Source organism: Trichosurus vulpecula, chromosome 8, assembly GCF_011100635.1.
Source record: "Trichosurus vulpecula isolate mTriVul1 chromosome 8, mTriVul1.pri, whole genome shotgun sequence".
NCBI classification, from domain to species: Eukaryota; Metazoa; Chordata; class Mammalia; order Diprotodontia; family Phalangeridae; genus Trichosurus; species Trichosurus vulpecula.
The window spans coordinates 237,149,212-237,293,390 of record NC_050580.1 but is presented as its reverse complement, the minus strand read 5'-3'; the positions used below and the strand labels follow the sequence as shown (position 1 = coordinate 237,293,390).

At 38.1% G+C, this 144,179-nt stretch overlaps 1 protein-coding gene across 1 annotated transcript; it reads right to left on the bottom strand.

Annotated features, from left to right (window-relative positions):
- Nucleotides 1-51,196: 51,196 nt before the first annotated feature.
- On the bottom strand, nucleotides 51,197-115,162 carry LOC118829886 (neurexin-3-beta-like). Its single transcript, XM_036736724.1, has 5 exons — nucleotides 115,010-115,162; nucleotides 86,437-86,608; nucleotides 58,346-58,435; nucleotides 52,169-52,476; nucleotides 51,197-51,259 (listed from the first exon to the last, which is right to left on the bottom strand). Exons 1-5 carry the CDS (start codon nucleotides 115,160-115,162, stop codon nucleotides 51,197-51,199), a joined length of 786 nt encoding a protein of 261 aa, XP_036592619.1.
- Nucleotides 115,163-144,179: the final 29,017 nt, after the last annotated feature.

Here is a 144,179-nt window from a genome sequence, read left to right as displayed (position 1 = left end):
AAAACCCAAGCAGAACTTTCCAAGAGAAATCTAGAAATATCCTTGCTGCAACAGCATGAGCTCCCCCCAAATGGTACTCATAGATCACTAAAAGTAATGCAATTTGAATACCATGGAAACTGTTCAGTACCCACACGTGAGAAAATATGTTTAGATCACTTTATAACCTTGTTTATTTAAAGCCATTTTTCTTCTGACTTACACAGCTACAATTCCTCAGGGGGCAATAGCCACACGTGAAGTTTGAAGTTTTAAAGTTTAGTTGCTTTTGAATTATATGGGTAGAAAACACCTCTGGGCAATATGGAAAACATATTTTTTTCCTGGTTCTATAACTTAAGTGATAGCTGAACAGATTCCACTAAAAGTTTCTTTTCTATGTAGAGCTATCTTTCAGCAGAGAAGCCATATGGCACGCTACAAATACAACTGCATTGGAAGTAAGGGTACCTGGGTTCAAATCTCTGCTCTGCTATTCATTCTTGAAGTGACCTTGGGCAAGGTCACTTGACTTAGACTCAGTTTCCTCATGTACAAAATGAGAAGATTGGGCTAGATGGTCTTTGAGGTCCCTTTCACTTCTAAATCTGTAAGAGTATAGGCCTATAAACTAGTTGAGCCCTAAAACCCATGTCTAGTTCTAAAAACTATGATTTAAACCTAAGCATAGGAAATTTGGTTTTTAAAGCATGCTCCCATTCTGTTTCTTTTCTCCCCCGATGAGAGGGCTTTCCTTCACGTACTTATGACAGCTGGTTCTCCCTACTGCTAATGGAGAGAATCGGTCTCAATATGAGATTTTACAACTGACTTTTTATCACCATAACATAATACAAATAGGAGACAATTTTCCTTCTATAACCCTGTTCAGCACAAAATCCTTTATTCAGCCAAAATCTTTCATATCTGCCTTTCTTTGAGACATGGATCATTTTAAGTGGCTAGCTATGAAGCCTGAAGCTTCAATGACCTTGTCAGGTGTGACAAGCCCCAGTGCCTACTCGTGGCAAGGTGTTAAATGAGTGGATCATACAAGAAAGGCTCAAGTAAGAGAGCGTTTACACCATTCCTAATCAATTAAGGCAACTGAGTGAAAGGAATCAGTCAAATTAGCTACATTTTTTCCTACTTTCAATCTGTTTCATACTTTGGAGACAAAACCATTTAGTCTCTACACCAGTATTCTTAACAGCTTGCTGCTGGCCATCAAAATTTCCACTGGGGATCCAGGACGAGTGCCCAACTCCTGATCCTTAGGAAGCTAAATGGTGCAGCGGAGGGAGCTCTGGACTGAGAGCCACATAAACTGTATTCAGAGTCAGGTACGGCACTGCAAGGGGTAGAATGTTGAATTTGGAATGAGGATGACCTGAGTTCAAATATGACCTTAGATGCTTACAAGCTATGGGACCCTGAGTAAGTCATTTAACCTCTGTCAGCCTTAGTTTCCTCATATGTAAAATAGTTATAATATTAATATTAACAATATATTAATATAATATAACATAATATAACAATATATTAACATATTAACAATATATTAAATAATATCAATATATAAACTTTAAAACACTATATAAATGCAAGTTGTCATCATTGCTGCTATTATAGCTGTTGGTATTATGGCTGTCATTATAACCAGAACTCACCTTGGCATTGCCCAAGTTGGGGTAGGAGGAGGAGTTTTTACCTTACTAGAGGTAAGGGGAGGAGCCTTTAATTTTAAAGTCTCTCAGAAAGCTACGCCATCTGAGTGATAAAATTGGCATTTCAATAGCTCTACAACCAGTAAATTTTGCTTCTTGGAAAAGTACCACAAACTTTGCCAAGGAAAGAATCCAGAAGTGGGTCCTTGAGCAGGGTGGGACAGGACCCAGCTCCACACTGGAGAGATGAAGGCCCAGCAGCAGATGATACAGGCAACTACTGGGAAGGGAGGAGCACACTTTAGCCTAATGCCTGTACCTTCTCACTTCAACTGCTTTTTTCATTCTCATTTGTTACTAAGTCCTGATGTTTCTTTACTACTAAAAGACTGCAAGTGCTTTCAGAGCCACGTAAATTCAGCACCCTCAAAAACTGACATCCTGGCACAAAACCCCAGCTGTTCCACCCTACTTACAGCCATTCAGAATATCTATATTGCCATGCCAACCTGCCACCATTACTTTCAAAGCAAAACTCATCACTTAAAAGCAGGCTCCTGCCCAAGCAGAATATGAGGTCCCTTTCCCTTGCATCAGAAAAGATTTTCTACAGAGTGATACAGTTGCTTGAGGCAAAGTGGGGGTGACAGAGGGGGTTAGAAGAAGAGAAGAAGGGAGGAGAAAGAATTCAGCACAGAATTGCACATGGGGATTATGTTGAGGCTGAAACAGATTTAAAGCATCCCTAGTGGAAGATGTTTGATAGTAGAAGGCTCACTACTGTCAGGGACTGCAAGTCAATGAATATTAAATAAATGGCCCAGAAAATGTCTGCAGTAGAAAGACTGTAATGAAGCTAGCAAGAGCCTTGTTTATAGTTTTAATTAATTGTATCAGTACAAGGACCTGCTGTTGGAGGAGGCTCTGAGCAGGCAGGCAAAAGAAAAATTTTCCTCATCTCTGCTTCATTTCAATCAGGGATGCCTCTGTGTAGGAAAATACACATAGACACATATTCCAAGGGTTTATATGAGTGAGGACAAGTTTAAATTCAGTCTTTTGCTCCTTCCATTTACAGTTATAGCCAGAAGCTTACTATGTTGGGCAATTACATTTCCTCTTGTGTATTTTTCTTTTCCTCTTCACAATTATTCAGTTAAAAAACAATAAAAAAAAAAGGCAAAGGGGGAGGGAGAACAATTAGAATCTTCCTATGGTATATAGTGATTTCCCTGAGTCAAGATCAAAATCTGTGAGTTCAGCAACTTCACATGGATGGAGGAATTGCTCTCACCCCCACTGCTCATGTTGAGTGATAAAGGATGGCTGAGATCCCACACGGAAATGGACTGACTTCATTATCACATGCAATAAAGGTTTTAGCTTCACATTTTCCTTTCTCTGCCTGAAGGAAAAACGATACCCCTGATAACCAAAGAACATTATTAAAACCAGTTTCCCAAGGAGTTTAATGATAACTAAATTATTTCTCCTTAAGAAAACCAAATTGTGAAGCCAGTTATGTACATTACGCTTGACATAGCCAGGTTTCGTATTGCTGGTTATTAAATGCCAGGTGAATTTTATTTCTATGGAGGAATAGTTAGGATTAACTGAAGGCCAGCATTTGAAACACTTTTGGATCTTAAAATTAATCTAGCTTGTACTTAAAAGAAAACAAGAAAAATTGGGACCACAATATTTCCTTACCCCTCCCCATCTCACCCACCTCAAACCTCCAGTTTTTGCTAAGGTTGCTGGAGGAGACATCTGAATTTAATTATTCATCCACTGTGTATATTTCACAATTTGATTAAATTAGTAGATTCATGATGGAAGAAGACAATTTCACCTAAGAAAGGGGCCCTTATCCAAGCACAGATTTACTCCCTGATCTACTTGCTCCAGAGTCCAGTGGATCCTTGATTCTTCCCAACACTGCTTCCAGCCCTCCATTCCTCCTCATCCTGCTTGATCTGTATCCATATGCACAATAAATATTCTGAAGAGGACTGATCCAATGTGATGGAGACCTTCCTTTGGTTCTCTTTGAGTGCCTAGAGGTGTGTTAGTGATTTGGAAAATGTGCCAGATTTGGAAAACTGGCTTTGGAATTCTATAGGGTGGTGCAATAATCAAAGCTCCATGAGATGGCCCTTTATGGGCCTCAGTTTACTCATTTATAAAATGAGGTTACACAAGGCAGAGTTTGTGCTGGTAAATGTTTAATAACTAGCTCTGTGGAAAAATACATATACACGACACACTTTTAAGTTTATTCTGCATTAATAACATTTTCTCTATCACTGTTTTAAGTTTAAACAAGTAACCAAAAAATACCTCAAGTCCTGATCTGTAGCCTGCCTGATTTCTAAGGTTTAAATGTTCATACTGAAAATTTAACACTCAGCTCTCTTGAGCATCTTTGAATTGACTCCAGTGAACTGCTTTCACTAGGTTACACCGATGGACCCTTTCAGCTCTAAATTTCTGATCTCGTGATCTGATGGGGAAAATTGTGAGATAAACAGTGTTTTTGACTGTCTATAATGTTAAATTAATCTTTGGAGCCAGTAGTGTGCTGGACCCAGCTTGTTAAAATTTTAGCATGACCATTTACATCTAAGAAATAGGAAAATATGGCAAATAAGGGCTTGGTTTATTGTTTTGTTGATTGTTCAGATTTAAGAAAGCAGTGGGAAAGTGGCTAATAGAATAAATTAAACTTAAAAAGTTATTCCTGAGTTTATTTTCTATCCCCCACCTTGTTAAACCCCTGCTTCTTGAGACTATAAAATACTAATCATGATTTCATTTCTTGGTGTTGGTAATCTTATTACAAGACCTAATCTTACACCTTGTAATTACTACCACTCTTTAAGATAAGGCTGAACTGGGATTTATAAAGATACTGTCCAATTGCAGAGAGATAACTGGAAACCTCAAAAGGATGCCAGAAATGTCACTCCCAGAATGTACCTTTCATTACTTAACAAGCCCTGGAATCATTCCACAGGGAGCAGTAGCACCTTATGTGAACTCAATCTTGCTGCCTACTTACACAGGCTGGGAGCACCACAGTTCATAGCACTAATCTTTAGGATCTGTATACTTCCTAAAGTCATGTTCACCATAGGGGCAACTCTAATTCTCAGGGATTCCACACTGCCTCATCCATAAATTACCTGGGATCTACACCTAAATGAACCCTCAAATCACTCACCAGAATTGGAATACAAGGACAAGAGGGAAAACAATCCTTATTTTCAAGGTGCTTACATCCTACTCTTTTATTACAGCCTCCTGCTATAATTCAGTTTCTCTATCTAGTATCTGTGGTGCTAATGTGAGCAAATATCTTCCACACCCATTTAACAGGCCTCGGGTGGAGCTAGTTAAGGGAAGCCTGATTAGCAGAGGCCTGTTTGTAGGAAGGCCCATTTGCTAAGTAGGTGCTAGACCCCAGGGCCTCAAACAAGGTATATATAACCTGTGGGTGGCCATTAAGTCTAGACTAGGGAGCTGCAGAGACCAGAGAGCTGTGAAGAAGAGGAGAAGAAGACTAAGAAGAGAGAACTTTGAGAGAGGATGGAGAACTGAGAGAGATGGAGAGACAGAGGGAGAACTAGAAGGGCTCTGAGAACTGCAAGGGCTTTCAGAATAGTGGGAGGAGAAGACGTAGGCAAGCAGACAGTTAGGATTCATGAGTGAGTGTCTATGGGAAGGCCCTAGCAGAAGGGAAGGTTATAGGATGGCTTGGCTCCTTGCCATGATACTGTGTTTTAATCTCCTTGCTGTTACATTGAGGTAGACTTACTGGTTTTGGGATACAATTACTGCTACATCGAATTGGGGTTATTGGTTTTGGGATTTGATCCTCTAGTGTCTGAATAAATGTTTTATTTCTGCCTTATATACAGAGAGTCTCTTATACTTTGCAATTCCAAACTATACAGGCATATTCACAGTCTCCATTGATATCATGAATCTTGCCTTACTGATACAGTATCCTACTCCTGTACATATGTATTCAACAACCACTCCACTATCATTCAAACTTGACAAACTCATACGTGGGTTCTTTTCTTGTCTACACTACAAATTAATAGCTTCTGGATAAAGTCCAGACTATTTTTAATTTATTTTTTGTGACTATGTGTGTATGTGGAGTGATAAGTAATTTTACAGACAACATCAAGAGCTGTTCCTCCTTCAGATTCTATCACTCAAGAGTATTTTGGGCTTACCAGTGCACTTAGGCTGTCTATCTGTCATCTCTCACTACCATGAAAGGCCTACTGCATTTTTTAGTTATACATGTCTCCAATAGTACCTTCCATATCACTTTGTGTGTTCAGGCAAATGATTAGTTAGCAATTCGCCTAGAGTAAGGATCATGAAAGGCATTCTCAAATCAACCTTTTAAGACAAATTTGATTTGGGGAAAGAAACTTTGGATGTCAAAAATATGTGAGAAGAGAAATCCTGGGGCAATATCCCATGGATGATAGAGACCTCAGGACCCCTTGATACCATTGCTGGGAAGGCTAACACTATAGGAGAGAGCAGAATAGAGGTCAGAGAGCTCAAATGGGATGTGGCTGCTGTAAGAGGAGGGGAGGGAGTGGAGCAAAATACATCTTGATGTAGCTTCCTAATAAATTATTCAGGCTACAGTTGTTTCTATCTTTTGAAGGTGTGGGAGGGCAGGAGGGAATAAATGCTATTAATATCTTCTAATTTCAGTGCCCTGAGGGAAAGCCCTGATTGCCATATTCTAGTCATAGCACTGAGTGCATGTCATAGTTGGTAACATGCACATTTCAACTTCAAGAGTGTATTCTCCTCAACCCAACTATGTACATATGAATATGTGTATATACATCCATATTCATGGGGTCACAGACAGGTGAAAACTCATAAATGACATAACAAATCTTTACTTCCTAGCAAATCTGGGGTTCCTATACATCTCAGGTAAATGATTTGCTCATTCTTTATGCCAGTTTAATCCCTGATAAAATGGGATGCTGATTCCTGGGTCCAACTTTTCTCATGGACCATGTTTGATTTAAGTTCATTAAACATTCATTCAACAGTCATTCAGTAGCATGATACAATGGAATGACCACAGAGGGCCTAAATGGAGATCCTGCCTCTGATTCTAACTACTCGTGTGACCTTGGGTAAGTCACTTAACCTCCCTTTACCTGTTTCCTTATCTCTGAAATTAAGGGACTAGATGGTTCCTGAATTCCATTCTGGCTCTATATCTGTAATTCTATGAAAGTTCTTGGCATGAACAATACAGTGGTGTTAGGTAGCCTCAATAGCTATGTTTATCTTTTGAAGACTATGACTTGAATAGGATTCAGAATGGATCTCCAAACACAAATTTCTCCATTCTGTCATATGGTACCTGAACTTTCTACCTTATTCCTTCCTAAAACACATAGTATCTCTGATTAATATGAGGTGACATACCAACATGAATAATTAAGCTTACATTAAATGAATGATTAGTAACTGTTACTGTAAGTTCAAGTGATTTCCCCAGTCTCCAAATCAAGACCTTGGAGAAATGGCACATAGTACAAGTAAGTTTTGATGTAAATGAAGAATCATGAAAGGACTAAATCACAGGCTAAGTAGCCCTATGACTCGTGTCAGAGAGGAAATGAGAGGGCATTGGATACTAGGGTAGGGTGGGAATGAAGGATAACGATTCAAGTAAATTTTGGCCCATTTCTGTTCATTAGGATGTAGTGTCTGTAGTCTGGAGGAAGGAGGAATAAAGAGATTCTGTTCAAACATTTCCATGAAATTTGAAGTGCTAGGAGAAACCCAGAAGAGTAAACATTGAAGAAATGCTGATATAATAAATGCAATAATAAAGAGGCCAATTCTAGTTTAATCATCTCATTGGGGTGATAAAAGAAATGAGGAAATAAGAGATAAAAGAAAGAAAATTCAAAAGGAGAAGTGGGAGGAAAAATAGGTCACAAAGAGAAAAGAATGGAATCAGGTAGAAATACATGGGAATTCAGTTTCTCTTCCCTTGGTTAAGAGGATTTCATTTTTGTTTAAATTGGAGCTTTCAAAATGTGATGGATTTAAAGAATGAGTAAGAGTGTATAATTTGAAAGGTATGAATGTTAAGTTCAAAAATGGAGCAATGATACCTGTACTGTATGTGTCGTTTAAAGAACGTTTTATTATTTACCATTTTGCATGATGCCTCTGTGAAATCTTTTAAATAAAAAATCTGAAAGAATAACAAATGCATGTGAAATCATTCCTCAGAACAAAAGGCAATTCTTTAAGCTTAAGAACTGTCTATTTAACAATTTATAGAGAGCCTCCTGTGGTAGCTAATAGGCACTTCAACATTATTGTAATTTGGATAATTTCTGGAGGAACAAACCAGGCTGAAGCAAAAAACAAGTTGAAGTGGCTTGCTCAGTTCATATGATCTACCCTGGGCAGCTGAAACTAGAACTCTAAAGACATGATTGTTTCTCCTCATTCTAACCACAGAAACCACATGCCTTAGCAACCTCTCCCACTCAGCTTTACTGCAGCAGGGAGCTCTCCATTCAGCACCACATTTCTGCATGTGAGATTAGGAAATTTCTCAAAGGAACAGAGAATTCAAACATTTAAGCTGAAGGAGACTATAAAGCTCATATAGGCCAAGCCCTCATTTTGAACATGAGGAAAATGAGATGCAGAGATAGCTAGTTAGGAAAGGGATTAGAATCACAATCCTGGTCCTGAATCCCAGCTCAGTGCTCTTTTTCCTATGGGATTTTAGGGGGGAAAAAAAAAAACTTGAAGAAAGCAGAACTTGCCTTGGTGGAGGGAGTTGCTTCATCTGGGAGTTCTCCATAGCAATGAAATCACAGAACTGGTCCCTATCCCTCTTCTGTTTTCATGTTATTTTTTCTTTTATTTTCTTTATTTTATTGGAGATCAATTTGCTTATCTATTGCTAACATATAGACACATACGAATGCTATAGAGGGAGGGAGTGAGCGTATTTAGCGCATAGCGTGGGGGCTAGGGGAGAGACACAGAGACAGAGAGAGAGAGACAGAGAGACAGAGAGAGAGAGAGAGAGAGAGAGACAGAGACAGAGAGAGAGTGGGAGAGGTTGGGGGAGAGAGAGGGAGGGAGAAAGGAGTAGTTTGGTGCCAAGTTTTGAAGAGATTTAAAAATCACATAGAGAAGAAATATGCTCACATCCGACTTTAAGGAAAATCACATTGTCAGTTGTATGGAGAATGAACTGGCAAGGAAAGAAACTTGAACGTGACCAATTTGGAGGTCATTGCCATGGTCCAAATAAGAGATGATGAAGATATGAATTAGCATAGTGGCTGTAAGAGTGGTGAGAAGGGAACATTTAGCAAAACTGAATGCATGAGTGAGGGACAGTGAGGATTTGAAAATAATGTCAGGGTTTCAACCTGAAAGACTAGAGGTAGGTTGGTGCCATCAAAAAAAGATATGGAAGTTTGGTAGAGGGGTTGTTTGGAGGGAAAGATGGTGAAGTCTATTTTGGACATGTTTGAGATGTCTATGAGACATCCAGTTTGAAATGTCCAAAAATTAGTGATGATATAGGATTTGAATTTAGAGAAGAGATTGAAGCTGGATATACAGATCTAGGAATAATTTGCATAGAGATGATAACTAACCTCATCAGAACTTATGGATTTATCAAGTGAAAAAAATAAAGAAATAAAAGAGGAAGCCCAAAGGAAAAACTTTCTGGCATGTCCGTAGTTGGGGGAATGCATGCTGAACCATCAAAGGAGATTGCGAAGGAACAGTGAAAAAGGTAGGAAGAGAACCAAGAGACAGGAGGGTCACAAAACTACAGAGAAGTTAAAAGCATACAGGGGGAGATTGTGTTCGATAGGGTCAAATTCTGCAGATAGATGAAAGATAAGGACTGCTTAAAAATACCATCAGAATTGACAATTAAGAGATCATTGGTAACACTGGATAAAACAGCCAAGTGATATCAGAAGCCATACTGCAAAGGTTTGAGGAGAGAGTGAGAGGAAAGGAAGTGGATGTGAAGAGTATCATTTTTATTTAGAGGTTTGGCAGAGAAAGGGAGAGGATAGGCAGATTTGTCATTTGAGGAGATTGCAAAGTCTAATGAAGGTTTTTTGGTTTTTTTCCACTTAATAGTATTTTATTTTTCCAATTACATATAAAGATAGTTTTCAACATTTATTTTTGTAAGATTTTTAGTTCCAAATTTTTCTCCCTCCTTTCCTCCCTTCCCACCTCCTTCCTCAAGAGAATAAGCAATCTTATATAGGTTATACATGTATAATCATGTTAAACATATTTCCATATTAGTCATGTTGTGAAAGAAGAATCAGAACAAAAGGGGAAAACCATGGGAAAGGAAAAGAAGTGAAAACAGTGTGTTTCAATCTGCATTCAGACTCCATAATTCTTTCTCAGGATGTGGATAGCATTTTCTATCATGAGTCTTTTGGAACTGTCTTGGATCATTGTATTGCTGAGAAGAGTTAAGTCTAGCATAGTTGATCAACATACAATATGGCTGTTCCTGTGTGCAATGTTCTGATTCTACTCATTTCATTCAGCATCAGTTCATGCAAGTCTTTCCAGGTTTTTCTGAAATCTGCCTACTCATCATTTCTTATAGCACAATAGTATTCCATTACATTCATATACAACAACATCTTCAGCCATTTCCCAATTGATGGGCATCCCCACAATCTCTAATTCTTTGCCAGCCCAAAAAGAATTGCTATAAATATTTTTTGTACATGTGGCTCCCTTTCTCTTTTTCATGGTCTCTTTGGGATACAGAGCTAATAGTGGTATTGCTAGATTAAAGGGTATGCACCATTTTATGGCCCTTTGGGCATAGTCCCAAATTCCCCTCCAGTATGGTTGGATCAATTCACAACTCCACAACTCCAACAATGAATTAGTGTTCCAATTTTCCCACATCTTCTACATTTATCATTTTCCTTTTCTGTCATATTGGCCAATCTGATAGTTGTGAGGTGGTGCCTCAGAGTTGTTCTAATTTTTATTTCTCTAATCAATATTGATTTAGAGCATTTTTTCATATGACTACAGATAGCTTTAATTTCATCTGAAACTGCCTGTTCGTATCCTTTGACCATTTATCAATTGGAGATTTTTTTAAGGATGGGGAAGCAGAGAAGGGAACAGTATATAAGAAGAGAATGAACCTTAGAGAGATGGAAATATTGAGTGAGGGGGCAATCTGTTGGAGAAGTTGGGAGAATATAGGTACATGTAGAAGGGTTAGTCCTGAGTAAGGAGAAAAGTAGCCTTTTCCTCAGAGATTAGAATGAATAGGGGAAGGGAACAGCATGGAAGTGATAAGGAGATGAAGAAAATAAGGGGGAAAAAGATCAATAAAGTTTGTGGTGAGGTTCTAAGCTAAGAGGAGAGAAGTTCTGTAACAGAGAGTGGGTAAAGAATTAAGGAACAATTAAACTGCCTTTCTGCAAAGAGGGCCCAGTTGAGGATAGATAATATAAATGGGGAGGGGACCCAATAAACATGGCATGTGGCTTCTTTTCTCTATTCGACAGTATATTAATAGGAACAAAAGCAAAAAGTAGGAGCAAGCCAAGGTTTAGGTACGTTGTTATTATCAGCAATAAAGAGGCAAGGTATAGAGAAAAGGACAGTGTGGAGTTGTTGGACTGGTCAACAATAAGGCACAAATGGTCAATGAAAATATTGAGAGGTGGAGTAACTGGAAGTCACAATGAGGACAAATAATATGTTTAGGAGAGAGCAGGCATAGGAGACATGGAAAAATAAACTATTATGAATAGATAGAAGAATGTCAGAGATTATTTTTAGCATGAAAAAGGAACATTTGTTAGTGATGGTCTGATCTAGAAAGTGTCTTTCCTTATGCATATCTGAGGAGGAATGGAAGAGTAGGTCATCAAATTTGAGGAGATTGGAGAACTAGGATTTTAGGATGCTTGAGAAGATAACAACATTGATAATGTCCTCCCCTAGTATAAGAACAGGAAAGGAGGTACACTGGTTGTGTACATAATGAGTGCTTTATAAATAGTGAGTGAGTTTCCACCTTAGCTAGTTCTTTCTCTTGTAATACTTGTCCATAGTTGACAACTGAAAGTTTAAAGCATAGATATTGTAGCTTCTTCAGTAAATCTGGGAGCATATGCTTTTAGGATACAGAGTCCTTTAGTTTGTGTAGTTTGTTTAGAATTAGCTATGAAGTATAGGAAAGGGACTTAGGTTAAGATGATTTGCTTAAATTACCATAATGGCTAATTAAGCTAACTTCCTTGAGTCTAATAGAAAAATTCTAATTGATAACTGGGCTTTCTGGAGACTGATCATGAATCATTTTCTTTCATGGTACAGTAGACAGAGCACTGACTCTGGAATCAGAAAAGCTGAGTTCAAATCCTGCCTCTAATTATCTGACCTATGTGACCTTGGGTAAATTACTTTACTTTTGTGGACCTTTTTCCTCAGTCGAAAACGAGAAATTTGGATTAGATGGTTTCTGAGGAATCTGAGGGCTTCCTGTAGGTGATTACCTCACAAGTTCAACAGGTAACATGATAGTTAATGCTGTACATATAGTCAGAGTCTATCATAGAAAGCTTCCTTCTTTAGTAAATCCAACTTAATATTGGATATCCTGAGTTATCAAGGGACAATCCCTTTGAAATATATGGAACATCCCAGTTTCTTGAGGAAGTACATAATATTGCTGATCTGCAAAGAATGCAAAACCCTCATTACTATGAATCTTTCTCTGCATCCTGTTTTGCACTAAGTGGATTCGACCCATTGCTCTTCTAGCCCAGCAGGTCCATTTTCAGCCATGATCAAGATGAACTTCACACTTGACTCTTTTAATGTGTCATATTCTAGTTTTAATCCTGTGCTTCCAAATAAAAGAAAAGACTCTGAAACACAATTCTTAGCACAGAGAAAGTTGCCTAGCCCACTGCATGATGAAATACACGAAAGAGGAAAGTTTTATGTTGTTAGTTTTTGAATAGTAAATACATTCTATTAATGAATTATGCTACAAAGAAGATGACAAGGTAACATTCTGAATCTGAGTATTTGTTCTATTAGGAATAAAATGTGTTTTGGATAGGGTGGAGAGGTCTTCACTATTTGAATACTGAGTTTACCAATTTTAAGGCCTTTTGCCTTTACTCATATTTGTGTCTTCAATTTTTCTTGTCAATCCACTCCTAATTTCTCTGGGAACAAATGGGAATCTGCCTTTCTCCTATGACAGATTAATTATTCCATGCCACTACTAACTTCATACCATATCAGTCACTGATACTGGGGAAAGATAAATGAGGAGACAGGCAATTGAAAGGAAATCATTATGATACTTCTTTGCACATGCTATCACATTCATATCTAAATAGGAGATAACTTAGAAACTACTTGTAATTCACTAAGAATTAGTGTCCAGATTAGAGTCCAAAATCCTGAAAAATGTTCTCCTGTTTTCCAAACATTTATGTTCCAATTTGCTTTGCAATGATATCTCCTACTTATATGAGGGGTTGTCTTTATACAGCAGATTCACAGAGGAAAGAATGTCTAACAGTTTTCCCTCCTGCATTAAGAAAGTTACTACAACAGGGTAAGTAAACTCTCAGTCATCTGTGTCATAGGATTATATATTTAGAGCCTGGTGGCAGCTAGGTGGCATAGTGAGTAGAGCACCGGCCCTGGAGTCAGGAGGACCTGAGATACTTGACACACTTACTAGTTGTGTGACCTTGGGAAAGTCACTTAACCCCAATTGCCCTGCCTTCCCCCCTGCAAAAAAAGAATCAAATATATATGTATACATATATATCCATCCATCCATATATATATATATATATATATACATATATATATATATACATATATATACATACACACACACACACACACACACACACACACACACACATATATATATTTAGAGCCAGAAGAGAACTTAGGGGTCTTGAACAACCCTCTTTTTTGATGAAGAAATTGAACCACAGAGTGGTTTCACAACTTCCTTAGTCATAAAACTAGTATGTGTCTGAGGCGGAATTTGAACTCAGTTCTTCCTGACTTTAAATCCAATATTCTATCTCCTAATTTACAATGCCTCTCGGAGTTTGTAAACCTGTTGCCCAATTGGGTCCACTTGCTCAATTAGAATGCAGCCTAAACATGCTTGCGATCAGTACCAGCTCTCACACTCTCACATGAAACCTCCCTTCCCTTAGAGCAAACAGAAGTCAGGACATTATTACCGGCTCCCTACCAAGTAGTTTGATGTCACCAAAACAGATACTTTACTTTTCGCTCAATAACAAGCCTGTCCTATAATCATGCTTTTAATTCTACAGAAAAATACCTATTAAGTTAAAACCCACCTCTGAGGTTTTTCAGCCTCAGAAGTACTATACCCTAAAGCCATAAGAAAGTTCATTTGTTTGATTCAAGGACAACATTCCCATCAGGCTATCATTGATGGAGGAGGTTCACACAGATAAAACTCCCATTCAAGAGGCAAACATCATTTCTCTTATATCAGGAAGTTTGGAAACTGCATTCTAGCTAGTAATTGTGAAAATTAATTGAATAAGGCTTTTTCTAAACATGTGGAACCTAAGCATGTGGGTGTGAGGGTGGGGATGGGAATGTGCGGCTGGGTTTTAGGGGATAATATGGCTTAGGGCTTCTGTACAAAAGCCCCATACTTCAGAGTAAGGATTGGAGTGGTGGTGCTAACTGATGCTCTAAAAGTCCTCTCCACTTCCAAGAGCCATCACAAGATTTCTCTCATGGCAGCTTCCCTCCAGGTCAAAGAAGAATGTGACATACTCACACAGTGGGAATTCTTTCTTTTATTGACATAAAATAGAACAAAAATAAGGGCCATCCACAGCTGCTGAAATAAAGAGAAAGGAGATGACAGCAAACACAATTTGTTAGTCTCAAAGGTCAGGGCAGCCAATGGTTTTTTGTTGCTGTTGTTGGTTTTTTCTTTTTTTATTATTGAATCCGATCACCTTCAGGCATCTGCAGTGCCGTGACCTGAAACAAATAAGTTGCTTTGGTAGTGCTTCTATATATTTGTGTCATTTCCTGGCTAACATGACAGAGCCTCCAACTTTCATGCTGCCTGGCTACTGTCACCGTCCCTTTCTCTCAGCTGAAAAGCCACAGGGACCCAGAGTGACACCATCCAATGACTTGTGAAGAATCTATGCTCTGAAAATCAGTGTCAACCATGTCCTTGTCTTGAGCAGTCAGCAAGGACTTTCTCAGGACTTCAAAGCTTGCTACCAAAGTCGAGCTGCTACAATAGATGCTCAGTTAATTAGAGCTCACGGACTAAATCAGAGATCCTTGAAGTATCGAAGTAATTGATCATTAACCCATCCATCCGTGCTGTTTGGTTTGACTGTACTGGCAGAATAAAATTTATGGGAGAGCTTTCAGCTTCATTTTCATTTTTTATTTGCTAGTGATCCAATGATGTATCTGGGATTTTTTTATTCTAATGGGGTACCTTAGTACCAATTTAAAATATATATGTTATGAAATTGCTGTTTTAAAAATTCATAAAATCTCATTTCAAAATAGATTTTGATGAATAAGTATAGAATTTTAAACCTAAAACTATATTTACCATGCTTTTTAAAAAGATAAGCTCTCTTTCAAACTTGTATAGCTTGGCATTCTAGGAAACACTTTTCTCCCCATAATTTTAGGTTCATGGACATGGAAAATTCACAGATTTGAGAATCCAGAGAATTTGTTGTAGTTCCGACCTTTGCCCTAGTGGCATTCAATTCAACTGATATTTATCAAATGCCAATTGTCAATATTCTTCAAATGTTTATACACTTGCCTGGTCATCACTCACCTATATGTGTTGTTACCCCCATAAAGATGTTAATTCCTTGAGGGCAGGGATTGTCTCACTTTTGTATTTGTTTTCATAGTGCTTAACATGATATCTGGCACAGACTACACATTTAACAAAGGTATCTATTTATTCATTTATTTATCTATCGAGCTCATTTATTCACTCTAAGCAAACCCAATATATGAAGCCAGGATGTAGAAAACGAATTTATATACAATATGGAATAGACTACTAGAATAAATTAGGGAGTAATTCTTTGCTTTACAAAAGGATGCACAATGGGATTCTTTTAAAGAGCAGGTTCCCCTGGTGCATTTAAAACATAATTCAATTTAACTCACACATTTTTCAAAGAATATGGATTGCATGAAGTGAGGGATGCAAAGTCCCTCAACACCTGCTTCTCTGTGTGTACTTAAATAGATGTGACTCAGCTGTGGAGAAGCACAGACACTGCAGATTAATAGAAGAAAAAATAGAGAGCTGGATTTGGAGTCAGAAGTCCTGGGTTCAAATTTTGCCTCCATCGCTTACTAGATGTGTGACTTTGGACAAGTCACTTAACTGGCCTCCACATCCTCAACTATAAAATAGAAAGCATCCTCAAAGGGTGAGGATTAAATGAGATAATATGAGTAAAGTGTTTTGTAAATATCAAAGGCTATGTAAATGCAAGCTATTATACTATTATTTAATGCAGTGACAAAATAATTACTAGGAATTAGGTAGATGCGAGATTAATGGGACTATTAATAACCATGACAACAATAACTTCTTTTAGATGTGTTGACTGCTTTGTCAGAATGCAAATTATCAATGATGCCTTGGAGATAACTTCCTGAAATAAACAGTACACAGATGTGGAAACTGAGTCTGTAAAAAAGAGATACAGAGCTATAAGTTCCTGACAATATCAAGCAATTTGGGGCTAGTTCATCTCCACGACTTCCAGTAGGCAGTACTCTAAAGCTGCATGATTGATCATTCGCTTAAATAATCACTGATGTTCGAAAGCAGACAAGAAAATCTAAATTAAATTTTTAAATTAAGAAACAGAGAGGGGAGAAAGAAGGAAGGGAGTGAGGGAAGAGAGAGGAGAGAGACAGAGGAGACATATCAAGGTTCTTAATCTTTATCACAAGAAACACAACATGGAAGGGTAAGATGTGTGTTATGACTTTCTTAAAAAAAGAAAATGGAAGCATCCCCAACCCTTGCCTACTTGAACACTATACCCTCCAGCTCTGCTCTGCGTCTCTCTCTTGCCCCCAATCCCACCCCAATTGGTCACTGGAGAAATGATCTGACAGCTGTTTGTAAAGTATTGTCAGCTATACACAAGAATCATAGGAGTTTCTCAACCTGGAATAATTCTCCTTCGGGCAATACCCATGTGCAAAAACTGCATCCAGATGTTGCCAAACAACTCTTGTGTCATCTTTACCCTACAGGCATCTCTTGTCAGGCAATATTGTGAAGTAATATCTCTTCTGAAACATGGTAAATGATTTTCATGGTGATGGAGAGCTGAAGTTATTTATATATGATGTAAAATAGACTATTAAAGGAAAGCATGCCTGCTGATACTACCTTATCAAGACTACTGAAAGGAACATCTGCAAAAGGGAATGTATTCGGATGACACAAAAGGGACTTGGAGCTTCTCTGTAGGATCATAAAATTCTAGAAACTGGAAGGTTCTTAAAGATGATCAAGTCCAAAAGACTAAATTTACAATAAGTAAACAGATGGCCAAAGTTGAAACAGAAAGTCGGATTCAAGTAAATTAGTGCGAGAGCCAGGACAAAAACATGTTTCCTGAGGAGTCCTATTCCGATGGCTCTCCACCACTCCCCCCATCCCATGCTGCTGCTACATGACTACAAATGCATGCTGAAGTTAAGCTGCAAGGAAACATTTGTGTATAACTGACAAAAACACAGAAGTTTCTCTAGGGTTCTAGGAGGCATACTCTTCCTAGAGAAAGACACTTCTCTCATTCATTTATTCACTCACTCACTCCATTCATTCATTCATTCATTCATTCATTCATCGAGGAAGAAGTATGATATAGTGGAAAGAATGCTGGCTTTGGATTCAGCGAACTTGGATTCCAAATGCCAGTTCTGTCATTCATTACCTATGTAACATCACTTAAACTTTCTGGGCCTTGATGTAAAATGAGGCAGTTGGACTAATTGATCTCTTAGGTCCCTTAGAGTGTTAAATCTAGTCGTGATCATTCATTTAGTCAACAAATATCTATTAAGTGCCTACTATGTTCACAATGCTATAGTGGGAGATAAGAGAATATAATAAAGTATATATTTATATGTAAAAAACATATATATGTATATATAGCATATGTGGGCATATATACGTATGTATTAAAGTCTTCCCTGAGCCTTCCATACCCCCACCTCTGTCATTGGTTATAGCCTTCACCTTTGCCCCTCATCCAGTACTTCTTTGTGTCTCTCTAATTCATTTATCCAGTAACAATATTATGCATTATACTTGTGTTGGTATTTTGTCCCCTTGCTCAGCTAGGGGATCCACAAGCCTAAAGGAAGTGTGTGATCACTTATCTCCTATTACAACATTGTGTACACATTAGGCACTTAATAGATACATGCTGACTGACTGAATGAAAGATAATTAATGGATTTAATGCTCAAAACAGTGTGTGTGTGTGTGTGTGTGTGTGTGCGCACGTGTGTGTATTCTATGTGAGTGTGCAAGGCCTGGAATTAGGAAGAATCATCTCTCTGAGTTCAAACCTGGCTTCAGACACTTACTAGCTGTGTGACCCGGGATGAGTCACTTATCCTCGTTTGCCTCAGTTTCCAGCAGCTGAAGGAAATGGCAAGATACTTCAGCATTTTTGCAAAGAATACCCCAAATGGGGTCACAAAGAGTCAGATGCAACTGAAGTGACTGAATAACAACAAACATTTCTCTCTCTCTCACTCTCTCTCTCTCTCTCTCTCTCTCTCTCTCTCTCTCTTTCTCTCTCTCTCACTCACACACACACACACACTCATACATATATTTGTGCATCTAAAACCTTATTTCTATGAATGTATAAATGAGAAATGTCTTCTAATCCTCCTTTTATTGAGGTGTATTTTGTTTTATTTTCACATAGACACTGCCAGAAAAGTATCAATTTAAAAATCCTCCTGGGTTTCTATATGTATTCATCCCAAGATGTCTCAGATACCACACTGACTCATTTCCCAAATATGATATCAGCTCAAAGAAGCAGAGATGAAAATAGTTCCTAAGACCTGAGAGCAGGACGACGATGTTTTTTTAAATCTTTTATCCCACCACCACTGCTATAGCTTCAGCAGTGGGGGCTTACCTAGCAATTCTTCAAAGCTTAGTGATGAGAATGTTAGGGCTAGCTCCCTCTGAGCTGTATTGCTACTAGAAAGCCTACAGAACTAAAATGGTTGCCTGGTCTTCTGTAAAACTTGCACACAGAAACTTAAAACATAAAAGAAGAAACAAAAACAAGGTGATGTCTTATAAATAGCCTGCTCCATCTGCAGCCACATTCATTTGTTCCTAGGTGCATGCAACCTCCTTCCACTCCTCTCTCTCTTCTCTCCTTCTCAATCTTTATGCTTTAGGATTTCTAGTATTTCCTTCCTATTGACACTGTTTAGGATGACCCAAGAGGCTTCCTGTCTCCTTACCATGGCAAAGCCTTCAGTTAGAGCCCTTAATCACATGTCCTCCTGACTTTCCCAGAAAATTGCTTACATGTGGTTGAGTGGAAAGAGAACTGGCTCTGGTGTCAGAAGAACTGGGTTCAAATTTTACTTTTGATACTACTGGATGACCTTAGAGAAGTCACTTAATCTTCCCAGGACTCATCTTCCTCATCTATAAAGTGAGCTGGTTAAATTAGATGGATTCTGGGGTCCTTTCGACTTCTAGATCTCTGATTAATCCCCAATTGGCTTGTGCACCAGGGGAGTATATTTTAGGATGAAAGATGCCATTCTCATCTAGGGGTCAGGAGGGAAGTACAAGCCTGCAGGTGGGAAAATGGGGAGGATCCTGAAGACCGAGCCAAGTCTGGGGATCTTTAAATATTAACTTCCTTTATGTTCCACTCAGTCGAGGTGGATTTATCTTTATGTGTACCTCTGGTCACCTTATCCTGTTGCATTATTTCTAGGTTTGCATTTTTTTCTTGTCAATCTATCAGTCAGCAAGCATTTGTTAAACTCCCTAATATGTGCCAGGCACTGTGCTAAGTGCTAGCTATCCAAGGACAAAGGATGAAACGATCCTTCTCTGGCAAGAGATGACTGTTCTCTTGTGCCTGTAATATACTCCCTCCTTCCCTCTTCTTCAAGGCTCTGTACCCACCTCTCACTGGAAGCTTCCCCTAGTTAAACAATGCACTCTTCTTCTTGAAATCATTTTTTATTTACTTATTTACTTTATTAACTGTGAATAAAGCCCCCAGGGGAAAGGTTTTTGCTGAAAATCTCATGGGGAAAGTGTCGTGAGTGATGATTAATTTTTTTGTCTTTGAAGCCCCAGTGCCTAGCATAGTGTTTTTGAAGAGTAGAGATTTAGTGAATGTTTGCTTAATTGATTGTGTAGCAGCCAGGAAATAGCAGAAAATGAAATCCATTTATGATGATAGTGTCTGAACAAGTGATTTGGGATCAGGTGGGAGGGAAAAAAAGCATTCATATTAATGCCTACCATATGTCAGACACTGTGCTAAGCATGTTACAAATATCTCATATGATCACAACAACCCTGAGAGGTAGGTGCTGTTGTGATCACATTTTACAGTTGAGGAAACTGAGGCAAGGTGGTTAAGTGACTTGCCTAAGGTCACACAGTCTCTTGAGACCAAATTTGAACTCAAACTTGTCCTGACTCCAGACCCAGTGCTCTATTCACTGCACCACCTAGCTTTCTTAGGTCACCAGTTGAAAATTCACAACAAAAGGAGCCAAGTGGCTTAGGTATATGGTAAAATCTAGGAAACAGGATACTTCCATTGGGTTTCAGTCATCATCAAAAGCTCAAATTCCTAGAGAGACTGCAAAGGTTACAGAACAACTACAAGTGTAGGAACTGATGACCCATGAAGCTAATTGTTATTCAGCAAAGCCTAGTCCTATAACTTTTAAAACCTGCTCCTGTTCCCCAAAATGGAACCAACACATCTGATAAAGACTGATAATAATGACTTAGGTAATCAACAATCAAAGAGAAAGGCAACCAGGTGCATCAGTAACAAGGGGAACCAATAGCTTCTCTTCTGACCTCAGTCATACTCACATCATAGCTGGGATTGGACACTGAGTCCTTCTAGTTGGAGACTACTATGGCAATCCTCCTACTGATCTCTTGTCAGAATTATTGATGGCATCTGTTCTTTCCCTGTGGTGACTTGAGCCTGAAACCTCCCAGGTAGGAAGGGAATATGTGAACGATTGGAAAAATCAAGTGGATGCCATCGAGGATATGAAAGCAAGCAAACATTTCTGGAAAAACTAACAATTAGTTCTAAAGGAGCCAATCTATCACATAGCTATGAAGGGACATTAAAAACCCTGGGGCATGCTTCTACATGATTCATTGCTATGGTTGAAATTCTATTTATTTCCTCCAAAAGGGAGGAAAAAAATAGAATAAGAATGGAGACCGAGTGGAGAAGGAAGAAAGGAAGAATGAAAACCTTGTTTAGGTTATTAATGGAGTAGAAAAGAATTGCATGAATCTTAATACTCTCCTCTAGACATCAGCAATGGATCAGGTGGTACTGTGCTAACTCCCAGCAATTGGAGGAATAGACTGGAGCATGGGGCTGCTATTGTAACTTTGGCCTCAAGGGAATAGGATTGGTCATATGTGCCTAAGTCCAGAGCTTATGTTCCACAAGATTTGTGAAGAAAGAAAAGCTCATTTTTAATGCGACCGACCTCTCCTTTCTGTCCTCTCTTTTTTCCTCCTTTTCTCCTAGGTGCCAGAGAAAAGCCATTTTCTAGGTCACTAACATTTTAGTGTGAATCAGTCTGTGACTCCTTTTGTTGTTTTTCTCATTCAGTCGTTTCAATCATGTCTAACTCTTCATGACCTCATTTGGGGTTTTCTCGGCAAAGACACTGGAGTGGTTTGCCATTTCCTTCTCCTGCACATTTTACAGGGTTAAGTGATTTATCCAGGGTCACACAGCTGGTAAGGATCTGAGACCAGATTTGAACTCAGAAAGAGGAGTCTTCCTGATTCCAGGCCCAGCACCTTATCCACTACCGCTATGCCACCAAGTTGTCTTGTTATTCCTTCTAAGAATATTTATATTGCAAAAGCAGGAGAGAGAAGGAGGAAGAAACCTAAAGGAATGAATCTCAAATAATAGAATTTCAGACCCAATGATACCTAAGACAGTGATACTGAAGGATATACATATATGCAAGTGTGTGTACACACATATATACATATATACACACATATACATATCTACACATATGTATATATATGTAAACATACATACGCACATATATGTATATAAAATCTCAGCCTTGCCTAAGGTTTATTCTGGAACTAAGGTGATTTTTTTAAAAATGTGATGCAATGAGGGAAAATGATAAAGATGTTTACTTTCTACACTTAGGACTGCTTTTGAGGATTGGAAAGATATCTAGTGTAAGACAAGCTCTATGTACTACAGGAGGTTGAGACATTTCATTCAAATCAGCGATAATCTTATTTTCGGTTTCTAGTCATCTGACACTTTTAGGATTATGAAACACTTCCAAATACATTATTTCATCTCACTCTCACGACCACCCTGAGAGGGAGGTCACAGGATCATGGGATTTAGACCTACAAGGGATTTTAGAGGTCTCGACCAATCCCTTTATTTCATAGATGAGAGACTGAGGCCCAGAGAGTTGAAGCAAGTTCTCCAAGGCAATACAGCAGTAAGCAGCAGAATCGGGATTTGAACCTCAACCATCACACTCCCCCTCTCATTTTCTTTTGTAGGTGTTGAGATTTGGAGAGATTAGGTGATTTACATAATTTATTTGATTGGGACATGGCTGAGTCAGGAATTATACTGACAAAACATTAACATTTATAATATTACTTTGAAGCAGCTAGGCGGCGCAGTATATAGAGTGCTGGGCCTGCTATCAGGAAGTTCAAATCTGGCCTCAGATGCTTACTAGCTGTGCGACCTTGGGCAAGTCACTTAACCTCTGTTTGCTTTAATCCACTGGGGAAGGAAATGGCAAACCACACTAGTATCCTTGCCATACTGTCCATGAGGAGTCAGATACAACTGAACAACAATAAACAACATCACCTTACATCTGCATGGTTCTTCTAAAGTGAAACAAAGCACTTTCAGATCTTTGATTTTATTTGGCCCTATGAAATGGCCTTATGTGACAGGTAAGGCTGTCATCGTTTTCATTCATTTGTAAAAATAAAACAGCTAGGTATTGCTGCTAGTGGGAAGAGTGTAGGGTTTGGGGTCAGGAAGATCAGAGTTCAAATATGCCTTTGTGACTGGACATATACAGGTAAATTGTGCCAATCGTAGGGTCATTGAACTGGAAAGGACCTTGGAGGTCATTTGGTCTAACTCCCTCATTTTACTGTTGAGGCAACCCAGAGAGTGATTTGTCTCAGGTCACACAAGTAGTAAGAGAAAAGGGCAGGATTTGAACCCAGGATTTCCAACTCCTAATATGGTATTTTTTAATCCTTTATAAAATATAAATATATATAAACAACTCTAAACTCCTTTAAGGCCATGAGACTATTCTATCTCTACCTCTTAGCTTCCTCAACTTCTTTCAAGCTTCAGCTAAAGTCTACTTTCTGCAAGAAACCTTTCCTTCTTAAGTTTAGTGCCTTTCCTTTATAGATTATCTCTAATATGTCCTGTTTATACCTTCTTTGTACAGTTGTACAAAATTGTCCTTCATTAGTCCATGATCTCCTTGAGACCAGGGACTAGTTTTGCCTTTCTTTCTATCTCCAGTGCTTAGAACAGTGCCTGTTACATAGTACATGCTTAATAAATGTGAGATGATGGACTGACTATTGAAAATGGATTTTTTCCTTGCCAACTACATACCTCCTCTTGTTCCAATCCAGCACAGTGATATATTTTAGAGTGTGCATATTTCCTTAGGCTATAACCCTCACAGCCTAATGGCTTTCACAGCCATGGAGAAATCCCAGAGAGTCAATTGACAATTGTCTATTCTTCAATTCCATCCCTTTACTCCACTCCTCATACCTTTTGCATCAGGCTGTCACACCTCCCCCTACCTGTGGCCCACCACTTTCAAATACTTGTAGGCTGTTGACATTTCTTCTCCATCGTCACTTAGCCAAGTCATACATATTTAGCCCCTTTAATCTTTTCTCATAAGTCATTCCTTCAATTTCCCTAATCATTTCTCTTGCTCTCCTTTGGCCTCTCTCCAATTTGTCTACATCTTGAAAGATCCTATAGAAGCAGAGGATAGAGTGTTCTTATTAATAATTCTGCTTATACATTATGTATTGTCATAGTTCTTGTGCCCCTTCTTCCTCCTCCCTTTTTTTCTTACTGGAGAATTTTCCATGGAAATAACATCTTTCCTGTCTCCTCCAACTGCGCATTCCTCATCTGAGACTCATCCCCCACCGGTCTTTTGTATCCTCCCAGAAAATAATGATGTTGAAGGGGAGGGGATTACAAATGTAATTAACATACAACTAAGTAGCAGTGACCTGCCTAGGGAAGTAGCTTAGACTCCCAACTTTCATTTTTATTTTCAGGGTTTTTTTTAAAAGTTGTATGGCCAAGAAAAGCATGGCAGAAGGGAAGAGAATAAAAGTGTAATTTATGGGCAAGATGTTTCTAAATAAAATGTGTTTATGCCATTCTTACAGGGATTATTTGCAGCTCTTTAAAAATAATTGACTATCTAATTAGAGAGCTAGATAATATCTTTATAGAATATGTATAAAGATAAATATCATCTTTTATAGCCACCATTTGCATAGATAGTGAATGAGTTTTACTCTTCAGCTATATATTTTAATTCTAGGCTTTCTTTCTCCATCTAGATAGAATTTTCTAAGAATGGACTGAATACAAATATTTAATATGTATTACCTACCTCCTATGGTTGTTGGAGGTAAAACTTTCTGTAAATTTCAAAGTGGTAATAAATGTGAATTATCAGCATCATTATTATTATTTTATTATTAGTACTGTTTTCTGCTTTCAACACTTAATGGTTTTAATATTATTCCCAAAATCCTTTGGGAATAGGAGTTTTCATGTACCATAGATCTATTAATGAGTAATGTAAAATCATATTATCGTATTATATGGTATGTTGGTAAGCAAAATGGGTTCCTTAGCACTTAGTTCAACAAGTGCCCTTGAAGAGTTTGGCTTTTGTTTGCTTTGAGTAATTCAGTGTATTTCATTGAGTCTTACTAAGTGCTAAGTCCCAGGCCAAAACCCCTATTAGGTGTAAAACCTATGTGGGTGTGGATTGGCAACTAAGGTGGGGCCCAAGGTAGGGCTAACTCCATGGAGGGCCTAGTTTACATGTCTGGGACAGCAGAGGCTTTTAGACCACATGGGTTTAAGTCACCTCTTTGTGACGATTCTAGGTCACGTGGGTGAGTCGCATGTGTGACTCACCCCTGGCCCTGAAAAAGATATAAAACCAGGGGTTGGCTGTCTCTTCTTTGGAGCTCTTACCCACAGCAGTGGTGGCGCGCATGACTCTGGGCCAGCCCTTGTTCTGAGCTCCCAGGCTGAAAGTAGATGTTGATAACTATGAATTGTATTGGGTCTGTCTGTTGATGTTTGTAATTTGTTTGTATTTTGCTCTGAATTTCAGCATGCTGGCTTTTTCCCCTGAACTAAGTGAATGATATTTGTGTGCTGAATTAAAGTAAGCTTGTCAACCCCTTTAACCTTGCTTTCCTTATTAAAGCAGATCAAAAGAACCTGTGCTTTTGGGGCATTGTTGGGGTTGTGTTGGTCTTACACCCCCACAACAGCTGCTAGCCAGATTGTTGAAACATATGGCCATAGCACAGTCTCTAAAGCAGGGGCTCTGGCCCTCTTGGGAGCTGAAAGCTGATCCCAAAGGGGTCATGGCCTGGCCAAAAGAGATATATGATTAACTAATGGAGAGTGGGAATATGGGCTGCATCTACTCACCCAGCTAATTATGAAGCTTGTCTCTAATACAAATGCTTACCTTTATTCCCATCCTTCCCCCTATTCTGCTTCTCCCATTTACTATGAAAGTTTTGATCCTCCACTTCCTCTGAGCCTTTAGATAAGCCTCTCTCATCAGAACAGTTACAACTCAACACAGCCTGGGTATATAATTGCCCAGGTCCCATTGAGCAAATATCCCCTTCCCTTACCATGCTCAATTTCAATCTACCAGGTCATTTCATGATGTCAACTGGCTTCTTCAGGGCATTCTTAGAGTAGCCTTTTGGAATATTAATCAGTATATAAGATATCTACCCTCCCCTTTTCACTTTAGGTGGGAAAAAGCAAGTCTTACAGGGTTGCCAATTATAAATAGGTTGTGATCTGCATTGCTAATCTATAATTAATAATAATACATTATATATGGAGTAATATATTATGACTATAATATATGATTATAATAACTAGCATTTGCAAAGTGTTTTAGAATTTGAAAAGCCCTTTACTAATATACACGCCATCATCTTTCCCCCAAAGCCCCTGTCTCTTCCAAATTTCTTTATTTCTATGGAAGGCAGCACAATCTTTTTTGGTCACCTGGGTCTGTCTTCTCAGTATCATCTTCAGCTCTTCACTATCCCTCATATCCAATCAGTTTCCAAACTTTGTCCTTTCATTCTCCACAACCACATGTCTTAGTTGTGTTCCCTCTCTCTACCCATACAGCCACCACCTCAGTTTAGGTTCTCATCACTCTTGTCTTCACTCTTGAAATAGCTTTCAAGATGGTTCCCGCAGACCATGCCCCCCATCTCCACTCCTTTCCCATTCCAATTAATCCTCCATACAGTGGCCAAAGTGATTTTAAGAAAGCACAGGTCTGACAATGTCTCATACCTACTGAACAAAGTCCAGTGGCTTCCTATTGATGAAAGGAATAAATATTATTTCATATTGATCTCAACTTTGTTAAAAATCTATTTTTTAACATTTATAGCTATTAGTATGGTAGTACATATATATAATTTATAAACTAGTAAATATGCATATATTAGGGGTGTGTCTTTGATTTTTTTTTTTTACAGATTGGAAATGGGATAAAAAATGATTTGCAGGCCACTGGCATAGTTGATAGAATTCTGGACTTGGATTCAGGAGAATCTGGGTTCAAATCCCTCTTCTTACACTGGCTATCCGTATAACCCTGGACAAGTCCCTCAACCTAAATGTGTCTCTCATTTTATTTATTTTTCACTAGGTAAAGATGCCATTCTCTGCCTCATTTCTTATTAAGCCTTAATCACCGAATGGGCATAGACTCAGTCAAACTGAGACCTGTTAAAGACCTTAGCTTAAAAAGGTCAAGGTCCCTCACTGTATCCTGAGCCATCTCCAGTTTTCCTGATCCATATTTGGCCACTGGACCCAGATGGCTTTGGAGGAGAGAGTGAGACTGGTGACTTTGCCATGGCATCACCTCCCTGATGTCATGGTCCTCTCCAAGAATGAAGGAGAAACAACAACCACCACCACAATAACAATTTTCTGCCAAGTTGTAGATAGCTAACAATCTGCTTTAGTGGAGGTAGTTTACACAATGGGGGTTCCTCATTGGCAAAATCTCGCCTCCTTCGTATATTCAAATTACCATATTAGTATGCCTCTAGAAGGAAATCTTGTAGAGAAGATTCCTATTCAGATGTAGGTTGGACTTTGTTCCAGCTCTGAGATTCTATGATTTTAAGTCACTCAACATCCCCGGAACTCAGTTCCCTCATCAATAAAATGAGAGGGCTGTAAGAAATAATAAGTATGATTCTTTCAAACTACTAATTACATAATTCTCAAATTAGGGAAATGGTGCTGATGTGGAAAAAATAACAAAAGAAAAACTGAAATGGAAAAGGGTATTCTAGTAGCTTGCAGAGATTGTGCTATCCTAAGCACTTATTAGCATGGCCGCTTCTGAAAATGCTGGGAAAGATATTTGTAGAAACTGTATTAGGAGACATTTATAATTTAAAATGAAAACATTTTAAAACCTTTGAATTGAATGTGTTCGGCATTCTTCTGATTTGTAGTTAGAATATACATGTGCACATGTACGCGTACATGTGTGTGTATGCATATTTTTTAAAAGGGGCATAAGATACATTCCCAGAGTTCTACTCATCCAGGTCTGTCTGTCTGTGACTGTGTCTTTCTGTCTCCCTGTCTGTCTCTGTCTCTCTGTCTCTGTCTCTATTTCCCTCCCTCTCTCTCTCTCTCCATAATGGGGAAAGAAACCGGAAAGGAGACTTGTAGCCATTAGCATGCTAACATGTTGCTGTGTGCCCAAAGAGATAATTAGGAATATTGAAAACCAGGTTAATGTTCTTTGTCTGTGGAGTTAGGGTCCACCTAATTAAAAATAAATGTTCCCTACTGGATCTAGGCATCAGTGGGTCAAAGCCATGAATGCTTTTGGGGATCAGAACCTAGGGACATTTTAATGAAAGAACTTGATAGCTAATAGAAATTTTTTGCCACTTCAAACATAATTACAAAGTAGCAGAGCTGAAGATGGCTGCTGGAAAGCAGGGACTTGCATGAGCTTCCCTCCAGGTCCCTCCAAAAACCTATAAAAATGGCTCTGAACAAATTCTAGAACTGCAGAATCCACAAAATAGCAGAGGGAAGCAGGGTTCCAGCCCAGGACAGCTTGGATGGTCACTGGGTAAGGTCTATCACATGGAACTGGGAGCAGAGTGAAGCAGAGCCCAGCATGGGTGGTGGCAGGACCAACTAGATTGGGAGCCTGGTGGAACAGGCCCTAGTGTTCTGAATCAGTAAGCTATGGCAGTTACCAGACTTGTCAACCCACAAACACCAAAGACAACAGAGAAGAACTGCAGAACCCATGAAATAGCAGAGGAAAGCAGGGCTCTAGCCCAGGACAGCCTGGGTCAGTCGCTGGGTAAGCTCTATCGCCCATGGAACTGGGAGTGGAGGGGAGCAGAGCCAAGTGTGGGGAGCGGCAGGACCAACCAGACCAGGAGGTGGGTGGAACAGGCCCTACCACCCTGAAGCAGTGCGCTGTGGCAGTTACCAGACTTCTCAACCCACAAACACCAAAGACAACAGAGAAGGTTAGTGGGAAAAGCTGCAGGGGACAGAGTGAAAGGAGTTCCCCATTTGATCTCAATCATCACCCTGGGGGCAGCAGGGGTGGTGCAGATACAGAACTACAGCTGCAGTTGCTTCTGGCCCCAGGACCACCTGGTGGGAGGAATGAAGTGGCAGATCAGAGCAGGAGTGCAGAGCCTGCTTAAGATCTGAGTCAGGTCCAGGTTGGTGGTTCTTGGGGGAGGAGGAGCATTGCTGTAGCAGAGCTTGCTGTGTAGAAATAGCTCTGAAAACAACAGCACATCCCCTCAAGCTTGGAACAAAGTACTCTCTACTCTACAAGCAGTCATACTCCCACAAAAAACTCAAGGGTCAAGTAGTTGGCTGGTAACATGGGCAGGCAGCAAAAAAGGACTCAGATTCAAACTCAGACTTTGGAATCTGTCTTTGGTGACAAAGAAGACTAAAACATACAGCCAGAAGAAGTCAACAAAGTCAAAAAGCCTATATCAAAAACCTCCAAGAAAAACATGAACTAGTCTCAGGCCATGGAAGAGCTCAAAAAGGATTTGGAAAAGCAAGTTAGAGAAGTAGAGGAAAGATTGGGAAGACAAATGAGAATGACGCAAGAATACCATGAAAAACAAGTCAATGACTTGCTAAAGGAGACCCAAAAAATACTGAAGAAAACAACACCTTAAAAAATAGACTAACTCAGATGGTAAAAGAGCTCTGAAAAGCCAATGAGGAGAAGAATACCTTGAAAGGCAGCATTAACCAAATGGAAAAGGAGGTCCAAAAGACCACGGAAGAAAATACTACTTTAAAAATTAGATTGGAGCAAGTGAAAGCTAGTGATTTTATGAGAAATCAAAATATTATAAAGCAGAATCAAAGGAATGAGAAAGTAGAAGACAATGTCAAATATCTCATTGGAAAAACCACTGACCTGGAAAATAGATCCAGGAGAGATAATTTAAAAACTATTGGACTACCTGAAAGCCATGATCAAAAAAGAGCCTGGATATCATCTTTCAAGAAATTATCAAGGAGCACTGCCCTGTTATTCTAGACCCAGAGGGTAAAACAGAAATTGAAAGAATCCACAGATTGCCTCCTCAAAAAGAACCCAAAAAGAAAAGTCCTAGGAATATTGTCACCAAATTCCAGGGTTCCCAGATCAAGGAGAAAATACTGCAAGCAGCCAGAAAGAATCAATTTGAGTATTGTGAAAACATAATCAGAATAACACAAGATCTAGCAGCTTCTACATTAAGGGATTGAAGGGCTTGGAATACAATATTCCGGAGGTCAGTGGAGCTAGGATTAAAACCAAGAAACACCTACCCAGCAAAACTGAGTGTCATGCTCCAAGGCAAAATATGGACTTCCAATAAAATAGAGGACTTTCAAGCTTTCTCAGTAAAAAGACCAGAGCTGAATAGAAAATTTGACTTTCAAACACAAGAATCAAGGGAAGCATGAGAAAGTAAACAAGAAAGAGAAATCACAAGGGACTTACTAAAGTTTAACTGTTTTGTTTACATTCCTACATGGAAAGATGATGTGTATGATTCATGAGACCTCAGTATTAGGGTAGCTGAAGGGAATATACATACATACATACATATATATATATATATATATATATATATATATATATATATATAGAGAGAGAGAGAGAGAGAGAGAGAGAGAGAGAGAGTGAGAGAGAGAGAGAGAGAGAGAGAGAGTGAGAGAGAGAGACATATACATATATATAGACAGAGGGCACAGGGTGAGTTGAATATGAAGGGATGATATCTAAAAAAAATCAAATTAAGGGATGAGAGAGGAATGTATTGAGCGAGGGAGAAAGGGAGAGATAGAATGGGGTGAATTATCTCACATAAAAGTGGCAAGAAAAAGCAGTTCTGTAGGAAGGGAAGAGGGGGAAGGTGAGGGGGAATGAGTGAATCTTGCTCTTATTGGATTTGACCTGAGGAGGGAATAACACACACACTCAATTGGGTATCCTACCCCACAGAAAAGAAGAAGGAAGAAGATAAAAAAGGGTAGATGATAGAAGGGAGGGCCGATAGGCGAAAAAGGGACAGGGTCAAGTGAGAATATTCTATAAAGGGCGATAGGTTAGGAAGGAGCAAATATAGTTAGTCTTTCACAACTTGAGTATAGTGGAAGGGTTTTATATAATGATACACATGTGGCCTATGTTGAATTGCTTGCCTTCTTAGGGAGGGTGGGTGGGGAGGGAAGAGGGGAGAGAATTTGGAACTCAAAGTTTTAAAAACAAATATTCAAAAAAAAGTTTTTGCATGCAACTAGGAAATAAAATACACAGGCAATGGGACATAGAAATTTATCTTGCCCTGCAAGAAAGTAAGGGAAAAGGGGATGGGAGGGGAGTGGGGTGACAGAACAGAGGCCTTACTGGGGAATGGGGCAACCAGAATATATGTCATCTTGGAGTGGGCGGAAGGGTAGAAATGGGGACAAAATTAGTAATTCAAACTCTTGTTAAATCAATGCTGAAAACTAAATATATTAAATAAATTAAATACATAAATTTTTTAAAAAGTAGCAGAGCTGTCACCAAGAAAAGAGTGAAGTTGAAATTGACTATTAGTTGAGTACCAGCTAAGGAAAACAACTACTCTTGCAGCATCAAGAAGTGTCTGCTAATGAAAACTTTGTTGCCCAGGCAATCCAAAGCCAACCTTAACATGTACTTGAGAAAGCTGTCTAGTGGTGGTGGTAATGGTGATGATGATGATGATGATGATGATGATGATGATGATGATGATGACAAATAGCTAGCACTTATATAACTCCTTGAAGTTTACAAATAACTTTACATGTTATCTCATTTCATCCTCAGAGATGGGGGCTATTTTTATTACCATTTTACAGATGCAGAAACTGAGGCTGAGAGAGGTCCAGTGACTTTTCCGAGGTCACACAGGTTTTCAGTCTGTGAGACAAAGATTCAAACTTGGGTGTTTTTGACTCCAACTTCAACACTCTATCTGTTCTGCTAACTAGATAACTCAATAATGCCATTACAAAAGCAAGCTGACCACCCCATTTGGGAAAGCAAATAACTAAGAAGCAGCATTTAGCTGGAAAGTAAATGATAACCATCCATATCTGGGCAGCTAAGTAGCACAGTGGAAAAAGCACCAGTCCTGGAATCAGTAAGACCTGAATTCAAATCTGGCCTCAGACACTAGCTGTGTGACCCTGGACAAATCACTTAACCCTCTTTGCCTCAGTTTCGTTATCTGTTAAATGAGCTGGAGGTGGAAATGGCAAACTACTCCGATATCTTTGCCAAGAAAACCTCAAAAGGGGTCAAAGAGAGTCAGACATGACAAAAATAGCTGAAAAACAACAACAAAAGTCTGGGTAGCCAAGGGCTATCAACATCATTAATAAGAAGAATGACAGAAAATTAATTCAATGTTAATAAATGAGCTATGATTGGCAGTCTGGGTACCGAAGAATTTTCATTATTCATGGATGGGCTACTGTTTAGGGAAAGAGAGTGTTGTGCTGAGTGAAGTATTTTAAAAAAATTAAAAGTACTATCTTTTCCTTATTTTACATAAAGTAATTAAATCAAGCACATTATCTTCAGCTTCTGTCTTAGGTGTTTTATTACGAAATTAGGTAGAGAGGCTAATTAGACTTAAGGAAAACTGATATTAAACTGAACAATTTCTACTAAGCAAAGAGAAAAACTATGAAGAGTAAGGAAGGATAAAGCAGGAAGAATACCATCAATGGAAATAAAAGTTTTAACAAAATGACTGTTTCATGTAGGTTTAAAAATTTCTGTCATTCTATTAAGCAATAAAATGTGCATAATAATGAAAAACAGAATTTATATAATGCTTTAAGGTTTGCAAAACTCGTTACAAATATTATCTTATTTTAACCTCACAACCTTGAAAGGTAGGTGCTATAACTGTCCCAATTTTAGAGATGAAAAAACCAAGAAGGTTAAAGGTAAAGTGACTTGACCAGTATCACATAGCTAGTCATGTTTGAGGCCAGACTGACTTGAGACCCAGGGTCTCTGAAGGGTGAAAAACAAGACCACATGTCAGTCTTTCACATTTTCTGATATCACATTCTCTTTCCATTAGGTACTGAAAAAAATGGTTATAAACACCCTCTTTTCAAACATAGATGCTTATGAGTTGCTTGTAAAATACAAGGTGTTATGGAAGTTCTTTACCATACACATTGCTCTTTTAAGAGATGTTTTCCAACAAGCTTCCTTTGAAAGATGGGATAAGATCTAGATGTAACCTTGTACAATTATCAAATCATTTGTATTGCTTCATATACAAATATCTTTTTGCATGACATAAAATATACCAATACTAGACATAACAAAGGCAACACAGATTTTTTTTAACAAAATCATTTTTTACTACACATTGCAAAAGAAAATATCCCCTAAATTTAGAGAGGATGGCAAAGTTGGAACTGATGGAATCAAGACTGAGATTTAAAAAAAAATTACAACAGAAACAAAAATTGAAGCATGGCAAAAGTTTATAACAGAAGAAAATGGAATTCATCATCATCGTGACCAGCATTACTAGCAATTATCACTAGTAATCACTTTTATTATTATTACTTATGTTAATTATTAGTTATTACTTTAGTATTACTAGTAATGATTGTCACGATGATGATAGTGAATTAGTCAGTCAACAAGCAAACTTATTAAGCATTTGCTTTGTTCCAGGAACTCCATTGCATCTACGACCTTCCTTGGTTTCAACTCCACAGAACAAGATGCTCTTCCCCGAGTAAACTCACCACTTCTATACTCACCACCATGAAGCTAACTCAAGGTTTGATTGACATAACTGCCCTCTGCCTCTTTCCTCTCTGACTGGAGGGCTCAAGGATGGAGGGCCAAACTCCTTCCAATCCCTTCCTATATACGTGGCAGAAATTGTTCTCAGTTCACTCCACTTAGCATCTGCTTCCCTGGCTGGTTTCAATTCCATGGAATGAGATAACCCTACTCTGGGTATCCCTTGGCATTACATCCCGCTCCCTGCCATTTTTCCATTTTCCTTTTATGTGTTGTCTCCCTTTTAGATTGTATGCTCCTTGAGGGCAAGGATTGTCTTTCTTTTTATTAATTGCATCTCCTGTGCTTAGCACAGTGCCTGGCACTAACACTAAACCTGGTGCTTAATAAATGCATATTGGATTGCATTGCTAAGAATACAAAGAAAGGCAAATGAATAATACCCTCTAATTTGAATAACAAATAGTATCCTCTGTTCCTGGGACCCCTCTGAATGGAGGATGGAATAAAGATCTCCTCCCCCAAAACTCCATTTAAGGAGAGTGCTCAAGGCAGCCATCTCTTAATTTCCTACCCAGACATACTCTTTTGGACTTAGTCATCATGCTTCCTTGGTGGTTACCTTCCTTTTCCTTCCTACATCTTGATACTCAGCTTCCCTTGTGTGTTTTCTTTCTTCATTAGATTGTAAGCTCCTCGAGGGCTAAGATTGTCTTTCTTTTTCATATTTTGCATCACTAGCACTTAGCACAGTAGCACATAGTAGGGATTTAATAAATGTTTAGTGGCTTATTAACAAGAATTAATGGACTTTGGCCAAATTCAAACATTGTTTGGAAGAGAATAAAAAAGAAAGAATGAAAATGAGGAGACACACAGAGGAATAGAGATGGTACAACATTGGCTTTTTAATCTACTTATCGTAAGAGACATCATCAAGGACATATATGTCTAGAAAAGGAAGTTAATCTACCATGGAGCAGGAACAAGTTATGATGAATAACATTGAGCAAATCTTTTACAGACAGTTTGTGGAAAGCATAGACAAGAAATACAGGGGGAGAAAGCATATCAGACTTGTGGTCTCTAGTAGGGGAGGGATTATCCACAATAAAGTGATAAAGGATTCACTGATAGATTGAGTTAAGCATTTAATATACTAAGAGCTGGAAAAAAAAACAGGAAAACTTGCCCTCTGGCCCCATGAGATGAACATGGCAAAAGGTGTTGGTCATGATTATTGTCGTTGTATTTAATTCCTTCCAGGTTGGAGATGACTATGTAACAGAAGGACTAGGACAGGATAAATCCTAGCCCTTCTCAAATTTTCTTTCTTCCCACCTTGTCTATCCTTGAGAGTATCAGATTGGCCTTGCCAATGACCTTATGAACATATAAAACCATATCTTATATATGGAGTACATAACTGAGATCACATACATGCTGCCCGTATTTATGTTGCATCAATGGACTGTCCCTAAGTGTACAGCCAAGTCCCCATTAAAGTAGTCCCAATATTCAAATTTTCACTGCATACTTACATTGGAGTGGAACAAATTACCATATTTTACACATAATTATAACTTCTAATACTATAGATTTGAATAATTCCACCTTCTGCTTAGGGTGCATTATGCACATTAATTGGAACCTCACTGTGGTGGAAAGAGAGCTGGACAGGGGTTCAAGTCTTAGCATGAGCAAATCACTTCATCTCTACATTTCCATGGAGACAAGTAATATTTGTTTAGTGGTTATGAGGAAAACACCTTGCAAACCTTACAATGATGAATACATTACTTATTATTAATAATAGCAATAGCCATCATAATAATCATTTGTAAGCCCTGTAGAGTGGAGGAATTTTATCAAACACCCTCTTCCTTTTTTTTTAAAGACAGGAGGCTAACCTTTGCAAAAATTTAAATATTTCATGGCGGTCATGAATAATTTTTGTTGCTATGGTTGCTATTATTATTGTTAATCCAAGTGCACAGGCTTTCTTATCATTCATTGCACTGAATACATGAGAAGCAGAGGCAGTATAGACATTAAGACATGGTGGGAAACCCACATGGAACATTATAACATGATACCTTGGTAGGGCCTCCAGGATTCCCCCTTGTCAAAAACAGAAGTACACAGTGCTAAATAATACAATTTATTCAATATTTTTCAAAGGAATTCAGGGCATTTGCATACAGTATTTTAATTAATGGGGCAGCTAGGTGGCACAGTAGATTATTCACTTCTTCCTGAGTTAATATCCAGCCTCAGACACTTACTAGCTCTGTGATCCTGGACAAGTCATTTGACTGTGTTTGCCTCAGTTTCCTCATCTGTAAAATGAGCTGGAGAAGGAAATGGCAAACCACTGCTGTATTTTTGTCAAGAAATAGGGCCACAAAGAGTCCAAAATGACTGAACAACAACAAATTTTAGTTAATTCTTCCCTTTTAACAGGATAAGGAATGAGCTTAAAACCAAAGAATCAGAGACTCCTAAAAAAATTAGGAACAAAGCTACAGAAAGGAAACTTGGCCATTCTTGCTCTCATGGCCTTGTTCAGGGTAATACTGTAAGTTACAGGCAAAGGTGTAAACTGCTAAATTAACAATTGTTTCACAGGGGAAAATGTACACAGAACGCACTTTGAAGTTTAATCTACATTGCTAACATTTACTCCAACACTTTCTTAATCTGGGACAGTCAACAGAACAATAAATAAAGCCCTGATCTGAAGCATCTGCCAATTTCTGAGGTGTAAAAACTCACATTGAAAATTTAACAATCAGTTCTGGTGAGCTGGTATGAGCTGGCTCCAGCACATCATTGGCATAGGTATTGTGCAGGTCACTAGGGAAGGGTGACCCACAGGAGATGGAGTTCTCTTTATTTTCTAAAGGTCAGAATTCTTTCTATCTCCTCTACTGTATGAATGAGACTATTGGATATTTTAGGGGAATAAAGAAAGAAAAATAATGACAGCTTTAAAGGACTTGTTTAAATTTACATTAGAGCCTAGTGAAATGACCACAGCATGTCAGTCATATGAATGCCCTCACTAGAAGTTGCTGGCAGGAGAAAGATAGTGGGTTTGGTATATCCTTCTATAAATTACCTGAGACTCTCCTGCTGTCCTGTGATCACTTGCTCCTTAAGCCAACTTGATTTTTAATTTCTGTGGGCACCAGAGATTAGTGAGACAGATCCCTCACTTGTTCTTTCAACTAAGTTGTCCTCCCAAGACATAGAAGCCTAAGTTGCAGTTTTCTAATTTCTTTGCTTTCCCTTTCTGCTCCTACAGAAACAAATAAATTCTTTTTAAGATTGTTGAAGGGGTTTTACTGCTACTAACAACGCAAAGGCCAACATTAAACATAACAAACTTGGGGAAGATAAAATCTCTTAAATATTTAGTCTAGTCTTCCATACCAAGAGCTAGACTGGATCTTATCCCTTATCTTCTACTCTTTCCTGACTCACCTCTTTATGTTCTTCTGGTAGTCAACTGTATTCAATGTCCCTTCCCTAAACTTCTATTTCCAGGGCTAGTGTTCCCTGGATTTCTACCAACCCTTTCTCTCTCTCAATCACCATAATCCCCAAACTAGGACAAAAACTCACTAAATGATTTTGGACACATATCTTCACACATCAGTCTTCAGTTTCTTCACTGGTTAAATGAGGGGGGGGGGAGGGGAGAGGTGAACCTGATGTCTCTTCCAATGAAGAAGAGTTCCCAAAGACTAAGTGAGATTCTAAAACATACCAGAGGAAATTTTTGATGGGTCGTTGAGCATCACACTTCACACATCGGAAAGTCATCCTGGGCCATTCTCTGACATCATATGCACTGATTGTTAGGTTGGCATCCAAGCTACATTACCATGTACTTCTTCATTAGTCATACACTGATATTATATATATGTATATGTGTGTATGTATATATATATACACATATATATGTATATATATATATATATATACATATATACACACATTATATATATACACTTCTCATGAGAAGTTGGATAGGGAAAGATCGATTCTAATTTTATACCCAACCTTATGAGTAACACTCATGTTTTAAACTTCTACAACTTACAGACTCCTTTGGGGTTACTGATATGCAAGACACCTCAAAATCAGAGGCAGAAATAATTTAAGCAAATTTAAGTCCACATTTGGGATGCAAAGTGGTATTGCCTCACCCATTAGAATGTGAGCTTCATGGTAGCAGGGACTGTCTTTTCTTATATCCCTTAGTATGATGCTTTGCACAGAGTAAGTACTTAATAAATCCTTCATTCTTCCATTTATTCATTTATTCATATTTAATATAAAAACACAATGTAAGGAGTAGCTCTTTCGAACAGTTAATTTTAGTCAGGATACAGGAATAAGTACATTATGGGGACATAGATCTGTAAAGATACGTATTTGGTTCTGATTTTTTTTTTTGCATAAGTGGTCAGGGACAATACTGACATGATTAATCTATAGTTAGAACAGTTGAGCAGGTTTTCTTAGAAAGAAAAACACAAGTTACCAAACATCCACTAAAACACCACACACACACACACACACACACACACACACACACACACACACACACACAAACTCACACATACACACACCCCAAAGGAGGCTGCCACTGCATCTTGATTTAAAATGAAAAACACCCCGATCCACTTCAGGGCTGAGTAAAAACTGCCTATTTCTGTCTTTGTCCTTGTCACTTTCTCCCCATCAAAACCACCTTCAAATGCCACACACCCCTCCCTTTCCTAATAGATTATGCTTCTCTAAGAGGGTAGATATGACAGTAAGTAACTAATAATGATAATAATAATAATGAGAAACAGCCCCAGAAACATATTTCATGTTCATTCCTCCATCCTTGTCTTCTCTCAGTTGAACAGTTTCCCAGCGAGCATGGCATTAATCATCAGGGCAGCAGCATCGAGATAAAGGCCAAGTGGAATTTCATTGTGCATTATGGGGTGAGTTGTGTGAGTTCAGAAGTATGGGCTTCTGTATATGTCTGGGTTGGGAGGGGGGGTGGGGAAAATTGGAAAGGCAGAGCTGAAAAATCTGTCATATATTTATACCGCTCCAGTTGGTCAGGACTTGTGCCCCATTGTTACTGCAGATTAAAATCATGCATGTCCTTCTACTTTCATCGGAGGTCACCTTTCATAAAGGTGGATAAATATTATGACAAGTTAAATTCTACCTTCCCCCACCAAAAACCAAAATCTGTCCTGGAGGTGTGCAGCAGAGTAAGAGAAGGAAGAAACAGAAGAACTCAGTGGAGATGGGAAGAATTGCCTGCCAGGACTGGTACCTAACAGGGCCCCCTCTTCCAGAATTACATAATACAATTGGGATAATAAGAGTGGTTTCCTCTCCTTGGCAGCCCTGAAGCAACATTGGGATTCCCATAAATGAGGGAGAGATAGGCATACAGATGATGCTACCAAAGACACACATAATAAATACAAAGGAAATTTCTGTCCTCTGAACTGATAGAAGAAAAGATATTATTGTGGTTAATCAAATAATTTAGTGAAAGGAGAGTTAGATATACCATAAGAGGGTGACTAAGAGGATTCTATTTTGCTAAGTATACTTCTAGCGTTAATTACAATTCATTGTATTCTTTACAATGGAAGCATCAGAGGATTTTTGTCACGTCAAGGTCATTAGTACGGACATCACCATACTGACATAATGTAAGCAAGGGCTAAAGAATATTCTGGTCTATAGTATGGCTAATAAATGTACTATTCATACCTATATATGTGCGGGTACAGTGCCATACACACAGTAAGGATAGTTTGTAGGCCAAAATCTAAGTAAATTCATCTGGGACCACTACATACTACAAACCAAAGAGAATTTTTATTGGTCAAAATAATTGTTGAAGTCTGTTTGAAAAACTGAGGCCCCAGTTCTCTATTCTTCCCACCATTGTCAAAAGAGTACATATTCCACCCTTATCCTGACTTGTGATCCCATTAAGTTTTCTCTTTCCCCTCCCCAGCCTTTCATTTTAAAATGAAAGTATATGGGAATCATTCTGAACATCCCCAGAACATTGTTTTCACTGCAGCCAAGGGAGGAGAACACATGGTAAGTAGGAGGTAGCAAGACATGTTTCATTGGTTTCTCCTCAGAATTACTTGGTTTACAGAAATAAAGAAATTGTTCAGAGAAAGGAAGAGATGAGGCATTTCTCAACTTATCAAAAACTATGTTCCAAACTATGTTTGTATTCTTAGCCCTAGCCACAATACCTTAAACATCATAGGCAATTAATAAATGTTTGTTAAATTGAATTTCAATTATTTAGACTCAGAAGGTATTCTCCTGTAGTAATAATGTAATCAAGAGAGGTTATATATATATTCTTAGGCTAACCCATGAAAGTTCACTTGATCCACTTTATAGATGACCTATACGATTAGATGCAACTATCCAACCAACACTCATAAGGTTGTTTCTAAGACCAACAAAAGTGTGTTCCAAATAATAAATAGGGAACCAGGATTGCGTGTGTGCTTCCAGTATTGAGTGCGAGAGAAGTGTCCTTATTATTATTGGTTTATTAAGAGCTATAAACTTTTATAAGCACTTACCTCCTCTTCCCTAGTGGTTCCAATTGAAGGATGAGGGAAAGTTGAAAGTTGGAAAGTAAGGATAAAGTAAAGTAAGAAAAGAGAAAAAGCAGCTAGATATGGAGAAAAGGAGGGAGGGGAGAAGAAACTTGCAGTGAGGACATGTTCAAAGTAGAACATAAACCCAATAAAATATTTAAAAAATGAGGAACATTTATGTTATATCAGAGAAGTTTCCAAGAGGAACATCAGGAACATTCCTTGTGATACAATAGAAAGAGAGGATGTATGGGGATGAAGGAGAGGGCCAAATAGGACTTGAAACTATGGGAAGTATGGAAAGAATACCAGAGAAGAGAAAGTAAGCTGATAGATATAGTAGGTCCTTAATACAATCTACCCAGAGGGCACTGGGTCTCTAGTCAGGAGAAATGTTGGTACAAATCTTGTTTTATTTTTGCTTTTCCTGTGGTTTTCCAAGAAATTATGGTTTTTAAAAGATATATTTAAAAAATTATTGACCATTATTTTTTTTTCTCTCCCTCTCACATCCCTTAACTAAGAGAAAGAGACAGAGGCACAGAGAGAGGAGAGAGAGTAAGAGAGATAGTGAAGGTAAGGGCAAGGGAGAAGGGAAAGAGGGAAAGAAGGAAGGAAGGAAGGAAGGAAGGAAGGAAGGAAGGAAGGAAGGAAGGAAGGAAGGAAGTTATTGGCGGGGTGGCGGGGCGGAAATCTTGTGTGGGACAGGGAGACTGCCAGAGTATGGGAATCGAGCAGTAGCACTCCAGCGCCTTCTAGAGGGTAGGTCCTCCAGTGAGAGAAAAGTGGTGGGGGAAGCCAGGGCAGCCACTACTCAGGAAATGCCCCCTATAGGTTTGATGGCAGCAAAATGAGGGCTTGGGAAGGATGAGATAAGGCTGGTGGGAGAGTCGTTTTTTAAGTCAAATATTTATAACCAGAAGACTTCCTGTATTCATATTTATAGTATAGTATGTTTAATTAGAACTAAATGCTACTCTAAAGACTCATCTCATGAGTGAAAAGAATGATGTATAACTCAGCATAGTGGATATCTATGTGATCCTGAAGAAGTCAATTAGCCTCCCTGTATTTTGGTTTTCTCATATGTAAAATAAGGAATTTGTACTTGATTTCCTTCTAAGATCCTTTGAGCTCTAAATTTATGATCCTAAGAGTCCATCAGTATTTCTACATCTTTTATGGGACCACTACATGTTAAAACTTAAGTCTGGAATGTTCTTTGCTGATTCACAGGAATAAACTCTTCAATATAGCATCTGTAGAACTACACCTGGAAGATCAGGCAACATGTAGCTTATGCTTTTTTGTTGGTGGTTTTTTTTTAGTTAATAAACAACCATTTCCCCCCACGAAGCCCAAGTGACCCAAGAGGTTTAAACAAAGCCAGCTTCTAATAACTCTACTTGGATGCCACTAAATTGCACACCTGGAGAGAAAAGCAGAGACTGGAGCTGTCCAAATTTCCAGCTTTTCATTTATTACTGGAACATGTAAAACAATTGGGAAATAGAAAGGCCTATATTAACTATACAAGTCAATCAAGTTCTTATCAGCTAACTTTCTCTAATCATCAGTAATGACTGCTAAATACCATAGACATGGCTCACATTTCCATAACATTCCTTTCCAGAGATGAGAAAGAAACCGAGGGGAATCTTCCCTTCTCTATTAGCTAACAGTACCAACGCTCTAAAGAAAACCCAAGACATTAATTAGAAGGTTTCGAAAAGCACTGCTGTCATAACAGCCTCAGTATGTTTCTAATTTTTACACAGTCACCCAAACATACAGCAGAGAGGTAGGATAGTACATCACACTCTTCACACAGCCTTGTCAAAAAGACAAAATGGAAATATCTGTCTTGTAAGCTTGCCGACGGTGACTGCTACTTCCAGCTGTTTCCCTGTGGTGTGTACATAGCAAACAGAGGGGACAAATTTTCACAAAAATGTGATCCAATACTCAAACTACAGTTTTACCTGTGACCAATGAATCTACTATATTTCTCAACTAGAATTTAGGGTCTTGTTTTTCATCTAGGGGTGGTTACCATATAGCAACTGGTAACATTATTCCCTGAGGAATGGGGTGAGAATAAAAGGTATAAAAAAAGATATTTTTCCCTTATTTTGATCCAAGCTTCTGCATTTATATTTCACATCACATCACTCTAATCTCCTATATCTTCAACAGTAGGCAGCAAAAATGTTTTAAAGATTCACAGGAGCCATTACTGAAAAAAGACAAGGAGTTCCTATAAATTTACAATATAAAATCCTTGTAATATTGTTTGATTGGTCCATTCATCCCTATAACAAATATTTAGGGGACACCTATTAAGTGCTATGTAATATAAAGATATCTAAGATAAGACCCAAGTCTCTAAAGAATTTATTGTAGGTAGTCAGATCTGTTAGTAACACATACGGAAAAAATATGCTTCTGCTTGTATAATGGCAAATGAAATTCAAATCAAGAAACATTTACAAAGACAGACACATATCAGTCTCCTCCCTCAAAGAGTTTTATTCCATTTCATAGGCTCTTAGATTTGTAAAGGATCTTAGATATTATATAGTTCAATTCCCTCATTTTATAAAAGAAAGTGGGACTCAGATAGGTTAAGTGACTTGTCCAATGTCACACAGTAGCAGAACCAGTCTAAAGACTGCAATGTTACACTGGATTGCATTCTAGACTAAACCCTTGTTACTAACAAATTCTTGGCTAATTCACTTAATCATACTGGTAAAATGTGGGGACTTTATTTATATATTTGTCAAACTAGTTTACTAACTATTCCCCTAATTTGACTTACTATCCCTTACCTCTGTGCATTCAGTTAAGCTTGTCCCTCATGCCAGGAATGTACTCTCACTCTGGTCATTCCTACATTCCAGATTCCTTATCTCTCTATGAGGCTCAGCTCAAGTGGTCTCTTTTCATGACACTTTCCTTGACTCCATCTGTCAGCTGTTAGCACACTCTCCTTCCTCAAATATTCCTAGAGCATTTTCTCTGCTCTATCCTTGGCCACCTTTATGCCCTCATCTCACCTTCTATTTTACTTATATTTCCATATTGCATATTCCTATAGCCTTATGTACATTCCTTGAGGACTAGGGGGTTTCATTTTTGTCTTTGTATCCTCTTTGAGAAGCAACATGATTTACTGAATTGAGGACTAGATTTGGAGTCAGAAAGATCTGGGTTTAAATCCAGCTTGAGACACTTACTAGATGTGTTTCTGACCTTAGGCAAGTCACTTTACTTTTCTGTGCCTCAGTTTCCTCATTCATAAAATAAAGGGATTGGACTTGAGGGCCTCTAAATTATCTTCCAGCTTTACATCTAAAATGCTATGATACTTAGAAGCAAGCACTGTGCCCTAGGCACAGGAACCACCTAAAAATGTTTGTTGAATTTTATTGAATTTTCTGAGGAAAGGTGGTAGCATGTGACTCAGAAATGATCCCAGGGAGAGGGGAAAGCTAGCCTGAAAATAAAAATACCTTTTGTTATATTCCACACAAAGTTAACAAAGAACTAACCAGATTCCCTTTGTGAAAGTTCTGATGTCTAAATATGCTAATCAACCCTTTAGTAATAGTCTTGAGTGAAAATGTATTTCATATATCCTATAGCCCAAATAAAGAAGAGCATGCACCCCATCTCCTGGTTATCTGGTTAGACTGCCTGATGTTGGGGCAGCAAGAAAAGGAGCACACAGTATTAGGAAGCATCAATCCCTCTCCCCTTCTATTAAAATTAAAGTGTGATAAAAAGGGAAGAAAAAGAACAAACTCTGTTCTCTTCACCAGCCCATTTGTACAGCCAAAATAGCTGTCGTTAAAGGGGCAGCTAAACCCATCAAGCTCCTTTTTTCATTAGAGGTATGCAATCTGGGAAAGAAAATGTCACTGGAGAATCATACCAGGCAACGAGTAAATTAGAGACCAATTTCCTTCCCCCAAAAATTATTATCTGAGAGGGGAAAAGAAAGTACCTGTGTGAGGGTGAGGAGGAGACAGAAGATATTTCTCGACTGGCAGCTAAAGTCTAATTAGACTGACAAATCTTCAGTGCCTTCCCCAGTTATGAGGCTTGGCAGGAAAGAAACTAGCCCTGGAGCCACACATTATGTAAGGCTGTTAATCAATATTAGTTGAGCCCTGATCCTAAAAATAAACCTTCCCAGGAGGCTCTGTTGTCTAGTGGTGAAATCAAGCAATTGGGAACCCTGTGCAACACTATGGAGTTGGTGGCAGTGGGTGTGAGGCAAGGGGACACAAAGGAACTAATTAATTTGGGGTAAGTATTGCTATACAACTAGTGTGTTTCTATAGCTCAAACTACTATAGTGCCAAGTTTGGATTAAGAAAGCTAATCTTTGTGATGCCGTAAAGACAATTCAAATTTCAGGTAGGGGTGAGAAGAGGCGACTGTTTAGTTACCTTTAACTCTGAGATTCTATGATTCTGAATCCCATCTAAAGGAGTTTATTTATCAAAGAACTGTTAAAATACAAGCTCATGTCTTGTTCCCAAAGCATATAGCTTAATAATATTAACCTAGTTCTGGTCTGTCATCAAATGTATCTTATCTATTAAACTCATAACACCTTACTACAATTACAGTTTTATAAATGTAATAATTATAAAAGAGCTAGCATTTGCACAGTGCTTTATAATGTACAAATTATTTACGTATACATCTCATTTAGTCCTTACTACAACTCTATAAGGTAGGTACTTGTATTATCTCCATTTTACAGATGAGGAAACTGAGACTAAAAGGATCAAAAAGGTAGCAAAGATCTGAGGACAGATATGAAATCAGACCTTCCTCATTCCAGTTCCAGCAAGCTATACATCAAGACATTTAGTTGTCTAGGTGATACATATGAAATTTGTCTTCAGTAAGTCAGATTCTCCTTTATGGGATAAACCTATATGTGCACAGATGGGTGAGGTAAATGTGTGGGGGAGGGGAAAAGAAGAGCCAGTCTACATAGTCCCTTATATTAGATGGATTCAAAAGTCAAGTTTAAAATTATCATATATGAATAAAGTACCATTGTATTATGACTTATGATCTGATACAAAATGTAGTGAATAGAACCAGGAGAACAAATTTTTTATAACAATAACATTGTAAAGATGAACAACTTTGAACTCTGACCAATTCAAAGCCCAGCCAAGATTCCAGAGGAGTACCAATGAAACATGCTATCTACAACTAACAGAAAGATGATGGACTCAAGGTGCAAAATGAGACTAACATTTTTGGAAATGAATGGTGCAAGATTTTGTTTTGATTTTTTTTGTATATAGATACACATATACATATACATACACACACATATATATATATGTTTCTTATGAGTATTGAATAGATTTTCTCATTATAAATAATAAAAATAATTTAAAAAGTCATGTTTACTCTAAAATTCTTTAATTCGATTCTGGATAATGCTGGGTTTATTTAACAATCAGGAAAATTGCTTCCTTTTCTCTCCTCTATAATTAACCTTTCATAAAGGAACCCATTCAATATGAAAGTTTGTTGTATCCAAGCACAGGCTGGGGTAGATGTGTCCCAAAATATAAGTAACTATAGGGAGGAGGGTGTCAGCTGTACTAAGGGATAAGTGATGTAGAATAATTAGGCTGGATTCCTTGTTCTAGAAGGAGTAGGACAGCATGCACATAGAAATAACTAGAGTGACTGGTGAATCCAAAAGTATATCCATACACCAAAGAAATTCTATTAACCCTTATGTTTATCCTAATCATATGAGCTTATGACTGGTATGTTGGAAGGTACCTAGATTGTCCTTAAAATTCAGTCAGTTTATGTATAAAAGCTTCCTTTGTTCTCATGAATGTAAAACCCCATGGACCCTAATAACTTTGGACCATCTCCAAATCTATCAATGTCTGTATGGAGCCAATTGCACAGGTTGTAGTTATGTATGTAGCTTTCTTTCTCCAAAAAAGGCTGAGTACAGGAATCAAGATTGTCAGTGATGAGGGAATATATTTACTTGTACCCTTTATGTACAAGTTTTCCATCAGTAATTTGTATATTAGCAATAAAACCTGAAGTTTTATTAGAGGTTGGTACTACTGTGTTTCTGTTCCTTGAGATCCAGAGCTGGACTAATTCATCATGTAAACCTAGAATTATCCAAAGGTACCTCTTTTCCCTGTACCTCCTGACTTTTTACTAAAACTCTTTTTATCCAAAACACCTAAAATGTCTCATCATTCAGATTCAATTAAGCTAGTTTTATTTTCAATAAATATCAACTAAGAGGAAAAGTTCTTCCAATGGCCATACTTAGAAATGATCAGTTATGATTGAATGGTGTACATAACCTTTCGGTGAAGAGCAATCACCTTTACTCTGATCTTTTTACTACACCCAAGGAACTGTTAATCTCCTGAGAATTTTTGTAAGTACCACAATTATAAAGCCAGCAACACACACACAGGCACGTGTGCCTGGTGTGTGCGCGCACACACACACACACACACATACACACACACAAAATGGTTCTCCTTAAAACTTTCAGCATCTAAGTTCAGTAAGTTCAAGATGAAAACAAGACCTCAAAAATCCTCTAAAATCTTTCTTTTGTAATGATGATTAGAATAATTCCAACTGAAACAGAACAGAGTCATTTTCATGCAATTTTCTGGTACTGGACAGCATGGGTGAATGTCAATGTGACTCCGCTGTACATTGCCACAGAACGCCCAATCAATGAACTAAAAGCTTAGAAACAGTTATAAATGGTAATATGGATAGAACACACTGATACATTATGCAATTGTTAACAAGTCAATCTAGCAGCCCAAGCTAACAATATAAATTAAAATGGAAACTACTTCTCTCTCAGCCCTTTTCTCTCATCCGTAGCATTTTTTAGACTAATTGTAGGAACTCCATTATAGCACTGATAAAGGTCCTGCCTTTCATTCTTACCATCCCCTAACTATGTAAAAAACCAAGATTATGAGTAACTATGGTAGAATTTAGCTTATTCTAATCCAAAGGATGAGTCAATGACTATTAGGGTGGTACTGGGATGCCTAGGGGATCCCTGAAATGGTAATTCCTGTCAGATGCTATCATCAAAGGAGTGAAAGCTCAAACCATCAATTCTGAGTATAATCTTCTGAGGATTCCAGTGTAAGCACAATCAGGGGGTAGGCAATTAAGCTATAGTAGTAAGATCTCAGTTGCTGACAAAAGTGCTAATGAGGAATTCATCTTTTCTCCCACTTTGAGGCTGCCTAGAAGCAGCACATACAAGCAAAGAAAATAGTTTTCTCAGCTGGTGTTTGTAAACTAACCCTTATATTGCAGCCTTATTTCTTTATTTCCTGAGTTCAAATCTGGTCTCAGACACTTACTAGCTATGTGACCCTGGGCAAGTCACTTAACCCTGTTTGCCTCAGTTTCCTCATCTATAAAATGAACAGGAGAAGGAAATGGCAAAGCACTCCAGTATCTTTGCCAAGTGATCCATCTTTGCTCTGTGACCCAAAAGGGGTCACAGAGAGTTGAACATGGCTGAAAAATGGCTGAACATTTTTTTCTTAGACACTTTTTCTTCAAAGGAAAAGGAATATGGCTTAATGGATAGATGTCCAGGATAGAGCTTTCTTACTCCTTCTAGAGCAAGGGATCCAGCCTAATTAGTCTACATCACCTACTATATCTCACTATTCTTTAGTACATTTGAGTTTAGACCTGGGTTCAAGTCCTGTCTCTGATACATACTCTTTATTTGACCGCAGACAAATGACTTGACTCATTGAGCCAAACAACTCTACAATAAGACCATAAGTACATTTGAGTTTCCAATAAACTTTGGGAGTTCCTTCACTGATGAAATCACATATTAAGACAAAAAAAAAATACCATTATCTCTTAATTGTATTGGAAGGAAGAAAAGCAAGAATGACAAATGAGACTTCTTTCTAAGAAAGCAATGTATTTCTCATGAGTTTAGTTACTTCAATGGATTTCCTTATGTCTTAAAGAACAGAAATCAAGTGAGCCATATTCCCCTTTATAGCATGCTTCTTTGTGAAATTCTTGAATTCCCCCCAGAAGGACGTGTTCATCTGATTTTTAATTGAAGATTTATAGTGATGAGGAACTCACTATCTACCAAAGATAGCCCGTTCCATTTTTGGACAGCTCTAATAACAATTAGAAAATTTTCTAACTAGTTTCTTTTGCAAATCAAAACAAAATTTTTCTCTCTTCAAGTTTAACCCTCTGCTCATACTTCTATCCTCTGGGTTCAATCAGAAGAAACCTAATGCCTCTTCATATTACATTAAAGATTGCTTATTACTATTCCTCATTTACTTCTCATCAGCAGTTCATTCAATAAGTTGTGGGCTCCATGTCCTTATCCTGGTTAGTGTCCATGGATATATTTAATTTGCCAATAATCTTCTTAAAATAATGGTGCCTGGAATTGGTCATATCTTTTAGCCAGCGTTTAAGGTGATCATCTCCTTCAAAACAGACACTACTTCTTTTAAGGCATCCTAAATTCACTGTGAATATTTTAGGGACCATAGTCCCTTTACTACCTAACTTCTTTGGAGTAGGTGACAGAGCAACGGAACTGGAGTTAGGAAGAACTGAGTTCAAATACAGCCTCAGACACTTATTAGCTGTGTAACTATGGACAAATTACTTAACCTCTGTCTTCTTCAGTTTGCTCATTTATAAAATGGAGATCATAATAGCAACTACCTTACCAGGTTTTGTGAGGACCAGATGACATAATATCTGTAAAACTTAAAGCATTGCATGTAAATGGTAGCTATTATAATTACTAATAATTATAATTTTGACAAGATTTTGGAACTAACCCCTTGACTATAGCATCTCACATAGTGACAGACACATAAATGCTTAATAATTGATTGCCTGGTTTTTACATAGATAATTGTTTTATCATGTTTCTGTGCATTCCACTGTCACTGTGAACATGTGTTTAGATTACCTAAAAAGCAGAAAATTTTAGTGCTTTCATTCACTTTGAGATTCATGATAAAAGTGAAGGAAAATGCATATAGACATAAGCCAATTATTATCATGATAAGGGGAAAAGAACTATGTGCCATAAAAGACTCTTATAAAAGGCTTCTTCCCATTGTCCATTTAGAGAGGCAGCACAGTTTAGTGGAAAGAACTTTAGGTTGGAAATCAGAGGAACTCAGTTCAAATTCTGATTCTTCTATTTACTTAGTATCTTGAGCAAAGTATATGGCTTCTATGTGACTCAGTGTCCTTATCTGTAAAATGAGTGGAGTGGATAAGATCACTTTTAAGGTCTTTTCTAGCTTCATATGACATGCTCCTGCTAAAATGGTTGATTTTTGTTAAACTAGAATTATTTTGGCATTGAATCCCTTCTCCTACAATGCCTCATCATGGTATGGAAGTGTTTCTGAATTTCTGACCATAACAACAGGGCTACCATCTCTGGAAAGTCCTATCAACCTGGAAAAGTTTTGAGTACAGACTGGACCATGTGTAAGTCAACTGGTGACCATTTTAGATAAGTGAATTTTAGATAAGTGCTCATTATCTGAAGGTAGGACATCAGATGATGAGTATTTTTGCCTACAGTTGTGGGTGAATATCATCTACTAAATTACAGAAGGATTGCACTGCATAGGTGGAAGGAGACCTCACATCAGTGAAATCAACAATCCTGAAGTCCTGAAATATTTAGACCAGGGGTTCCTAAGTTTTTTTGGTTGGGGGTGGGGGAATTCAGGGATTCCTTTGTCAGTCTGGTGAAGTCTATGGATTTCTCAGAATAATGTTCTTAAATTCGTAAAACAAACACACAGGATTGCTAGAAAAACTAATTCTAGCCAAATATAGTTATCAAAAATATTTGTTTGAAGATAAACTCACAGGTGCCAGGTTAAGAACCCCTGATGTGGAGTGATTGGCAAGGTTTTGGCATAGCGTTCTTCAGAGTTTCCTTCCCCAGAGGCCCTGTCTTTTACATGTTTGGGAGAACCATTCAGTAGGTACCCAGATTTGTTCTTGTTAATGCATTTGCCCTCTGAAGGGCATACCTAGGGATCCTGTTTGTTTCTGTCTAATCCCTGAGTACAATAGCAAGTCTTACTGAGGTCAGTGGGTATTTGGCCTTTGAAGGGGCTGTGAGATTAGCCATTTCTTAGAAATGTCATTTGTTCCTTTGCTTCACAAAGAGCTAAAACAATGTACTCTGACAAACAAAACAACTCAGCCAAGACTTGTACCAAAAGAACAATCCTTCTACCAACAATAAACAGGACTTTTCTCAAGCTACAGGGAGTCATAATAGAAATACATATTGCCTTTTATATTCTTTTTCAGTGGGAAGACTGAAGAAGTGTCAGGAATTATTGCTTTAATATCAGCAGAAAAGAAACTATTTGTGGGAGTATGCATGAAAGTATGTACACACATGTCAGCACGTATGACCAGGAAAGATCTGATCTTAGTGACTTTTCCTAAGTGTTTATATCTGGTCTGCTAGTACTTGTAGCCCACACTGAAGCCCTTTAGCCTTATAGTCCTTTAGCAAGGACCTTTCTGAAAGCTGTCTTTCAAATAGCATAGAAGAGAGAAAAATCATTTCTACCTGGGTCACATAGTCTTTATTATACAAGAAGCAAAATTACCAATTGCTTAATTGGCGACTCATTCTGGGTTCACCGTGTCCACCAAAGTTAATGAAAAAGTGATTTCAAAGCTCAGACTCGGCTGGGTCCCCAGAGAAACACTGAGGTATTGGATTTTCCACAAATACTAACTAGACTGGGGGCAATTTTCCCACAAGTGGCTGAAACTTTTTATTTTATGCCAATGTATTTGAGGCTAATAAATAAATTAACCTCCTACCCCCAACTGATCAGATTTATGAAATGCTAAGGAAACCAGCTGAGCTTTAAGCTTTACCTTGGGCATAATTACTTTCAAATAAATAAAAGAAAATGCAACGACCATGCCAAGAACACTTAGCATAGTTAAACCCAAGATTTTCAAATTTCCTGCTCCTGTGTAACCTGGATTATTGTCAAAGCAAAGGAAACCTAGTGTGCAGCAGAGGGAGAAGTGATTAATCCCAAGTGAATAGTAACAGTAAAAGCTGCATTCCTTAAGGATTAGTTTTGTCTCTAGCACAAATTGCCCTTAATTTAACAGTGTCCATTCCCCCAATGATGAGAAATTCATATTTCTTAAAAAGTCATGTTGAATTTGTGAGCTGGACTGCATCAAGATCTACATTCCAGATGATAATAGATTCCCCTTGTCTTCTTTTCCCTTTCTGTGATTTGCAAAAATTGGGCAATAAAGTTAGATGAGGGAGAATTTCATGCTGAAAGCATTGTCCATGGATCATTTTGAATAACAGTACTACTGTAACAATGAAAAATATGATAGTAATACTAACCCATGGGTGCCGTAATACTTTTATAACTTTCTTCACGATGGCTGTCTCTTTTTCGACTGCTGGGGCTTATTAATATGAGAACGTTTGAGGCAAAATTCTCACAAACACTATTAACTTAAAACCATCAGTTTTCAGAGCTCCATTGACCAGAATACCCACATGCTCCAAGACACAACAAACTCAAGTGGACATGATGTGGAGAAAGAAACATGACTTACCTGAATGCTGGCTGTGGAGCGATTCTTTCGAGTAGTAGTGGTTGCCATTGTAGTGGTGGTTTCCATGACAGTGGTAGACATTTCTGGTGGCATGGAAGTTGTAGGTGTTGTCCCCAAGAGAGATGGTACTTCTCCCACGAGCCTGACGCTACCATTGATTTTAATATTAGGGTTGTTCTCAGCTGCCATGTTCAGAACTTTCAGGCCATCATAATAGAGCCCAGAGAGCTGACCTTGGAAGAGACGTCCTTTGTCTTTTCCTCCAATGGCTATTTGCGCCTGAGTGTTGAAGATGGTTAACTGCCGGCCTAGTGGGGTTGGGTGGAGGAAACAGGATTATTTCCATACATTTCTTTCCTCTTTACCTTACCTGATTGAAATGGAGTGAAGGTCCAAAAAGGTTTCCTGGAGGAATTAGGAGGGGGGAAAGGGAGAAAATTGGATCACAGAAATCGAATGCTCCAAACTACTGTCTTGAAGTCACTGCCAAGGTACATTGTGCTGTGATTATCTCTTCTGCTGACTAGCTAAGAATCTGAGTCCACTGGGACAATAAATATTTCCTACCATTTCCCTTTGAGGAAGGAGAAATCTTGGTGTCTTGCCTGCGGGTGGGCGTGTATTCTTCCTGAGTAAATAATCGTCACTGTCATAAGAAATTCCCAAACTAGGTAAAAACCAAAGGATAATCAGAAATTCCTACTGCATGAAGTATTTTATAGAACTATAGCTATATATGACTAACGAACAGTCAAAGCAGTCAGAGGGTTTGTAAGAGAGTAGAAACTAAAACTCAAATTGAAAAAAATACAAAGCCCGATAACTTTAGAATCTTAGTATATTTCAGTGAAGAGATTCAAATTTATATAAACTCAATATAGAACTCTCTGATCAGTAAATGTTATTTCTTTGTATTCCCTTGGTTCATGATTCACCATGCACACTAACCAATAATCATCAAATCATACCACTTTTCCTATTAGAAAATTATGGAAATTCTGCTTTATTGTGGCCTAAAAGATAGAAATCAGAAAACATGAACTGTGTTCACAAGAAAATAAGGGTGGTAAATTGACTGGGAGCTCAGCTCTGGCTATGACCTTAAAAACAGAGACTTTCAATTAAAACAATGAATGGAAGTGTCAGGAAAATGAAGCAGGTGGACTGGAGAGAGGTAAAGGGTGCTAGGGAAGTTTATCATGATTATTTTTAGTGTTTCTTTCTCACTGGAAATATGATTCCCAGGATGAAGGCCCAATAGTGTTGGGTTAAGAATAGTCACCTCATAATCATCTCAGTCCTCTCATCCCTTCCAACCCCACCTAAAAATGTTAACGAGTGTCCTCTGTCATGTGCCCCATCTTCTTTGTAATAATAAGGCTTCAAACAGTTCTCAAAAAAAATTTTTTTTTCCAAAACAGACCTGTGATTTCATCAGAACAGGGAGGTCCTTAGTCAGGGACTTCTAGCAATGCAAAATGGCAACTTTGTTACAATTTATATTATTAGAACACTGAAGCACAAATTTTCAGTGGCATGCCCAGGGTCACCTAGCCAGTATATGCCAGTGTCAAGTCTTGAAAACTGGTCTTTCTGTCTCTGAGGCCAGTTCTCTGCATGACATCATCCTTCCTCTCCTCTCCAAGCTTAATGCACTATATTGGATGACAGCATGCTAAGGTTATTTTTTGTTGTTATTGCACCAGATTGGCTTCCTTCTGCTTTTCCAAATGAGAAAGGAAAGAAAACTTAAAAATGGGGTCCAGCATCCTCAATTGCAATTTTTTTCCCCCATATCAGTAACTTATCAGACAATAGTTCATTTATCCATTTCATGCACTAATCCAACTGACTGGTTTTCAGTTCTAGTACCCAGAATCAATTTTGTGTTACTCTCTAACCTACAATAGGAGACTTCTTACTGGAAGCAGACAGGTCTACCCTGAGATTGTCATACTTAGCTTTGAGTAGTATTTAATGGTGGGAGAAGTTAGCTTGAAATTTGAACTCCTTCTTACAAGTTTTGAGGGTATTGTTGCACCCCAGCTAAGCCAATAGATCTGGAAAATGGAAAAAGGCAGAGAATGGGAAATATCTTTTCAGATAGGATCCAGGAGACATCTGCCAGATTTCCTTATCTGTGAGATCATTAAGACAATGCCAGCCAAAGCTGATTGATAAATAACAGCTCTCTTGAGATCTAAGACACTGTAGTAGGTAGAGCTCGTTGAAGCATTTAGGTACGGGGAAAATTATTTCCTTCTGTATAGAAACATATGAATATGTTGGCCTTAGCAATAGAAGACCTGGTCAGAGCTCAAGGGTGTTATCAAGATTTGTAGAGTATTATCCAATGGGCAGTGTGCATGAATCGATTTCTCTCTTCTGTGACTTTCTCCTTTTCTTCTTCAAAGTATCAACTCCTCTCAAATGTATCAAACTTTGGTGCATAATACTCCTGGCTAACAGACTGGAACTTGGATCTCCCACTGTTTATTTACATTCAGTGAGAAATTCTTTAGGAAGACCTATCAGGGATGGAAAACCTGTGGCTTAGAGGCTACATGTGGCCCTGTAGGTCCTCAAGTGCAGCCCTGCGACTAAATCCAAACTTCACAGAACAAATCCCCTTAATAAAAGGATTTGTTCTGTAAAACTTGGACTCAGTCAAAAGGCCGTACCCAAAGACCTAGATGGCCACAGATTCCCCACCCCTGGAAGTGTATTAATCTAATAAAGAACTTTTGCTCACCCCCATATACCAAATTCTAACCAGCTGGCCCCATTCTAGCAAAACCCAAGTTTGAGAGAGTCTTCTTGACTAAAATAAAAGCAGGGTGTTGGCACAATCTCCTCACATTGAGGACTGATGTTACCAAAGTCATGTTGGCAAAAAAGGGAAGTCCTTATAGGATAGAAGAGGGAGTAGGTGGAGGGAAAGAACAAATAGATGATCATTCCTTCAAATTTGAGCTTCTACGCAAAAGGAAGATCCTGACACTGGAAGATTGCCCAAGAGTTTTAAGGTACCAATAATTTTACCTCATAAGTCCCTAAACCACTTGAAATAAAATACCTACTTCTCTATTATCTACAAATTTAACATGCTTATGAAGTATATAATTAATGTTCATTGCTGGTGATGATTATAATATTACTTAGGTGCTATATTCTGGCTACCATTGAACAATTCTAATTTCTCATCGTGTCATTATGTGTCTCATCTATTTTTCTGTTTCTCATTTCTAAATCATTTAGGCCTTTCCAATAAAAATAAAAATCCACAAGAACTGTATTACCAGTACTTAGCACAGTGCCTGGCACATAGTAAGCACATAATACATGTTTATCGTATCATATAGTAATTGAGTCTTAGCTATACAAGCTGTTAGTAGTGGTTTTCTCATCAGTGCTCTGGTTTCTAGAGATTACCTAGAGGCAAACTTATCTTAATTTGTATGCTAGCAGAGTTCTGTGAACTTTGAATTTGCATATGACTTTAATATGGAGGGAGGAAACACAAATATAGAGGGCTATCTGACTTCTCCACTATTTTATTCCCAATGTTCCTCCATCCTACTCTCCTACTCTGATCTTAAACCATTCCTTTGTGGCCAAGGGGTATACCCAAAGGTACACTTCTTCACATCCTCCATTTGCCAGGGTGTAAGCATATAGAGCTAAATACGATTAATGTTATTCTTTAGATTCAACTATAGTCCTTTGTCACAGACGTCTATATGGGAATGTTTGGTCAAAAAATAATCCATTAATAGAAATCTAAGAAGACCATACTAGGCCCCTGGCCTATTTCTTTTATATCTTTGTTGAATCATTTTTTAAAGTCAGTCAGGCTCTTCTAGCTCTCATAATTTAAAACAATAAAGAAAAAAATAGAATCTCATTTTCTCAATACTATCAATATCTCCCTAGTATATATACATATATTATACCACCAATTCAAGATTTGTAGGGGAACTTTTTTTTTGGTTTGTTTCAGATGCAAACGCTCCTACCCCTCCCCCCAAACCTTGTCACTTTAGAAATTATTCTTACCTCATTTGACCATCAAGTTCACTTGTTAAATTAAGTCCTTGCACGGCTACAGTGTTAAACAAAGGCTAATTAATTAAACCTCAGAACACCCTTGGGAAATAAGTAGGATTATTTCTCCTCCTCTCAGATGGGAAATCTGAGCTATAAAGAGGTTAAATGGATTGTCTAAGGTTAGAAAGTCAGTCGATAGTAGACCCCAGTCAGAAAATGAACTGTGGAATCCTTTGACCCCACCCACTTCCCCATGACAGTACTTACTCCTATGACCCATGCTAAGCAGTTTCTATGGCTTTTATCTAATCACCAATCTATCTTTGCCCTCTCCTTCTTATTGTCTTTTCAAGGTTGTTTGGCATATTTCTAAAATGGTTCCTGAAGAGAAAAGGGTGATGGTAGGGAGGTGGGGGAGGGGTGCACAGGTAAGGAATGAAGAGAATGGATAAATATTAACCATTTACTTTTTCAGAAAGTCAGAAATGCACTCTATAATGCATGGTATCATTACACAAGAAAACTTCAGCTTGCATATGTTTCTTAGGTTACCTATGCATTTTTCAAACCATACAAACTCAATGACCAGGTCATGGCACCACCCCTGTTATTCTATTTGCATTTTAATCCTCCAACAACTTTCTTTGTTGGTCTACTGATAAAATACTATCATCAAAAGAACTACAGGCCAACTCATGACTTCATAATGCTTTACAGAAATGAAAATGCCTGGCATGCGGTTAAACTCAGATTTCAAGAGGCAATGGAGTGAAATAAAAGATTACCAAAATAAAATAGCAAAGAACAAAAAGTTTTCTCAGGCACATGAGACTCAGACATGCATCTATTTTTTTTTTCTTTTAAAAAAGGTGAGGCAATCACTGTCTTTAATGTTAAAGGGACTTTATAAACTTGTATTTACTGAACAAAATTATTTGCTTTTTAAAGTTATCCTTACTGCTTTTTAATTAGACCACATGTGTTAAAAACAGGGCAAAAGGTTGAGTCTCAGTAATGATTTTCAGCATTAGTTAATCCTATTAACTCCCAGCCATCTTAGAGCTCTCAAATGCTAATATGGTTACGTTTGTGTGTGCCTGTGTCCATGCACATACACACACAGCTGAATAATTAGTAATATACCTGTTGTCTATTATATGAATCTCTTAAAATTTTAAGAGATGTCTTGTGGTCGAAAAGTATGATTTATGTATGTTTATCCTGGACATTATAAATGGAAAAATTTTCTTCTTTGGAAGGTCTTAGCTCACCCTCTAGCAGGTCTTTCATGAAATGCAGTATACACTAGCATTGGGTTCAATTGCTGTCCTCTTTTGTTATAATAGTTATCCCCCCTCTCCCCCCAAAAATCAGAAGATATTGTTTGTCTTTCTTAAGCCTTGGTCCTTTTCCACTCTGTTTTAACAACTTGTACTTTGGTTGTATGTAAGAGATCAGAATGCATCCTACACATCACACATTCAAAAGGGTCGTTTCTTCTTTTTCAAGGTCAGCAACTAAGACCTAAGTAATCAATAGGCATACTTGAACTTTTGCTAATCAAAGTTTACATTCAAAGGCAGACTCCAGCTCTCTCACTATTGTTTAAAAACAAATGTTTAAAAAATGTTGTCCTTATAACATTTGTTTTAATCAGTTTAATTACGTTACAACCATTTTATAAACAAATTCAAGTCATAACATTTTAAACTGCACTTAAAAGAGAGGAAAGTCAAAACACCCCTACAAGATACAAGTTTAACAGGTGGTTTTGAAACTTTTAGAACACTGTGGTAAGAGATCATTTAAAACAAATTAAAAAGAACGTCATGCAGTGGTTAAATTGCCATAATACATTTCTTTTTTAAAACTTCCTGGAATTTCCTGTTTGTGGTTGTTACACTGAGAGTGATCTTAGACGTTAGTCCCTTTAACTGTATTTTAATGGCAATGTATTATAGCATGATTTATCAACATATGGCAGGTGGAAGCTGACACAAATTATAATGAAAATTAAAACAGTCATTTATGCAGCAGGCGATTATCATTTAAGGAACATTTATTTGCAGGCTTTAAAAATGAGGGTTTAGAATCAAATGATTTTAAAATGAAAGTTTTAATGACGGTTACCTTTTTCCTGCAGCCACTCTTCTACAGGCCGGTTATATTTGAAGGGGATTTTCTGTTTTACCATTTGGAAGCGTTCATTATCAGTGTTGCCTTTAAAGTTTAAAAAACAGCTTAAAGAACAATCTGAAAAGTCAATAAATCATTCAAAAACATCCTAGGTTTTTGGTTTTTTTTTATGAAGTTTTAAACAATAGATATCAATTTATCTTTAATAAGAGGTGGAGTTGAAGCCACTCTGTCTTATGATTGATATTCTGGAAGGTCCTGGATGAGAAACCCAAAAGTAGGTTGTTCTTCACTAGGCAGTCCTCAGTCATGCTTTGGGGAATAAAATTCAGAAAGAAAATGGACAGCAAGCCCATTCATTTACAAATGTGCCCATTCCACCAGGATATTTCCCCTCCTAACTTGTGAATGGGCTTAAGACTCAAAACTTTGCCTCGCCTACATACCAATCAAATTAACCCTTCAGCATACTGTCAAATCAGCTGACAAATCAAAAGTTAGCCAGAGACCTATAGTCACCTAAGTCACTTCTGCCATCCTTTCCCCCAGGGTATCTCCTGAAGAATTAGGAAAATATGAGGTCATGTACTTCGTTGGCTTCAATTCATTATTTGCCATTTTGTCTTGCAAACTGATGGTTAGGAGAAGAGAATTTTGAATCAATGGTTACGTACTTTTTAATAAGAGAAATAGTTTTACAAATTTTAAACCAGGGGCTCAAAGGAGAGGTCCATCTCTTATAGTAAATGTTTGTAATGTCCAAAGTTGATATTTCTATATTCCAAGGGCTATTAATATGTTCCATATGTAAAAGAGGATTGGGGGTCTAAAGTAACTAGTCATGATGAAAAATACTAAACAGGAGCTGGTCAAACAAATTTCAGTCTCATTAAGAAACTCTCATTCAGACTCCATATGGTCACCCTGGAAAGAAATGTTGTCCTTTCTCCCTATAAGAAATCCTTCATGGACAATCACTCATTCATAGAGCTTATTAGAAATACCTTTTCCAAGCATGAAACATCTAAGTATGATGTTGGAACATAATTCCTTTTGGAGCATCTTTTTTTCCTCTGTACCTGGATCTATTTTAACACCCCTTGATGGTTTCTCTAATTAAAATAGACCAAGAGTATAGAATTAGAGAGGTATGTCCCTACAAAATGAGCTTCAAATAACTGAAATAAAAAGAAGCATCATTCTTGAAAACATGCTGTGTATAGTCAATCAACCTTGCTTAGATCATTTGGTTATACACCTATTCTAATTCATTTGCAGTAGTCCTTCTAGACTCTAACAGCTCATCTGCACTAAAAAGTGAGAGCCCCACCTGAAAACAGGTGGCCCAAAACATCAATAAGAAATATGGAAGCAAGGTTGTTAGCTAATTCTCTAGTGTCAAAACTATTGTATTCCTTCTTTAAGCACATCAATATTTGTAGATTCTTTTATGTTGAGATGATAACATTAAGAATTGAAGCTTATTCATTAATGATTTTCCTTTTTCTTTTTGAGGGAAGGTTACCACTTCTCCATTCACTCTTTTGAACCACTCCATACCATTAGGTAATTCGATTATCTTTTCAATATAAAGAACAAAATGCACTTAGGTGTACGTTAGTAGTACTCCTTAAATGGTCAAGGAGAGGTGGTATCTTGGGTTGGCCAAGCCCATAAAACACTACAATTCTAAGTAAAATGATTGTGTCCAAGGGGAGAGAGATCCAGAAGGCACACACTGCCAAAAAAATTACTTTTAAATTTTCTTTAAGGAATAATTTCTCCCAGAAAATATAAAAGGCAACTGGTACTTCACTGAGAGTTAAATCAAGGAAATCTAGTTTTTCCAAGAGAATGTCTATTGTGTTGTAACCTACAATAATGATCCTTCCTATAATGATGGGTCTATTTTGACAGATTATATATATTTACAGGTCACTAACCCAAAAGAATGCTAGACAAAATGTTCAGAAGTCTGAAAGATAAATATCCTAAAGCATTCTAGGAGCTAACTCCAAATCTTCCCTTCTACTGACAGTGCAAGGGATATCACAGACTCTGGAGCCCTTACGTTACACACATACACATACACACACACACACACACACACACACACACACACATACACACAAACAAATTAGCCAAAAATATGTAGCCAAGAGACTATATCAGGATTCCAAGTGGTATTAAGCCTACTAAAGGACACTCTGAATGGCAAAGGAGACAACTCACTTCCTATATTTAAAACTTTGTCATCACATTTACATATCATAATAAGCCTCATTCTTCTCATTAGGAAATTAATCTGGCAATTGATCAGAAAATATAAACCTGAATATTCCTAGTAATTTGTTGGGTAGGATAGGTGATTCTAATGAAATCAACAGCAACCAAATTTGAAAATGATTCAGTCTCTGTGTGGAATAAGAATTAAAGTCAGCAATGACATTGATTTATTCCCTCCAAACTTTTTAATGTCCATTCCCTTTCCGTACCACATACCCCATTTTGAGATCATTAAAGTGACATAATAAGACAATTCTAGGATTGGAATAGATGAAAAAGAGGGTTAACTGCCTTGATTATAAGGGGTATGTAAGGAGGACAGCATAGTTAAGATTCAACCTTGGACCTTTCCAAGAATCAGAAAAAGAGTCATTCTTCCCCACCTCAGCTTTAAAAAAAATTAGAATCAAAGTTTAAGGGTTATTCCCACCACCAAGAATATCGTTCTCTGTTATTAATGATTTTGCTCTTTCATACTGTTAAAAATTAGGAAAGATGGAAGGTCATTTAAAAATCCAAATTGGTTTACATTGCAACATTAACATCATTCTTAGCATCTTTTCATGTTCTTGTTGGTTTTTATTTTAATTTATCTTAATCATTAGGAAGAACTGGGTTAGAAATATGTGCATGAGAATGAGTTCATTTGCCCTGAGCTCCATTTGCTAGACTGATTAAAAAGCAAATATTCCTCTTAATATACATATATACATATACACACATGAAATACTTGCAAAGCTGAGCAAACCTTATCAAATACAAATACACCTTTGTTAAATTCATGACATTTAGTTACACATTTTCTTAAGCAATCAGCATGAAATTTAAACCAAAAATGACATTGATTCTTAACACAGAAAGTGACACTATTCTCAACAAGGAATAGCTTCATGAATACCATGGATTGTAATTGAATACCATGAATGATATCATGAATACTATGTCATTAAAAAGAAGAATATGCGTATTACTGATTAGACACAAGAAGGTAACAATTTTTGATGCCAACATACTGAAAGGTCTGGGAAGTATAGGCAGAAGTCTTCCAATACCAAACAGGTCTCCATATACTTTGGCAGCAGGGTAGGAAAATAATCAGAGGTACCTAAACCTTGGAAAAGATTAAGATGGGTGGCCACATTTTATGTTACCTTAAAAAAATAATATAGGCATCTTTAGCTGGGACTAAAAAATTACTTTTTAAATATTGGCTTCTGCTACATAATAATTTAGCTCCTGGAGACTTATATACCATAAAATTTTATATTCTGGCAATTAAAATTTACATTCTGGAGAACCAATAAATTGAGGTGAGACCATCATGTCATAACTGGCTCATACACTTGGTTTCACTCATTACACCAAATATCCTGATTTTTTCTGCATTCAACCTCTGACTAAAATTATGAAGGATGGGAAAAATAGGAAAGGTAGAAGGAATTGAGAGGGAAGAGTAGGTAGCCCTTGGATATTTTCCTAATATCTCAGTTTCATTTCCCCTAAAGTTTTGGATCATGTTGAATGTCTCAAGAGAGTGACTGTCAAGTGATAGAGAATGAATTTCTTCCAGATGGTCAAACCATATCTTATGCTCATTAGAAATTTTGTTTCTTTTCCCTGGCATCCAACATTGCCCTAATGGTTAAGAAGGTTTTTATTGGGCTCTATGGTCTCAAACCAATCGTACAAAAAAAAATCATGATCTTCTCCCACTGAGGAGCATGGTGAAAATTCACATCCAAACACCATAACTATTTTCCATTTTGTCCATGTATTTTCTTACAAAAACATCCTTGAGTCAGCTGCACCCTGATCTTAGAAAGCTTGACACCTGCATTTCCCTAAAACTTTTGCCTCTCTTTTGTTTTCTGTTTCTAAAACTCCATTCAAGTAAACCCATTTCCAAAGCAAACTGGATTCTCAACCCCCAGAAGGTAAAAGAGCAATTCAGGCACTGACTAATGCTATTTCTTGGTCCAGACAGTAGTAATGATGATATACTACTTATGGGGTGAGGAAGAGGGGCCGAAAGGTTCTGGCAATTTGCACCAGGCTGGAAAAAAGCATTTTCCTGCACGTCGGATATTAATACAATCTGGTATGTTGTCAAGCCTATGAAAATGCTAATAGGAATGCCATAACACATTCATCTACCTGGAATTAATGGCAAAGGTATTTTTACATTTTCTGATTGAAAGAATAAAGAAAAAGCATGTTTTTATTGTTTTATTGACACTTCAAAATGAGACACCATATGTGAGGAATGGTTAGTACATGAACACCATACTCTAGAACTACAGGCAAGGGAAAAACAATTTTTAGGTTTGAGTGGGGATGTTTCTATTAGTCCATACAACTTTTTGACTTATGTAGAATAACTCATAAGTATAAAAGACTGTAACTGTTACTTAGGAAAATTCCAAAGATACATCTTGTGCTGACTCCCCATATTTATGCCTTTCAGAACCAACACATCATTTCAGAAAGAGATGACATACTATACCTTCTTGTAGTGTAGCCAGCATGCTTTGAAACTCAATAATGATGGCTGAATCTCAGAGAAGAAATAATTTTTGCATGACAATAGTTCTAAATTACCCATCCCACAGGGATAGTGACTGGACAAACAATTTCATTGGTTTAAGGAGCTCCTTGTGAGGAAATTACTTTGCCAATGCAGATTGGAAGGAACCTTCTTTGCAATTTATAATCTTAATGAGTTGCCTGGAGCACTGAGGGGGTGACTTTTCCAGACTCACAGAGGGTGTGTCACAAGATGGGACTTAACCCAAGTCCTCCTGACTCTAGGGTCAGCTCTCTGTTGACCTTGTCACATTGTCTCACAAATGAAATAATATTCTGTCTTTTAAAAACACCTTAAAAATCAGGTGCTGCTGAACTGTGTGTTAACTGATCCAACCATTCTGGAGAACAATTTGGAACTATACCCAGAGTTATAAAACTGTGCATATTGTTTGACATAGCAATACTACTACTGGATATGTATCCCAAAGAGAGTTTTTAAAAAGTACTTATATGTACAGAAATAGTTATAACAGCTCTTCTCATGGTAGTGAAAGAATTGGAAATGAGGGGATGCTCATCAATTGGGGAATGGCTGAACAAGTCGTGTTATATACTTATGATGAAATACTATTGTGCTATAAGAAATGACAAGTAGAATGGTTTCAGAAAAACCTGGGAAGACTTACATGAACTGATGCAAAGTGAAGTGGGCAGATCCAGGATAACACTGTACATAGTAATAGCAATATTGTACAAAGATCGACTGTGAATGACATAGCTATTTGCAGAAATACAACAATTTAAGACAATTCCAAAGGACTTAGAATGAAAAATGCTATCTACCACCACAGAGATAACTGATGGAGTCTGAACATAAATCAAAACATACTTTAAAAAATTTCTTTTTCTTTTTTTTGGGGGGGGCGCTGTGTTTTCTGTTGTAAGACTAATATGGAAAAATGTTTTCCATGACTGTACATGTATAACCTGTATCAAATTACCTGCCTTATCAATGAGAGGGGAGAGAAGGGAAGCAGGGAGAAAATTTGGAACTTAACATTAAAAAAAAAAGAATATAAAAATTGTTTCTGCATGTAATTGGGAAAAAAGTAAAATATTAAAAAAATCAAGGGCTCAAAGTTCTACATAAATGCTATCTCATTAGTCCTTACAACATATATTTGAAGTAAGAAGGAAAAGGAAGCCTAAAATTCAGTGTAGCACAGATCAAACTTATGGTGAGTCATGGTGAAGAAACAAAATTCTTTGAAGAAAAACAAGGTTGTCTACAGGATGAATTAATATTTCTAAAGCACAATAATTAAATTAATGACACTTTTCATTCTACTAAGTGGTATCCCGAGAGCCATTTCTTGGCCCAAGGCTCCAATGTCTCCTTTCCCCCTCATGGTGGTCCTTAGAGAATCATCCCATGACTTGTGGTCCTCTTCCTACCTTTTCCATATACCTTCATTTTCTCACCTCCTTCAGTTTCCATTTTCCCTGTTCACAAACTCTCCCTCCCCTGTTAAGAGATGAGGGGCAAATAATATGGGATATAAACTATTCCCTTTTCTGGAATGCTGCATTCAGGATTTCACTGATCTTTTCATTGCCACTTCCTCTCCAGATGTTCTTGCCCCAGGTAAAAGAATTCCTAATTATAGTTCTAGGTATCCTATATTCCAAAATAGTTAATTTGTTTACATAGGAAATCTGCTTATCACTACAATGAATTATGCAAGAGTACACTCTGGAACTGCAATATAAATACAAGTTGTGGTTGTTTTGCTGTTACTGTTTAATAGATGAATGTAACATCTCCTATATCCATTGCCAATATGTAAATACTGACACATCATGAGTAGAAAAAGTGCTCTGAGTTATTTCCATCTATGGTGATCGGTTCACATTTATTTACTCACACTCCCTAGCCAAATCTTCCTGGTTCCTAATGTCATTCATCTACAAGCTATTTGGCTAATATTGGTGATGAAATCTATGGCCATAGGAGAAAAGGAAGCTACTTGGACTGCATCAAAATTAAAAAAAAACATAACCATAACCATTAGCAAAGTCCTTTATAAGTACCTGAAAATGATCTGCATATTATTATTCATTTTTTTTTCTAGAGATAAGTGAAGCATAACAAACTTAAATGATTACTCTAAGGCATGGGTGGGGAACCTGTGACCTCGAGGCCACATATGGTCCTTTAGGTCCCCAAGTTCAGTCCTTTGACTGAAGCCAAACTTCACAGAACAAATCCCTTTAATAAAAGGATTTGTTCTGTAAAACTTGAACTCAGTCAAAAGACCACATCCAAGGATTTAGAAGGCCACTTGTGGACTTGGGGCCCCAGGTTCCCCACTCCTGATCTAAGGTCATAGAGTGAGTTGGTGGTTTATCTTGGGAAGGAATCCAACAGACCTGACTTCCAGCTCAGAACACAAAATGAGACCACGAGTATTATACAGCACCTGACTTGATATTCATACAGATAGCTAATAAGCTACTTGGCAAGTTCAAATCAAGACTGAATTGAGATACTATCTTTCTGGAGAGCTATTGTATTAAATGATCATGGCCCAATTTTAAAAAAAAAAAATTATAAGATGGTAGCAGCTAACTTGTTTTGTTCTCTCCTTCTGACCAACATAGCCCTTCTCCTCCTTCCTTCAAACCCTAAACCTGAAACTTATTTCTACCAGAACTTCTCTCCAATGACACCCTGCCAACTCTGGTAACTTAAAATGCCTAGTCATAAACCAGATCTAGATGACTCCTTCCCTCTGAACTTCTCTCTACTGCTACATTTCTGGAATATATTAAAACAAACACTAAAGGAATCTTTTCCAAGGTGACAAGCCTAATGCTGACCCTTGATTATGCAATTCAGTTTTGAAAATACTAGATATGAGAAGATAAACAGATATATAGTACATTATAACATTGATTTTTTTTCTTGTGCAATTTTTTTTCGTCCTTCTCAAATTATACTGAAATGTGAACTGAAACTAGACAAGACAATTTTACTTTGTGACTCTGGTCTACTTTCTTTCCAATATAACTAATTCTTTTTCTTGTGTGTAAATGCACAAAAAACTGTTTGAGAAGAATAAGCTATTTTTAAATGGAAAAATAAGATAAAATAAAAGCACAAGATCCTCCCCCACCCCCATATAATGGTTCACTAGTGTCTGATTAAAAAAAAATCCTTTTCAACTTAAAACCTTTGGTTTGATCCTCAGCTATCTAAGACTTGATCCCTTCAAGATTCCTCCCAGGGAGTTTTTTTTCATTTATTTCCTAAATTACAATGCCATACTGCTATATTCTCTCTGTCTCTGTCTCCTTGTCTCTGTCTCTCTATCTGTCTGTCTATCTCTCTCTCTCTGTGTGTCTCTCTCCCTCTCTCTCTGTCTCTTTGTCTCTGTCTCTATTTTTGGCTCTATCTCTCTGTCTGTCACTCTCTCTGTGTGTCTCTCTCCCTCTCCCTCCCTTTCTGTCTCTCTCTCTCTCTCTCTCCTTCCCTTTCTTCTCTCTCTTTGGTTCTGCATACTTTCTTTAATTTCTCTCTGCTTTTTTCATTTCCCTTTTATTCCTTCAGTGTTTGCCTTTGATTTCCAAGTAGATTAGTATCAAGCTGGAACCAATTCAGCCTAGAAGATGAGATTAGGTAAAGACGGACCTGCTTGAAGAAAAAAACTACATGTTCCAATCTGTGTGTGTGTGTGTGTGTGTGTGTGTATGCATGTGTTCATGAGTACACAATGATACATCAAAGAAGCCAAAAGTTTTGTAGAAAAGATTTCTTTGGAAAATAAAGATGTATATAGTCATGCTCAGTATTCCCTATTCCATCCATTCTAGTTGCCATAATAATACATATATTTAAATGTAAGAAAATCCTCCAATGTTAGAGTTGGGGAGAGAAGATCAGTCACCTCATTCGACCTCACTACAATAATTGAACACAAAATTCTTGGCATAGTCTAACTGGTGTCAACTGTAAGTAGAAAAATGATCTCCCTTTTTTCTGGACAGTACAATTCAGTTAGTGTAACAAAACTGAATTCACATTAAAGTAGCTAAATACCTCAACAAATGTAAAAGTAATACATTTGTATAGTGTATTACTGTCCTCAAAGGGCTTTCAGTTACAGTATCTAACTGATAGACACTGGCTTCTGTGGCTGTACAATCCACTCTGTCCAATGCTTAGCTGGAAGATCAATGCTTTGGAAGACAGATGGTTTAAATGCTTTATGATTTTTTTCTTGCCTTTCTTGAACAAGGGGAATGCCAATATCAGGGCTGCTTCTGCCCCTATGTGGCACAGTATATGTACAGAGATCTAAAAATAGACAGGACATGATTTGTTCAGAATTCAAGAAGAAAACTTCTTAAACTAGTCATAGTTTTGAACCAAGAATCCCACAACTGGACCTATGCCCTATCAATGCTAGAAAGAAAAGTCATATATATGTGTATATGTTCATGATTATACAGTTGCAGAGTATATTTATATGGTGAACAGAAACCTGTATATCATTTTATGCATCAAGATAGGCATAACTTAAAGCATTCAGCATTCTTATAAAATGACTTTTTGAACTAGAGTTGTACTTTACATGTATACCTGTTAAATGTCAACATTTTATATTCAGTCCACCACTCCAAAAGAGTTTTGAATCTTGGTTCTATTGTATAAGATAGTAGTGGTGACTCTTACTTTTGTGTCACCTGTAGATTGGAGACCTTTTAAATATCTACTTCTTTGATGAATATAGTTTCTTAATGTGTACTTCACTGGGGCTGCAAACACCTTGCTTCAGCCTGAAACTGATATTACAAATGGAAATTGCCTTGAAACTTTTTTTGCTTTCAAATAAGTTCTTCCAACATTTCTTGTGGAATAGTTTTAAAGATGTGAAATCTATATTCATACAACTGGGATCAATTGGTAGAAGAACTATCTATACCCTCACTGATTTAAGAAAATGTGACATTTTAAAGGAATTTTGGAAATTCAAACAGCTAGAATTGTTAAATAGCAGCCATGTATCATTAATGCAAGCTTCTGTATCTAGTTTATGTACATACTATTGTAATATGGTAGCAGAATCAAAATTTTCCCAATGAACATTAGAGAATCCAAGAGCTGTTCTATTTCTTAGATTCCTGTAATTCCTCATTAACATTACTTGCAAATTAATTCAAATTTATCTAATTGTGAGAACTATCACATAGCACCAAATCTGGCAGCAAAGGACAACAATAAATAATGATGTACTTGAGTTGAGGACAAACCATCTAGAGAAAGCTATAAAATTATGGTATTATTAAAAAAAATAAAGCAAAAAAACAAACAGATGCCCTGCATTCTTAATCTTAAAAGATTGAGCTATATATTTATGTAATAAAACTTATAGATTTCATTAATTTGAGAGATATAGCAGAATCCAGTAACACACAAAGAAATCATAAAAGCTATCCAGAGAAGATTTAAACATAGATAAGAATCCCTGCCCCAAATCATTTTTGAAAAATTGCAAGTATCTCAGTTTAAGGAGAAATGATCAGCTATGCTAAAATATAAGAGAGGGTAAAATATTTCCCTGTCATTTGGCAGGTAAAGTGAATGGGAAAAAAAAGCCTTCAAAATGTCATATTCCAAAGTAAAGAGACAACAAATCCTCAGTCTAGGAAGGACCTTGGATCCTAACCTTTGAATGAGACTCAAATTATGATTTTGAGGAATCTGAGGAAATAAAATCGCACATCATTTGGATAAGTTTAGTTGGGAGCTACCACCTTCATGGGACTCTTATAAGGAGTTGACAACAGGGCATGGCAAACTGGAGATGGAACAGGTACACTGTGCTTGAAGAGATCAAAGATCTCCTGGATGGGTTCTCATTATGGTCTGTGCTGAATGTAGGTGGCCATAGTGATACCTGATGAGCCCACGTGGTGCTGGCCTGGTTAAAAGGGAAGAAGAATAACTTTGTCTGGGGTGGAGCAAACAGAATTGGTAAAGCAGGTATCCTGTATGGGCCATAGGGCCCTATACTGGGGAAAAGTAAGGGATAGAATCAGGATTCTACTGATTCAGCAAAACAAACAAAAAACAACCTAGAGCTTTATGAAACAATGCAGAAGTACATCTAAGATCCAGTAATGATGGCCAATGTCTGTAAATGCAGCAACCAATAAGAATGAGGCAAATCAATTGGCTGAGCTCAGGATTTCTGAACTGAAGGAGATGAAGCCAATCAGATATCTGCATTAAATCCAGTACCAATTAATGGGAGCAGGGAACTAACTATCTGCTTTAAAAAGGGTGAACCAGTCCAGATTAGAATCAAAGCAGGTCAACATTCCCATACCATACTGAGATTGGAATGTGATAACCACTGCCTTCTAGCCTTGGAGAGTTAGGGAGAGATACTGATCAAAGTTGGGAACATTACAGTTCTCCATTCCCATCTACACCAAGTGGGCATTTCAATGCCCAAAACAAGAGTCCAAGAGTAAAACTTTTGAAGACAGAGCTTCTGACAACAGAAACCAATCAAGGAGAAACAGGAAAGTAAATGGTTTTAATACCTTCCCTTGCCAACCAGCTAATACTGGAAAAATTTAGAATGAGACGATAAAAGACTCTATGGGATAGTTAAACCGAACTTCCCCCTCTTTCTCCATTTATAGATAGATTGGTAGAAACAGAAAGCACTAGTTTGGGATGAAAAGTCTCATCAGTGTAAGACTAGTGGATAGGTCACTTCTTAAATTTCCCCTATCCAGGAACTTCTAGAGAGAATGAGTTTCTCTAGGATAAAACATTCTCATCTCCTTACTCATACTCTTGCCAGGGTCAGAACAGTCAATGAGACACAATTGCCTCTTATTTAAGGTCAAGTGTTCAAAGGAGAATAGAACCCCTCATGATTGGTTGTGGGAATAAGACCCTCCCATCCAAATGACTTTCCTATCACAGTATTAAGTTGTTGCTATTTTTTAATGGTAATTATTTTTTGCTTCCATCTAAACCTTAGAACCCACAGTCACATTTAGGATAAAAAGAAAAGATCGGGAATTGCCAGTATAGAGTGAATTATATCATACCCGAACAAAAAATACCTGGAATGATGTTAGAAAACAAACTTGAAAGACAGAATTGACAGTAGCAATATGGATGTTTCAAAGTCTCAATACACTAAAGTGTAAAGAAAAGAGATCTATGAACTGATGCAAAAAGAAATAAGTAGAACCAAAAGGGGAAAAAATGACAAAATGAGTATAACAAACTAAATGAAAAAGAAGTTCAACCAAGCATAATGGAAAAAAAAACAGTGGAGTTCTGGAAAAGAAATAAAAAAAACACACCTGCTCTACAACAGATAGGTAGAGGACTTCTAGGACAGAATGTTGTATACACTGTCAGTGTTTGACGTTTTTCTACTCTTTATTACAAGGAAAGATAGAATCTCAGGGATGTGCAAGAAATCACTATAACATAGAGACAAAGGACATCAATATAGCTTATTTTAAAACTTTTTAAAAGGAAAAAAAACCCAGTGAAGTCTTACTATTTTAACTGACAGTTCAAAAGAGACACATATACACATATATTCACGTATATATAGATGTACATACAGATATCCATATCTAATGATTATGCTTATGACACCAAAAATAATGATTCACTTTATTTACATTTGTATTGTCAAGGCCAACCACTTAAGAAGGACATTTGTTTTTTTACAGAAAGACTGGTAACTGAACAATTGCTTGAATTCGTTACCTTTTCCAATTATTAAGTACCCAAGCTAAATTAACACTTTTGTGCATTACCATCTCTAGTTAAGGCATAAGACCTTGACAATACAAAATGTAAACAGAACATTAATTGTTGCTCGCTTCTCATGACTCTAGTTATTCATGAGGGAAGGATTTCATAGTTTTGTCAAGAGAAAGAACTTTTTCTGCTGAATGTTCTATGTAATGACTTGTGGGCACTCATAATTAAGAAGCTACTATAGGCGTAATCTATGCAATATTGCCCCAATAGATCCTTTTCCTATGACGTTGTTAAGATAAACATACCCATCACAATGATCTTAACTTCCCTGAAACATTTTTCAGTGGAGAGTACCAGTTAAACCCAGATTCACGATTATCACACTCAGTGAGAGCTCTTCCCCATCCCATTCAATTATCTAGGTCCCATGGAACTAGCTGTGCCTTCTAATATTGTTATGCCTAAGTCATTGTATTCATGGGAACAATTAATGAATGGTATTAGTTGGGACATACTGGCACTAGATTTTTATAAGGGGCCATGAGATAGATTTGATGGGAGTGATTCAGTATATTTCATTTATCATTCCTGTGACTGATGGAGTCGAACTGAACAAAGAAAAATTGGGGCTGAGTAGGTGAAAGTGGAGAGATCTATTCTCTTTCAAAAGAGGAAAAGGAAATGCCATCATTTGTGACATTTTTAACTGAACTAGACAAATCACTAAAGTCTACATCATAGGCAATATTTCTGAACTGGCCAGGGAAATGGACTAGATGACCTAGTACTCTTACTATCTCTAATTGCTATGTTCCTTTGAATTTCACCTCTCAGATATCTGCTTTCATCTTTCCAATAATGATCCAAAAGAGATTAAAAGAAGGCCCTTGAGTGACTCAATCTGCCTGAGTTCATGCAGCAGCTATAGATGAACCAATGCTGTCTTGTCAAATAGCACTTATAGCATTAGTAAGTGTACAGGATAATTAGATTGAGGAGATGAGTTGCAGGGAAGAGTACAATTTTCTGATCTTTCCATCTTTTCATTGGTTATTACTGTCAACTGTTGATTATTCTTATTGCATCAGAGTTCACAGAAGGGTTGATGTCTCCTGTTCCCCCAGATAGCCTAAGGATTCTGCCCTAACACTTTACTTTGGATGACTATTCCACAAAGTACAAGAAGTAATGATGAAGGCACAGAACTAATTTCATCCTTCACCCACCCTGCTGCCTTTAAAGAATGGGTGCTGTGCCTGTCCAATTCTCTTTATATAGTTTCTAGCACTGTGCCACAGGAAGATACTTTCTTAATCTATACTTTTATTTTTTTTTTGGTTTTGTTTTGTTTTGTTTTGTTTTTTGGAGAGGGCAAGGAAGGTCTATTGAGGTTAAGTGACTTGCCCAAGGTCACACAGCTAGTAAGTGTGTCAAGTGTCTGAGGCTGGATTTGAACTCAGGTCTTCCTGACTCCAGGGCTGGTGCTCTGCTCACTATGCCACCTAGCTGCCCCTTAATCTATACTTTTGGAAGTGGGTGGTTTTGATGGTTTCTGATTCTCTCTTACCTTCCTGGGAACAAGGGTAATATCAGTATCAGGGTTGTTGTACGCCACCTATGTTAACCTAAAATCCCACCTGGCCCTTGGATTCCAGCAGGCAAGGAGACCTGAACAGCATTCTGTGTTCAAGTTGTTGATCCCCCTGGTCAACTCTTTGCCTGCAATGTGTAGCAATGTGGAGATGCTGGGAGCAAGAGGAAAGAAAAAATAGATCAAACATATATCTTGATTATTCCAACTGAAAACAACATTTTGGATATCAAATAAGTTATGTAGCATTCTAGAACACAAAAACAAAATTAGAATTAGCTCTCAAGGTCTGAGTTATGGACAATCCATGGTTTGTAAATCAAAGAGTCAAGGGTCATGTACTCTATCACCTCATTTTACAAAGAGGATACGGAGATCCAGAGAAATCAGGTGACTTCCTTGAGTTCACAAAGCCAGTTGAGGAACACAGGTAGGAAGACAAAGCTAGTTTTCTGATTCTCTTTCCTCTACACCATGTTGTATTTTTAAAAAACGCAGATTCAAGACAGTGTAGAAGACAAGTATAGTCTCAGCATCCCCTATATTTTCCAGAAGAACAGATATATGTCATGAGGTAGATTGGGCAGAAGTATAACTTAAAAGCTCTGGCCAGTAGGTGAAGGATAATCTAGACTGGGAGAAATTAAAAGTGAACAAATCTGGACAGAAACACTAAAGAAGAAATTTGATACTCCTGAGAATGGCAGTGGAGCAGTTAGGCCAGAGACTGTGAAGAAAGCTAGAGAACCTGGGAATGATAGAGGGAAAGGGAGGAAAGCATTTCTCCAGATAAACTGGAATCCATTTTACATGACCAAACCAAGAGTACTTGACTTGTGTTACAAAGTTTATTTTGCATTTTACCCTTGCATTATGCAGTAGTACTATCCTAATGTTAACAGAAATTTAGCAGGACATTTGCTACTGAGTGTGTGAAAAATCATATTTGCGTTTTTAAAAACACAGGTGAATGGATTATGCATACTTGTTTCACTCAATTTCCATGCCCAGATAAACCTCCATGTGAGGGTACTATACTCAGAATATCTAGAACGTGATACTGGGCTTGGATTGTCTCGGTTAATCCACTTATTTAACATTAGCTTTTCATTTCTTATCCCATCTCTAAGGGAAGCACTACAGAAAGTTAAGAAAATGAAATTTCCTTTTACTTTTAAATCCTATTTGGCAATGGAGTGACACAGTTGGTAGCGTTGGAGTCTGAATGACTTAAGTTCAAATGTTGCCTAACAGACTATCTAAGTGATCTTGGGCAAGTCATGGCATCTTTCTCAGACTCAATTTCTTCATCTGTAAAACAGCAATAATGATAGCCTCCCAAAGTTGTTCAGATGATCAACTGAGATGAATTGCTGAGCAAACTTTTCAAAGCTCTATGAATTCTAGTGATTTTGATAGTTTATGCTATAACACATAAACATGAAATTTAGGGCTGAAAAAAACATTAAAACCATCTGAGTCCAGCACCACCAACAAAGAAGTGGCATTTCTTCTTAAAGATCAGCAGAGTTTTGAACCCTTCTCCTCTGCCTCCAAATGCAGCAGACTTTCCTCTGCAGCACATAACTTCTAAACATATACAATTCTTCAGATTTTTATAAAAATCACTTCTCATTTTTCTGGACATTTTCATAGTCTGTCTTCTATGCCTGGAATGTTCTGTCCTTCCTTATCTCTCCCTCCTGGCTTTCCAGGCTTTCTTCAAGTCCTAGCTAAAATCCCATCTTCTACAAAAAAAACTTTCCTAATCCCACTTAATTTTTGTATACTCTTGCTGTTGATTATTTCCTGTTTCTCCCATATATGGCTTATTTATACATATTTATTTCCCCTATTACATTGTGAACTCCTTGAGAGCAAAGATTGTCTTTTGCCTTCATTTGTATACACAGTACTTAACACAGTACCTGACATATAGATGTTTAATAATGTTTATTGACTGACTATTTATTGACTAACACCATAGTACTTTCCTTATGACAAGCCCCCAGAGAAGGCAGTGAAAGTATTATTTCATAGATAAGGAAGCTGAAATTTAGAGAATTTAAGTCATTTACCCAGAATTATACAGCTAGTAAGTAGCTGAGCTAGAATTCAAACTCAAGATGTATAGATGTAATGTTCTCCTCATTAAGCTATTTGGCATTTAACTGATCAATAGCTATGTGGCACAGTGGATAGAGCACTGGGTTTGGAATCAGGAAGACATCTTCTTGAGTTCAAATTCAGCCTCAGACACTCACTAGCTGTATGACCCCTAGCAAGTCACATAACCCCGTTTGCTTAAGTTCTTCATCTGTCAAAATGAATTAGAGAAGGAAATGGCAAATTACTCCAGTGTCTGTGTCAAGTAAGCCACAAAAGGGAGCCAGACGTGCCTGAAATGACTCAACCACAATGAAAGAAGAGTTGATGTCCCGTATTCTCCTAAATGTCCCATATTCAGCAACAACCAGCCAGAATGATCATCCCCATCTTTGTGATGTAAGGCTATTGGATTCTTATAAATAAATTGAATCAAGATTCTGCATTGAATGGGGAGAATTCATTATGTTATATTTCATCATATGAGCAAACTTAGTTTAATTAAACATTGAGCCTGGCAATTACAAGGTAATTAGGCGGTAAGAGATTTCTGAGGAAATGTTTAATAGTGCTATTACAACGTTCTCTGGGTGCCCTGAAATGGGCCAGGCAAGGCAGGGTTTTGGTGAATACTATAGTTTCTAAAAGAACTTTCATCTTGAAAGGAGTTAATGGGGTTTGCCTTTTTAATTCAAATATGTCAGTGCTTCTATGTATATGGGTCTGAATATAGTCCTCTGAAAGGTACATATAAGCATATCTTCATTTACTTAATTACGTATTTCAGTTAGTTAGCCTTCCGTGACATGACAGTAGCCTACATACCCAAGGGCCAAGGCTTAATTCCTGTATAAGCTAGTTAACTTTGTACAAAGAAAAGACATCCCATAGTCATAAGACTACAACTCTGCTCCTAACCAATTTTTCTTCATTTAAAAAAATATAAATATGGTCCAGGACAATGAGTAAGAGGCAGCAGCTTAACTCAGATTCAAAGCACACTGATAATGGGGGTCAGTAGCATCATTATAACACATCATGTCTTAATGGAGTTCTGGGGAGGGTTATAGCTTTAAAATTTTTTTAATATCTCAACTTTGTTGTGATTTGCATTGAGTAATGTCTTCATCAAATTGTCACCCTGAGTTGTGTGTCTTGGCAATGGGTTCTGTACCATCATTATCTTTAAACTTTGTGTCACAACCTCTGCTTTGTTCGTTGTCTCTTTTACATATGTAAAGGTTTTTATGAGATACCTAAAAAATCCATCAAATGACATTTTGCATATTCCCTCGACTCATGCCAACCAGAAGAATTGGAATGCTTGCTAGAGAACCATGTAAAGACTTATCATGTGGAAAATCAAATATCATGGGGAAAAACCATAGGTAAATAACATTGGGGGTCTAATTAAATATAACGATTTCTATGAAATTCAGAGTTAAGAATAATTCCTTGCCTTTAACTCATTTTCTCTCTTTCTACTCCACCCAACATTTTCTGCAATTTTGTGTTCTGGGAATATTGACAGGATTTCAGAGGAGAGGACTGGGTTATCTTTATCTCTTTGTGATGAGCCAAAATATGATTACTATTGATTGAGTGATTTACAGCATATAGTGCCTTTCATTGCCCTCATTGCTTTATAGAATTATAAATGGCATGTAATATGTGTGTGGGACACACACACGCACACACACTCACATTTCTATATATATTAGTGTTATTTTTATTATCAGATATTTTTGTAGTATTTCTTGAAAAAACTTATTGTGTCTCATAGACTTTAAAGAGATAGACTAGAAATTCCTTCACAGGGACTAAGTTAAGGAGGATTTCAAGACATGGAATGTTTTTGTTGTAGATAAGTCTTATTATTAAATGGGTGCTAGGTAATGATTTGACTTAGGGTCTGGAAAAAAAAATCAAGATTTTTTCCCCTAAATGTCTCATCCTAATGATTTTTACACTATCAGTGTACCCATTCTACAGGGAAACTCAGAAAGTAAAATTATGTAACTTTTCCATGGTAATAAGACAAACATTGTGCTCTATGAACAGGACAGGGCTTTCAATTTCTTAAAGCTTTGTGAATTTAATTAGACATTTTCCAAGCAGCAATAGGATAAGCTTCTTAAATGCAATGCTTGAGAGTTCCTGTGTGCAGTCCTCAATGTGTTCATCTAACGGGTATATCATGAAGGCAAGTCTATTTGTATGTGCATTTGAGTTAGCTCCATTTATGTATAACAGGGTCTGAAGAAGCTAAGGTTATCAGTTTGATCCCTGAACAGGTTTTACATAAAGGAAAAAAAAACAGGCCCATTGACTAGGTATAAATCCTAGCTAATAGTTTTTGTTTTTTCACACTTAATATAATTGGATCAAAGGGGTTGAATAAAAGACTATATAGTTTCATGAAAACCCATTCCCCTTAGGCATAGAACTTGAAGTCTAGATTATTTGCCACATAGATCCAGTCTTATATGATTTAAGATACATGCATAAAATTCAGTATCATGTGTTATCCAATTTTTAGAAGGATATACTAGGGTCAGAAGACTAAAATGAGCGCTGAATATAGTACCAGAGAAGCTAATAGAATAAAAAAATTAATTGCCTCAATCACCCTCCTGCCCACAAGCCCTACCCGGTCCCAGAGGTATCCCTGATAAGTCTCATCTTTAGTAACTATAACAACCATCACTTTATCTGATGTAATTCCTCATCGTTATAACAAGCTCAATTGTGTTTCCTGTAATTCCTTTACAAATAACCTTGAGTCGTGTATATGTCCGCTTAATATCTCAAGAGAGGATCTGGGTGTTCTCCCTATACTCCTACCCCCACCTCTTCTCTCCTGGGGAGAGAGAAAAAAATTATCTCTGGATGTCTTCTGGGTGGCTGCGTTTAATCTCAGGATTAGGCAGAAGCCCACAGCTCCCCTTGAAAAGCTTATCAGCTTCCAAGAGACATTTACAGGGAGAGAAAGGCTCTAGGTTTGATAGTGGTAATTGTATTTAGCTTGTAAGATACAGGGCTATTTATCTTGTGGCTGGAAAATCACAGAGGAGAAAAGAAGTTTGGCTGCTATAACCAAAATTAAACCCCTCTCCATTCTTGCCTCCTTCCCTGCACCTTTGTCCCCATGCTCTCCCCATTCATCCTCTTACCCCTTGATTACTAGGCAAAAAACCCAGACCTTCATTTAATAAAGGTCAACTCATTTGGCATATCTGCTTAGAGATGATATGGAAAGGGACAACAGAATCAAAAAAGATACAGGATGTCAGTGCACAGAAGTGGCCCAGTAGTGACAATGAGGTTCATCTACTGGCAGAGGAGAGGGAGGTGGCATAGGTGCCCTGAACTATAGTGGCATTAGAAACAAGCATGAGACATGACTTTTTATAGGGCTCAAAGGTCCAATACTGGTGCATGACAGTGAATCACCTGGATACATTTGGCAGTGTTGAGTGTGACAAGAGATGTCTTTTTCTGCAGTCTCCAGGAAGAGCTATTACTATAACCAAATAAAACTATCCAATGAAATTTCAAAACTGTCTCTTTCTTGTTTTGGTATATGGGAGATGGAGAACTGGGGAGGGGTACTCTGATGGTCATCATCCATTTCTAGTCATAGAAATTCAGCTCCTCAGCTGTAGCCATTCTAAATTTCCATTAAATCTAGGGAGTTGTACCCAAAAAGGACCACAACAGTGAGCAATTTCTTGCAATGGCCCTTTGAAATCATTGTGGTTTTGGAGACAATGAGCATAGGCTAAAGATCTGGCTTTGCCAATTATTAGCTCAGTGACCAGTGACTTCAATTCTTTGAACCTCCATTTTATTATTTGTAGCATACATATGATAATACCTGCCCTGCCTTTTTTCATCCCAATACTCCAATGGATCTATAAACTTATCAATGTAGGTATTCCTTCTAATAATACAGATTGTAAATCATCCATACCAGCTGTATCCTGCCTTAAGTACACCACAGTAGGTCCACTCAACACGCTAAGGGCCTTCCATCCATTCTCTTGACATTGTCAGGATATCAATGAAGCACACAAGCAATTTACTGGAAATCTGTTGTTGTCAGAATATGACCAGCTCATCTTTGTTTTCCATCAGACGTTTTGTTCAATGGTCCTTTAAATCATTTCTCCTACAGAATTCCTTTTTTTTTGGTAATGTGTTGCAATCTTCTCACATGTACCACACATTGATCCATGTACCATTTTTGTGACACCCTGCCAAACACTCTCCAATTCTTCTGTGGTTTTAGTATTTTGTAGCTTGCCACCACATAAAACCACCAGAAGAATATTGTTGTTAAACAGATAGACTAGATACGTGGGGGTGAATTCCTTGGCCCAAACAACCCAAGGAGTAAAATGTTATGAGGGGTAAATGAGAGAATGTTTATGAACACACTCTGCAAACCACAAAGCACCATACTACTTCAAAGTGGTGGTATTATTATTATATTGATGTCAAATGATAACTGTAGGAAAGAACGAGTTCAATTCAGCCACCTGGCAGATTAGCCTAGTTTCTTTGGATCAGATTTGTCAAGCATTTGTGTATGTGTGTTTGTACACATACATACAAATATGTGTGTACACATGTGTATGTGTATGTATGCACATATATACATGCATATCTATATACACAAATATAAATATGTGTGGATCAACACACACATACACAAATACACACACACAGAGGCAGGGCATGAAGATGGGTAGGAGAGGCATTTTACACCAAGATGACTTACATAAAAGGACCCGCATTCATCTCTCAACCTCCTTGCTCCTGTCTATATTAAATCTGTGTGACCATAAATCATGTTTTCCTAATTGAAATCAGGTACAAAGTGTTCCCTTATAGCTCCCTCTCACACTTAATTCTGCACTAAAGGATAAAAGCACCTTATAGATTTCATCAAGTCAAAATAAAGGTACTGTGTGAATAGAATGCTAGAAACAAAAGGAACCCTAGTGACCATCTGGACTAAGTGGGCTTATTTAAAAGATGAAGATCATAAGGTATGGAGATGAAAAAATCATGCAGTTAGTTACTGACAGAATCTAATTCTAATCTAAGAATCTAATCTAATAACTCCTTCCCAATCCAGTCCCCTTTTCAGTATGTCATGTTGTCCCTTACTCCCTATATTAAACTAGGCTGAGCCATAAGAAAAACATCAGCTTCTTTCAATAGAAGCCCATAGAACTTGGAAGAAAGAATTTGGGCCACTGAGTTAAAAGAACTTAAAAAACATGGGAAGACAAATGCTCTAAACCCTAAGTGTCAAACTCAGGCCCTCAGGCCATGCTGCCTATAAAAATCCTGAATGGTGCCTGAACCAGATTAAAGTGAAAGTGGGAAATGTTTAATGAAATAAAATAAAATAAAACACAGATACATTAATTTGTTTTTCCTAAGTCAATATGAAGCCTTTGGGGGTCTGTTTCTAATTGAGTTTGCCTTTACAAATTTTTGAAATTTTATATCTACAAATATGATCAAGACTATACTCCCTTCCAATCATCTTTATACCTCTGTTTCCTTTGAGTTTCTTGGCCACCTTCTTTCCCTCCCCAGCTGAAACTGAAGGTAGATTTTGTCTTGCATGGATGAATGAGCAGGTAGATGTAGTTTATTTTAATGCATACTCCAAATCTGGCAAAGACTCAAATCTTCACAAGCAAAGGTAGAAAGACAGGCAAAGACAACCTCCTGGCTAGGAATTAATGAAAGACCAGGGCCTCAGGAATTTCGGTTTCATGTCAAGCTCCCAGATTTGTTTTTAACCCTTAGAAATCTCAATGACCTCAGCCCATACATGGAGATCTACATTTAAAGTCTCTTTCATCCCAATGTAAAGGGCCCAGAATATGAAAAGGCTATTACAGTTTAAAATAAAACATGTCAGAAGCTTTCCTTACCTGAACTAGCTTCTGTCAGGGACTATGATTTATAGCTCATAAGGATTCTCATAGCCGAAGAGTAAAAAAAAATTCTTTGACTTTGGGGATGGCTCTTGGAAACAGGGAAATGGTTATCCATGGAAAGACATCTTCACTTAAAATGCTCCCTGGGAGCTGACACCATGGGGAAACCATCTTCATTTTAATGGGCTCACTATTGCCTTCTTTTAACCCACAATTAATTCAGCTCAGTCGCCACTCAGCATTTGAATGTAGTTCACCATTGGTGTTTTTGAAGAGAAAGGAAAAGAGGGAACATTAATCTGTTATTAAGTGTGCACAGAAAACCATCATGAAGTCACTCAGTCTTCTGAACAATAAACCATGTTCAGTGTGGTAGCTCCCATGGAACACTATTGTAAAAGACCACTTTTTATAGATGGTCATATTCGTATTTCCCAGAGCCAGGACAAAATTGAAATAATACACAGGTTATCAAAAGATGGTAGCTCTGTATTGTTTGTCAACCTTATTAAGAGGTATCTTGTAATGTCATAGGATCACAGGGTTTAGAGCTGGAAAGGATTTTGGGGGCCAAGTTCAACTTTCTCATTTCAGAATCGAGGTGTCCTCTTGGCTTGATGTACCTTGCCAGCCTGAATGTGGGACAGTGGCACTTGATTTCCCAAGATAAATCTTGTGCTCCATTGGTGTCTTTGTGATGTGAGGAAGAAGGTCTTAAGGATGTTGGATGGAACTCTTGTGGCAAACTTATGTTAGAGCATGGATAAGATTACCATAGCATGAGCAGATAAAGATTGGTGGCAGTCTGCACAACAAATAGAATACCCACTGGAGTAGGTCATAGATCCATTAGAGTAGATCTTAGGAAGCCTAGTCCAAATATGAACAGGGCCTTACTGTTCCATGAATAAAAACATGTGTATTTATTAATTGATCAATAAACATTTATTAAGCACCTTCCATGTGCCAGGCACTGTGCTGAGTGCTGGGTATAAAAAAAAAAGACAAAAGACAGTCTCTGACCTCAAGAAGCTTACAATCTAATAAATCAAAATCACAGAAAGTTGGAAAAAAAGTCTTAGAGTTCATCATAAAACTCTCTCATTTTACTAATGAGGAACAGTAGGCCCAAAGGCAGGAAATTACAAGAAAGGTCATAGAAAGTGATAGAACTGGGATGTGAACTCATGTCTTTGAAATACAAGTTCTGTGGTTTTGCGGCAACACCACACTTAGATTTCCATGGCCTAGTCAGCCATAACAATATCTAAGAAATGATTCCTAACAATTTAATCTATCTCATTTTCCAATGAGGACTCTAGTTTCAGGCTGAAATGAATTCCTTTTTCCACTTAAACTTACTTTTCACCTTCCCACCTCCTGTCACCTCCACAAGGTTGCAAGACAAGAATGGAGGCATTATATGGAACATTTGTCAGTGCTTGAAAGGTCATTCTGGGCTGTTTGTTCTTTTATCTCACTTTCTGAGTCCCTGATCATTCTATTTGCAGTTTCAAAATAAAACAAAACATGATCCCCAAAAGAATGCTTTTTAAAAATTATTATCTATTCCTGAATTAACTGTTAGAAGATTCTTTTTGCATTGGTTTCATTCTCATTTTGTACTTTTCTTGATTGACAGCTGGGATTCAAAAAGAATCAACCCTATATGCTCTGGGTCCAGCTGGTTTCTAAGCAGTTCCTGGTTGGATGTTCCAGTAAGTTCTATAAAGCTCTATCAGCACCCTTGAGAAGACTGCACAGCTGACTAGCTCATTTCTGAGTGGGGAACCTCAGTGAAGCATAAACTCTCTCAGATCATGTTCTTTGAATTGGAGCTGCTCTGTGTTTCTTTGCCTTTTGAGAATTAGTATTAGACAAATGATGGTATTTCTTCATTGAATATTTCAATGATTAGTATTATCTCTAAAACAGAATAAATACATGGATAGAATAGGAAAGGTGTGCGAAAAATCAGTGTTTCAGCAACCATCTGGGCAGAATGGGCTGATTTGCTCAATGAAGCTTGCGCTCTGGAAGATATTTTCGATGACATCTTTAAAAGGAAGTTACTTGTTTTATGTAGCTGCTATTGCCAAATTGTGCTTAAAATACAGTATAACACCTTACTCCAAGGAATTCTTCCAATACTCCAAGGAGGTAAGTTGGGAAGGATAAAATTTTGTAAGCTAAATTCTTCCCATTTTACAGGTGAGAGAATGTTGAAGTATAAGAAAATGAATCACCTTTAGTCTTAGTGCAAATAAACTCCAGAGCTTAATCCGTAAGTCAAGTCCTAACTTAGAGGATCATAAGGTTTTCTAATTTAGGCAGCCAAGGGTAAATGGTAATGGTTCATTTGAATATCTAGTGCTATTTCAACTGAATATTGTACCAGGACCGAGGAGTGCAAATAATGAATTCTATGGTGTCATGTATTTGAATTCTAATTATGTAAAATAGGGCAATTAGCTCTAGCATAGTAGAAACATGCAATGTAAATTCAAATAATGTGACCACTTCATAGGATTCATTATTTGCACTAATCAGGACCTTGTAAGCACATCATTAATGCTTTAGGAATGACTCTGCATAGGCACATTATTGCCTAAAATGGACTTTCCCTTCCATATCTTTTAGTAACCTAACTACTAAAATACAGATTGTAAGATCATCAATTCAGAGCCACAATGGGGCTTAGGGACCATCTCTTCCATAGCTTCTTGAAATTGGGTTTCTACATACATACACACATACATGTGTATATGCCTATATACATGTATATGTATACATATATACATGCAAATGTATATGTATGTGTATACATGAGGATTATAACAATGACTCTCACTACTTTATAGGGTAGTTGGAGGCAGAGGGAGAATTAAATGGAATAATGATTGCGAAAGTTTGAAAAACTTCCTAAATCCTTTATATGGAGCTTTATGTGTTAGAGGTAGCTAAGTGGGACAGTGAATGGAGTACTGGATATGAAGTTAGGAAGACCTGAGTTCAAATCCAGCCTCAGACACTTACTAGCTGTGTGACCCTGGGCAAGTCATTAAGCTTCTCTTTGCCTCAGTTTCTTTAATGGTAACATGGGGATAACCTCTCTACTAGGGTGAAGAAAAAATTAGAAAACATTTGTAAAGGGCTTTGCGAATCTTAAAGCACTACATAAATACTATTATTATATCATTATTTTGTTTTTAATGGACTCTACTTAACAATGATAAAAGATGCCTTTTTTTTCTTTTCTGGAGAAGAAATACTGCGAAAGAAAGCTTCAGTTATATATTAGGAGCAAGCTGCAAAGCCACACATTATTTGAAACAGAACACACAAAGAATTTCTGAGATAGACAAACACTGACAGGTCAGCAGGTTGCTTACACATCTATAGCTTTACAATGGCCAAAGATATGCAAGTTCTATTGCTGGCAGTTTAGCTTTGTATTTTCTATGTGAGCTTAGGGCATGTGCTTAATACCAATTTAGAAAGCCTTGAAATTCCTAATAGAAACATAGACAGACCCTCCAGCAACACTAGCAGGGCCAATGATGATATTCACAGAGCAGGATTGGGTTTTTTTTTTTTTCCCTATGAGCAAATGAACAGCTTCTAAGATCTCTATCCATTTTGGGTTTTTCCCCCTCTAGGGTTTAAATACCATGCATTTTGAAAAGAAAATCATTTCTATTAGAATCTTGCATTTGGATGCCAGGGAAACATCCTATAAAGCCTGTGGCTATTTTCAAAGGTTCATCCTCTACAGGAATACCTTCATCAAGGACCATCTATGACAACCCAAAAGTGCTAAAAGAAAACAGAATAAAGCCACAGGGTCATTTGATTACTATATGGAAAGTGAGATAGTGAGACCAAAGAAATAGAACTAATTTCTCAAATACCTTTGGAAACCCACAATGCAGATTTGTTTTGTTTTGTGTTTTTGATTAAACCTTGTGGTACAGAGGAAAGCTGGATATACTGACACTATCAAAAGGCTATAAATTGAAATAAGGCTGACTCAGATGTGGTTATCTGTTCTTTTAAGTAACATATTAAGAAAGAGTCCTGAGACACAATTAGGTGCAGTGTACCTTGAATATTTCTCTCAAGTGACATAATTAAAAGGTAAACTGTTTATTGGTGGCATATAAGTGTTTGGTAAAATGCCCAGGGATTTACCAGTAATCATCTGGGCTCACCTCATTTGGAGGTAGAATGTGACAAAACTTAGGGTCAAGGGCAGGGGTGGGCAACCTGCAGCCTCAAGGCCACATGTGGTCCTCTAGGTCCTCAAGTGTGGCCCTTTGACCAAATATAAACTTCACAGAACAAATCCTCTTAATAAAAGGATTTGTTCTATAAAAGTAAGAATCAGTCAAAAGGCCATACCTGAGGACTTATAAGGCCAGAGGCTCTCCACCCCTGGTCTAAGGAATGGTGACAGCACTCATATATGGTAAGAAATTTCACATTAGAGAAATACATGACAGGCAAATTGACAACAGTAGTTGACCTCTGAATTTGTGGCACAAAATCCCCTGACCAGGTCATCTTTAAGATGAGACAATTCTATTGCAGGCGATCAAAGATGAAAATATCACAACATTGTGAAAATTGGGTTGGAGAAAAGGAGAAAAGGAAAAGGATATTGAAGCAGTCCCCACTTAAAGTAGTAAACTTTTTCTCATAATGCCCTTGGTACTACCAGTCTATGGTTCTGGAAGCTCTCCTTCTGTAAGTTCTTTGATCCCAAAATTAAAGTGAAGACTTAAACATGCTTATAAAATAATAATTATTATAATGCCCTTTATCCTAAAAATGCCTACTAAGCCCTAACTTTAAGACAGGAAAGTAAATTGGGGAAAAGAGGGAGACAATTTTGAAACAGGTTAACAGTATCGCTAGAATTTGGTCTTTGATTTCTTTTCATTGTCACCCACACAAATGTGAGATGTTAGAACACAGATTGATTCATATACCAATTAAAGTTTGTAATACTTGCAGTCAGATAGACTATTGCTTTCACCATTATAATTCTGCCTTTTATTTAAACTGGCTAAATGGTAACATAAATACCAGATTTGACATCAACATCACCTTGACCTCTCTACTAGATCCAAATCCAGATCAAGAATGTTGCATGTCTTTTCTTCAGTTATATATCTTTCTGGACTACTATTTAAAACAAGCTAATTGTGACATAGGTTCCCTGATTTAAAACTGGAAGGGACTGTAAAGGTCATCTCATCCACTAGTCTCATATATCCATCTAGTCTCACACATTCTTATTTTACAAATGAGGAAACAGATCCATAGAGCTTAAATGACTTGTCTACAGTCACCCAAATACTAACTGGCAGAGTCAGGATCTGAATCCAGGTCAATGAACATGAACTGGGACAGACTTCAAGAGACAGTGGAGGACAGAAGGGCCTGGATTGCTATGGTCCATGGGAACACGAAGAATCGGACATGACTGAACGACAACAACCTCTGACTCCAAATCCAATAATCTTTCCACTATACCACATTTCCTCCCTAGATTCAGTATGAGCCAGCCAGCATTAGGTAAGTAGTCAATGGGTTGGTTAAGAAATACCTGGTTAATAAGTCTCCAGAAGCTTTCTGTGTTGGTCTGAGACCAACACTACTTTTTTTCTTTAATCATAGAAAATCCACAAAGATGAGTTTATACTTATATTTTAATGATTTGGTGTCAGCCCTGAGAAAATTCCTGTTAGAGAAGTATGAATGGGAATTTGAAGGATGGGAGGAATTAATATAAAATGTGTACCTGAGGGATAATGTTCATTCACTGGCCAGTTGTCGACCTGAAGTGTGGCATTGCCGCCATTCCTGGTGAAACGCACAACATGGTATTTGCCGTCATTTACTGGGGTACTCTCCTCTTTGATGGAGATATCCACTGTGCCAATGTTGAAGACCACTCCTATTTTACCCTGTTCCTGAAAGACAAAGTAGCAAAGGGTACCATTAGCATCTATAGCAAAGTTTATCAACAAAGTTCCAAGTTTATCGGTCAGTAAGCATGAATTAAACATTTACTGCATGCCAGGCACTGAGTAGGTATTGAGAATACAAAAATAAAATTGAGACCATCCCTACATCCACAGAACTTATACTCTATTAGGGGAACATAACATGTTGGCATATCAGTAAGTAGTAAAAACAGGATATGTACAAGATACACAGTGATTTGAGAGGGGTACTAACAACCAGGGAAATCAAGAAAAGCCTCTTAAAGGAGCGGGCACTTGAGATAAGACTTTCAAGGCTTAGCTTCAAGAGGTTCCCTTGAGGGAGCCAGATGTCTTGAGAAGTAAGGAGAGAGACTATTATAAGCATAAGGACAGCTTGTGCAAACAACAATGCTGAAGATCCCAAGGGTGAGCCCAAAAAGGTATAAACTAGTTTTCATAAAGAAGTCTTAATTCATAATTATTCATGTAAGATTTCTTTCTTAGAGTTTTCATACAAATATTGACCACAACTGATATTGCAGAATTATATATGTATATATATATATACACATATATATATGTATGTGTATATATATTTATATATATATATAAATATTTCTACAGTGGTTTTTCATCTTAAGGACTAAAATCATTGATAACATTTGAAAAATTAGCACGCATTTATTAAGTGCCTACTAAGTGCTAGGAACTCTGTGCTAGGTACTAAGAATACAAAGACAAGTCAAGTCAACAAGTTGACTTGTTGACTTGACTGAACTTAGATTCTGGGGCTATACAAAAACAAAAATAAAATAATCTCCAGCCACCAGGAAGTTACATTCTATCAGAGAAGACAATACAAATACTTATATGTATATACACTGAACATACAGAAAATAAATTCAAGCAGCTTCAGGGGTAAGATACTAGCAGCAAGGGAGATGAAGAAAGGCCTCACATGTAGGAGGTGGCAGATGAGCCAAGCTTTGAAGGAAAATAGGGATTCTAAGAGGTGGCAATGAGAAGCGAGAGTTTGCCAGACATTCCAGTGCAAAGGTAGGAGATGGAATGTTGTATGCCAGAAAGTGAAAGCTGGAAAGGGAGATTAAGGCCAAGTTGTAAAATGCTCTCAATTGCCAACAGGCAACGCAGAGTAACTAGGGTTTATTGCGCAGAGGAGTGACAAGGTAAGATCTACTTTTAAGAGAACATGGTCACTGATACCTGTGAGGAGTCTGGACTGGAGAGGGGAGAAACTTAAAACAATGAGAATGTTTAGGAAGCTAATTCAATAGAACAAGCAAGAACAGCAAGAAATGATAAGGACCTAGGCCATCTTCTAGGAAGAAGGGTAAAGATAAAAGCATTCTTTAAAGATAGTATTTCATAGAATAATCAAGGTGTGTTATTTTATATTTAGGGTCACTCAAAATTCCTAGTTGCAGAAGGGAATCAAGTCAATCTCTGAGTTATTATGGTATTTCCTATGAAATACATCTAGTTATTAGTAATACCAAGAGGACCTATTGGCCAGTAGAGTGAGGCATTGAATGCATTTGCCAGTGGGGTGACAGACTGGTTTAAGAATTCCAGGGAACATTAAAGAATTATTCCTTACTCTTGTGGAACCTGGAAGAACTTTTCAGACTTCCAATCCAAATATTGACCACAGCTGACATTCTTTTAAGTAATCTTGCTGTGAGACCAAGACTATCATTTGAAAAGTGAAAAATTCAACCAACTATTTTTCTACATGTCCACAAATAATTAGGGTAGATTAACTTTTTTCTCCACCATATGGACTGAGTTAATGACATCACATCAGCATGTTCTCACAGAGATAAGAATTCCATTGCAGGTTGAATATATATGGAGCACACTGTAGTTTCTACCTAATTTTGCTCTCTTGACAATGGATGTTTTGGAAAACTGGTTATCTTGGAGCATAGCAGATATAAATATTTGTGTTAACTTGAATAGAACATGAACCTTCATTATTTGTATTCCAAAGCCATTATCTGGTCACCATGTAAACAGATTCTTGTCACCCCATTTGAAAATGGGATGGGATCATTGATAAAAATTGAGAAGAATGAGTGAATGGATAAAAAATGCATGTAATTGTTTTTTAGGTGTCAAACACTGTGCTAAGTTCTAGGGATAAGAATAGAAAGAATGAGACAACTCTTCTCTCCAGGACCTCATCTTCTTCTTTTTTTTTTTTTTTGATGATTTAAATTTATTTATTTAATTAACATATTAGGTTTTCAGCATTGATTTTCACAACAGTTTGAATTACAAATTTTCTCCCCATTTCTACCCTCCCCCCCACTCCAAGATGGCTTATATTCTGGTTGCCCTGTTCCCCAGTCAGCCCTCCCCTCTATCACACCCCTCCCTTCTCATCCCCTTTTCCCTTCCTTTCTTGTAGGGCAAGATAAATTTCTACGCCCCCTTGCCTGTGTATCTTAATTTTTAGTTGCATGCAAAAACTTATTTTGTTTTTGAACATCTGATTTTAAAACTTTGAGTTCCAAATTCTCTCCCCTCTTCCCTTCCCACCCACCCTCCCTAAGAAGTCAAGGAATTCAACCTAGGCCACACATGTATCATTATGTATAACCCTTCCACAATACTCATGTTGTGAAAGGCTAACTACATTTTGCTCCTTCCCAACCCATCCCGCTTTATTGAATTTTCTTCCTTGACCCTGTCCCCTTTCCAAAGTGTTTGTTTTGATTACCTCCACCTCAATCTGCCCTCCCCTCCGTCATCCCCCCCCCCTTTTATTTTTTTTTTATCTTCCTCCCTCTTCTTTCCTGTGGGGTAAGATACCCAACTGAGTATGTATGGTATTCCCCCTCAGGCCCAATCTGATGAGGGCAAGGTTCACTCTTTCCCCCCTCACCTGACCTCTCCCCTCCTCCCACAGAACTGCTTCCTCTTGCCACCTTTATGCAAGATAATCCACCCCATTCTATCTCTCCCTATCTCCCTCTCTCAGTATGTTGCTCTCTCATCCCTTAATTTCATTTTATTTCTTTTAGATGTCTTCCCTTCATCTTCAACTCACCCTGTGTCTGCTCTCTTTCTTTTACATATATATATATACATATATACACACATATATATAAACACACATATATATATACACACATACACATACATACATATACACATAGATATATACATACATACACATTCACTTATATGTATGTATATTCCCTTCAACTACCCTAATACTGAGGTCTCATGAATCATACACATCATCTTTCCATGTAGGAATGTAAACAAAACAGTTCAACATTAGTAAGTCCCTTGCAATTTCCGTTTCTTGATTACCTTTTCATGCTTCTCTTGATTCTTGTGTTTGAAAGTCAAATTTTCTATTCAGTTCTGGTCTTTTCACTGAGAAGGCTTGAAAGTCCTCTATTTTATTGAAAATCCATATTTTGCCTTGGAACATGATACTCAGTTTTGCTGGGTAGGTGATTCTAGGTTTTAATCCTAGCTCCATCGACCTCCGGAATATCGCATTCCAAGCCCTTCGATCTCTTAATGTAGAAGCTGCCAGATCTTGGGTTACTCTGATTGGGTTTCCACAATACTCAAATTGTTTCTTTCTGGCTGCTTGCAGTATTTTCTCCTTGATCTGGGAGCTCTGAACTTTGGTGACAATATTCCTAGGAGATTTCTTTTTGGGATCTATTTGAGGAGGTGATCGATGGATTCTTTCAATTTCTACTTTGCCCTGTGGCTCTAGAATATCAGGGCAGTTCTCCTTGATAATTTCTTGAAAGATGGTATCTAGGCTCTTTTTTTGATCATGGCTTTCAGGTAGTCCAATAATTTTTAAATTATCTCTCCTGGATCTATTTTCCAGGTCAGTGGATTTCCAAGGAGATATTTCACATTGTCTTCCATTTTTTCATTCCTCTGGGTCTGTTTTATAATATCCTGATTTCTCATAAAGTCACTAGCTTCCACTTGCTCCAATCTAATTTTTAAAGTAGTATTTTCTTCAGTGGTCTTTTGGACCTCCTTTTCCATTTGGCTAATTCTGCCTTTCAAGGCGTTCTTCTCCTCATTGGCTTTTTGGAGCTCTTTTGCCATTTGAGTTAGTCTGTTTTTTAAGGTGTTGTTTTCTTCAGTGTATTTTTCAGTATTTTTTTGGGTCTCCTTTAGCAAGTCATTGACTTGTTTTTCATGGTTTTCTCGCATCCTTCTCATTTCTCTTCCCAATTTTTCCTCTCTAACTTGCTTTTCCAAATCCTTTTTGAGTTCTTCTATGGCCTGGGGCCAGTTCATGTTTTTCTTGGAAGCTTTTGTTGTAGGCTCTATGACTTTGTTGTCTTCTTTAGGCTGTATGTTTTGGTCTTCTTTGTCACCAAAGAAAGAATCCAAAGTCTGAGACTGAATCTGGGTGCATTTTCGCTGCCTGGCCATATTCCCAACCAACTAACTCAACCCTTGAGTTTTTCAGTGGGGTATGACTGCTTGTAGACTAACATGTTCTATGTTCCACGTTTGGGGGGGAGGTGCCAGCTCTGTCAGACCCGCACTACTCCTTCCCCAAGAACCCCCAGTCCAGACTGGGCTTAGATCTTTAGCAGGCTGTTGCACTCCTGCTCTGATCGGCCACTTAATTCCTCCCACCAGGTGGGCCTGGAGCCGGAAGTAACAACAGCTGTAGCTGCCCCACCTCCGCTGCCCCCGGGGCTGGAAGCCGAACCGCGAACTCCTTCCACTCCCGCAGCTTTTCCCACTAACCTTCTCCTCAGTCTTTGGTGTTTGTGGGTCGAGGGGTCTGGTAACTGCCTCAGCTCACATATTCAGGGTGCTAGGGCCCCCTCCGCCTGGCTTCTGGTCTGGATGGTCCACGTCGCTCAGGCTGGGCTCTGCTCCACTCTGTTCCCAGCTCCCAGCTCCGTGTGAAATAGACCTCACCCAGAGACCATCCAGGCTGTCCTGGGCTGGAGCCCTGCTTTCCTCTGCTGTTCTGTGGGTTCTGCCATTCTAGAATTGGTTCAGAGCCATTTTTTATAGGTTTTTGGAGGGACTTGGGTATGGAGCTCACTCTAGTCCCTGCTAACCAGCCGCCATCTTGGCTCCGCCCCAGGACCTCATCTTCTAATAGGGAGATATGCTATTTGGAGAAAGAGCAACCACAAAAAGGTATTTGGTTTGGGGGAATCACAGACATGGTGAGTTGATTCATATGTCATTTAGCTGACATGCCCTTTTCAGAAGCAATAGTATTATTGATTTGAATACAGTACCCAGAATAAAGAGGAGGATCATATAGAAAGCCACATGTCCCAGATGGACAATTGGATGGGATATGAAACAAAGGTTGGTATGTTAGTTTGTACTCATTCAGTCACCAATCAAGACAGTTCAGCTTCAGGCTCAAAGTTCCAAAGCCGAGTGGGTTAATTTTCTCAATGACCAAGGAAATGGATTTCAGTGGCATTAGGTATGGCAAGGTGGCCTTGGTGGATGGCTGGATGGGATATGAAACATGATATAGTCTAAGGCTGGCTAGATAGAGTGGGCTAGGTAAGTTTATAGTTAGAAAGAAGCCTATAAATAGTCCCTGTAATTGAAGGTGAAGAGTTGTAATTTGGCATACTGGAACACAGAAATATTTAGAACATAGCTTTGTCACTGTTGTCTTTAATGGCTTATTCAATGCTGAATTGACCCATTTCTAGAAATATAAATGTAGCCTATTCATTATCAATAGAATCAGAACTGTTCTTTATATAAATGCCGCTCTCACAGTTATCAATCCACCTTCCAGTGAACTAATTTGGGAAGGGGGCAAGAATGGCAGCAGGGGGAGGACTTCTGTCTTGCTGATACTGAATCCATTCATCCAATCCATAATGTTTCCTTAATGTTAGAATTTAATCTAATAAATATCATGGCGTGCATATAATAAGTATTAAATAATCATCCATACTGATAATTATTTCTGTGTCATCTCAGGGATGTATTTGGATAAGTATGGACCTGAAGTGCACTAAGAATCCATGAGTTCCAACAAGGAATCTCAACATGATGCTTACCATAAGTATTCTAGGTAGTATTTCTTAGATTTTTGTCTTCTTATAAGTTCTTTTCTATTTTTGTCCCTTAAAAGAGTATATGCCCAACTGTTGACTATTAAAAGGTTACTAGAAACCCAGTTTTACTAGTAAATCCCTAATTTACGAAACCTATCGCGGAAGTTACTCTAAGCCAGCTTCCACACCATAGAACAAACCACCAGAGAGAGAAAAAGTTATTAGGGAGTGGAGAGATGAGGAGTTGAGTTTTTGCACCTCATCTCCATGCAGTCCTTATACGTATAGCAAAGAGACCAGTGAGGCTCAGAGTAGACAAAGCTACAATAAGTTTATGAAGAGGTTATATAGGAAGAGCTTCCATAACCAAATGACTTTAGAATCCCCTCTCCACCAACATCTCTACATCTGTGGATAAACCCTTGAAGATTTTGCTTTAATTGCAGAAGACAAAAAAAAAACCACCACTGTTTGGATTCCAGAATATTAATTCCATGACTATGGGTGATGAGCATATCATCTACTTGCCAGAGAGTGACTGTGGAACAAACAATAACTACTGCCAAACCACTTATTGCTCCCCTTCTCTGATAATTAGGAACTACTTGGAGACAGATTGCATGTAAGCATTGGGATAATAAGATGTGAAGTATAGGGATATAATTGGCCTTCTCTAACTAGCACCATCATCTGCTTTTGGAATGATTTCACAAAATTGAACCCTTTCTCAATTTTCTTAGTAGCCCAGACCAGTTACTGAATTACAGACTAGGATCAGAGATGGAGAGTTGGAGAGGACTTTAGACATCATTTAGTAGAACCCCTTTGTTTTACAGGTGAGGAAACTGAGGACCAAAGAAGTTAAGTGATTTGCCCAAGGTCACATTGCTAAGAAAGGGAAGAGGTATGACTTGTAACCATGTCCTCTGATTCCATATTAAATGCTCTTTCAATTTTTCCAACTTCTGGAAATTCAGGCGCTATGAGTTTTAATTCTCATTGTCACTTTAGTCTGAGAGATTCAACCACGACCTTACCCTTTTTGTCATCCATGGAAAGGTCTTTGTAAACTAGGATACAGGAGTTCCTCCTAGACCTCAGAATTCTTGGGAATTTTTATTTTGTTATTCAGTCTTGGGAATTAGAAGTCAATAAATTGATACTATGTTTCTGTGTCACTGACAGAGTATGGTGAGAAGGATCAGGAGAAAGATTGTCCTGAAGGTAGAATCAATATTGTTATAATCATTGGCTAAAAGTATGCTAGGAATATATATACACATACATATTTATGTGTATCAACCTCTTTCATTTTACAGATGAGGAAAATGAGACCTAAGGAGGTTCTGATTTCCCCAAGGCCATATAAGTCATGGTAAGTAGCCAGGCCAGGATTTGAACCCCAGGTCCCATGACTCTAACTTCAATGCTCTCTCGGTTGCACCATACTGCATCTCATGGTGGAAAGTGGCAGAAGAACCTACATTTCCAATTGCCTACTTAGGTACTAGCATGGTAGATCCTATGCCAAAACAAAACAAATGAGACAAAACAAACAAACAAACAAACAAAAACACTAGCCAACTAGGAAAACAGCAGCAGCAGCAAGAGGTAGCATTAACCAAGTACCTACTGGAGAGAAGCATTGGGCTGAGTGTTGGAGGATTAATATTTAGTCACTTTAGCTCACTAAAGAAGAAAGACAGCCACTATGTCTGCAGTTGGGAGAACTTCATCCCAGTATATTGTTGAGAGAACTAGAAAGATTTTTCTCACCTGGAATATGAGTTCATTAACCATCTGCAACATTCAGGCATATAACCCATAAAAAACATTATGATTACAGGAGCCATGAGGCAGCTACCCAAAATTAACTCTTTAAGATCATTCAGTACCCATTTGAGCAGGTTAGAGAAAAGAACCTGGTTCTCTATTTTACATTTCCTGAAACTTAGAAACAGAGTAAGTAACCTCAGGACAAAGAGTAAATGAATGAATAAAAAGCATTTGTTAAGCACTTAGTAATAATGACAGCTAGCATTTACATAGTGAATGTTATATAAAGCACTTCACGTATTTTCTCATTTGATCTTCACAATAACTTTGTGAGGTCCAGGTTTGCCAAATGATTCTAGAAACATGATACTATGAGGAGCTAGACAATTGCCTTATTATTAAAAAAAGTTAAGAGACTTTCAATGCCCAAGAGCTTGTCTCATCAACCTGCTACATAAGTGGTTTTATAGAACTAGTATTTGTATTGAAATGGGAGCTATCCATGTAGTTTCTATTCGTTAGATAGTACTTTTGCAGATTAAGTTTATTTTGGTCACTAATTAATCATGATCAGAGGCAAATTTCACAGGAAAAGATGAGATCTTTAAGCTAACATTCAGTAATACTTGGCAGTTTCTCTGTCAAAAGCAAAAGAAAAGATGTCTTGGTTCAGTGAGTTGGAATGATCAGCTAGCTCTATCATCAGGCAGATTTTATTTTTTTTTTTGAGAGATCCATAATAGATGTAGGAAAGGGGGAGATTTAATCTCTGCCAGAAAAAAATAAATAAATAAATGCTTGGGCCTTATCTTAGACACAGCACATGTGGAATCCCAATCATTCTTATGAAGAGATCATTGCAATCCTGCTAGCATATGCCAAAGTCAATGGAGACCCTAACCCAGATGTCTCATTTTGCCTCCCTCACTGGTAAACGTGACTGTGCTAGGCCTCAGATATGGTTTCTATACTGTCAGGAATAAGATTTCATTTTTGCAGCCTCTCTGTTATTTTTCAGATGACCGCACTGACATTGTAATGGGCAGCAAAACTTCACCGCTTCAGCTCATAATGAGGCACAGGAGAAAACTTGTGGAAAGTACCTTTCCATACATCTGTCTCAGTTTGAATCTTTCCTTGTTTTCCTCGATACCTAAGAAAACAAACTCTGCCTGCCTATGAGTCAAAGGTGGAAAAGAAATCCAGTGAAATGTCTAAAAGAATCACCATGATTCACCTTGTATGTGATATCGGACCGTTCACTGAACCTTTTCGGGCCTTTGTTTCTTCATGTGAGAAATGATTATTATTCTCTTATATTAATAATCAATTACTGAATTAGAACCAGGATTGTTTTGTAGGTTGTTCAGTCTCTGAAGGGTATTGTAGATGGATGAGATTACCCCAATCTCGAGGGAACATGCAGATACCACCCAACTAGAGAACTTTAGAAGAATTTAATCTAAGGTAAATTCTGGCCCATTGTGTTCCAGGTCTGAGCAGAGATGGACCCTCCTGTTGTCTAGATTGCCCTAGGCAGTGGAATCTTGATAAGAGATAAGTAAGTCTTTTTGAACAAGATGGAGTAATCAGAGTCATACGCCCTAGAAGCTCATTAGAAGAAGCCCACCTCTCAATATAATATTCATTGTTCATTACTTATTAACCAATCAGAGTTGATTGCCACCCTCAGTAATACCTACTCTTCAAGGGCATATGAGTATTGAGTGGATTCCATAAGGGCGTCTTTTGAATTTGAGAGTTCCACTGACTCATTTTATTCATTATTGGTAGCATGATTAATGAAACGATTAATTACCCAGAAACTATGTCTCTCAAACTTTTTCTGTATCACACTCATCTTCAAAATGGGGACGATAATAACAGACCTATCTACTTCACAGGGCTTTTGTGAAACTCAAGATTAGATAATGCGTTTAAGGTCAAGTCAACAATCATTTACGAAGCTCCTATTATGTGACAGGAACTGTGATCAACATTGAGGATACAAAGAAAGGGGAAAAAAATTAGCCTCTGCTGGCTCTCAAAGAGCTCTGAGTCTAAGAGGGGAGACAACATGAAAATTGTGAACCAAAAAACTACAGACAGACTAAATGGTTGATAATCAATGGCGAGGAGGTGCTAGCAGTACAGAGGTTTGAGAATGGCTTCTTAGAGAAGAAGGGATTTTAATCAAGACTTGAAGGAAGGAATGAGGCAGAGATTAGGAGGGAAAGAGTTCCTACAATAGGAGACAGCCAGTGAAAAGACTAAGAGTTGAGAGATGGAGTGTCTTCTTTGAGGAAAAGCAGGGAGACAAATGTCCCTGGATCTGAGTGTACCCAGAGGGAAATAAGGTATAAAGTACTTTGCAAAGTACCACACAAGTGTCAGTTGTTGATGGTGTTGTTACAATCATAATTATTATCCTTATGATTAGCAACAGCATCAATTGTTTTTTGTAAGAGAAATCAGTGCTTTTAATTCCAGGTAAATTTGCTTTAAACATGATGAGAAATAGGAAGAGGTGAGGTAGGTGCACATGGAAGATGCTGGCCCTGGGAAACACGGAGATAACAAACACATCTTTCCAGCCAGACAAAATGATTCTTGAAAACAACTTTGCAAAGCTCATCCATGATCACAACTTTATAATTACAATTGCTCCAACCTTTATTTTCTATTATAGCCCTCTCCAAGACAAGTGAAGTAAAGCTAGGGAAAGATCTGGCCATAAATTGTAACTTTACCACCCATCACCACTGAAGTCATGATAGAGGAAATCAATTCAATCTGTGATCATAGAAACCCAAGCAGTAAATCAGAAAACATGACAAAAAATCATCAAGTGCATTTAGTAAAGGAAGTTAGGAGAGTGGAGAAACAGTTGTTTTAAAACCGCCAGTAAGGCTTCCTCAATAACGAATATTTATGGATCCATGGACTTCACAGGATTAATCCCATGCCTAATGTCCTGATTTCCTGTTCTTGATATTACAACTGATTCCTGTGGATATGACCCAGGAGGTGCTGCTCACACCAAGCACGGGACAGGCTGAGAGAATAAGAATAAGCTGGAACAAGTGAAATCCTCAGGGGGAAAAAAAAGATCCTTCTGAAAAAACTTTCATCCATTCCAAAGGGCTTCAAGGGAAACTGTAATACCCCATTAGACTGCTTTAGAGAACAGCAGCTGACAGAAATGGAAGCACTCATCCTATCACATACAAGGGAGATTTGCACTAACACATCACAATTATGATAGTATGCAATACTTTAACACCTCAACTTCCCACACAATGGATCTGATCCTTTCATATTAGAGACTGATATTGTGGAAGAGAGATCATTTACAAAGCAGCCTGTTAGACTTGGCCATAACTGAAGCCTTGAATCAGATTAGGAAGTAAAGAAAATACAAAAAAAAATCCCCAAATCAAAAACTCTAGCACCCACCATGCATTGAAATGTACCAACTACTAGTGACCCCTTTGCAAAGCAGGGAGGATTGAAGCAGCTACGCAGAGCAGTGGATTTAAGGTGTTGTTTTCTTCAGTATTTTTTTCAGTATTTTTTGGGGTCTCCTTTAGCAAGTCATTGACTTTTTTTTCATGGTTTTCTCACATCATTCTCATCTCTCTTCCCAATTTTTCCTCTGCTTCTCTAACTTGCTTTTCCAAATCCTTTTTGAGCTCTTCCATGGCCTGAAACCAGTTTATGTTTCTCTTGGAGGCTTTTGATGTAGGCTTTTTGACTTTGTTGACTTCTTCTGGCTGTATGTTTTGGTCTTCTTTGTCACCAAAGAAAGATTCCAAAGTCTGAGACTGCATCTGAGTCTGTTTTCGCTGCCTGTCCATGTTCCCAGCCAACTTACTTGACCCTTGAGTTTTTCAGCAGGGTATGACTGCTTGTAGAGTAAAGAGTACTTTGGTCCAAGCTTGCGGGGATGTGCTGTTGTTTTCAGAGCTATTTCTATACAGCCAGCTCTGCCACACCAGCACTCCTCCTTCCTCAAGAACCGCCAACCCGGATTGGACTCAGATCTTAAGCAGGCTCTACACTCCTGCTGTGATCTGCCACTTAATTCCTCCCACCAGGTGGACCTGGGGCCAGAAGCAACTGCAGCTGTAGTTCTGTAGCTACACCACCGCCACTGCCCCTGGGACAGTGGCCAAACCTCGAACTCCTTCTTTCACTCTGTCCCCAGCAGCTTTTCCCACTAACCTTCTCTGTTGTCTTTGGTGTTTGTGGGTTGAGAAGTCTGGTAGCTGCCGCAGCTCACTGATTCAGGGCTCTAGGGCCTGTTTGGCCTGGCTCCTGGTCTGGTTGGTCCTGCCGCTGCCCACGCTAGGCTCCGCTCCCCTCTGCCCCCAGCTTCATGCACAATAGACCTCACCCAGTGACTATCCAAGCTGTCCTGGGCTGGAGCCCTACTTCCCTCTGCTATTTTGTGGGTTCTGCAGTTCTAGAATTTGTTAAGAGCCATTTTTTATAGGCTTTTGGAGGGACCTGGCGGAGAGCTCACGCAAGTCCCTGCTTTCAAGCTGCCATCTTGGCTCTGCCCCTCACAGCAGTGGATTTAGATGCGGGAAAATCTGAGCTTGAATCTTGCCTTACATACTTCCTAGTTGTGTGACCATTGGCAAGTAACTTAAACTTTCAGTGTTCTAGGCAACTCTTTTAGATTCTAATTTATAGTTGCTGATCTGCATTGGTGGAGGGAATTTTCACAAAGAGAATTTCTCACGTGGATGAAATCACAGGTTCAGACCTGGTTGGGTCAAGCAAAAGTGTTTATTAAGCACATTTTACATTCTAGAGTCCAGAGGTTCCCAAACCTATTTAGCCTACTGCCCCCTTTTATAAAAAATTACTCAGCACCCTCCTGGAAATCTACTTTCTTTAACCCCTTGTAACAACAATGCTATTTTTGGATACTGTGGCTATGTAAGGTCAAAACACCAGCACACAGGAGGGCTACTAGCATGGGTTCTTTGATTTCCTTTTCTAAGGAAAGCAACTTTAAGGGGTTTACAATCTCACTTTAATAAACATACATATATTATTCAATTAGTTCAAGGGAAAAAGTCAGCACCCTGAACTTTAGAGAAAATCCAAACAGAAATTACAAGCAGAGAAAAATAATACAAATCAACAGACAGGCTTCTAACCATCTAACCATAGCAATACCTATAGTTACTAGACAGAGAAGCACCAACACTTTTCAAAGCCAGGGGGCTCCTTAATGGCTACCCAGAGTCTTGTCTGGCTAAATCACAGGAACTGTCTTCCAATGAGTGAGCCCCAAAAGCAAAATGCTAACCTCAGAGTATACATATACTTTTTCAGGGTCAGAGGGCATCACAACCATGCACCTCAAACCCATGTGACCTAGGGCTTTCCGTGATTTAAGCAGTTCATCAAAGACTCCCCATTCAATCAAAGACTCTTGATTGAAACAAAGGCAAGACTCAAAGGCACTTGATTGCCTTAATGCAAAGAAACACTCCAAAACAAAAGACAACAACAGTCCCACTTTGCTTGCCATTACACCCTTTAATGTTTTTTAATTGCACAATTTCAAAAAATATAAAATATTTTTAAAAGACATATTAAATTTAATAATTTATTGGAAATTTGTGGGGCTTTTCCTGCACTGAAATTTTGATGACATAGCATTTCATCATGTAATTATATAGTACCATATTGTAAACAAGTCATTACATGCACTTACTCCTGCCAATGCATGCTGGACTTCCCGACAGTGCACACGACATGATCATCTGCCAACACTTGCTTGTTAAGACCTTTTGGCGGACTTGACCACTGATTAGTTATAACTTGAATTTTTCATGTTTATTTGGAAAATAATGCAATCACTATGACTTTAATTCTGTTATACAACAGATTTAAACATGTACGAATGATTTTTCAAAGTTTGCTTCTCTTTTCTTCTTTCCTTATGCTTCCACCATCCCTTGATTTTTATTCAACACTTCCCAATTGCATCTGAGGCCACTACTGACCCCCTGGATCATTCGAGTGTCCCCAGGGGCAGTATCACCCACTTTGGGAAACTAAGACACTATGATAAAGGCTAAGGATACAAAGAAAGGTAAAAACAATCTCTGCCATCAAGGGACTTAGTTTCTAATGAGTGGAAGGGACAATGTGTAAATAGCTAAGTATATGTAAGATATATACAGAGTAGATGGGAAACAATATGAGGGGAAAGTGTTAGTAACAGGGTAGGCTGTGGAGAGTACTTCTGTAGAAAATAAGATTTAAGCTGAGTCTTAGAGGAAGGAAAATCAAGAAGCAAAAGTGAAGAGGGAGAGAATTCCAGGAATGGGGATACCCAATGCAAAGGCATGGAACCTGGAAATGGAAAGGGATAGCAAGTCTGCCTATTTAACTGCATCACAAAGTACAGGGACAGGGATAAAATGTACAAAGACTGGCAAGGGAGGAAGAGGCCAAGTTAGAAATCGTTTTAAATGCCAAAAGGAAGACTTTATATTTGATACCTGAGGCAATATAGAACTGCTGTGATGTGGGCAGGCCTGTGTTTTAGGAAAGACACCGGTAGTTAAGAGAAGAATGGATTGGAATGGGAAACAACCTAAGGAAGGGCATCCAATGAGAAAGCTATTACAACAGTCTTTGCAAGAGGTGATAAGGGACTGAACTAAGGTGATAGCTGTGTTTCTAGAAAGAAGGGGACGTGTATGAGGTATGTAAAGGTAAAAATGACAAAATTTGGACAAGTATTAGCTATCGTGTGGGTTATAAAGCCTAACTGATTAAGACTATGGTAGTAACCTTGACAGTAATATTGTTGTCCTTCAGCCATTTCCGACTCTTTGTGACCACATTAGGGTTTTCTTGGAAAAGATTCTGGAATGGTTTCCTTGTCTAGCTCATTTTACAGATAAAGAAACAGAATTCAACAAGGTTAAGTGACTTGCCCAGGGAGACACAACTAGTAAGTATCTGAAGCTGGATTTGAACTCAGAAGATGAGTCTTCCTGACTCCAGGCCCAGCACTCTATTCACTGTGCCACCTAGCTGCCCCCTTGACAGTAACAGAAAAGTTCAAAAGAAGATAGCAGTTTGCGGGAGAAAGATACTGAGTTCTGATTTGCAATGATGAGTTTGAAATGTCTATGAAGAAATACAACTGAGGACGTTTCTCTGAACCTCACTTTTCTCATATGTGAAACAGGAATAACAATACATGCGTTCCTACCCTCAAGGGGTTATTGAAAGTATCTGTGTGTATATGCATGTGTGTTTAAAATGTAAAGAATTATTTAAACATGAGTTGCTTACTGTTGTTATTTTAATTTTCGGTGTTACTGGGGACTAACTCAGAATTGAGAATCCTGAATTTAAATTGAAAATCTATCTTTGCTATGCACTTTGGGCAAGTTAATCACTCTCACTATGGTTCAGTTACCCCAGTTGTAAAAATGTGTAGACCCTGAATGTAAAATCCCTGATTCTGGCATTCCGGGCCCTGTACAATATGGTTTAAACCTATCTTTTCACTCTTATTTCTTCCTAACTCTCTATGTTTCAGCCAAACCAGACGGCTCTTCACTCTCTGTCTTCATCCTGCCCTTTCCCACTGCTGAGCCTTTGCTTACGCAGTACCCCATACTGGGACTGTGTACCATACCTCCTCCATCCCTAGTCCTTATCTCTATCTGTTAAATTTCCTCTTTTTCCTTTAAGGCCTAGCTCAGCTACTAGGAAATCTCCATGAAGACTTTCCTTCATCCTTGCCCTTGCCTCAACTTATCCTCATTTCTTCAAGGTAAAGGAACATCTTTTTTTCTCCCTTCAAATTTTTCATTGCACCATGCCAGGACCTTTCCTTTATATTTACCTTATTCTTCTTTGTACTAAATCTCATGCTTCCTATCATCACAATCAAGTGCACATGCATTTCCCACTTATCCCCACTAGATTATAAGATCTTTGAGAGCCAGATCTCTTCCTAGACCCTATGAGGCAACTAGGAGTAAACTTGACCTAGAATAAGGAAGATCTGAGTTCAAATCCAGTCTCAGACACTTAGCTGTATGACCATGGGTAAGTCACTTTAATGGCATCTGCCTCATTTTTCTCATCTGGAAAATGGGGATAATAATAGCACCTACCTTCCAGGGTGATTGTGAGGGTTAAATGAGTCATTTGTAAAGGGCTTTGTAAACCTTAAAGTGCTATATAAATACTAGCTGATATAATAATGTAACATAATCTAATAAAGCTTATATAAAATAATGATGTAATACATCAATATATTAATAATTATTATCATTATCTCCAACTCCAAACACAGCCCCTTGTACAAACAAGACATTTAATAAGAGTGTGTTGACCATGATTAAAGAGAACTGATGATAAAGAATGCCACCCACCTCCTGACAGAATGGTGATGGACTCAAATCGCTGAATGAGACATACATTTATTGACATGACTAATATAGGATTTTTTTTACTATGTATCTTTGTTATAAGGATTTTTTTCCCTTCATAATGGGTGAGTAGGAAAAAGTCAAAATAACAAAATAAATGTTTACTAATTAAAAAATAAAAAATAATGTTTTTTAGATGAATAAATGAATGCTGAATTAGAATACACACACATACCCACATCTTTTTGTTTGTTTGTAAATAGGGAAGAAAGAGAGATTGAGGCAAGAATGAATAGAGCTCCTATACGTATCATTCCATATCTCTCCTCCTTTCCTCCAACTCCTTAGCCTAGGATATCCTTTGTGCCTAAAATATGCTCCCTCCTCACTTCTATCTTCTAGAATCCTTCCCAGTCTTCCTTCCAACAAAGCATGCTTCAGATGTCATCTCCTCCTCTAAGACTTTCCTAATTTCTCAAGGACCTAATGAAATAACTATGTAAAAACTTTGCATTCTGCTTAGGTCTTGTTTCCCTCAAATAAACAGTAACCACCTTGAGGGCAGGAACAATGTGTTGCTTTTTTGTCTCTGCCTCTAAAAGACCTAGTACTGCTATAATCAATGTTTGTTCCACTAGGGAGAGCTTAAGGTAGCCAAGGGTCTGGGCTGGAATGGAAGGGTGGTTCTGAACAAGAATTAACAGCTAGAGAAAGGAATTTAAAATGCAAAATCTCACCAGAAGGCTGGTCTAAGATGGTGTATGGAACAGCAAAAAGAACACTGGATTTGGATTCAAATGATGGGTTCAAATTCTGTCTCCATGACTTAATGACCTGTGACTTTGTGAAAGTGAGTTAACCTCTCTTGTCCTCAGCTTCTTCATATATAAAGTGAGGAGTTTAGATTAGATGACCATCAAAGTCATCTCTAAATATATAATTCTATGTAGGTGACCCTATGTAAACCTAATCATTAATTGCTCAAATTAGATTTCCAGGTAATTTTCATGTGTAAAGACCCCAATTTCAACCTGTCATAACTACTAAAGTCTGACAATGAGGGGAAAAAGTTTGAAAGGCCATTTCTGTAGCAACCCCAACACTGGGCCAAGGCCAACAGCTTAGTTGGCAGGATCTAAGTGACATTTGGTGGGGCAGTGCTGACTGAAACCCAACACAGACTGAGCACCACCAATAAATGCCCTGTTTGTGCCTCCAAATCTCAGCTGCAGTTTGGATGAACCACCTGAAAGTCTTAGCAATTAGACCTTAAAAGATATAATTTTGTGGCAACATTATGGCACCGGGAATTAATGAACACAGTTTGTAATGTTCTAAAGTTTCCCCGGGATATGTAAAAATCCAATTCTACAGCCACTTGGGAGTCATAAACCACAGGACTTGGAACTGGAAGGAAAACCATAGAGATCAAACTGGTTTTGTTCTCTCATTTCACTGATAAAGAACTGAAGGCCCAGGGAAGTTAACTTGACCAAGGTCACACAAGTAGTAAGAAGGAAAGTTGAAGCTTAAGCCAAATGTTCTGGCTCCAAAGCAGGTGATTTGGGGCTTGTCGTTTGTTTGCTTTCCCCTACTATCCCATGCTGTAGCTCGGAATTTCACTACTGGTCTTCCTAACTTCCCGAAGGAAACAATAGACCTTAAAATAATCTGGATTTAACTCATCCCCTACTAGATTGTAAACTCCATAAAAGGGAAGAACCGTCTTATCTGAAGTTTAACTTTCTTCTAGCACATAACACGGTGCTCTACAACAATGCCAAATATATGTTGGTTTAATGTAAATGTCACTCTTAAAAGTTTCCCTGATACTCCCAGCTAAAAGTTCTCTCTCCCATCTTTCAGAATCTTGAATACTATTCTGTTTGTACTTCCTCTAGTCATTTATCTCATTATATTCTATATCAGAAAGTCTCAACTTTTTTGGTCTCAGGCCACCTTTAAAATCTTTAAAAATATTGAAGAACCCTCAAAGAGCTTTTGTTTGTTGACTTATATCTATAGATATTTACCATATTAGTAATTAAGATGTTTTAGTATTTTTATGAAAATAATTTTGTATGGAAAAATGGTACATACGAAGGTATACTGGACTAGGGGCAGGGATGTGCTGGCAAATGTCTGACAACTAGGTCTCTGGGGGAAATATATATATATATACATATATATATATATATATGTATATATACATATATACACACTCATGACACATGGGTTTAATTTGCATTATTACAATTTTCTCTATCACTTTCTTAAGTTAAACAATCGATATAAAAATAAATCAAGCCTTGATTTGTAAGGTTCGCCCATTTCATAAATGTAAATGCTCGTAAAAATTTAACAATTGGCCCTCTAGAGTCTGTTTGAGTTGGCTTCAGCTCACCAGTGAATGGGAGTTAGGAGACCTGAGTTTGAGCTGGTCCTGACCCTTCCACTGGCTGTGTGACTGATAAATCTCTACTTCTTTGAATTTCAGTCTGTTAAGTTATACAATGATAGCGTTTCACATGATCTCCAAGGTCCATTCAGCTACAACAGTGTGTGATTATATGAGTTTCTTTCCTTCTGACCAATTACTTGAATCCTTAATACAATGCCACATTAAGAATATTCTAGCACAAGGAAGATCAGCAGATGCTCCCTAGATGACCTGATTCTAAGTTAACCAGGATAATTTGAGGGGTTCCCTTGTTCTTTCAATACTAGTTTGACTTTCTTTGTACTTACTGGATTCCATAGAGAACCAATTCAGGTTTGAATGGGTTGCAACAGTAGGCTTCCTTCCATAGAATTAGAATGTGTAGACCACATAACTTTCCTAATAAGACAAGGGTAGATGCACAGGAAGATGCTTCTCAGATCACAGAACCAGGAAGGAAGATCTTTTCTACTTATATGCCTTTCAAAGAATAATAACAGCTGACATTTCAAGGTTTGGAACACACTTTATAACTATTATCTCATTTTGTTCTTACCTGAGAGGCTTTTATTCCTCCCATTTGACAGCTGAAGAAAATGAGACAGAGGTCACATAGCTAGTATCTGAGTCTAGATTTAAACTCAGCTCTTCTTGACTCCCGATGCAGTTCTATTCACCATGCCATGTAGCTATGTTTAGTCTCTTTATTCAGATGATTGAATATACTAAAAAGACAGTTCTTGAATCAATGGACACACCATGAATAATAAGGATATCAAGCCAATACACAACTTTATTATATAATAAGTATTCCACACGGTAGAAATCCTAATTGAAACTTGCCCCATTTCCCAGATTAGGCATAGATTTAGATCTAATATTTCAGATGTGAGAGCTTTTTGATATTGGGGATCATAAGACAAAACAGCATAGGTTGCTACAGTGATATTCATAGGTGAAGAAATACACAAAGATTTGAAATTGAAATACGTTCAAATACCACCCGCCTGACTCTTGAGGCGTGAATGAGGATAACAGAAATTCCGGGTCTTTTTTCCTCTGTACATAAGGCTTGTTGGTGACTTTCTCATTCTGGCTATGGGAGACCAACTTTACAGAAAGCAAGAAACTGAAGTAACTTTATTAACTTAAACAGGAGTTAAGCTGCAGAGTCCATAGGGAGTCCATTCCCTAAGGTTTTTTATCTCTTACTCTGGCTACCAGACTGCTCTACTAGATAAGAAGAACTGTAAGAGTACCCATTACTATTTCTAAGTTATGCTATGAAATGACACACTAGACTGTGAGAATAAGTATATGACATCTTGGATCTCCTCCAAGGAAAACTGAGTGACTAAGAAAGATTTTACTTTAACACAGCCCCAGTCATTAAAAAGGACAACAACCGCATGGTCTCCAAGGCCTGTGCTTCAAGGAGGTCACAGTGATTACTGGTACCTGCCACCTGTAAGAAGGATGGCGATTTCTACTTAAGAAAACACTTAAGTGGGGAAGGAAATCAAACCTGAGCACATCACAGACTTTAAAGAATCGAGGCTGTCTAATTAAGAAATGTTCATGGTTAGCATTAGCCACAATAATCATGATAATTTTGCTTTAACTACGTCTACCAAAAGCCAGATCCTGTCCCCCCAAAAAGAATAAATGAAAGCCTAAGTACTAGAATGTTTTCAGCTTATAAAACATAAAGCTACATCTGCTTGCTTGATGCTGAAAGAAACGCATCACTGGCATAGTTTGACATGAAATAGGGGGAATTCTATTTTTCTTTCTTCCAAGAGGGGAGAGAGAAGAGAAGAGGATGGCCAGTAGGAGGGAGTCAGAAAGAGAAGCAGAGAAATGACACCCAGATGGATCACATGACTTACAAATATAGCAAATGAACAGGATAACAGAGAGAGAAAATAGTATCCTAGTTGGTCAGTTTTCACCTTTTTTGTTTTCTCCTTGAATACTTTTGTCCTTAGAAAGAGCAAGGAAATGACTCAGGATGAAGGACAATGAATAAAATTCATTGCTGACTCATTATCATTCCTTCTACTCCTTATCCCTCCACTCTCCAACATATATTCCATGTTCTCTTCTTCAGCATTTTAGCAACTTCTTTTCTCCCCCTGCTCAGTACCATGTGTTCCTTTTGGCTCATAGGCTGGAGAGTCATTAAAATGCTAATAGCTTGAAGTTTCTCCTTCCAAAAAATGCACATGGTTCTGTGGGAGCAAACGTTGTTTCTCTGTTGTTCTCAGAGAAGACCATGACATCAGGAAGGTGATGCCATGACTTGCAAGTGAATTGCATTTAAGTGAGGCAAAGCTGTGCAAAGTCACCAGCCTCACTTTCTCCTCTGTAGCTATCTGGGTCCAATGGCAAAATATAGATCAGGACCACTAGAGATGTCCTCCTGTGGGAGCAAAGATACGCAAGTCAAGGGGTGATGGCACCTAAAAACCAAGTCCCTTCATTCTTCCACCAGGACTACAAAGGGCATGGCAGGCCTATGATTCTCTCAGGTCAGTCTGGGCCTTCAACTGCCTCTACAAACAAATACAGCAGCTACGACGAATGGTGGTTAACTAGAGCTCTCTGGGTATACCTGCTAGGGGATGCTATTTTGTCAACATCTTGATATGAACAGGCTAAGATGGAGTCTCATTTTTCTAATGCTTGCTATCTTAAACAAAATGGCCAGCCAACTCTATATTTCAGCTGTAAATGCCTTGCTCATGGCTTCCAGTGTGTGTGTGTGTGTGTGTGTGTGCGTGTGTGTGCCTGTGTGTGGTGAGATAGTGTTGCAGCTTGGCGTATCATGCCCATGATATTTTATGAATATTCTTTTATGTTGGATATTGCAATTGTAACATTCTCTCCTATCAGGGTTTGTTTTACTGATTGAAACCTTGACGATTTTTCTTTTTGACTCAAGGGAATAATTCCGCATTACCCCAACTCACTATAATAGTTTAAATAGAACCCCCCACCCCAACAAGAGAAATTTATCCATTAGAAAAGCACAGCAGGATGGCAGGCCTACTGGCTTTCATCCCTTTTGTTGGCTAATGGTGCTGGGGTATTCACCATCTGGCCACATAAGCAGAGGAATGCAAAGTTCTTTTCATGTACTCCTGGATCAGATTGGTAAAGATGACCAAAAACAAAGAAATCTGAGAAAACCTTGCCAGGCACAGTGATCTAATGGGGATACAAAACCTTTTGAAATATACTTGCCACTTTAGCACAAATAGAATGCTTCTCCCTTCCAAATCCATGTACTTCTTTGATAGGATATTTGAAAGCTGTTTTCCCCTCTGCTTTTATATTCAGGAGCTTACACACACAGCAAGCTTTGTGTCACTGCCAACATTTACCGCCTATGTTGTTCATACAGGTGTTGGAGAGGCCTCAAATCACTCTGGTGTCACCTTTCCCGGGTGGTGTGGTTTGCGTCTTAAGCACTTTGTAGACCACAGTTCTCTTTCTCTGTCTGTCTGTGTCTATTTATCTGTCTGTCTCTCTATATGTAGCATTCAAAATATATACACAGGCATATGTAGGCATCAGGTGCTACTAGCACAGAGCTTGGAACACAGCAGGGAGATTAAAGAATGTTGATTGCTTGAGTGATCGAATTATGATATTTCTGTTGTAATTTGGCAGTTCGGTTACACGGTGGATAGAGCGCTGGGCCTGAAAGACTCATCTTCCTGAGTTCAAATCTGGCTTCACACACTTAGTAGCAGTATGACCCTGGGCAAGTCACTTAACCCAGTTAGCCTCAGTTTCCTTATCTGTAAAATAAGCTGGAGAAGGAAATGACAAATCATTCCAGTATCTTCACCAAAAAAAACCCCAAATGGGGTCACGTAGAGTCAGGCACAACTGAAAACGACTGAACAACAAATGTGGTAGTTAAAGGGCACAAAGAATTTTAATTGTTCTGATTTGAGGTTTTGAGGGTAGGTTTATTCTTCCATTCTTAAACTGAGAGAAGAAAAGGGAACAAAAAAGCTGAGGGATAGGGTGCTAGAGAAATGAACAACTGTTTGTAGGCTAAAGAAAACCTCAAAAACCATGGTCTCCAAAACTACCAGAGGAAAAAGCAGTGCATTTAAGTTTTTCCACTTTTCTTATTTATTTAAATAAATTGGCTGGAAAGGGAACTATTGTATTATAGTTCTGCCTGCCCTGAGAATATGGATGCCCCTTGGGGTAATATCCAAATATTCAGCTGACCTATTCTCTGACCTAGCCCCCCAAATAATATATGGGTTTCAAGCTGAAACAGATTGCAAGGAAACTGTAAATCCTGCCTAAAACTCTAGGGTAATTCTAAAAATAAACATTTACTGAGTGGGAGGTAGGGGAAGTATCTTCTAGTGGTGTGCTGACAAATGCTTAACAATGGGCTCTTCCAAAATTGCATGTAGCATATTTGTTAAGTTTAATCTGCATATTAGTATTTATTCTATTTCTCTCAAGTCTCGATGACGACAACAGTAAGATCAATAAATCAATCTCTCATTTGCCAATTTCAGAAGTGTAAGTGTTCACAATGAAAATTTAACAATCAGCTCTCATGAGCATATCCCTAGCTCTTCTAGGTAGGGGATGATGAAATACCAGATCAGAGATTCTGAGATTATACCAGAACTGACATGACCACCTTGGGCCATCCCAGTGCAAATTAAAATCAAATTACCTAATGTAGTTTGAAAGCTGAGGTCCAAAAATGTATGGGGGCTGGGAGAGGGGAGGGATAATTAAAACTTTCTTCATCTAGTTCTTTCAGGAAGCCTTCCTTGAAAACCATTGCCATCATACTTCACTCTCCCTCCAGCATCCCTTTGACAATAATTTAAATTGTTCTACTTTATTCTGCATGAAAATTTTAGAGGTTATAGATCTGGAATTGGAAGGGACAGTGTAAGTCCAGCCTCCTCATCTTATGGATAAAACTACTTAACCAAGGTCACAAATGTGTCAAAAGCTAAGGTCCTGTGACTCCACCATCAATGTTCTCTTTGTTGTACCATGCTGCCTCCAGAGTGGAGGGAGCCACAGATCTCATCTCATCCAGTCCTAACTAAGGGATGAATTCCCTCTACAACCTCCTGAGGCAATTTGGAGACAACCTCCGTGACTGTTTTGCATCCATTTTGCTTAAAAGTCTTTGATCATAGAGAACTCACTGCCTGCTAAGGCAGTCAATTCCATTTTTCTATTTCATTAGTTCTAATTATCAGGAAGTTTTGATTTAGATTAGGTTAAAACACATCCCTGTGTAACTTCTAACCCTTGGTCCTAATTTTTGCCTTCAGGAGCCAACTAGAACAAATCTCATGTCTCTTCCTTATGACAACTCTTCTGATTCTTGAAGTCAGACATCATATCACCCTTCCACATCAAGGTATCGTGGACTAAGGCCCTTAAAAAGATCTTACACATCATCTATGCCAATCAGAGGCCTAAGAAGGGGAAGCAAGTTGTCCAGGATTTGCAAAGGTACAAAGTCACAGAGCTAGATATAAACCCAAATCCTTTGAATTGAAATCCAGGGTGCTTTCCTCCATGTTATGTTGTATCTCCTAGTTCTTTTTTTTCTTCTCCAAGATAAACATACTCATATTGCATGGCTTTGAAATCCCTTATAATCCTGATCATCCTCCTTTGGACACTTTCTAGTTTATTAATACATTTTCTATCAAGCAGCTAGGTGGCATAGTGGATAGCGTGCTGGGCATGAAGTCAGGAAGACTCATCTTCCTGAGTACAAATGGAGCTTCAGACACTTTCTAGCTGTGTGACCCTGGGCAAGTCACTTAACCTTATTTGCCTCAGTTAACTCATTTGTAAAGTGAGCTGGAGGGAAAGAGCAAACCACTCTCATATCTTTGCTAAGAAAACCCCAGATGAGGTCATAAAGAGTCAGATATGACTGAAGAACAAAAGCATGTAGCATCCAGAACTGGACATGAGAATTCAAAGTAAACTGGGATTATTACATCTCCTTTGTTCTAGAAATTGCACTCTCTTTATTTTGGAGGGGAGAAAAAAACACTGGAAACTAAAGAGATGTCCATCTATTGAAGAAATCGTTGAATAAATTGTGACATATGGAATGCCATGGAATACTAGATGGTTTTAAAGCCACATGGAAAGACATATGCACTGATACAGAGGGAAATAAGTGAAGTCAGATTTTAAATAATATCAGCATTGTAAAAGCAATTTTGAAGCTTGTATAAACTGCTAAGAACAAAATGGGCAGAACCAAAGGAAGAATTTATACTCTAACATCAGTATTATAAAAATGAATAATTTTAAAGACAAATTTTATGAACTGATGAAGAATGAAATCAGCAGAAGCAGGAGAACAAGTAATACAATAGGAATAGCACCATAAAGACAAACAACTTTTGAAAGATGTAAGAACTCTGCTTAATACAGTGGCTATCCATGATTGCAGAGGACCAATGATAAAGCATATTATCCATCTTCTGACACAAAGTGATAGATTTAGGGCACAAAATAATCATATTTTTTATGTATGGCCAATGAGGGTATTTGCTTTGTTTGACTATGCATATTTGCACAAGAATTCATTTTTCTACTTTTTTTCCCCAATGGCATTGGAAGTAGGAAAGTGAGAAAATAGATAAGTTCATTTAAAAAAAATTAAAATAGAGAAATGGAGTACTACAAATGTAGGATATTTCATGAACTTTCAGATGAGCTCACTGTATTTTCAATTTTACCTAATTTACTTGTTTTTCTTTGTTACATGAGATTTCTCAGGGAGTGGGGGGGATCTGTAAAAGTCTATAATTTTAGCAAAACATTAACAAAAATTTAATGTATTAATTAGACTGAGATGATAGGTTTTTGTGACCCTATTCTTGAGGTTTTTCTTATGTACTTGCTATATCTCTCTGATTGGAAATTAAGTATGTTGAGGGTAGGGGCAGTCTTGTACTTCTTTTCTCTTTTTCTGTAGTCAAGACTGCCTGTTGCAGTCTTAAGTCCTCAGTCAATGTCTTGTTAAATGACCTAGCATGAATGCATATTGTCCTTCGCCGGCCAAGAAGTACCACTAAGGATTGCCGGAAATCCTCTCTCTGTGATCCATTTGCTTCATGTTCACTTTGGGCTGAAATGATCTGTTTTTGGATGGTGATTTGATAAATGCATCAATATCCTCTCTCTTAACAACTGGGCTAGGGTCATTAGTTTGTTTCCAATAGTCGTATAGTTTCCGATATCACAATAATGGTAGACAGGCCCTAGTGAACAGTGCTGAATTTGATCTGTTGACCCGAAGGTGAAAGACTCAATGTTCCATTACCAATACATTGAGTCCACCCTATTTCTCCACTTGGCCAGGATTCAAATTGCCAACCCAGAGGTGAACAGCTTTACATCCCATTACCAGTTCCATGAGCCATTCATTCCTTGTGAAATGCAAGTTTAACCTCTGGCCTCTAAAGGATGTAGGACTGTTAGCAAAACTTTTTGTTGCTCAGACTTCCCTTTTTACTTCTGGATACCTTCAGTCAAGAATTGTAGCTGAATACAAAATGGCCTATGTAGTATACTGGGCCCAAGAAGGTGGACACACTGAACTATTCACTCTTTGCAGCAACTATACTAATCTTGCACTAAGGAAATCAGTAACGTAATTTACATGCTACTTCATCGGAGAGTCTTCTTGGTAGTTCTGCAATTGGTCGACAAATATTTTAAGCATATACTATGTACTTAACAAGGTCCTATATCAGGTACTATGGAGATTACTGAAAGTCAAGTTAGATTTCTTGTTCTCAAGGAGCCTACATTCTAACTGTCCTCTGATTTCCTATGGTCTTTCTTATCTATTCCACCTTTTTGATTCCTATCACCTTCTAATTTGTGACATTTCTATTCCTTATCATGTTAAGCTTTCAGTGTGTTTCCTTGGTATCTCCCTAGGTAAGTTTAACAATACAAGGAAAGAAGTGTGAGCAAGCCAAAAATGATAGGTATAAATAACATAGTATGGATAATAAACATGGGGGGGGTGGGGAGGGACAAGGGGAAAATAAAGGGTATAGCCATTCAAAGTTTTAGGTGAAATGATAGTACTAAAGAAGAAATATCGGAAAAAATGGAAAGAGAAATATATACCAGCTGTAGGGAATAAAGGGAAAATCCTCCCCTAGGTTCCTGGCATAAAATATGGGAAGTATCGATGGGACAATTATCCCACCTTGGCCACTTACTGCCTGAGTGACCTTAAACAAGTGTCATAATTGAATTTTAACAAAAGGGTAAACTGAGGCAGATCTTCACACAAGATAACATTTATTAGCAGGGGCATGGTACCTGTCAATAAGTGAGTCAATAGTTCACCTCTCTTAATGCCAAAGATCCCAAGCAAAAGGACAGTTTGTGTTGGTAAGCAAAATGGGATCTTAGCACTCAGTTCAAGTAAGTGCCCTTGAAGAGTTTGGCCTTTGTTTCCTTGATTAGATTTGGGCATCCTTGGTGCCTCCTTGCCTTGAGGGAGGGCCCAGTTTACACATGAGTTTGAGTGACATGTCTGGGACAGCAGATGCTTTTAGACCACATGGGTTTAAGTGGCCTCTTTGTGCTGATTCTAGGTTACGTGGGTGAGTCGCATGTGTGACTCACACCTGACCCTGAAAAACATATAAAACCAGTGGTTGGCTTTCTGTTCTTTGGAGCTCTTACCCACAGCAGTGGTGGCATGAGTGACTCTGGGCCAGCCCACGTTATGAGCTCCCGGGCTGAACCTAGATGTTGGTAACTATGAATCTGTATTTGGTCCGTCTGTCAATGTTTGTAATTTGTTTGGGGCTCTCACTCTTGGTGGCGCATGATGATGTGGAGACTCTGGGCAACTGTAGCTAAGAGCCCTCCAGCTTGTAAACCCAGATACTGGGACTTTGTTAAACTCTGGTAACTACGTATTGGGATTTGAATCAGACAAGGTCTGTCTGTCAATGTTTGTACTTTGTTTGTGTTTTGCTCTGAAGTTCAGGGTGCTGGTTTTTTCCCCTGAACTAAGTGAGTGATATTTGTATGCTGAATTAAAGTAAGCTTGTCAGTCCCCTAATGTTGCTTTCCTTACTAAAGCAGATCAAAAGAACCTGTGCTTTTGCAGTGTGCCGGCAGTCTTCTTGTTGTTGGGCTTGTGTTGGTCTTTCACTGACACAACAGCTGCTAGCCGGATTGTTGAAACACAGTTCCCCTTCTATAGGGTTTGGGGAATACAGAATGAAGAATAGAACAGAGTAGAAGACATCATAGAATTAATGGCAATGTGACCAGTTACAAAGCTGAGGTGCACGGAACAATATGATTGGTTGGAAGTTCGATAATGGAGGCTAGCAAAGTCCTCCCCTTCTCGACTCATGAGACTAAAAAGTGCTTTTTGTTTGAGTCCAGGTGTGAGACAGTGGCCCGGACTTTAGGACAGCAAATCAGGCATCTTTGAAGGATAGCTTGGTGGATTAAAGGTATCAGGCCAAAACTGCCTTGCTGTCTCACACATTCCCCAAGGTTAGCAAAATTCCTTGAGTGGGAGAACTGGATTTTTAAACTTAACCCATCACAGGCCAGCTGAAGTCTGAACTAAGTTCAGAGACAAAGAACCATGACTTACGCCTACAGAACAAAGGCAGTTGCGATACAACATCAATTCATTGTAAATAGGAACAATAAGAAAACGGTACAGGATCAATTTTAATCTTCTCCCAAGTCGTTCAACCTCTGAAGGCTTCAGCTGTGTCTTCTGTGCAATGAAGAGGTTAAACATCTGCATATGACCTTTCAACTCTAAATCTATGATCCTACACTTATTTTGCAGAGACATGAAGTTTTGCCAGGTAAATTAAAACTTGTTTGGACTCAAGAAATGGAATGCCCAGTAAAGTGAACGTATTTCCATGCTTTGTAAATGTCTAAACTCCCAGGGAACTTTCCACCTCCCCCTTACCTTCGTAAACCTCAGTAAATTCTTCCTTGCTGAGGAAACACAGACTTGTGGGTACATATGCAGGATTTCAAGTATATATATGTGTGATACACAAACAGGAATGCAGTTTTTTCTTTTCTAAGTATATGCACCTACCCATCTAGAGGCACCATGGAATAACAGAGAGCTAGACATGGAGTCACAAAGATATGGGTTTGAATTCTTTCACAGATATTCAGCCAAGTGACCCTAGGCAACTCACTTAACCTTACCAAGGCACAGTTTCTTCATCAATAAATTGGCTTAACAGTAGCACCACAGCCTGCCTTGGACTGAGGAACACCCAGATTTAAGTCTTGCCTCTGACGTTTACTGGCTGTGTGACTCTACTTCTTAGGACCCTAAGGCCGCTCATATAGAATGTCAGTCCCCTCACTCCACACTCTCCCCACTCTGCAAGTTAAAGCACCTACCTCATAGGATTATTTGTTTTTTTAGTTGTTTCAGTAATATCCAATTCTTCATGACTCCATTTGGGGTTTTCTTGGCAAAGATACTGGAGTGATTTACCATTTCCTTCTCTAGTTCTTTTTACAGATGAGGAAACTGAGGTCAACGGGGTTAAGTGACTTGCCTGGGGTTATACTTCTACTAAGTGTCTCAGGTCAGATTTGAATTGAGGTCTTCCTGACTCCAGACCTGGGATTCTATTCACTGTGCCACTTAGCTGCCCCACCGGATTATTAGGATGATCAAATGAGATAAAGACACTAAAAACAAAAACCCAGCTACTTTTTATTTTCCTTGCCAGCAGGCTACAGGATTTGATTGAGGGGTCTCAATGGCCTGTTACATAGTCTCAGCTTCTGATCTACATATCCTTGGTCAAAACATGCAAAACCTTCAGAATAAAAACAATTCTCCTCACTGGAGAATGGCATGGGGCTTTCTGGTAGCAGCAACAGCTTATACACCTAGATTGTCTAAACAAAGTCATGCTGAATGAATTTTTTATATCCATGAAAGCAAACCGCCTAGTAAAAACTACTAGGGACTTTAGACTTAAAAGAAAAAGTTTCTTCTTTCTCAAATATTTATTGAATTATTACATGCAAGGCAAAAACATATCAGTGTGATACTACCAAGAAGACGATATAGGTCCTGTCCTCATGGAGATGGAAATTTAGGTTTAGGATCATAAATAAAAAAATCTAGAACTGGAGGGTAATTTATAGGCCATTTGGAGCCAGAAGGGCAGCTGGGTGGTGCAGCACCTAGAGCATAGGGCTTGGAGTCAGGAGGACCTGAGTTCAAATCTGACCTCAGACAATTACCAGCTGTGTGACTCTGGGCAAATTATTTAACCTTGTTTGTCTCAATTTCCTCACTTGTAAAATGAGCTGGAGAAGGGAATGGCAAACCACTCCAGTATCTTTGCTAAAACAAACCCAAAATGAATTTTCCAAAGAGTCAGACAGGATTGGAAGAACTGAACAACAAGTTGAGTACAGATGGTGGTACAGATGAGAAAGCTGTAGCTTGTAGAGGTTAAGGGACTGGCCTAAAGTCACACAGGTAATAGGTAGTAGGGCTAAGATTAAAAATAAAGTCATCTAATAACAAATCCAGAGATCTTCGCACTATACTTTATTCAAGAGAGAGAGAGAGATCATAGGATCATAGAACTTAGAGCCAGCTTTTTGGGTCATCTAGTCTAAGCCTCTCATTTTACTCATCAGGAAATTGAGGCCCAGAGAAGTTAAATGACTTACCCGTGGCTGTCCAGCTTCGAAGTATCAAGATCAAAACTCAGGTCCGATGATCTTTCCACTGCTGCAAATCCACTTCCATTACATCTTTCCCTTTTTTCCCCCTACACTAAGTTTCCACTGCCAATGACCTGCCACCATCAGGCCTTTATTTCTATCCTCTTGGGCAATTGCAGCAGTCTCACAACAGGCCTTCCCACCTATACTCCCTCCCTCCAATCCATCCTTCATACAGACTAACTTCATTTTTATATAGATATGATTATATCACTACTTTGCTCAAAAATTTTCATCTTTTTGTCCACAGAATAAAGTTTACCTTTCTTTGCATGGCATCCACAATCTCCATAATCTCAGACACACTAACTTTTCTAGCTTTATTGCATATAACTCCCCCCTCCCCCAGTCAATCTATACTTCAAACAATCTGAATGACTATCAGCCAAGCAAACAGACCCTGTGATTCTCAGTCTCTTTGCATTTGATTGTACTGTTGGTGCCTGAAATGCCTTCTCTCAACTTTGCTGAATTCCTATCTATCCTTTTAAATGCAATTCCAATGCCACAGTTCCATGGAATATTCTCATTCAGACCTTACTCTGTACTAAATTTTACTACCTTCCACCATATTTATCCTACAGTATGAAGATTTAACTCAGGCACCACCTCCATCAGAAGACTGTTCCTGGTCCCACCCAGAAGCTAGTGCTGTCTATTCTAAGGTTACCTTCCAGCTACTCTGTATTTATGTTGTATTTCCTGATTCATGCACATTTTCCCCTCAAATCCCTGTTAGAATGTAAGCTTCCTGAAGGCAAGGTCTGTTTTTGCTTTTTCTTCCTATCCCCAGGTTAAGTGCTTTTAAACACTGCCCCTCCCCCCTTATCTAACTAATTAAATCTCATAAGCTCCATGAAGACAAGGACAATGTCTTAAGGAAACTTTGTATTGCCCTAGTGCTCTGTATAGAGTATGCTCTAATTAATATTGGGCAGAGGTAGGGGAAATGGGGATGGAGGGGACATCTGTCATTCCTTGCCTAAAAGAAAATAGAAAACCAGCTCCTGCTATGGTTATTCTCAAGCATACCTTTATTTCTTATCATTCCCCTTTGTGCTAACTTCAAATGCCTTTCTACAGGCGAATACCTGGAGGCAAACATCTTAGACAGCCACAGACAAGTATAGGCATTCTTTGGTAGAGTACTGTGTTTTATTTCTGGTTCAACTACAGAGTGACTGAAATGAACAAGGTACACCTTCTTGACTCCCTGTAAGACTGGCTGGGTCTCATGAAATATAGAGCTAAAAACTCTTCCTGAATCCCAATCCCCAAGCCCTCGTGAGAATGAACTCAGGGAGTGACAGAAACAGCTGGCATGCTCTGTGCAGTTAAAAAGCATTTTCATATACCCTGTCTCATCTCATCCTCACTGCAACCTCTGAAGCATGTAGTGAGAGGCAGCATGATGGAGTGACATAGAGCATTGGATTTGGAGTCAGGAAGACCTGGGTTCAAATCTTGCCTCTGCTTCCAAACAACTCTGTGACCATAGTGATGTCAGTTAGCCTCTCCGAGCCTCAATTTCTTTGTCTTAGCTCAGGTGATACATCACAGAATCATAGAATGTCAGATTTGGAGGGACTTCCCCGGCCACAGAGTCCAACCTATACCCAGAAAATGTTCACCAGTGTAACATGCCAGAAAAGCATTCACCTGCCTTTGCCAGATGATCTTCAATGAGAAGGAACCGTTAATCTACAATTATCCCTTCCACTTTGCTACTTTCCCCATGGCGGTTTCTATATGGCAGTCAGCATAAAAAATCAAACAGGAATTTTTTTGGAGTTTTGCAGAAGCCACAAAGGCTAGCAGATGACATAGAAAAGGTTAAGAAACTTAGAAATGCATAAAATATATGTGCAGTATTGTATACTATCAACATATTTTATCTTTTAATACCATAATAATTCAGATTTCTCTGTATGAAGGAAAGGCCAAAAATTTTTACATGGATTTTCCAGATTGTGGGGATGCCATGCCCCTAACCTCCACAAAGTGGAAGAGAGAACTACATAGAAAAAATCTGTCACACATCCAGACAGTTCTAATTATTAGAAATTTTTTTCTTGATGTCAAAACCAAATTTGCCTCTCTGCAACATCAACCCATTGCTTCTAGCTCTGCCCTCTCTCAACTGAGGGATTATATGTGCTCCCTCTTCCACTTGACAGCCCTTCATATGCTTGAAGACAGCTTAATTATACAAGTTAAACAGCCCCAATTCTTTCAATTAATCTTCATCTCATGTAGACTTAATGCCCTTCACCACTCTGATTGCCTTCCTTTCAACATTCTTTAACTGATTAAAACATGTCCTAAACTATGGTACACAGAATAAAACACAATACTCCAGATTTGATCTGACGAGAGCAGAAATCAGTGGGATCATACCATCATCTCCTTATTCCTGATGGTCCCTGTCATCGTAGGGCTTCCAGTCTAACCAAATCTCTTGTACTCCACGTAACCCAGCTAACAGTTACTGATTTTATCACTGTATGAGTCGGCATATTTAGGACAATAGAGGTTGGCAAATTTCGGATTCATTAATGTCTAAGTCTCATGTACCTAAAGAAAGGCTTTACCCAGAAGTCTGGAGATCATTCTCATTTTTTTAAATTTCTCGATAACTAGTCAAGAGAGATAGTCAATAATAGAATGTAGACATAAAAATTATATATATATTACATATTAATTACATATTATATGTAATTATATATTCACGTATATATATATATATATACACAAATGTTTGTAAATAAACATTTACAAATAAAAGAGGACTGAATTTTAGAGTCAGAGGACTTGGGTTGTATTTTTCTGATGCTTATTACATAGTTGAAATTGGGCAAATTACTTATCCACTCTGGGTCTCAGTTTCCTCATCTATTAAAAAAATCGAAGAATTAGGTGGTCTCTAAAGCCTTTCTCAGATCTAAATCTTTTAAGCAAAAAAAAAAAAAATCAAAAACATAACAGGTGCTAGCATCTCTGATAAACCAGAATGAGCTTACAACATTTTATGTTGATATTGATAACAGCAATATGCATTCAATGATTTTTATTGTTAACATTTAATTCCATGCCAGAAATACACCATAGAGCCAATGGAGTTAAACATATCCCATAAGCAGAGGGAATTCCAAATCCAATTTGTAATGCCTTTCATCAGGTCTACCCAGATTGCTTCACACTACATGCTTCTGCTTGCTTCCTGAGGGGGTCCCAGATCTGTTGCACTGTCACTTCCATCAGTGCTCTAGCCAGAAGTCCTTAGCTCAGCCCAACTCTGCTGTCAACCCTAAATCCCAAGGGATGCATATAATCACCACATTTACTATGCTGGCCCCAGAGATAATGACACCTCCAGCTCTAATGAAAGCGCCGAAGTGCACACGTCACTCTGGTAGATGCTCTGCACTCAGGCACAGCTAACTGTCAGCCATCTCTGGCCAAGAAGTACAACCTGTAATTTAGATAACGAATGGAGACATTTCAGAAATCAGTCATTTCAACAGGCTGCCTTGATTCACTTGTGTTCCATTGCCTGTCACATGTATCTTAGCACCATGAAGGTGGTGCTGGTGGGAGGAGGTCCCAGGAGATTTAAAATGAAAAGGAAGCCATTTGAGAATTTAAAAGAAAGAAGTGGGGTAGGGAAGGAGCATTCAGAGCTTCAAAGCTGAATGTGAACCAGGGTTGAAAACATGTTTCAATATTCTTCTGTTATTTATACTCTCCCATTACAATGTTAATACTAGTTTACCCCAAATACAATATTCTCCACAAGCATTTCCAGCTTCATCTCTACTGTAACTATTTACCGTCTCAAGCCTTCCATTTCATCGAAAGCTGTCAGCCAGTCAGTCAATAAGCATTTATTAAGTAATTAATTATGTGTCAGGCACTATGCTAAATGGTGAGGATACAAAGAAAGGCAAAAAGGAACAAATAAACAAAAAACAGTCTCTGCCCTCAAGGAGTTCACAATCTACATGGGGAAATACTTGACCAATTATGTATGAACAAGCTATAGACAGGATAAAAAGGATTAATTGACAGATGGAGTATATATACTAGAATGAAGAGGGATTCAGAAAGGTTTCCTGGAGGAGATGGTATTTTAACTGGAACTTTAAGAAGCTGGCAAACCAGGAAGCAGAGATAAGCAGGGATAGTATTCCCAGTAAAATGCCTGGAGTTAAGAGATGGAGTGTCTTGTTCCAGGAACAGCAAGGAGACCAGCACTGCTGGATTGCAGAGCCATGATGGTTGTGGGGGATGTATGATATAAAGACTGGAATGGTGGGGGAGGATGGGCTGGGTTATGAAGGGCTTTGAACACCAAACAAAGGATTTGATATATGATTCTAGAGGAGATAGGGAACCATTGGAGTTTATTGAGTAGGAGACATGACATGTTTGGACCTGTGCTTTAGGAAAATCACATTAGAGGTTGAATGGCTGAAGGAATGGAATAGCAAGACTCCTGGCAGGCAGAGCAATCAGCTGGATATTATAATAATCCAGGCATTCTCTCATTGCTCTTATTGCATAAATGAAATTGTTCAATTCAAGCCTAGTGAATCCTAGTGCTTGTAAAGTGTGTTGGAGAAGGGCTAGACATAGAAGTTCTCAGGTCCTGCCTTTGTTTGTTTACTGAGTTAGATAACCGAGATGTCCCTAAAGTGTACCTGAGTAAGGAATCTCTGACACGTGGGTTACAACAGAATCATGGGTTTAGTATAATAATATGATTAGAGCTCATTTAATTCTACACTTTTATCTGACAGATAAGAAATGGACTCCCAGAGAGATTCACTGAATTACCATTTTTTTTAAACCTGATTTCACACAGGAAAATAAATACCAGAGCTGGGATCTGAACTCAAGTCTTATGACTCCAAGATTCATTAATTTTTTTGAAGAATGCTAAAATGATTGGAATGAAGTTTTCCTGGCAAAACTGTACCTTCTTCCAGGAAAATTACCATATACTTATCCATAACCCTAAAACATCTTGCCTAAAGGAGGTATTTAATTCTTTTATTCATTTTAACCATATGCTACTCTTTCTTCCACCTTCATGCTTTCTCTCTCTTCTTTTATTTTCTCTTTAATGACTACAGGAAGTGATAGAGAGTTATTTTCACCCAATTTAAAGACTTTCTAGATATAGGAAATGTTTCATTTCTTAGCTATCCTTTTAGCAAAGAAAATCAGTCTTTCACAGATATTGCATTAATTCTGATAAAATTATTGAGAGGAAATAAGGTTAGTGGGTGGGGGAATGATATTGTACAGCATTTTATGTTCATTTCAGTTCTTCAAGTGGACAGGGGTTTGTTGGTTGTCCTTTGTTCTCGAAAATGACCAGAATGACATCACATAAATTGGGGACAACACACACACATCATACGGTGTGTCTGACTGTGGCTGATCAGACCAGTATGAGCTCGGGAAGCTCTACCACAGGGCAGGCACAAATAGTCCATATGAACATTGGGAGTGGATATGTCTCTACATTAGTGAATTTCACATTTCTTTTAAGCTACTTGCAATTCTGCTTTGTTCACAGAAGACACCTGCCACATCACATATTGAATCTTTCAATACAAGGGAAGCAGAGCAACTGAAATGCAAGGCAGGTAAGGAACAGATACAGTTGTACTGAGAAGGTTCTTGGTGCTCCTATTCTGATGATGGCTACAATCAAATGAGATTTCAGAGTGAATGATGTGTCCAAAATGAGAGAAGTGAGAAAGTATGGCAGGTATTTAAGGAGCAGCAATTTAACCAGTTTGCGTGGAATACTATCTACAGAGTCGTAGAAGAAAAAATAAGAGGAAAAATAGAAACTCTTTAGTTGAAAACATTGGATAAGGAGATCACTGAGAAACCACAGAAAATGAAAAAGTAAGGTTCCAGGACAAGAGTCCTGAATGACACCCATGTAGTGGGGAAAGGGGACATATGGAATAAAGATGTATGAAAGAGGATCGTTGATGGAGTAAGTTCCCAGAAAAAATGGAATCAAGGGAACAAGGACAGAGGAGCGATACACAAGCATCTGTATATGGAAGTGAAAGAAAGAATGATAAAGACAGAGAGGAATCCTGAGGTAAAGGGAAATTATTGAGATTCATAGAAACCCACCAGAACACTTTTTGCTCTGAACACAGGAAATCTCTTAGCAAAGGTATTACAGCATTAACTTACTTTTTGAATTTGTTTTATAAAGCCTGGACAGAATTCCTTAATCCCATTCAATTGGCTTTGAATTGGTCACATAGAAAGATGAAGAGAAAACTAATGAATAGACTACATGGCTCATTTGTTATTAACACAATTTAAAGAGAACTCAAGGGGGGATCTATCATGTTGAATTGGTCCCCCTGTGGCATATTTGTGAAAGGACAAGGACTAAACTCCTACAGGATTGCCTGGTATGGTTTGAAATCCACATCTTTGGAAGAAGTTCTCAAAATGGAAGAGGTCATTAAACCATTGGAGTATGATGGTTATAAGCAATATTCTGTTCTATTGCCTATTTACTGAGTACTGGTAAGAAAATCTTTGCTTCATTTACTTTTGTCAGAAAACTCTAAAGAAAATCATACCTTAAGATTTCAAACAACATAAAGACAGACACTTTAGTGGCATCATGGCATTGTACACTCAAGAAGATCTGGGTTCAAGTCCTGCTTTTAACACATACTGTGTGACCCTGGGTAACTTACTTAACCTCTCAGTGTCACAGGGAATTTTCCAGACAGCTTAAGTGAGTTACCCAAGATCATAAATGTAGTAAGTGGCAGGACTGAGATTTTAACCCAGTTATTTTAACCTTTAACAATATGTATTTAGTAGCTGATGCCAAACTACATTGAAAGAAGTTGTTTCCTCATCAGAAGTCTTCTAAACTAATGAAAGAGAAAGAGAGAGAGGGAGAAGGAGGGAGGGAGAGAAAAAAAGAGAGAGAGAGAGAAGGAAGGCAGGCAGGCAGGAAGGAAGGAAAGAAGGAAGGAAGAAATGAAGGAAGGAAGGAAGGAAGGAAGGAAGGAAGGAAGGAAGGAAGGAAGGAAGGAAGGAAGGAAGAGGGAAGGAGGGAAGATAGGCACTATATCTTTTCTATTAGCTCTCTAGCCACTGCCAGTGCTTGAATACAATAGGTCCTAAAAAAGTGTTGAAATTAATGAAACACAAAATTTCATAGCAGCATTAGCTAGCTGATTTGAAGCCAAATTTTTAAGATTAACTATAGTTCCAGAAAATAATATCTCATTTTAGATCTTTAATCACTATGAATCCCTAAAGCCAGCTCCTTCTATAATCCTGTGACCATCTTCATCTTCTCATCGATGATGAAGCATTTTGCATTTGGTCTCCTGTATCCTAGGCTGAATAGTATACAGGAATATGAAACATATTATGGTCAAACCAACTGGATTTGAAGTATTGTGTTTAATATATTCATTTTTATGTCCCTAGACTCCACAGACTTTTTACTTCTATACCTATAAAAGCACAAAGTATGTATGTATGTGTGTGTATGCATACATATGTGCATGCATGTGTAAGAGTACTTTTTTAAAATCCTTTTTTTCAAGAAAGAGTTATTCAACGAGCAACCTGTGTATGGTGAGTAAGGTCCTGGGAGGCATTTAACATAAATTTCCCCAGAATTGAAGTTTCAGCTGGCTTATGAGATTGTTATTTGATCACAGACAGATTTCCATCCAATTCAAATGAATAATGGAGGTGAAGGCCCTTTGAGAAGTAGCAGTACCATACATATTTCAGCTTTGTTATTATAATTCAACAAGTACTTAGTATTTTCTATGTTCTAAGAATTCTAGTGGTGCTAAGAGGGGGCAAGGGGTCTAGTTTCTGCCCTTGAGGTGATGATAATCTTATTGGGAAGCCAATACTTACCCATAGAAAACAATTATCATGTATATTTTAATAAAATTTCCATTTGGAGAAAATCAGGTAAAAAATGTACACTGAAACTTGCAGTTTATAGGGTTTCAAGATCATAGATCTAAAACTGAAAGAGATCTGAGATGTTATCATCTAGTTTACCCATCTCATTTTATAGAAACTGCCTATCAAAATTTTTAAAGTAATTTGAGGACACACAGGCAGTGAAAAAAACCAGACCTGAAATTTCCTTTACTTCTAAATCCAGTAGTTTTGACCGATATACTTCTCTTGTCTGACTATTGCAGAAAGTTGAATTTGATCATGGTTTTCTGCCAAGTAAATACATGTTTTTCATTTAAATGAGACAGAGGGTAGAGTTTGAAAACCCATTCTTTACTCTGTATCACTGGTGAAGTGCAGTGAGTAGGAAGGGGATGGTAAAGTTACTTATTTAACCCTGAAGGTAATCAAGATCCAATTGTCTATACCAGGGGGATGCAAACTATGGCCTGAGTGTCAAATGAAGCCTGGTCCTGTTTTTGTATGGCCCAATGCCAACTGGGCCACAATTTGCAGTCCCACTGCTCTAGAATATTTACATGTTGTCTGCTAATAATAGCTCCCATTTCTTTAGGGATTACATCTTACAAAGTGCTTTCTTCTCAACAATTTTGTGCAGTGGTTGTGGCAATATTGACTCCATCATACAGATGAAGAAATTGAGTCCCTGAGAGGTTAAGTAACTAGCAAAAATCAGGACTGGAAATCAAACTTAATGTATGGTGTGACTATTTTAAGTAATTTTTCAGGTGTCTTATTAAATATAATTATGTAATGACCTAGAGTGAATTAGGAAATATTTTTTATACCTTTTCAATTCATACTCCTATTATATGTTTTATGATACTGATATACCATTAATCAGGTTCATATTCATCTTGCAATTGTTGGTATGGTTCTTCAGCTTTTTAGATATTTTTTTTTTTACTTTTATAAAGTAACTTGACGAGAGAAACATAATTTGAATTACTTTCCAAATTTTGTAACTTTAAAATAAACACATAATTTGTTTTTTATGACATTATCAACACCAGTTTGATTGTTAAGTTGTCAGGGATACTGTTGAGGGGATTCATGCACGTGGTAGGGAGTACTCATACAAGACTTTTGAGGTATTTTCTACCTCTTACAGTCTATGCTTCTTTTCCTTGTCATAAAAGACTGACAGGGAGGCCAAGTAGAGCTGTTCAGGGTGGGAACCCAGGGCCTGGTACATAGTAAGTGCTTTAAAAAAAGTTTGTTGACTTACCTGTCCTTCAAACTGCTTTCTGGTTAGGTACAAAGCCATGACATAATCTAACTGAAGGGCCATTAACATATTTTCTTTCTGTAAAATGGAGGCATATAATTCATTTCTACTCCTTGTGATGTGGCATCCATTAAAAAAAAATGACCACTGAGACCTTTGACAATAAGAGACATGGATTCCAGGATTAGGGAGATGATGGTCCTTCTGTGCTTTGCACTGATCATACCAAAACTAGGCTATTGTGTTTACTTCCAGGCACCATAGTTTAGTAAGGATCCTAATAAGATGGAAAACCTCCAGATGATAGTGCACAGTATGGCAAAGGGCCTCAAGTTCATGCCAAATGAGAACTGATTAGATAAGTAGGCATGTTTAGTCATGCGCAAAGAAGATAGTGGGGAGAGGATAGCTATCTTCAAGTACTTGAAAAGCTGTCACATGGACTAGGGATTAGACTTGTTCAGTTTACTCCTAGGAGCAGATCTCAAGACAAAGGGCAGAAATCAAAAAGAAAGAAATTTAGCTTTGATGCTGTATTGGTAATTAAGGTGGGACTTGTTTTACTGTTTTAGAATTAAATTAATTAAGTGTCTTTGATTGAGTCTTACTAGGTGCAAAGCCCCAGGCTGGTTAGGAAACTAGTTAGCTAGTTTGAGAGAGATGGGAAGCCACCAGGGCCCTAAGGGGAGTTGCTAAAACCAGATGGTATATACCTAAGTTCTAGTTGATCAGTTCTAGTGGATAAGATGATGTCTAAGGACTATATAAAAAGAGAGAACAGAATTGTTTGCTCGGAGCTCTCAGCCACTGGAAGAGTGGCACATGACTCTGGGCAAGCCATTGTTAAGAGCCTCCTGGCTCATCAGCCTAGATGTTGATGCTTTTCTGGTAACTATGAATTGTGATCTGGTCTGTTTATATTTTGTATGTTTGTAATTTGTTTGTACTTGCTCTGAAGTTCAAGTTGTTGGCTTTTCCTTCTGAACTAAGTGAATGATATTTGTATGTTGGATTAAAGTGAGATTGTTAACCCCTTAATGTTACTTTTCTTAGTAAAGCAGATCAAAAGAACCTGTGCTGGCAGCTTTTGTTGCTGGTCTTGTTGGGTCTTACTCCCCTACAGCAGATGCTAGCCAATTGTTGCTACAGCTGCCAGGAAGAAAAGCAAAAAACAAAAAACTTCCTAATAAAAAAAAAACCATCTGAAGTGGGATAGTTTGCCTTGAGAAGTTTTCCATCGCTGGAGGGCTTCCAACCACTAAAGGTTGGATGAACACTTAAGTTTGTTGTAGGAAGGTGCTTTACATTATAAATCAGAATAGATGCATTAAAAAAAAGAATAGATGACTGAAGTATCTAACAATCTGAAGTTCTGCAATTGTGTTATTTATTTTCTGAGCCAAGGTTTTGAACTTGTATTGTACGTATGTATCTTTGGTATTATAATTATTTCCAATTAGCCCTTAATATCAGAGAGATACAGCAAGACATAGTGGATAGAATGCTGAAGTCAGAAACAAGAAATGGGTTCAAATCTCCCCTCTGGCACTCTAGCTGTAGGATCCCAGGGCAAGAATCTTAACATGTCAAAGGCTCAATTTGTTCATCAATAAAAAAAATAGGGCTAATAATAAGATTTCTCTCACAGGTTGTTGTATGTGAATTGCTTTGCAAAACAGAAATCTCTATATAAAGTTCATGTATTATTGTCAGAAAGATTGGAGAGGGGGGAAACTTAGCCGGTTCCTTAGTTCTGTTCCCTCATCCAGGAACAAAAATATTTTTTTTCTTTCTTGCTTTTTTAGCCCATACTTATTTCTCCTGGAATAGGCATGACCTAGGTAAAGATTCTTTTGCTTTTGGCTATTGACTTTTCATCCCTGTAAACCAATGGTCAGATTCATCCTTGTTCCCTTTTGCTCTCTGTGTTCAGAATGAGTCCTACCACTGCACTCTTCTTAAGAATGAATGAACAATGTCAAATGGCACAAAAATCATGAACACACCACCGCCATCCTTGGACCAAAGCTAAACTCAGGATTTTGAAGAAGTGAATCTTTTCTCTGGAAATTCTATTTTCAGCAACATAAAGAGGAACCTGTCTGTATTTAAGAGAGTTGTAAAAAAAATTGGAGATCATTTTGGTACTGCATCAAGGTCTTTGCAATGACCTATGAAACACTGCTGATCAATAGGAAAGAAGAGAAGCAGAGCTAGAAGGTATCTAGTGACTCCTAAATTTGGGGCAAGTCATGACCAGAGGAACAAATGAACAGAAGGAGTGACATTACAGAGAAAGCAAAAAGCAATAGGAAAGATAAAACTCTAAAGCCTTATTATTGAAGATCCAGACTTCCAATGTAGATATTTATGGGTTTGGCTTGAATGAGAAGGGAAGATTTCAAACAAAGTTTGCTGTACTTGGAAGGCAGCATTTTTGATAATCCTGCTCTCTGGGGATAATAAAATCTGCAGTACTTATACACAAAAACCATGGTGGTTATAGTTATCAGATAGGGTGATGTAGTAACAATATTAATAATAATAACTGATTTTTGTCAAGTGTTTTAAATTTTGCAAGCCACTTTACATAGATTTCCTCATTTGAACCTGACAATAACCCTTGAAAATAAGTACCACACTTGTTGTTCCTTCATCTTACAGATGATAAACTGAAGCTTGGAGAGGTTAAGTGAACTGTATATGGTCAAAGAACTAGCTAGTATCAGAGTCAGGGATTCAACCCATCTTTCAGGCTCTAAGCTTAGCACTATATCTACTATAGTAGATTTAATTAAGGCTACTATTTATAACTTAAAGCATTATATAAAGTCTGCCTCTATCACTACTGTTATTTAACACATAAACTATACTCACACTTTAACACAGTGCTTGGGGATATGAATGATCTCTCACAGAAATCAGTTACATCACCCTATCATATTTTTTTAAAAGATCCTTTCTAAGGACAGGAGTTCAAGAGACAGTATGACACCAGACTTGGGAACAGGAAGATCTGAGTAAAGAGCTTGTGTCTTCCAGTTACCACTTAGGAGTCATGTGACTATGGGCAAGTCAAATCTATAAAATGAAGACAATAATACTACAGTACCTAACCAAAGGAGATAACCTATGTAAAGTTCTTTGCAAACCCCAGAGCACTGTAAAAATTTCAATTATTATGATTACTCTTTAGTAAATATGTAATTATTTCATTAAATGGAGCTTGATAAAATCAATCACCAGTTTCTAAAGTCTACAAGAAATGCTTTGGAACACTCTGGGCTAAGTGAATACTGCCGCCTTTCTCTTCATACTTTCAGTTGGTCCAACTATTCCTTCTTCTACTTCAAAGAATTGCATTGCCAAGTTAAGCAAACAAATAGCATTGAAACTATTCTGATTTGGTCAGTTATCCAACTCAAAATACCACTTCCAATCATTGTGAAATGTGTTGCATAATATATTTCTTTTGTACCCTCTGAAGCATACAATTCATTCAGTTTTCCCTGTGAAGGAGGGAAGGAGTAAGAAGGGATTTATTATCAAAGGCTGAAGCACAGTCCATACTGAAGGTCAATCACAGCAGCAGAGCTCCTGCTTCTTGGGTTTTTACCCACTAGGCCATGCTGCTCCTTCTTTGACTACTATATTTTCATGACATCAGTTACTTCCTACCTACAACTCTTCTCTTCAGGAAGCCACCTCACAAAATAATCAATCTAGTTTATGCTTCTGAATTTAAAGGTTCCTATTCAAGAACAAAACTCCCTTCTCCATGTACTGTCTACCTGACTGGATTTTTTTCATTTTTGTCCTACATTCCTCACTAAATTGACAAATCATGCAGAATGTCAATGATATTAGATATACATACATGTTCACACACAGACAAATAAATGCTACTGCTAAAATAGGCATTATTAGTGTTGCTGCAAGCTTTTGCAGCTAAAAGTCACCCTCTTTACAATTAATCTTTAAGATTTCTTTCTTGCCCAAAAATTCTGTACAGTTTGCAAAATACCATATTTCCAAATTTTTCCCTCTGTCTATATGAAAAACCTATATCTTCTTAAAATTTATCCCTATTTCTGCTATCTCATTATGTATGTAATCATACATCTTTGAATACGAATCAGACATGAAGAGGGGGAGAGAGAGGAGAGAGATAAAGTAAAAGGGAGAGAAATCTCAGGAGAAGATACCTATGACATATACTCATGATATGGAGAGATGAAAGGCCAGGGAAGGGTGAGTTACCACCTTGCCTCTCTATCCCTTTGCTCCTCTATTCTGTCCAAATAACTCACAATTAATGCACCAAGTGGAAACATTTCACATTTACTCCTTAAGATCATACTGACAGCTTCCCAGCTGTTTCTGTGCTATTTTTTGCCATGATGGCATGGGTAATCCACAGTGCCTTCTCATTTACTCTGCCAACAGCACTGCTGCCTGCTGTTCAGTTCTCAAAATCTGTTCCCTGACTAGAGTGGTATCATCTTGTCCATTTCTCAGTCACCTTGCAAAATAACCATTTTAAGTGGCATATCCACATGGGCCTGTAAGAAATGTGGTGGTGATTCAGGGGACTTCAATAACAATCAAGTACCTTGAAACATTCATTCTTAAATGTGGAACTTATGATTCTTGTGAGACATTTCAAAAAGAATTAAGAAGATACCTGAAGGCAGTGCAATGTAGTAGAGCTCTGGGCTTGGAAGGCAGGGACCCTTGGAATAAAGAAAACCTGTGCTTAACTTCTGACAGTTACTGTGTGTGTGATCCTGGGCAAGCCGCTTTATTTCTGTGTTTCTCAGACAACTCCTTGGGACTTTTCTACTAAGTTAGAGGCTAAATGAGTTCTGAGATAGTAGATGGAGTAGACTGACATAGTAAAGTTGTTGATGATGACCACAATTTTTTTTTTTTAATAAGAGTGCTAACATATAGATTATTTCCCTTTAGAATGAAAACTCTGTATTCTATGAAATATAGTGGTTGGCTGAAAATAGGAAGGGACTTTTGTCACCAGGTAATCTCCTGACCTTAGATATTTGTAACAATATCTACATTTTATTCTCTACTAAGAACCGGAAAACTTGTTCTGTCCTCTAAATTTTCCTTGGCTTGGAATGTAGGGGAAAAAGGGAAACCAGTCTGTGGGACTGGTTATGATATTTTAAAATGAGCATGCTAAACATACACAGGGGAAGAAATTAATTTTGCCCCCCCTCCCAAAAGAATCAAGCTCTTTTAATTCATCTCACCTCCATCTGAACAATGATATGGAATATCTCTCTCATAGCCTACTACACTATACTAAAATTCTGAATTCCCTCTCTAATAGGGATAGGAACTGAACCTTTGATTTCATTAGTATAGAAAAACTCCCAAATGAGGAAACTCTCTCTACCAATGCAAATGAGCCCCTTCTCTGCAATTTATAGTCTTAGAGAGTTGCCTAGAGCACTGATGTCAAACTCAGAGAGTAGGAACCACTAAAATGTACATAAGGATGCCTACAGGCTGCATATTGACCTAGAAAAGCACATATTAACATTATCTTTGTTCTATTGTGTTTTTATATATTTTGTTAAATATTTCCCTGCTATATTTTAGTCTGGTTCTGTCCCCTCACAGCCACGTTTTTTACACCCCTGGCCCAGAGCACTGAGAATTAGGTCAAGTGCCCAAAGTAACACAGGTGGTTTGTATCAGCAGAGGGGTTTGAATCCTGGTCTTTATGGCACTGAGGTCATCTATCTACTATGCCATGGTTGCCTCTGTACCAAGATTATAAAATTAGAACCAGGAGTAACCTAGGAGAACATCTAACTCAATTCTCTCATATTAAAAGGAAAGAAGCTTCACTTAACCCCAATTTCCTTGCCTTCCCCCCTCAAAAAAAAAGAAAAGTAAAGAAACTGGAGATTAAGCCATTTGCCCCTATTCACACATCTAGCTATTAGAAGGAGGACTAAAAGCCAGATCTGTAGTCTTTCACCCCAATATCCCTTCTGCTACAGCAAATACTTTCATCAAAGCAAGCAGCAAGAGAAAGTACACTAATATGTCACTTATATAGAATTTACATATAGACGAGAACCTGGAAATGGGGGAGAGGGGAAAGAGTGAGAGCAGGGGTGATAGCCTCAGAATGAAGTCCAAAATAATAGATGAAGTCCAAATACCAAAGCTTATACACTTTACTCATAGGAGAAGCCTTCAAGTCCTCATTCTGAGACTTCTATTTTAAACACAATTCTAATGAGCTTGGTTGTCTGATTTTTCAGTCTATTGCAGATTATAAACAGCAAATCTGAAGGGGTGAGTGGTTAATGGAGACAGGCAGCATGGCAACAGCGCTGAGTGAAGACTAATGGCTTAGCAAAAGAAGAATGAGAAAAACAATGAAAAGCAGAAATAAATTTAAAGGCATAGTAGCTGTTAGCGCAAACATAAATATTCCCTGTTGATATCACTGATATTCATAATGATGACCAACATGATTCTGAGTTCCCTGACCAATATACCTTGGAAGTTTAGAGGACAATTAAACAAGCTATTTGCTGTCACCTTCTCTGCCTGTTTTTTCTAGTATAAAAACATTCCCAGTAGAAAGAGGAGTTTGACTGTCATTTCCTTCTCGATTTACCCTAACCAAAAGTCTAGGGACCTTTGTACTTAGTCATCAAGGAAAGGTGAAGATATTCAGAATTATTTCCATCAATGAACTCCTCTACCTCTTTTTCCATTTGGCTAATTCTACTTTGTAAGAGTTCCTTCTTTTCAGTAAATTTTTGTGCTTCTCTTACCATTTGGTCAATTCTGTTTTTTTAAGTCTTAATTTCTTCACTATTTTTGTGCCTCTTTTACCACGTGGTTAAGTCTCTTTTCATAATTTTGTTGCATCACTCTCATCTATTTTCCAAAATTTTCCTCTATCACTTTTATTTCTTTCTTTAGCCCACCCAGAAATTCTTCTGGTGCTTGTTTCTAATTTGCATTTTTCTTTAAGGCTTTACTTATAGCTATTTTCAAGTTGTCTTCTTCTGAGCTTGTATCTTGATCTTCCTTGTATACATAGTAGCTTTTAATGGTCAGGTTCTTTTTTTTATTGTTTCCTCCTTTTTTTCCCCCAGTCTATTTCTTGACTTTCAACTTTATGTTAAAACTGGATTCTGCTCACCGGGGTGGGGAGACTATGCAAAGCTTCAGGCTTTTTTGTGCTGCTTTTTTCAAGCTAGTCTGGGGTTCTGTAAGTTTTTTGGTGCTTCCAAAAGTGATATGATGCAGGGAGAGGTGTGGTCACTGCTTTCTTGGTTTGTATTCTGGTCTTCAGTAAGAAGGGCTCCTGCTCCTGTTGCAGCCACAAGCACTAGTGCTCCTTCCTGCTCTGGAATATTTGTGGGTAAGAGTTTCCCAAGATGCTGCTAGTAGTGTTGCAGCCACCTACAAGACCCACTACTGGTGATGCAGCCATGTGTGCTCTGGGCTGCCCTGCTCCCCCCACCCTGCCCTGGTGTCACAGAGCTCTTCTTCAACCTTTTATTGTTTCTATTGCCCCATAAATAAATTTGACATGCTATTGTAAAGTTGTTTGGAGGGGAATTTTGACAGAGTTCAGCTGGGTTGCTGCCTCTACTCCACCATCTTGGCTTCCACCCTCCCCCATATATTTTAAATGGCTAATAAACAACTATCAATTTAAAAAAAAATCATTTTGGAGCTCAAAGTACAAGCTTCGATTAACTGTAAAATAAAACCAACCTATTCTTTGTTGCTCACAAATAAAAGAACTATTATTATACTCTAGTTATCCAAAGTCCTTTTCTTTCCTATGGTATGTATTGTATCCCTACCTCCATTCCTCTCTAATAGAATATAAGCTTCTTGAGTGCAGAAACTACTTCTGTTATGTCTTTTCCTCTCCAGTGACTAGCAGAATTCCTTATACATAGTAGGTGCTTGTTGGACTGGACTGGATCAGGTTGTATATGTGTTGAAGAAGGGTAGAGGTGGGGTGATTTAGATGAAATGGCAAAAAGAAACAAGTTTTCCAATTTTTAAAAATAATTTCTAGACCCAAGAAAATTTTCTCTCAGACTAGAGAAAGTAATGCTCACTTTGATTTCTAGAGTAAATGTCACATCAAATTCCTTTCCTCACAGGCTATATAGCCAAATAGCAGCTATGGAGAAGGTAATCTTATCTCCCATCACCACCTCCACTCTTAGAGAGGTGGCTGAAAAGACCAAGAGCATCTGGATGACTCAGACATTCATATAATCTGTGAACAACCCACACAGTTGAGGTGGTGTAAAAATGATCCTTGCTAATGGGAAAGTTGAAAATGATATATCAAAGAGGAATGTGAAAATTAAATGAAGTTTTTTAGTAGCCCTGCAGATTATAAGCCTTGTGAATTTTACCAAGCTCTTCACAGATGTTGCATGATGATGACACACTTGGCAACCATACACTTTGGTATGTTTTTAGAAGATACACAGTTCTAGTGTTACGACCCTACTTTCCATCTTAATTAAAGTTCTTGCCTCCTGTACGATTTCTTTTATAGTTGACCCAATTTCTTGCTTTCAAGTACGCAGATGCTATTTTATTTGGACATGGAAACTGACTTGAAACTATTCCATATAAGGATCAGTTGAAAGAACTGAGGAAATTGAGATTGAAGGAGACAACTAGGAGAGGAAGAAGAAGAAAAATAAGTAGGTGTAGTCTTCACATTTTTAGCAGGTTGCAAAGTGGAAGAAGGATTAGACTTACTCTGACTTGTCCCAGAGGGAAGGAGTTAGCTAAAGTTAATTTAATTTAATTTTATTTTATTCATATATCACCATATGTGTGGCACTATGCTAGGCACTAAAGGCACAAAGACAAAAACAAATAAGTTCCTATTCTCAAAGAGTTCCCTTACTTCTGGCAGATACATGTACACACATAAGGAAATTTGAGAAGACTGAAAAATCATGTATTTATGCTTATTATGTATCAGTATGATGCCAAGTGCTAGGCTATAGTTGCAACAGTCCCTACCCTCAAGGATTTTACAATTTAATATGGGAGTCAAGACATATAAAGGAGTAGCAGCTGGGGGAGGGGGTGGTCTTTTGGTCAGTGGATTCACAAGGATTATGACTTCATCCACTGGCCAGTTAAGTGGTATTTTTTTTCAGTAGCAACCATACTTTGAAAGCAGTACCCAGAAAAAGGGGGTGATAGCTCAATAAGGCATGCCTTATTTCACTACAGTGGCTGGTAAGATAGGGCAGGGAGATGGCTGGATGAATAGATGGAATAAAGTACAGTCCAGGGGACAGCTAGAAATGAATTAAGTAAGTTTGCCTTCTTTCAGTTGCCAATTAAGATGGTTCTGCCTCAGGCTATGTGTAATAAAGGTGTGTGGATTCCCTTCCAAGAGATAGAAACAAGCTTTCAGCACATCTAGTAGGTACTTTCAGGACATGTAGTAGGTACTAGTTGGCATGAGAAAAAGTAGAGAAGCATCTGATCTGATTGGAAGGCTGGATGAAATATGAGGTGACTTGCCCTTGCTATCTGTTAGTAAGAAACAGAAGTAGTATTTAAAACCAGTTCCAATAACTTCATATTCAGTTCTTTCTCTACTAACACATCATTTCTGCCTTGGGATAGGCTTAGGAATAATGATAGCAATGACTTGCCTATCATTTCTCAGAATCTGCAAAATAAATGAATGTTGGTTCCTGAAATTCACTAATGAATAAAATTTAGACAGGAAGAAAAAAATGCAATCACTCATTATGGTGGACAACGTTTATTTTTCATTGGTCTGTGGTGCTGGCTCTACCTACAGTTGCTGGAGAAAGCATTTTGGATAAGAGGTGGCAACTGAAGAGAATATTGAAGGAAAGGGAAGATTCTGAGATATAGAGGTGAAATGGGTTTTGACCTATGCCAAGAGTTAAGGATGGGAGATAGAATGTTGAGTTCAAGAAACAACTAGAAGGTAGAGTACATGAATGAGATCCATATGCAATAAATCTAGAAAGGAATATTGGAATCAGATTGTAGAAAGCACTAAATTTCAGAATGAGGAATTTGTATTTTATTCTAGAGACAATAGGAAGCTATCCAAGGCCTTTTAGTAAGAGAATACCATGGTTTATACCTTAGGAAGATTATTTATTTATTTATTTTCTTGACAACTCTATGTAAGATCGTTTGGAGAATGGAAAAGATGGGAGAAGGAAATTCAGCTGTCCCAGGGAGGAAAATCTTGGTTCAATTTAAGAAGAGAAAAAAAATACCTAACAATTAATATTGTTTAAAAGTGGTAAATTAGCTGTAGTTATATGTTATGTTACATCTTGAGTTTCCCATCACTAGAGGTCTTCAAGCAGAAATTGAATGGCCACATGTCAAGAATGTTATAAAAGGCATTTGTATTCAGGTATGGGTTGGGCAAAATAATTTCTGAATTGTCTTCCAGACATGATTTCTTTTTTCAATACAAGTTATGTAGCATTGGTTTGCCTTCTGAACCTTATGTGGCCATTTTTAGTTATATTTTCTCATTGTTTCTCATTTCTCTTTTTTTCTTTGTTTGTTTGACAATTCTATTGAGCTGTGTTATCTGATTTCCCAGCCTTCAAAAGACTAAGAGCAGCAAATTAGAAGGCAGGAAGATGCTGCCTAAATAAGGTATGCTCACAAATTAAAGGTTGGGAAATATGTGTGTCTCTTAAAAAAAAGTGGAATGGAAGCTGAAGGTGAGAATCTACCACCATAGGTTTCTTGTGCCCCCAACAGACTCCTAGCCAGCCCAAGGTAAAGAAGAATGAAGCCTGTACTTGCTGCAGAAAAAAAAAAATCTGTTAAAAAAGGAAAATATTACCCATGTTCTATCCTGGGAATTGAATGGTCACAAGCTTACATACTGGGACAACCCTGTTTTTGTTTTTGTTTTTAATATATGCCTTATCTGATACTCATGAAAATTTGACAAGTATAAGAGGTATGAATTTTCATCAGAAAGGCTTAATCATGATAGAAAATAAATTTTACTGAGTGGCTGTATAGAACCCTTTCTGGGATGTATGCCGGCAAATATGGATGCTGATGCAGTTACATGGAGAACCAGATATCAAAGCTGGATGCAATCAAGGGATCCAAAGAAAAATTGGTCTAGAACAATGCATTTTCTCCACAAGATCCTTCAGTGTATAGCACGGTCTAACACCTGTCATGTCCCATTACTCGGCCATATGTGATGAAGGATAATAGAATGCAGCAGCCAGAGCTAGCCTCGACTATTGAGGCAAATGGCTCAGTCTTCTTTAGTCTCTGGGGGAACTTTTATTTTGCAGCTTTTCCCTCCTTCATTCACTCTTTCTTTTGCTACTCTTCTGGAGACGACATTTTAGCTAAAGGCACAAGCCCCACGGGGACAACTGCTATTTGATCAGTGTAACAAAGGCAGCTGGGGCAGCCTATGATTCCAATTCCCCCTCCCTACACACATCTGCCAGTGTCTCACAAATATCCACTGGGTTTGATACAAGAAGTCAAGAGAAAAGTTTTTTCAAAGGGCATCTTCCCCTGTAATCTCAGTACAGTCTGGCTCAGGTAAGCCTAGGGGGCTGCAGCTGCTGCAAACAATAAGCAGGAGGATTTGAAGAAGCAGCCAGTGGCCTCACCGCCCCCCACCCCCACCCCCAACTGGAGAGAGGTAAGCAAACAGCTTGCTGGTTCTAGCTTTCCATGAAGGAAAATACACACATCAGATGGCAGAAATTGGCAAAGACCTATTGCAATCTATCTTTTGTTGTGTGTCTTTTTATTTTGTTTTCTTCCTAGAAACAACTTTTCCATCTTGCTTTCCAAAGTTAATCCTGAATGATTTTCACTAAATATATCTTCCTAAATGTAGGAGTAGGAATGACATGATATTAACCAAGTTCTGTTAAATTCCTTTTACTTGCTTTTAGATGACTCAGGTGCCTGTCATAAAGTTTCTAACCAATATTATTCAAAAAAACACTACTCTAAAAAGGGTCATGATAAAACGGCATGTGGTAGGCCAAAAATATTCCCACGCTACTTAGCCTTAGTCTATACGTGATATAGTGGGGAACCTCAAGACTGAAGCTAGGAGTTCCTTCTGTGAAAAAGTCAGGCAATCAGTCAGTAATCATTTGTTAATTACTTGCCACATTCAGGGCACATTTACATACTTTTACATATAGAACCTCCTAGTTAGAGCTAACAAGTAAACAATGGTGGAGTGAAAATGAGAGAGCAGGACTTCAAGATTTATAAGGTCACTTCCATTTCTACATCCTTTGAATCCTAAAACCAACTCAGCTTCCTTCTCCAGAGCCAATGGCCCATTCCTGTCCCCACTACAAGCAAACTTCACAAATCATCCCGGGGATATTATTCAGTAAGGTCTGAAACAAAGTTCACTCATTTTTCTTTGTCCTGTTGGAAACTAACCCTCCCATATCTTTGGCCTCTAAACATACAGTTTTGCCTACCATCGATCAGTTGGCCATCACTTAGAATCTTAGGACTGATTTTTGTTACGGTTCTGTACCCACTCTTCCCTACAGCAAGCAAGTCCCTTCAGCTTACCTTCCAGCACTTTGCTGTCCCAGTCCCTGCCATCCAAAGCTTCTTGCTCTGAGTGGCTCAAATCACTTTGTAGTGCTCTCTACCCAATCCATCTGAGTGCAAATCCCACCCTCTATCCATTCCCTATCTCACTCTGGCCATCCATCCATCTCACTGTGCCCTTTATCCCTCTGTTTATTCATCTCAGCTTTCCACAATATACCTCCAATTTATCTTTCTAAATTTCATATTAGTCCCCTTTGCAAACTATGTTCTATCCAGACTGGACTTTTTGTCACTTGCCCTCATAGGCCATCATTCCATTTCCTGTTTCCATGCTTTCATACAGACCATCCCTTATGCCTGGAGTAGACACTGATGAGGGCACAGTCTCTGGGAACCCCTTGAACTCTCCTTGAATCTTGCCACTCGACCTGGCCTTGGCCTGAGGCTATAACCATTAAGCCCAAATGCCTACCTTGCCCAGTCCTCTATTGTCCAGCTGTTTCCCACCCTTAATCCTGTTTCCCATCAATCCTGATCAAAATATCTATACCCTAGCTCGGCTACCCCAGCCCTTGATGGGTTGTCATTTCCATATAGCCTTCAGCTATTTCCCCCACCCAGGAGTCTGACCTCATCCTTAAGTCCCTCCCTAGACCCCTCTTCTGGTCACCCCAGACCACCCCTCAATCCCTCCCACAACCTTTGTGTATATAATCTCCATCTTGCCTCCATGAAGGCGGTCAGAACCAATCTAGCTCAGATGGGTCTGGCCCTTTTTCCTTACAGGCATCGCAAGGGGGCAGGCTTATTTGGCTAACTCTTAATAAACTTTATCCCTTCCCTTGGCTGAGAAGGCTTGAGTCGAATTCTTTCGGCAGGACCCGGCGTGTCGGTACTTTGGGGTGTCGAGCACCTCTCACCCCAAACCCTCATCAGACACCTTCTTCACCTCTTTTATCTATGTTCAAGTTTTAGCACTGTGTTCATCTCCTACACCAAGTATTGCTCAGTCCCCTAGCTGTTATTACTTTCTCTCTCCTCATAGAATCTCATTTTGTCCCTTGTTTATGTACCCATTTTATCCTTCCAATATGCTACTTGAAAGCAGGACTGTTATTCTTGTTTCCCTATCCCTAGTATCTAGCACATTGTTTTGCAAATACAGGTACTTGTTGTTTGTAGAAGTGATTTAAATTGATCATAATTTCCTGAACTTCTGCCTCTCTGGAATATCTATTCCTTCCTGAGCTTACTCCTTTTCCTCATTGTGATAGCCCCCAAAATGATGTTTGCATTAAAAGACAGTGATGAGGAAGCAGATAATAGCAGACCACGTTCAGAGTATGCTGTTCAGTTCTCTCATCTCAGTACCCTAGGCAACTTTTTACGACTATATACATTGAAGAAAAATTGTTGACCTGCATTAGTGAAGTGAGCTCCCACATCTGGGGATTCCCTACACCACTGAAATCACAAGTAAAATCCTCAGCTTTAGCTCATTGATGATCATGCCTGGAGGGGAGTCACCAGCATGGTGAGGGGACTAAAGATCATGTAATAGAGGAATGGCTAAGGAACTGGTGATTAGCCATGGAGGGAGAAAAAGAAAAGACTTGGAGGTAACAAGATAACTGTCATTCCGTATTTGAAATGCTATCATTTGAAAAAAGGATTAGGCATATTCTGATTGCCCCTGGCCCCCAAGCCAGTGACTGTACAAAGGTTCAGAGAGATAGCATTTGCATCACTATAAGGAAACCTTTCCACAGAATCAGAGCTATCCCAAAATAAGATGAGTTGTCTAAGGAGGTCCCTGTCTCCCCTTCACTCTATGGCCCATCTGGGTGGGGAGAAGGTAGAAGTTGAACTAGATGACTTTAGAGATGGATCCTTTCCTGGTCCCTGGATATTGCACTCACTATTCTCCCTGCTATGCCTTTTTCTAAGGCCTTCTCTTTCTCAAACTTTTTGCAACAGACAAAACTGCAGACAACCTCCACCTTCACAATACTTTCACCTCCCTCAGTTTGCATGACCCTGTTATACTGTCATAGTTCTTCTACCATTATGACTGATCCTTTTTAATGTCTTTGTTATTCTTCCTCTTCTTGTTACCCCCTTCCCATGGGCTTCCTCAGTTTTTCTTCTTTCTCTACAAGTTCCCCTCCCATCTGCAACATCATCTGTTCCCATGGTTTCAATGATCATCTCTCCTAAATCTGCTACTAACTCCTAACTCCTTTGAAAAACTCTCTTCCGAGCTGATCCTTCATTTCCATCTACCAACAAGGAATCTCCATTGGTAAGATTCTCCCCAGTTCATCAACCTCGACATGGTCAAAACATACCTCATCACCTCCACTTAAAAAACTTGCCCTTCTAACTTTATTGTTTCTCTTAATGGCACCAACTTTTTCCTAGGCATCAAACAATGAATTCATCCTTGACCCCTTTTCTCTCCTTACACAATCAATTTTCTGGTTGGTTCTCCCTCCAAAATACCCTTTGAATTTATTCCTCCTTTCTGCTTTCTGTGTTGTTTTCTTTTGTTTGTTTTGTTTTGTTTTGTTTTTTGGAAGGGGAAAGGCAGGGTATTTGGGGTTAAGTGACTTGCCCAAGGTCACACAGCCAGTAAGTGTGTCAAGTGTCTGAGGCCAAATTTGAACTCAGGTCCTCCTGACTCCAAGGCCTGTGCTCTACTCACTGGGCCACCTTGCTGCCCCCCCCCTTCTACTTTCCATACCACCTCCCTTAGTTCAAGTCTTAATTACCCTTTTGCCTACACTCTTCTACTACCTTCCCAACAGGTCTACATACCTCATGTCTCTCCTTCTCCAATTCATCCTTCACGCCACTATAAAAAGTAATCTCTCTAATCTAATGCATAGGTTAGTAACATGCTATTATTGAGATAATAAAAGTTTCGGTAGCTCCCCAAGATCTATACAATAAAATACAAACCCATTAGCTGGGCTTCCAAGGTGTCCTATAATCTGCCTCCAGCTTTATTTTCAGACTTATTCCATTTTAATATTCTTTATGCACTCTATACTTCAACCAACTCACTCTTCTCTGATTTTGAACAGTCCTCAGCAGCTTCTGTACAGCTGTATATGTGACAGTCTTTCATGGTTAGAACAATTGTTTTTATCAATTCCCCTTCCCTCTCCTTATTCTCTGACTATCAATATTCTCCCCTTCTTCATAGCCTAGTTCAGGTCCCACCTCCACCAAAATGTCTTCCCTTATCTCCTCAGGTAGAAATAATCCCTCCTTGCTTTATATTATCATTCTATCATTAAACACTTAATTATCTTCTAAATTAAATTATAGTTATGTCTCTATATGTCTCACTCCTCCCCTTCCTAGATTAAAAACTCACTAAGAGTGGGAAATGAATTATTTTCACATTTTTATTCCCCAACATTTAGCATAATACCCTGTATTTATACAATTCTTTGTATGGTACCTTTTAGAGACAGTATGTCATGATGGGTAGAGAGCTAGCCTTGGAGACAGGAATACCTAGCTTCAAGTTCTGACCCTGATCCAAAATGGATGTGTGGCCCTGGCAAAGTCTTTTAAGTTCTTAGTTCTCTAGGCAACTAAGACCATGTTGCAAAGAAAGTACTGACCTACACTGATAGAAGTATCCTTATCATGGAGTTCCTTAGACCAATGAAATCACAGGTCCAGTTTTTTTTTTTTAACACTATTCTACTTTGTATGTAGTAGAAATTTAATAATTGTTTGCTGAATCAAACAACCATCCAATTGTTGCCTGGTGTGCATTCTAGGAATGAGAATGCAGAGTTAGCACTAAAGAAGAACCAGAAGAGACCCAAAGTAGATTTTACTGACTTAATCTTACTAAACCAAAAGTAGAGAGAGAAAAAAAATGCAAGCAATTTTCAGTCATTTTCAGTGGTTGCAAGTGGTTAACAAGAGAAGAGACAATACTTAACACAAAAGAGTCCGTTACAGGCTTTAGATGGGTCTTTTTTTCTCAGAAAAGGGCATAGACTCATTCTTTGAAAATCAGTACATTCCTAACTCCCAGAATTCCCTAAGGCCCATAAGAGCTTAATTTTTTGCTACTTGAAGGAATATGCACTATCAAGATATTCAGAACTAGTCCCAGAAATTCAGCAAATTATCATTTAATTCCTTTCTCATACTTACATTTCAGGAGAAAATAGAGAAATAAAATAGAATAGAACAGGCTGAGGAAATTTTTTCTCTGAAGAGGGGTATAGGGTGGCATGACTGTTGCTTCATGATAAAGTACCTATTGAAAGATGGGTATCGGCGTAATTTATATCTACTTTGCTTTTGCTTCATCCATGCTGAGAACAGAATTCAGTACAAACACCAACACATTGGAATCTAACACTTTATGGTAGTTAGTCATATAGATATATGGCACATAAACAGAAATCATTTCTTCAACAAATTTTATTAATTTCTTACAAAGTACAGTGCTATGCCCTGGGGAGATACAAAAAAAGTTGACAGTTCTCTTCCCTTATAGTCCCTGCCCCCAGTCCCATAAACACACATGTGCACACACGCACACACGCACACACACACACACACACACACACACACAAACACAACCCATATCCTCTCCTTTATATGTTGATTCTTTGCCTTCTTGTTCTCTTATTGCAAGGAATCACAACTTATAATCCTTCTGGTAAGATGGAACACCCCTGAGCTTTGCAATTTCACATACCTCTGAGCCTAAAGGGCCACTGGGCCTTATCATTTACTCTGCACACTGAGGGCCACCAGGGCCTTTCCCTCACTCCAGAAGCTGAACTCTTCTAGATATGTGATCTCTCTCAATCACAATATGAAATCCTCGAGAGCAATGACTGTCTCACCCAAAGATTTGGGCCTTTCTCTTCATACATCAAGTATTTAGCATATGGATCACGGATGGCGAATAGTAAATTCTTACTGATTCATCAATTCCTTCTCTCATTTTAGTACTTTCTGAATTTATTTTAACTTTTCTAAAGTTTTATCACTAGGAGGAATATTGATAAAGATAATAATAAAAATAATAACACATTTATATGACACTTTAAGGTTTGCAAAGTGCTTTACATAAATTATCTCATTTGATAGATGGGTTAACAGTTAACAGAATTCCTTGGGAAAG

Bases quoted from the DNA above. Each gene is read 5' to 3' on its own strand.
- LOC118829886 (XM_036736724.1), bottom strand. From the start codon at position 115,162: ATGTTTAACCTCTTCATTGCACAGAAGACACAGCTGAAGCCTTCAGAG. The intron at 52,477-58,345 runs GTAACCGTCATT...CAACCCCACTAG, and splicing joins AGAGTGGCTGCAGGAAAAAG to GCCGGCAGTTAACCATCTTC. The intron at 51,260-52,168 runs GTAAGTCATGTT...CTGGGGACCCAG, and splicing joins GCTCCACAGCCAGCATTCAG to CCGAGTCTGAGCTTTGAAAT.